Source organism: Porites lutea, chromosome 7 (assembly GCF_958299795.1).
Source record: "Porites lutea chromosome 7, jaPorLute2.1, whole genome shotgun sequence".
In the NCBI taxonomy this organism is placed as follows: domain Eukaryota; kingdom Metazoa; phylum Cnidaria; class Anthozoa; order Scleractinia; family Poritidae; genus Porites; species Porites lutea.
The window spans coordinates 29,866,394-29,974,466 of NC_133207.1; the positions used below are offsets into that span (position 1 = coordinate 29,866,394).

The window sequence follows — 108,073 nt, forward strand, 5'->3', positions numbered from 1 at the left end:
GACTCAGAAGAATCCTTTGCCCCGCAATTGCTCGATTTTGAGAGAAACGTATACACTTCAACCATAACTTGACTTAGCAGTCGACGTCGTGGTTCTGGTTGTTCTCGATCTTCTCTCTCAGCAAGATTCCTTGACAGATTTACCACATTGTCCACGACTTGATCTAAAGTGGGCTTCTGGCAAACTTGTAGTTTTGAAAGCTTTAAAGACTTGTTGTCCGGAACAGCCCAGGGAGGTAAAAGACACGCTGTTGTCCAAACCAGCCTCTCAAAAGCTTGTGGTGTTGAATTCTTAAAATGAGCAAAAGGTGGAAGCTGCTCCTTATTTCCACTGTCAACTAAATACTGTTTGTGAAGAATGACTAGCTCATCACTTGCCTTTTGAGAGGCAACAAATTTGATTGTAGAGAGATTGTATAGGAATATTTCATCATGTAGAGACTCCTCCCTCAAAAGGTGTTTTACCAGCGCCTTAGACTTCTTTTCTAACGCAGGACGACTTGACTTGTTTGTGTGTCCTCCTTGTGTTGCCACTTCGTTGGCAAAAGTTAAAAAGAGATCTTTGCTTACTTCTTGCTTCAACCCAATTTCACGAAGGAGTGCTAGCCAGCCAGAATGCTCATCAAATGGTTGTGGTGGCTTTGAATTTGGACCCAACATCACTGCAAAAACTTTCACCCCCGGGTCATAAAAATGAGACGCTGTGCGCGGTATACCAGACGCGTCTGGAATGAAAGCTAAGCTTTGTAAAGAATGTATTATCCTAGGACGTTGGCTTTCATTGAGGAATGATTGAAGTAGAAATCGTCTAACGTAGTTTAGGTGAAGCATTCGAGTTTCTTGCTTAAGCTCTGGAAACTTTGGGAAGATGAAGTTGATGTAACAGTCTGTGTGAGTCTTCTCCCCTGCACCTAATAGCTCTTGATACAGGCGGTTAAGCCTTGGTTCAGGTGCCAAGAACAAACAGTTATTCCCCGTCATCCAGACATCTGATTCCTTCTTAGGTAGCCCTGTTGGGACGACATAAATTGACGAAACATTTTCAAGGTTGACAAATAATCCATGAAACGTCTTGAAAAATGGCAGTCGCTTTAAAGTTGATAAATGCAGGCTCCTTTTCAACGACGTTACATCTTCTTGGAGGAACTGCAAAATAGAGATCATATCATCGCCAGATAGCTTCCCAGATATGTCCGTTTCTTTCATCACGTGGTCTAGCACACTGAGAATATCCTCCGAAGAGTTTGGTTGAGATAGATACTGTTTGAATATTGGCGACACATCCTGCGTGTCGCTACTGCTGATCAGTTTGGCATCAACCTCTTGGCAATTAAGTGTAAGTAACAGTCTTACGACGTGTTCTTGGCCAGAAGACCACGTTTCTGGATTCGTCAAGTCAAGGATAACTTTTCCTTTTGAGAGAGGAGCTAACTTGCCCGACTTGGTGGGTAGGACTGGCCATTTGCTCAAGGGGTCAAGAGAAAACGCCGTCGGGTTCTTTTTGTGAGCCTTGATTATGAACTCCCAAAGTCTTCGTAGCCATTTTTCTGAAGGCCCTTTGGAGATATCCCACGTAACGATGTCATCTGTTGGACACCAACTGGCACTTTCATTGCTGGGGAGTAGTGACGCTAACGCGGAGAGGTCAAATTACTTGAGTACGCTTTGATCTGCGGCGACGATTTCTTCCTCGATGCGAAGTAAAGTTTTAGCAAGAGTGTGGTGGATAAAGCGGAAACTTTCGTTAGGCACCAAATCAGCAAAAAGGCTCAGAAACACTGCTTTATCTTCTTGAAAACACCTGAGAACGCTGTCCTCTGTCAGCAACAAAGGTAATCCAAACATTTCTTCCGCAAACTTAGGAGCCTTCATGCAGTACGTTAAAAAACTAAGCACACCTACCACCGACTCAAGTTTTGTCTTGCTGACGTGACAAGGAAGTTTTCCCACATTAGCTGGATTTTCTTTAAGAAATTGGAGAACACTCTCAGGAAGAATCTGCCTTACTTTTACACCTGCCTTTCTGAAGTCATTGAAAAGTCTTTCGGACGAGTAGAGAAGCTTAAAGCCCATTTGCACTAACGTCTCGAAAAATTTGACATCTGATTTAGTTGCAATCTTTATGGTGTTAAAGAAACCCTGTGACAGAGTTAGCCAATAACACCGCGTCAAATCTTTACCGCTATTTGCACTTGACATTTGACTATCAGGTTGACAGTCTAGCGATATCTGATAGGGTTCTTTCTTTACCATGGGGACTAACCTTTCATCTTGACTGGAAATCTTCCGAAATACCGACTCTGCCAGAATGGTCCACTGACTTGAGACTAAATCAAAATGAGGAAAGAGTTGATGATACCAACGCATTCCCTCATGGACGTAGTACTCTTTGGAAAAGCAACCTGCTTCATCCGTTTTCATCTCAGGTAGGAAATCACGAGCCACCAACATCAGCGAGACGTAAGCCTGAGCCAAAACCTTTGTCATTAGAAAACGGTTCCACGTGCTTGCAAACCCTTTTTCATTTTCATCACACCACAAATTACGTCGGGCAGGATCAAGGTAGAAATGACCATTAACATGAACGGGAAGTCCGGTGTATAATGGTAATGGCAAGAAACAGAACGCTTTGTGTTTAGTCTCCAACCTCCTGGTAAATGATGATGAAAATGGAACCTTTGACTTTTCTGATACCTTGGCTGCTACGCCACCTCGAGGTAAAAGACCATATCGCCGACCGTCCGGAACATTTTCATCTAAATCATTGGCCTTCAAACCAACAGACTGATGAATGATCCATTTCTCTTCTCGAATGGTGTCTTCTATCTTCAGGGAGTATGTAATTCCGAGCAGTTGAATATTCTTTGTTTCGGACGATTTGGAGTTCTTGATGTGTTCTGCAAGCATTGCACGTTTTGTGGTATCCTCATCTGTTAACTGAACAGAAACCGAGTATATGGCTCTGAGCTGTCCCTCTTCAATTTTAGAAAGTGTTATTTTCTGTAGATGGTTCAAAAAAAGGAGTATTTCTTTAGCTTCAGCGGTAAACAGATTCATAAATGTCGCCATGTTATCATGAGAAACTCGCTCTTTCGATATCGATGAATTCACAGACATTTCCTGGTTTCTGAGGGGGAAACGGAACATTGTAGCAGATGTTAAATCGAAATGATCTTCCAGATAACAAGGAAATACGTCTCTGTAATCGAATCGTTCTTCTTGCCGAATTGGTCCAATGAGTAGTCCTGGATTCTCTTTAGTCGCCCCAGGAGCATAGCGACAGTGAGGATCAAGGATGCAAAGGGTCTCTCCGTTTGAAATGAAACTTGGACAATCAGTGAGGTGATATACTGCGTTAAAACCAATACCATACTGTCCTGTCTTTGTTGGATCTTCAGATTTGCTTCCAATTCCTAATCTCTGTATCCCATCCAAATCCTGTTCGGAGAAGGGTCGGTTGTTGTAAACGCACAAGGCAGGTCCTTGTAGTTCTTTCCAGTTGTCGCTCAACAGCTGGTCTGTGGGATGGTTTCGGGGATCATAAATAAAGTGTATCTCAGTGGCCCCAGCATCGTCAGCGTTTTGAACGAGTTCTTTCAAGATTCCAACGTCACAAGGGTATGACTTTAAGATGCCTTTTAAACGATCGGTAAGCTCCTCCCTCTGGCCAAATGGTTTTCCGATGGGACGTGATATTTTAGCTAGTTTCTTTGATCGAATGTCGATTGCCCCCAACTTGTATGCAAATTCAATAGGCACGTGCTCATGGACATATGCAATATCCCTCATTGAAGTCACCCATGGCGCATCGTTAATGGCTAACTCCTTTGCTGGATGTAGAACCAGATTGTGGTCCGGCAGAGGGATGTTACCATTTTCCATGGTAAGGACAATTTCTGGAGCTTCTAGTAGCTCTTCAATCAAAGATCGTGTGACTCTAAATTCCGCAGGTGACAAGGGTGTATCATGGCTTGACTCACTGAGCTTGTAAAGAGTACTGATGATGTCCGTTGGACCGAAACTGTCTCTTACTCCTGTCTCACGGAGAAGGCGTCCGTAGTTCTCAGCAAGAGTCTGTGGTACTTCGAAAAGGTAAGGTTGGCCGTTTGCTTTCCAAGTAAAGGCGAGCTGAGCAGGTGAAAGAAATTTACCCTGGATTAAAATCCACGGTTTGTTGCCCAACTCCCGAACAATGACATCCCCTTCAGGTGAGAGAAGCTCTTGAAGGTAGCCATAAATACTATGGCAAACCTCTTCCAAGTAGTGACCTGCAGCTGATTCCTCTTGGACAATTTCAATGGTTTGATTCAGTTGAGCAAGGGCTTCTTGGACTGTTGGTATACGACAGCTGAATCCAAAGAGATGTCGTGCTACCTTGCTGAGCTGTCCACAACCATGACTCTCGCCTTCGTCAAGGATCGCTCTTAATGATCCTACGACAAACTTAAATTCCTCGCCATACATGTCATCTGCTGGAAGCAAAACGTCGCCATCACTGGACCCTTTCCATTTGATTGGGTAGTTTGCAGGCTTTTTTAGGACAGGAAACATTCTGATTCTTCTAAGCTCTGTCTGGACTGGTTTTGACGGGACCTCAAGTTTTGTAAAATTGGCATTTATGTAGTTCACAAGACGTGAAACCCTCGTTCGAGCGTCTTGCTCAGTTTTCCTTTTCCAAAGAAGTGGTACCGTCTTAGCTCTTTCAAGCAGGGTGCTCCAGTCTAGGACGTCATTGACCATTCCCAGGTTGTGAAGCATTAGAAGGCGTTCTTTGCTTCGATAGCACGTGCCGACGGGGAAACGTTTGTCATCTGGTGTGAACAGCATTGCGGCGGCACCATAGGGATTAACAAGTTCCTTTGGAAATGCTAAATCCTCAGCACATTGTCCGCAGGGTATGCATTGGTTGTTTGAAAGAAGGGACCTGTAGAGGCTTCTTAGAGGGTCAGATTGATTACGCGAGTGTCCTAGTAGACATTGGTCTATCATGTGAAAAACAATGGGATCTCGTAAATTACCAGGAATCCTAGTTATGTTAGGGAAAAAAACCTCCTTCAGAAACTTTTCTTGTGACATTGTTCGCTCTTCTATGATATGCTTACATCCAGCCAAGTCAAAACCTTTCTTTGCGAAGGTAGGAAGCTGCACTACTTTGTAGCCAAACATTGCAAGGACTTTTTCACTGTTTCGAAGCTTTTGTAATTTGGCATCTTGATATATACACTGCTTTACTGGAAGCCACTTTCCTTCCATGTGTACCAAGGGAAGTTCTGAGCTGCTGATTCTTTGATAAACGCTCTTAACAAGCGTTGTCCAAACGGATGATTCAAGTGTATCCGGGTTGGGCCAAAGTGAGAAACTTTCGCATAAAGGAATCTTTCCTTTCTTTTGCATGAGAATGATATCCTCTAAAAACTTTATGTAGGCTTCCGATAATGCATCCTCCATAAGGCGTCTGTTCCATCTCACTTCTAACGGTTGAAAACCCTCACCTTCGGCTATGGTACTTTCCCAAATCCCTCGACGGTTTGACGTGACTGCAAAGTAACCGTTAACGTGTACTGGTAGGCCACTTGGGATAGAAAGTGGTAGGAAACAAAAGACTTCTCCAAAAACAGGCTCCAGAATCGAAAAGCTCTCTTTGTCATTTTTAACGGCAACCCTCCCAGCTATTCCAGAAGCTGATAGCAGCCCTTGTTTTCGGCCTTCTTCGCTTTTTGCCAGTTGAAATGATTGTCCAGTTCCCAGAGAAGAGGTGACAAGCCAGGTGCAGGTTTCTTCAGTTTCCATTCCCTTGTCACTGATAGCCTTTAAAGAAATCGTTACTAACTCTGACAGCTTTGGAGAGGGTGGAGTCTTATTCAGAGGACTACTCTGACCAGTCTTTTGCTTTGTCCACTTCGCACACGACTGAAGAAAGGTAGGTGCATTCCTGCATCTCTTCTCTCCTTGGTGAAGGTCGATTGTTTCCTTGAAAATTTCAAACAGAACTTGTTGAGATGTGGGACCGATAGAATTCTTTTTTATCTCCAGAAACGTCACCTTTTTAACGTGTTGGGTAAACAAAAGCAGACTTGATGATGATTTCTCAAAAGAACGAACAAGGCGTTGAATCTCCTCCTCACTGTAAATCTTATCGCTGATTTCTCCTTTCTTTGTTCGAAAGGCAAATCGAAACAGAGTGCCTTCGAAATAGAACTTACTATGAATGCTCGACAAATTCGTTTCACAACCAATCAGTCCATTAAAAGGTGCAAACTGATCAGGAAAGTACATTAAACTTGCCGGGTTAACTTCCAGATCCAATTTTATTCCAGGCTTAGAAAGATTCTCTATGTGCCCTTGCAGATGGCTTGTATGTGGATCAAAGAATACGGCATAATTTCTGGTAATGAAACTCGGCACATCTGTAAAGTGATACACAGAACTGAAACCGAGACCAAAGCGGCCTATCTTCTCAAGGTCCTCCTTTTTTGTTGCACCTGCCAATTTCGATATATTCTTCAAATCATCATCCGTGAAGACTGCATCGTTATACACCAGTAGTGCTGGACCTTGACAATCTGCCATCCCAGGTGCTAGAAGCCTTTTCGTTGGGTGGTTGCGCCAATCCAGAACAAATTGGACTTCGGATGCACCAGCGTCATCTGCATTCTGGACAAGTTCTCTGAAAACTCCCACACCTTCTTTGTATTCGTTCAGGATGTTACGAAGTCTGGTAGTTACTGGCTCATGAGGACCCGTCTGTTCGATTCCAAGTGCTTCTGCACAAGTGACACGTGTGCTAATTGGTGGGACACCCAATAACTGAGCAACTCTTGTAGAAATTGTGTCATGGATCATAGGAAATTGACTTATGATGGGAATTTCCGATCCTCCTTTCTTTAACCAGATCGCATCACAGAAGGTACAGTCACGGCACGGGAGTAACTTCAAGGTGTTATCCCAGGTCATAATGGGCACCAGCAGATGTTGCCGAAGTTCTGAATCCAGGGGTTTCCCATCTCGTACTATCCATTGGAGAATATCGCATGATAGTTTCTGGTCGTCTGCTACATCATTAACACGCACGCTACTTCTGTCGTGTTTTTCTTTAACCATTGCAAGAACTCTCAGCAGGTCTGAAATCGCAAATGTTTCACGAACTCCACATCGTCGAAGAAAGGGACGAAATGTATGAAAGTCTTGTGGAACCTCAAAAAGGTAAGGCTTGAGGTCGATGTTGCAGGATCGTACAAGCGCTGCATCGGATGGCAACGTAAAGCCATGACCATGCCAAATCCATGCTGGAAATGTGGGATCATTTTTTATCATGTTAATGACGAGATCAGCGTCCTTTGAGGCTTCTTGATAGATCTCTTTAAGCATTGCTTGAAAATTATGTCTTTCGCTCCCATTCATTGACTTAATTGGTCCAAAGCACGCGGAGCGGAGCTGTTGAAGAAGCTGTTGGACGGTAGGGAACTGTCTCCAACCGAAGGCAACCTCAAGTGCATTGCTGCAGAGCTTAGTGGCCAAGGGAAAAGAAACTCCAAAAAGGTAGGCCTTTGACTGGCTGCGAACTTCGGCCGGTTTATAGAACCTTGCTTTGCCCACAAACCAAGGCATGGAACGGGGATACGAAGGAGGACGATCCTTCTTTTGCTGGATCCATCTTTCATTCTTTAGTCCTTGAACAACCCATTCTGACTTTAACATCGATGAATTTTGATCGAGAAAGTCCAGGAGCGCCAATGCTTTACGCGATGCAACATCGTCCGCAAAATTTTGCACTGTTTTAGCGACGTGCATAATATCCGTTGCATTTGGGAAGCTCCTCATTCCAAGTTGCTGCAGGTTCTGAAGAATGTCATCCTTTACGAAGTCTTCATGAGGAAATATCTCGCTCTCCCCTTCAAAAAGTTGTCGCAAAACAGGTTGCCTCGGATCAAGAACTTCACAAGGAGTAACTAATCTTTTACTCTGGGTAAGGACAAAAGGCAGCTGTTGCAGTGATGCACGGAATGAGAGATCTTGCATAAAGTTGTATTGCCTCAAAACCCAGATCATCAATGTAGAAATCTGTTGGTGATTGTAGTAGCCGTTTAATATTCCATTAAAGACCACTGAAGATAGGAAAGCTGTTGGCGTCATCGCCTGGATTCCAAGATTTTGCAGTAGGGCGCGTGACTGGTAATCCCTTGAGATTATAATGTTAGAGGCATTCAGAAGTGGCAAGGAGTCGGGAAGTTCAAAGTTAAATGGAGCTACTGTGCGGACATGAAATCCCTCCTTCGGCGCAAGGAATGATCTTCTATCAGCCGCATCAAAAATTGGCAGGTGTTGAAGAAGGTCCTTTTGATTGGAACTTAAAGACGTCGACGAAAGGTACTCACGCAAGGCTCGCTTTTCATCTGCAGAACACGATGCTGAAATCTTCATAACGCATGTTTGTTGACCAAGAGCATGTAAGACGTTCAAGACGCCGGTAGGAACAGCAGAGGCAATGTACTTGTGTAAAGATACGTGATTTACAAATGGCGGAAGATTCTCGATAACAACACACCCAATCTTTTTCAGCAAAGAGACTATCTGTTGCGGTAAGTGGAGATTTTGGTCGCTCTTCTTAATTGCTAGGCTCGATGATTTTAGCTTCACTATGGTGCGGCATCCTGAGTTTGTCTGGGGGATAAGAGGAAAGCCCTCAAGAGGCGAAAGGTCACTGGGAAAATCCCTTTGGATCCATGTCCACACAGACGGCAACCAAGACTCAGGAGGATGTCCATTTTGTCCCGGGTACCAACAAGCAAGATGCTCGACTTGAAACCACTCTCGTGGTAACACCTGTCGTAGAAGACTGAGCGCAATGGTTTGATTCATCTTCACAAGTTGCATCGGCAATGTCTTTTGCGTGTTTCTTACGTCAAAAGCGGCCCTTGACAATTTATCTAAGGCAGGGCACTGAACGGTGTCATCAAGAAATTTGCTGTCCATGGTGTAGAAAAGAGAACGTGGGTGCCTTGTTGTTGAAACATAAACGGCAGCCCGAGAGTCGCGGTTGTATTGAAGTGAACGAAATTCGCCAAAGCTTCCATTTGCCAGGGGAAGTAAAGGTATGCCCTGCATATCCATCAGGTTGTCGTCTTGGAGAACGTACTCTAGTAACTTAAGCTTCTTCGTTTTGGGAACACTCATTATATTCCACGATCCCTTCTGTTTCTTTTTCAAAAGACTCCTCATGAATGAAGGCGTGATGGTAAGTGTGGTCCATTTCATATTGTCAATCACTTCAAGTACGTGGTGTGGTACTGTTACGACGGACTCGTTTGCTTGAGTAAATGTTTCTAAAACCACTTGCTTAATTTCACGGGAGCTGTTTATTCTGTCAAGATAAGCGTCTTGAGGCCTAACCCACTTGCCTGATAGGGACCATAAGACAGTCTTCTCCTTCAAAATCGAGAACATAGGCTTCAACATTCTCTTCCAGTGATTTTCCACACTAAGAAGGTTTGGCCAGGATTGGTAAAATAAATCTGCTTTTATCGACATTTCACCGGGCTCGTTCATCTGTTTGTCAACCAAATCAACCAACATGAAGGCGTATGCTTGACTTCCAACTTGCTCCAACAGCCGTACATTCCATTCAGCGGTTGGATCATTTTGACAGTCCAGGCCTGGCCATTTAAGCCCTCGTCGGTTGTCCGTTAAACCAAAGTAGCCATGAACATGAACTGGAAATCCAGTTTTTGAGTCAGCATCCGGTGGAAGCGGCAAGAAGCAGAAAAGTCTCCCTCCATTTGAGGAGAGTGCTTGACGTTGCGATGCTACCAAAGGGGTAGCAAATCCAACCCACGGAAGTAGGCCTAATTCGGAAGACAAGCGTTGGAGGTTTGAGTCTTGAGCATCGATTTGATGGTAAACCAGCCACTTGTGAGGCAGCACTATACCTTTTGCGGAGCATTCTTCAATCTCTAAGGTTAGAGAAATGTTTGTTTTACTGACCGACCCTTGGCTTAACAACTTTATTTCCTTTAAAAGTGATTTCTTCTTTTGTCGAATCTCTTGTCTGCATCTGTCGCTCAGCTTCACGATAAACACCTGCCTCGTAGTGTTAGATTGATCGGTTTCAAATAAAGCTATTTCTTCGATATTCTTTAGGAAAAGGAGAATAACAGAGGCTTCCTTTTCTAGCGCATGAAACAACTTTCGAACTTTCTCCGCTGTGTAATTCTTTGTCGATAAGTCAGAAGGCTCATTTCGAAGGGGAAAACGAAATAAAGTTCCACTGTAATATTGCCTCGAAATCTTGCAGTCTAGGACGTTTTCATATGGCTTAAACTGATCCCGGTAGTCTTGGAGAAGCTGGTCTTCGAGGGAAAATTGTTGGCCCGTTTCTGCTTTTCCAAAGTGTGTTTCGTGAGGATCAAGGAATGCTATTGTGTCTCCGCTCACTATGCTTGGGAGATCTAAGAATGTGATGGAGAGAAGTTTCTTAGTATCAAATTAAAAGTTAAGGATCGAGCTGCCCTCATAAAAAAGTCACGCACATTCTATAATTTTTCTAAAACTCAAAAGCGCTGATGTTCAGATTTTTGATCAGTCTTGAAAAAAATAAATTTTCAATGGCATGGATCAGCAGGATGCCGATATGAACCAATCAAACTTCAACAGAAATGTTAACTCGGTTATATGTCTCATAGGCTATTATGAAAAAAAATCTGTAATAAAATAATTTCTTTCGTCTTTCAATTTAACGTTGTCATAACTCACTTAGTGATGACATTATTTAAAAGCTCGCTTATTCCGAACTGGCATGATTTATATGGATCGTGAGACAATAAGGAGAGTGTCTAGTATCCATATTATTACTAACATTGCAGTTATTTGGTTGTATAGAACCTGGCAAAAGGGCTGCCAACATCCCAGCCGGTCATCGTCGGCCTCCAATGAAAAGACCAAGCTTAAAATACCTCCTGACGTACAGAAAAGGGGGAAACGAGGGTATTGTGTTTGTGAGGAGTCACCAGTAATGGCTTCATGAGGTGTGCCACTAAATCTGAAGTACCTTAGGGTACTTTGAGGCCTTACCAGGCAAGGAAGTGTCAGATAAACACTGGTTATTGTACTTACCCGTCATGTGGTAAACAGAGTTGAAGCCTATTCCAAAGCGACCCACTTTCAAGGGGTCGTCCTTCTTACTGCTTCTCATCAGTCTCTCCAGGTTCTCCCAGTCTTCTTCCTCGAATAGAGCATTATTTTGCGCATACAAGGCAGGCCCTTGGAATTTTGCAAGACTAGGTTCATACAAGGAGTTCTTTCCATAGAAATTTGGGCGGGAGTCAAGAAGGAATGACACTTTAGTGGCACCGGCATCATCCGCATTCTGGATAATTTCCTGTAATGCAACAAATCAAACAGTCATTTAAGTGAAATCGTTGAGGATATAAAGATGCCCAAGGCTTTCTTATTGCATTACTCTGTATGGCCTTGTTCATGCTATGAGCGAAACGAAAATCACATGTTAATATTGCTGTTTTGGTTTCTTTTTAAGATAAACAAACGTAGTCGACGACCACGCTTTCGTGTACATGTTACCGGCTGTAGACAGTTTCACCTTATATGGATTTGTATGAGCCATAATTCAGACGTTAACACTGGATTTTTTTCGTTTTGAGAGAGCACTGAAAAGTTTAAGTTCTCGTTTGGTGAAGATAGAAATTGAGTACTGGATTATTTAAGGTTTCCTAAAGTAAGTTTGATTTCAATATAAGCTGACAGTATTTCATATGAAAATGCAGTGTAACTGGAATCCTAAGCATGAAGCTTTTAAAATGGGATTCCAGTCCCTATGGCCATAAGATCGAGCCACCTTCTTTCAACTGCATTTTTCGAGTTGTTCAATGAGCAGGGTTTTTGGCACGTATTTGTACTTTTAATCACTTGTTTTGCCTTAAATTCAGTCATTCTTTTTTAAGTCTTCACGCTGAAAGCAGCGTGTATAAAAAACAGATTATTCAATGTGTCCGTTCAACCCTTCCACCCATAGATTGAGTTACTCTGGAGGCTTTGTCCTTCTAACTCAGTTTTGCGTCTTTTGACAAAATCCTTTGTTGTTACGATTTAAATGAAAACTCTTTCCAAAAAATTTTCCCAGTGCAAGGCGATATTTATTTCTGAAGCTTTTGTAAAAACGAATTTGGAGTTTTTGCAAGCCGTTTTTGCTTTGGCTACATTAGAAAGTTAGGTATAGCAAGTAAAACCGTAAAAGCCGTACATGAAGTGTGAAACAAAATCACCAAATTCGCTCTTTTGGGGAAACGGGTTTCACAGTCTCGGAATCAGGCCCCTTACTCTTTTTTCAAGACGTAGGAGCTAGTAGGCGTAGACGCTGTCCTCTGGATAAGAGAATCAAAAGTCTTACTCCTAGCTTAACTTCAGCGATGAAATTTGTTAACCGCTAAGTTTATTAAATTTCTGTTCAAAGAATTAGAGATATTTATCAGCTCATAACGTTGCAATAATATTTTGGCTTGTAACTTGACAGGATTTGCAAGTCCACAAATTCTCATTTCGCATCCGAGATGTTTAAATTAGTGTAGGGCTTGTAGGTCTTTTATAGCAAAGATTCTTGTTGTTAAAATTTATTATGCCCTATATTGTGTACTTCGTCTAGTGACTAGCTAACACTCTTGTGATGCTGCTGAAATATTTCCTAGAGGAGAAAATTGTGAAAGTACCTTTAAGATTTGTCCTCCATCTGGATATCTTTCAAGGATGCTTCTTAGAATGTGTGTTAGTGGTGGTCTCTTCTGACCATACGACTTTCCTTTGCGGCAGAGAAGGAAACCAAAGAAAATATTACTTCCATTAAAGCACTGCTGCGATTCTAAATTAAGCAAAACCGCTAAAACGACGAATTTAACGTCGAGTAATACTAGATTGCAATAAAATTAAAGAAACCTTCGAAAGTAGTCACAGATCACATGAATCATACGTAACCATTAAGTTTTTAATATTATATTAAGATTGACTTTACAATTGACAATAAAGGTTGAAAAAACCGACTTTACTTAACTTTTTAGAACGCTATCAGAAATAAGAAGACAACTAGCTGTTTGCTGTGCATGTGTTAAATTGGAAACGACACCGTATTGGCTGTGTTTGTGAAATGTAGATGACTGTGTAGTAGTCACAAACCTTGGATTTTTCGACCACGAGATGCCATTATATTCCCATCCTCTAAGTGGATTTTGTAGAAACCTCAAGAGGCGCCCTCACTGTGAGACAGAAAAAAGTCAAACCAAGCATTGACCAACCCATGAAATATTATTAGCTAAATCTTTTTCTTCAGGTCGAACACGACTTTTACGACTAACAAATTAAATAAAGAAACTATTTTAACATGACTTACTTGCGGCACAAAAGAAACTAAAATGATTACATGTCAGACATTGCATCCAGTAAAAGCCCGCGACTAAGAACTTGCCTTTTCCCAAGTTAGCCTTAACAGGTTCTTACTTAAATGTTATAATTAGCACAAATTAAGGCTTTTTCGGTTCTTAAATAGATTCTTATTTTCTGAAGAAATATATATATATATATATATATATATATATATATAGCTTATTCCTTATATATAATCTGAAAACCATTACATTGCATGAGGCACCTATGTCTCCAAAAAGGATCCTGAATGTTGTCGACTTATCTTATTAGCCCAAGTGTACAAACTGTTTTTTTTTTATAGATTTTAGAGTGTAAGAACCTGTTTCAATTTTAGGCTAAATAGGTTCTTGTACAGATTGGGCCTAAATGGCAAATTTTAGCCTAACAGGGTCTTACTCTCGTTTACTGTTTGTTCCTAAACTTTGCTAACCCAAACCCAAACTGGTAAAGCTATTCTGTGGTTCGGCTTGGTTAATCCAGTTCCTGAGTCGAAAATATGACCGTAAATCGCATTGCAGAAGCTCGGGAAATTCTGTTGCTCAAGAAGTTTTCGCTTACGTTGAACAAAAGCACCGGCGTCTTGCCTTATTCTATATATGACAGATATTTTTCGAACTTACCAAGTTCGTCCATGCATTCCTTTTAGTCCACGAAGAAAAAAATTGAATTCGGCCAATCGTCATTTACAAAATGGCCCAGGCTATACCATACACTAAAAAAAACTTTCGAGTGTTGCTACGGCTTAAGTTCATTTGTGTTCCGACTTTTTCTCGGTTCAAACAGCGGACAAACTACCGGTATAGTGAACCACATGAATAAGCCGGCGGGAATATTTTTGAGCAATATTATATTGGCATTGTGCCGAAATATATGTAATGTCAGCACAATACAAACAGTTTTGGTCTAAGCATAATCAGACATTGTACTACAGTGATTTGAATATTGTTGTCTGTACTAATTTTTCCAAGGTTAGCGCCAGCAAGGATTTACAAAGTTCATAAAAGCGTGGTCATTTTAGGGGCTGAATGCACCGACCACCCAAAAAGAGGTCCTCGTGTCAAGAGCATTTTGGCATACGGTCGACTACCTCCGACTGATTACCTGCAAGGCCAGGTTTCCGCCTCCAACACTAACACTTTTTTCTTTCAAAAGTAATATCAAGGACTGTGTAGGAATGTTTAGTGGGTACGAGGAAGAAAGTGTGGTTTATAGACCGGCTCAAATAGAGGCATAATACCTACAGCTGTACCTGCAGCTGAGCATAATTTAAGAGTTTTACCTTGTTTTGCGGGCGATGCCGAAAACCATAATAATCGGTTATTCGAGCATATTATCCGTCAGACGCTAAACCTGTGCAGGTTTAAAGAGGTGTGCACTTTAGTAACTGATCGAAAACACGAAAAAAAACGAAGTCGCACTTAAGACAAGTTTAACCAGCTGGTTTAACTGAGTCGAAAATACAAAAATAAGCGACTTAGCTCACATTAAAAGTTCAAACTAGATCCATATCTGCTCGATTACGTCTGGAGCACCGTTCATGATATCGCAGTCAAATGAAGGCTTCATAACAAAAGTTTTACGCTATTGGTTTCGGTACGTCAATTCTTGTCTAAATATCATTCATGTTATCACTAAGCTGGTAAAAATCAAAGTTTATCTGAATCGGGTCTTGATTTCATATTTACTTTCCAGCGATTCAAATTCAAACACAAAACATGAACATCCTGTTTTTTCCTTTGCTAATCTCACCTGCAGTGAAGAACCAAACAGCTGCTAGTCGTGTCCCTTGTTGAATTCTGGTTAAACAAAATACCCGAAAAACACTCTATTAATTTACTGACCGGTCTAAAATGTGGTTTATGGACGTTATGTAATGTCTATCTAACCAACTGGACCCTTTCCTGCGGTTTCCATGTAACTATAACATACCTTACTTAATCTTCAGTGTCCCGGCTTCCTGAAGCTGCATCATTTTTTTGTTTTTAAATGCCTTGAAGCATAAAATTGTACAAGAAGAGAAAGCTATTTCCTCATGGAAGAAGGAATGCAGAAACCTATTCTTTGAAAGGTGGTCTGATTCTCAGAAAACGATCCGTTTTAAACCAATCAGATCGCGTTAAATTGAAAAACAGCCCTACCGGAAGAGAAAACGAAATTCTTAGAAATGAGGCAAAGAGTTCGCGGAAAGAGACAAAGAGGGATTGTTTAGGAAGGACAGCATTGTTTTGACGTCTGCATGAATGTTGTTTATGCAAAACCGTTAAAAGATAAAAATGTTTCAAGTGGACGGTAACAGAAAATCTCTGATGCGATCGGAAGCGATGTCCTTTGTTTCTGCTTAATATTATTTCTACTTAAAGAGGAATGGTTCGTTGCATTTGAGTTTTAAACTTGCGATAAAATGGCAGCATGCCAGCATGCCTTGACAGGTACAGGATTTTCTAATGCTTTTGAAGCCCGAAGAAGAGAAATACTCCTCACCATATTTCCATTTCCATCTTTTTTTGGCACCTTTTCATAGAATTGTACTTTCAGTTGACGATTCCAGTCGTAGCTCTAGAAATAAGGTGTCCGTTTAAGTATGTTAATTAGGTTCTGTAAGACTATATGGTTGCTCAGCACGGCAACTCATGACGTCTACTATTTTGTCAAAACACCGCGAGCAAACAGTGAAGCATGAATAAACAAAAAAAAAGAACTTTATTTTCATTTTGATACAAAAGCACTGTAGCGTAAACTCCTCCAGTTTCTCATCATTTTTTGTGTCCAGTCATTTACCTGAGAATAACGCATGGATCATTTTGGTCACATCCTCGACAACAGTCATGCGCACAACAGATGGAATCTACATAAATAACCGCCAACTCAAATGCTCACTTCAGTCCTTAGCTGGTTGCGCACAACATCTCGCAACCACAGAATTAACTGCAATGCTTTGCAGTGCTTATCTTGTTGCGCATAACAGATCGTAGCCACAGCAATAACCGCCAAGTCTGCCAATGCTTTTCAGTCCTTAGCTTGTTGCGCACAACATCTCCCAATCACAGAAACAACCGCCAACTCCGATGCTTTTCAGTGCTTAGCTTGTGGCCTCGGTGTACACTGGATCGATTTCTCGCGTTTTACAAGAACCGTGGGATGACTGTAAACGGTAAGACGGGGTGGGTAGCTTCTAAGTCCAGAGCTGTCATAAGGCACTCACTGGCAGCCTCGTGTTCGTTCTGCTCTTCTAACACCACGCCCAATAAGTGCCTGAAAGAAAGTACAACTTAATTGCGTACGCCCAAAAGAGCATGCAAACCTAATCTCCAGATTGCTATTATGCATGCGCGGCTCGTAAGTAGCCAGCATTCGTTTGGACTCACTAAGAATGAATGGAAAGCAGCGTTTGGACTTTCTGACACTCGATATCTGATCGCGCGCATTTTGACTTCCTATCACATGAAACTTACACAGTTGGAGCAAGATCGTCCTTCGATCGACCTCGCCCGCACTCCCTGATCTTTGGTTATTACTTTATTACACCTCACTTGGCTTCAGCTAAATGCTACCAGTCATACACTCAGACCTGTTGTTAATCGCTCTCTTTTGGGGAAAAACCAGTTGTCAAGTTGATAAACTAAATTTTTAAGAGCAAACCGATCGACAGCGTACAAAAACCTATACTGCTGCGTGTCTGTCCCTCAGGTACCCGAAGCGATGTATTGATGGTTCTATTGTCTTTCGACTTTGACAAAAATGTTTCGAGCACCCGAGACAAAATGTCGGCTTCGTCAAAATTTGGAAAAAATACATTGAGGAGTCTAGCCCGCGATCCAGCTTTTCATTGTCGCAGGTCAGGCGCAAAAGACGCCTGCGCCTCTCGATTCCCAAATAGAGAGTTTGCTTGCAGGCTAAAAGACGACCGTACTTGTTAAACGCAATTTTTACCCACAGAATTTGCAAAATGATGAGAAAATTTATCGGCGCACGAATTGGCCCTTCGACTTGTCTATGGATGGAATGCTAGCCGATAACAGGGAAACCTGGTTTATACGCTACGCTGGCAGGTTATCTCAGGGTAGCCAGCTCTATGTATCAAGTGCGTAAGATACCGTCCACAACAATCCGAACATTTTTGAGGCGGCGGATTCGTGTGGACGGGGCCTTAAACCAGTCGGTTTCAAAACAAATGCGGTTTCGGTGAGCGGATTCACTGGTTTCGTGTGGACTGAAGGCTGATTCGTACAAAAAAATGTGTTTTCGAAAATATCCCGATTCGCGTGGAGGGGGCCTAAGATTACCGCAAATTAATGACTCACCAAGCCTGGAATGCTGTTGGATCAATGTTGATGGCATCACGGAGGACCTTTTCCGCCATGACCAGATTTCCGTTTTTCTGATAGAGGGCACCCTGCAATAAACAAATCATTCACTTAAAACAAATCAGATTTAAATATATTTAATGAGTAAGTGACCCGAGAGATACACAATAAATCTGAAATTTTAAGATGTTGCATTGAATCAATCTCAGTGAAAGTTTCAGACCTTATTAAATACATTATGAAGATTACGTGAAGAGATTTTAAAAAAATTCGTTCGAGTCGTTTCAGACATAAACAAAAAAGCGCTATAAGTCCAACTTTTGAATGAAGTTGCACTTATACAGGTGGTGAGAAAACGGGTTGGTTTTCAAGATCGCAAGAACGAAAACACACCAAAATTTCCTAGCATCAAAATATGATACTAAGCAGCATTCTGACGCTACTTAAGAATAATTTGAGTCATTTACAACGTTTTTATTAAAAAATCTATCATGGCTATTGAAAATTTAAGGTTTGAAATATATTTGCGTTTTATTCGAATTCAAACATACAGGAAATTTTACTTCTCACGGAGATTGTTTGCTAAACACCAAACTTTAAGTTCCTCGTGTTGGATTTTGAGTAGCTGGTCTAGATCGCACAAAATTCGGCTTTTATCACTTTCAAAGTTTTTTGTTCATTGTTGCCGTAGTAATATCGATTTCACTTAAACCTACATTTTCACAAATTTCAATCCATAGACAACTACTGCTGAAAATGTTATAGCGATCGGACACTTTTAAGGCGATTGAAAAATATCGGTATGGCCTCTGAAAAACTGCATCGAAAAACCTTAAGTGTGTCCTTACAGATAACCCACCCAGCCCAGGAGAGGTTTACTACACCACCGGGGTCCACGTCCCCTACTCTTTTCGAACAATGGTGTAGGTTCTTTTACGTGCCACAAGAACAAATCAGTGAAAGTGCGGTGAGACGGGACCTACGGTTTTTCGTCCTTATCCGAGAAGACTAGAGAGTCTTACCGTTTACAGATGTCATTGCAAAGGCAGCACTTTCTCCTCAGTTATTTTAAGACCCTGAGTGTTGGTCCGGCCGGGGTTTGAGCCCACGACCTTCCGCTCAGCAGACCAGCGCTCTCCCAACTCAGCTAACCAGGCAGCAGTTCAAAAGATACCGCGTTTGCTAAATATGCTTTCACATGAAGCAATTTGGGCAAGCTAACAACGTAATCACTAGAAAAGCTCACTGGTTCAAAATGGAGGGAGATGAATCTTACCAAGTGTTGAATGCTGGGAACATGCGCAGGGTTTATTGCGATCGCATTATCAAAGCAGTTTTTAGCATCGGTGTATTTTTCTTGAATCTCAAAGATACGACCACGCTGCAAAGAACATAAAGTTAAAGACATTAGTTTGAAGTTATTCCGAGTGAGAATTCATCATAAAGCTAGTTTTTATTTAAGCCCCAACTAAACTGTCTGATGGTAAAGCTACTACGGTTAAAAATGGTAAAACGCTAAAATAACTGTGAGCGGAATCGTCGAGGCTTTCAAGGGCTACCATTTGTGATTTAATAGGTCTTGTAGTCTGCTGCATGATTTTAAGACATTGAAGTCAACAGCCAGGGCTCTTTCGTGCTACGTTTTAATATATTTCAGGAACTCCTTGTCAAATAGAGCTGGTTGAACTTAATATCTTGATAGATTTCCAGTAACGCTCAATGAAGAATTACTGTCACGCACAATGAAGATTTCCGTCATTTTCAGTTATTCCTCTAATTCTCCATCCCCAACCATACTACCGCTTATTCCGCTTATCGTAAATGGCAGTCTTATCGAGTCATAGCAGTTTGGTTTCATCTTTCAAAAAAGCTTAACAGAATTTGACAAAAATCAGATTTGTGTTTTTGGTTCAAGCTTGTTATGCCGTATACTATGGACGAAAGGTTTTGTTCAAAGATAACAACATACCTGGAACAAAACATCCGGGGACATGGGAAATATTAAGTGAGCCTCCTGTACACATGCGCTTGCCTCAGCGTCCTTCTCCATAGAGATAAACACGTCAGCTGTATAAATGAAGAAACCCAAAGCAAAATAATGGTCATGATTTTCGGCAGATTTTCTGAAGATCATCCTGAAGAATGTTGAATTCCTAAAGCCCCTGTCACACTCGGTAATTTTTCTTTCAAAGTTCTATCGCAATTAGCCTGCGAACAGCAGACGCATTTCCGGTCGTCGCTTCTCTCCCTCCAAAAATAGGGAGAAAAGCGAGGACCGGAAATGCGTCTGCTGTTCGCGGGCTATACGCAATTACCTCGCGACAAAAGTTGCAGAAAAACTGCCGAGTGTGACAAGGTCTTAAAGGGCACTTAAATAATTCTTACTGGCCACTCTGATATTACTTTATTGGCAGTTCTAACGATGATATCTCTATCATCAAAGACCCTTGTACAGCTACAGTCTCAGTCAAAATTGTTGGGAAACTTTTTGTCTTCTCGCTTACTCAATGTTTGTGTATAAAATTTCGATTTAACTGCGATAAACAACATTGGGAGGGAGGGGAAACGGGCGAGAAGAAAAAAAAACTGTGTTCAGTGGAAGTGTCCCAACTATTTTTGTCTGAGACTGTAGTCATGGTTTAATTGTCCAGATGTATCCGGGAGAAAATGAATTGACATTACAGGGAGAAAATAATCACTACTACTGCAAAGTACAAGTAGTTTTATGAACTTACCGATGGCGAGCCAGAGTTTTGCCTGCAAAGCCAGTACCACAGGGACACTCATTTTAACGGAAGCCGATGCTGCTTCATCTGAAAGTGCCTGCTCAAGGCGCACTGAGGCAGCTATCGAACCGACGCCGTCCGCTAAAAAACAATGTTTGTCAAGCATGTTAAGTTTACTCTCGTTTTGTGCTTGCATTTTTGCAATAATGGTTCAAAAGGCGTAAACCCTTTCATTATATTTCAGACACATTAACAAATCAAGTTTTTTGCACCTGACTAGCCTGCGTAGCTGGCGGTATTGTGTGGTAGTCGAGTGAGATTTGGCGGCGGAGCCGTTGTAATATAGTCGAGTGAGATTTGACGGCGGAGCCGTCACCAGTGGCGAAGCAGCGAGAAATTTCAACCGCCTCGTCCCTTCTCCCTTTTTTTGGAACACGGCTCCGCCGCTAAAATTTTAATCTCGCACCCACACAATACCGCCAGCTACGCAGGCTAGCACCTGACATGTTTCCATGTTGGTATGGCCGGGTTTCCAAAGCGGTGCTGTTGTTCAATGAATTACCTTTTCCTTGTTGTGTCTGTCGCTCAGTTTATAACAGCTAAGGCTAAAGGCGAAGCTCCCGTTGATAAATTTATACATTAATTTACTTCAAACAATAAACTTGTAACAATTGCAAAGAATCCACTTGGAGTTGAGCCAGCGATCGGTTGAAAACGTAACGTGTCAGCGGATGACTTCAAAAAACAAGCAACCTCGAAGGGTCGATTCCTGAACCCGCAATAAGGTCATGTAATACTGGTCAGCGAGCGTAGAGTTCCCTTAAAATTAAGCAAAGATAGCCTCAGTGCTGACGTAAAAACGACCACTTACCCGAATCCTTATCGCTGCTGAACTCTGTGAGAGGAATCTGCTTTAGGCTTCGTGTATCTGTGATGACTTTGTCTAATAAACCCGACCCTGCCCGCTGAAGTTCCACGGACCTGCGATGAAAGTAGGAGTGATGATAATCGCAAAAAAAAAGTGAACTGTGCAAAAAGGTACTTCGAACATTGAGCCTGTACAGTAAAAAACCTATTGTTGAATCTGACGATTGTCAAGTATCTCTCTAGCTACAACTAGCATTAACTCCAAAAGGTGCTATAATATTTCACTCTCGCTCTGATTACTCGCATTTCAGTGTAAGTATGTCTCTATTTGCCGCTCCGTAAACTACAAGAAGAATGAGTACAAGCTTTCGGTGCAATGATTTGTGGGTTCGTTTGGGTAGACAGGTGTTAGTTATGATTGGTCGATTTATAATATGTAATGGCAACCTTAAACCAATCATCGCTTGTTAGGTCCACCCATACGATCCCAAAAATCTTTTCGCCGAATGCCCGTGCCTATTCTCCCCGCAGTTTGAAGGAATAAATCAAGTTTTGTTGTCTTGCAATATATCTTTACCAGCGCCATGTCAGCGGCTGTCCGAAAGAAAGTAGGACGATTGGAAAATGTATTGTCGTGCGATCTCGAAGTTTTTGGTGATACAACTAAACTAGGAGATAGGTTCCTTACGATAACCGTAATAAACCAGCTTGTTGAACCAGACTCACCCTGATAGGTCAGAATCGTACACTTGTTTCCAGGTCTCTAAGAGCTGTTTGCACGTGATCAATGCTTGATCTCCTCCCACGCATGCCTGTTCCAACTTCACTTTCAGAAGAAGCAAACTAAACAAAGAAAAGATCAGCGTTTAAAAACAAACTAAAAAACTTTTAAATAAAAGATGTGAAAAGATGTATATCAAATGGAGAAAGGTTAAAAAACATTGCAGTCCTCCCTTTACAAGAGGTGAATCTGGTTGGAGTTCAAAGAGAGAGAATTTTTGAGAAAGATGCTATCTTGAAAATGTCACGAGCAGAACGAATTTAGCTGGGACCACGAACAAATCTGACCCCCAAAGGAATACGGTTTTGTTTATTTCTTTACGCGATGTGTTCGGCTTTTCCAGGCGGAATTCTTTAAATCGTTTAAAGCAGATTTAAAAAAGGAGGAAAACCAAAAGAGAAAGGAAAGGTAGCGTCAAACCTGAAATCTTCGGGGAACTCCATAAGAGCAGCATCGCAAACTTCCAAAGCCTCTAAAAACTACAATCAACAGAGGTGGTAATAACGTCCTATTTCTTTTTGAAAGTAACAACATAATTAAAAGGAGGGCAACTGATAAGCACCTAATTGCAATAACACTGTCCTAGAAAATTGCTAGGGGAAAAATGAATAGCCTGCATAACAGGCGCTTTAGGAGCCAAGCGAGGCAAAGGCGGTATTTTGCGCGAAGCGCGAGACGAGCGCGAATTGCGAGACGAGGGGAGGAGGTCTCTCGCGCTTCGCGCAAAACGCCGCCTTTGCCTCGCTTGGCTCCTAAACCTCCTGTTATGCAGGCTAGAAAATGAAAAAGGAAAAAGCCAAATAAGAATTAAATAGCTTTCCAATAAACCACACTAGGATACATCCATTTGCAGCATGGAGTTTTAATAGAGGCGTAAAAACAAATTTAAATGTAACGGCTGTACGCGTACGTTGCAAATGGGTGAACCATATAGAAGTTTATTAGCGAGTCTATAATTCCTATTTTTCTTTTTCAATTTTCTTTTTTTCCTTTTGGCATTTTTCTATGACAACGGTATTCCAGTTAGGTGTATATATTAACAAATGTTCAGCTGCAGGAAAACCCAAGGTTACAGCACAAATCCCACTCTTGTATTTACAGTCAAGCCAGGTCAAGCGTACCCCAAAAAATTCCATTAATGAATTTATTATACGAAAGTTGAGTCGGTTGGGAGTTGTAGATTTCAGATTCATCTCTACATTCTTGCATGCGCAATAAGCCGTGAATTCACACGCGATTCAGTTACGAAATTTCTACTAGCTCAGTTTCCCTGAATTTGATGTAAATGTCTTCTAAGAATTTTGATTCATTAAAAGATTTTCAATCTGACCAAATACAGACAAGTTCTAGTAAATTATTCACTGCTCATTACGCATGCAGTAATTTCGATTTGAATTTGACACTAGTTACGGGAACGACTAACGGATTCATTTTTCAAATAATCAATTCATTAATAGAAGCTTGGGGGGTACGCTTGACCTGTTTTGACTGAAATAAGTGTTAAAAACACAGCACTGAAATGTGCTTTGACATGACAAAGAGCTTACACGATTCTCAGCTTAAAAACTGACTATTTGAAATTTGACTTAAGAATAAAGATGGCGTGCTGACGACTACGTAGACCTTGCAGTTCTTTCTTCGGCCAAACCAGACTTGAAGTCTAAGCTAAATTAGGGACATATCTGATAGAAAAGTCATGCACTTTTTTTTACAATTTCCTGGCACCACTTTCCGGTTAGTTCGACTGAAAGAGAACCAGTCTGTTGTTCTGGGGAAGGGAAATGTTACTGACCCGCAAAAATTGGCCTCACTTCCTTGTAGTTATACCCCGCAAATAACTGGCAAAGCCAGGCACCTTTCTTTCGCAGTTCAAATAGAAAAAAAATTCATATATCCTCTTTCCAGGCCATAATCCGTTTAATGAACCTATAATGAACCTATAAGACAGGTTTCTCTCGATGAAACAAATTGATCAGTATATAAACATTATCCTCAAAATTATGACACTGTAATCCTAATTTTTTTTTAATGACTGCAACACTAACATATACCAACCTTTTTCTGAGAGGAAAGTACCAGGGCCAACAGATGGAGGTATAACGACTGATTCATGTCCATTTTTATGGCATTTCGGATATTTTTCAGCGCCTTTGTAATCTGGAAATCAACACGAAAAGCGTTGAATTGCGCGGGAAAACGAGCGGGAGCAGTTCAGGAGAAACGTTAAGGTCAGGAGCGGTTTTGATCAGTGAAAAACTAAAGCAATCATACATAATAGTCGATAAATAAAATTTACCTGTCTCATCAGAGCTTGACAAAGAGCAAGATGAAACAATACTTCACTGTCATCAGGGTCTAGACTGTGTGCTCTGAAAAAGAGGGGAAAAAAAGCTATCCCTCTGAGGGTGTCATAAGGGAAACCTTGCATGTAAAAATAACTTTAAAGAACCGATTCTATTGAAAAAACTTTTGAGTGTTAAACACACTCAAAAACTTGTTCGAGTCGAGTAAATTTGGTGTAATATACGACACAAGCTCACTCATCACCAACTGTAATCAAATGTTTAGGTTTACAATAGTTCGCGTGGTCATGGAGCCTGTAGACACAGAAATCTGTATCTGTTTTGCATGACATCAAAACCCTGGGCCTTTTTTGGGTTGTACAATAAAGAACAAATAAGCCAACTCAATTCATTAACTGGGCTGCCTCAAGGCATGCCCAGTTTATAAAATGGGTAATTTCCTACGTCGACAATTGAAAACTTTCAATTACTAACCCAGTAAATACAAAAACAACACAAAAAAATACAAAACATCGCAAGAACCCACTTTTGCAGAGCATCAGTTGCTTGTTTTTGAAGCTGTTGTCGTTCTCCTCTAAGGCATGCTACAACAAAAAAAGTTTTCAAAAAATATTTTTGACAAGAGTATTAACTTGAGTGTCTAGTGCGCCTGTGTTTTAGAGGAGCTGTCTTGGGTTTGCTTAATAACGGTTCTGCACAATAACGGGGGGTGGGTGGGGAGGGATGGAAACAACACAAACTACGTTTGTGACCTTCTGTACCTCAGGCTTATTGGAGTCATTCTTTTGCAACTTACAAAACAATCTTGTTATAGGAGGAAACCATAAAGTATTCGTCTCAGTGAAAAACACAGAAAAACACCTAAGACGAAAATAGAAGACTAAAAAGACGATAATGGAAGAGACTAATATGGATTACAAACGACAAATATAAAAATTTAGGCCAAAAATTTTTACGATCCAGAAAATTAGTAATAATGTAGCTGACCACCTGCTAGGACTGTCACAAGAGTCGAAGGTTACGCCGCGCGAGTGAGCCACGAAAGACCAGGGCTTTTCTCGCTGTTCGCGTACCACCCTTCTAGTCTCGCAATTCTCAAACTCAGAGCTTGCTTGAAGGCCATGTGTAAATAAACGTACCAGGAACCTACCTTCACAAGACTGCAGACTGTATCCGATACCAAGCGCCAGATAACCTCTGGAGGATAACTCTTTTTCATCACCCATAGCAACCACTTTCTTCGCAAATGTGATACCTTCGTCAATCTTAAAAAGAAAACATCAAAAAAGTCAGTCGAACTTCTGTATCAGTTAAACTTAACCTCTTTACAAATTTTAAGGCGTTCTTTTTAGCTGTGTTGACGGATTTTGGCTAACATGTCCCAGTAAAAGGTTAAAAATAACCGTGGAAGGGTCTATTAATCCGTCAAACCATAAGATCAAAATTGGAATTCTCATTTGTTGCCCCTATTCATTTCTACAGAAGTAGTGGGGAGGAGATGATTAAATATCAAGCTTCTGTGATCATGTCCGTAATTCTCATGACCACTGTGTTTTACAAAGCATTGATATTACAAGGAGAAATTTGATGCTGATCACTCTTGGGGCTTAAAGGGTTAAAAAAACGATGTTTCGGGGATAACCCCTTTCTAAGAGTCAAGGTTTGACCCTGAGTTAGGCTGTGTCTTTCAGGTCTTCACTAACATTTCATGTCAACATGAAAACCCATCCGGTAAAGCATGGACACTGGTTCACACAGCGCTTAAGAGTGGCACAGAAACATATCCAATATGTAACGAATCCCACTTTTTTTAAATCAGTGTGTGTGTTAGATGTATATGAAATAAATCATGAGAACTGCGGAAATGAAATCAGATGAAGAACAACTGCGAGGATCACTGTTCGTTTGATTTTAATTTTTTTTTTACCGAAGAACTTACATAAAACGTTTCCAGTTATATCGATTAACATAAGCAATATACTATTCACATTCTTGTTCATTTGTTTGAAGAAAAAAATCATTGTAAGAGGACTGTGGGGTGAAGTACAAGATTAAAGGTCAGTTTAACACAAATCTTTGGCTAACTCCAAAGTGGTGGATTTGAATTACATATCAATTTATGCTCCGATACTATTTGTACGTTTTTTCACAACATACCATGTGAAGATTGTTGAAGCACAGCTTGGCTGCATAAAGACAAACTAGTGAATCATCTGGTCTCAGCTGATGGCATTGTTTAAGGACTAAAAGGGCACGCAAGTACTGGAAAAAAAAAACAAGACAAGACGAAAGTTAGAAACAAAACTGTAACTCTAAGTTGTTTACCCACGTAGAAGCCCTAAGCAGCTTGTTTAACCTTTAATCTCCAACACTATAACATAAATTCTCCTTTCGTAATCCTGGGTAATCATATCTCTGATGTCCATTAACCCCCCACCCCCCCCCCCCGCCCCCCCCCCCCCCCCCCGATTGATGAGGTGCTCTCACCAGTTGCCCCGTTCTTGAAACACTCCTTTATTGGCCTGGGACCAGGCTCCGTGGTGGGGTAAAAAGGCGAAAAAAGGGTGAAACTGCAAAAAAAAAAATTGCCTTTCCACTCCCTCCCTTCCCGCCTCTAAGTTCCCAGGCTACTCTTTATACTAATTATAGGACTCTGTCCATCAAACAACTTGACTGATAATTATGCATTAACAATCTGTGTGTAGAGACACTCCTTTCCAGAAAATGTCATCAAAAGAACTGCTTACTTACAAGTGCATGATTTATCAGGTGCTACCAAAGTACAGATTAATTTTTGACTGCAGATTTATCATTAATGTCATCTCTCACGTCTTGGATTTAATCTCGGCTCTTGGGGTTGAATTGCGGTCGCTTCGCACAGAAGTTGATTCGCCTGAAGGCGTTCGCTAGAACTTAAGTCAATTCGCCTGATGACATACAACACTCTACAACATGGTGAACCTACTTCTCCAAGATATTATTTTAGTTAACCTTGGATTCCACATGTGCAGTCACTGTCTTTCTACGCTTATTCCTTTTTCTCAGGTTTAAAGAACGACAAAATTAATACACATCGGATGCATCAACTTAGTCTTGGAGAACTGCCATCAGGAGAAAAGACCTAGTCCTCCTCAGTCCCTTTCTGTCCAAGATAATTTCTTTGAGTTTTTTAACTGGATGAATGCAACTTATGGCTGATAAATAAACACAGAACTACAAGTTTGATACATACTGCCGCTTCATCCAACTTTTAAGTTAAATTCATTTTTTAGTGCTTACTTTGCCAGCGCTGATGAGAGAAAGGGCGAACTGGAACCACAGATGAAACTCTTCAAATGCAACCTTCATTCCTCGGTCTAAACACTGAGAAAAATTCAAAAGTTAAGTAATGCAAGAGAGGCCAGAAAGGTCAACAACCAGAGTTTAATACCATCAACTGACATGATACGGCTCACTCTTACTCTGATGATTACTACCGCAAGGGTTGTTGAAACATTAGTCACACTATCAACACAGTGGCCGATCCAGGGGAGGGCCCAGGGGGCCCACCCCTACTATCTCTGGGTCTGGATGACCACCCCCACTCCCCCTTATCTGAAGGTCTGGATCTGCCAGTGCAACAACAGTCCTACTTAGGACTACACTCAGCCAAACAATCATATTCCATTCGCTTATTTCTACTTTTCTCACTCTATTGGATTACCAACTTTTAACAGCTTTTTGGGCTGACGTTAAAACCACCTAGCAAGCAATATTCCCTCTGTTGCTGTATATTTAACAATTATTGGATGAAACTAAGTATGATATAAAGAATTTTGCAGATCAAGGAGGTGTTAACTAAGGCTGTAGCCCCTCTAGGGTTGTTGTTCAAAGCCTTCTGACCCACTGTATGTCATACAGACCTTCTTTCTATTGTGTATATAACACCTTTTAAAACAGCAAAAACTTGCACCAATTTTCCATGATTTATACTCTTATAAACCACAAAGACAATGTCTGGATTAAGCTACAAAAATATACATGCACCACACGTAGTTTCTTATTGTTATGAAGTCTGTAATCTATACTAAAGAAGGAGTACCGGTAAGTAGATTTACAACTCAAGCTTAACCTCTGTATCTATCAAAACGTATTACAAACCTCTGCCAGCATGCCATATTGTGCCCTCCGAACCAATGCTACCGTTAATAAGTCATAAACACTCTCAGAATCCTTCACTGTTTTATGACGGGCAGCAGACTTGTCAGGGGCTTGACTCAATTCTGCATCTTTGGAGACCTGGTAGGGATAAAAATAAAAATAATACAATCATGTCACTGATAAAATTGAAACACAAAAGGCCAATTAAAAATCAAAACCATGCTCTAAGCCATTTTCACTTTACCCAAAGCTTTCATCATATCTGCAATACCATTAATTATTGTGAACGTTTTCATGATAGCACATGGCGTAGACCGGAAAAGCAGTTATCTTCTTAAAATAACCCACTAAAAAAGAGATCTGAGGTCCAAGGATTTGCTAAGCCGTGGTCTAAGTTGGACCAACCCAAAATGTTTCATTAGAAGAAACAAAATGCTCTGCAACAATGCCTTATGTGAATTCCACTGTCCCTTTTACAATGAAAACCTGGAAGAAGTACAGTGTAACTGCCCTCCTTATAGTGAATGAGCCATATTTCTTCTTCGCCAATACTACCACTGGTATTCCAAAAAATGTAATAAGAAAGCTTGTAGGGGCCCCTTCATGCTTAAATCTTGTTTCATATTCCCCCATCCCCAGCCTTGTTTGGACTCAATACAGTCAATTCTCTCTAAGACAGACACCTTTGGGATCGGCACTAGCTGTCTGTCTTAGAGAGATGTCCGTCTTATAGAAAGCCAAATAGAGGGAGCAAAGAAAGGCAGGGACCAAGTCTAGGAGTCCGTTTTACAGAGGTGTCCATTAAGAGAGAGTCTACTGTAGTAGGTTACTTAGTGAGTTAACTTATCTGGTATAGTGACTCACCATAGCTTCCTCTAAAAGTAAAAGAATCAAGGTTTCTTCTGTTTCATTTTGAGGAAAAAATAGGCTGAAATTTAAAAAAATACAGTAGTAATGTTCAGTACTTACAAAGTGTTAGAAGAATTGATCAATTCAACCTACTTTTTGAGCAAACAAAAATTAAGCTTTACACCCAATATCACGGAACAGAATTACTGGTCAGGAGTGTATGTACATTGTACATGTAAGCACAATGAATGAGAAGGATCAATGTGCAACTTATAATAACAAACATGTGAAACTTATAATAACAAAATAATATTATGTCGGTACTCCATGGTTCAAGACTATAACTACCATGACATTCTAGAGACCCTGTTAGTTAAGTGATATGACCTTGAAAACAGCAACATAAGACAGATGAAATCATGGTGACAAACGACATGAAGATGGCTTGAAACTGTGATAAAATCAATAATATTATTTACTATTATTAAAAAGGCTGGATTCCAACTTCATCTCTCGAGGACAAGAAAAATATACAGCAGTATTATCATTGCTGATGTCAAAGTACCATGGGTGCCCTTGCTATAACAATGCCTGTGCCTAGACTGGATAAATTACTGTAGAAACCTTGAGAAAATTGTATGCCAATAAGAAGAAACCTGAATATAAATTGTAACAGAAATAAAAAAAGGATTTATTCACCTATCCCCACTGTATAAATGTGGCTTAAGAGGGAACATGGCATTCTTGCTGCTTATAACATTTATGGTGGCAGCCTTTGACTCTGTCTTTGATGTAGATCGCAGTGATGATGTGGAGCTGATTATTGGTGAGCTGAGTAAAACATGCAAGGGTTTCTCATAATTCCTCTCACAAATTCCTCGCAGAAGAACCTGAGATAACAGTTTAGCCAGTCCCTGTGAAGAATAAAAGAATTTTTTGTCACTTCAATGTGTACGTTTCACAATAAGATGTACATAATAATTATGTACATAGCTAACAATACTGCTCAAAAGTAAGTTGACAGTCTTTTGTTGGGTCATGATCCTTGATTCTTGATTTAAGGAAGTTGTGTGGTTAAACAGTATTAGGAGTCAATAATCAGTTATCAAGCATTATTATAAAGTTAGCTTTGCTTTGTGAATCAAGACTCATTTTAGACAGAAAACAATATGATACCGAAAACTCAGCTCTCAAGCGAAATTACATTATCAATTATTCACATTTTGTACGCACATACATGTAATCAGACATGAAATTAATTTTGTCTCACTTTACCTTTAACAATGAAATTGGGTGAACTTCAAAAAGTACAATATGATGCAAATGTGATTTTGAAATGCTGATATCAAGGTAAACTTTTTTAAAAGTTTAAAATTGGCTTTAAGCCATCTATAACCTCTGTACATATATGTACCTTTCTCAAGCCAAAAGTAGCTTTTGTCTCTACAACTCTGAGCAAATGCCTGAATCTGTTAATTCCTTGAGTCACCTTCCTAATATTTGGGGAAAATAATATGAGAGGATACATCAATTTTCATTACAAAATTTGTTTATTTCAATAATTTGAAACTTAGGTCTGCCAATACTTGGTGGTAAGGTCATCCCAACAGCATAATTATGGCGCCAATTACTGCAGACCCGTAACATCCTGTTCCCCCATGAGAGGTAGACAAGAACACTGGGAACTATCCCCTACTCTTTATGAATAGTGCATGGCTTCTTTAACATACCACAGAGTTTTATATGAGCAAGGGTTATGAGATGGGGCCTACGGTTTATCGTCCTAATCTCTTAATTATTATTATTGGTAAATACATTATGCTATAATTATGAGTAATATGCTATAATAATTATAGCATAATTATTATGCTATGTTATAATTTGAAAGTAACATTTAGATGTTATGATAATTTTTTCTTACCCATTCTTAATGAGAAGTATTGGAGACCGCTGAAGAGCTACCTCCAGTGTTCTTCCAAGGGGCATAACCTGTGCAGTCGCTGCCCCTCTTGACAAGACGATCTGATCAGTCATGAGCCACAGCCCAATATCACCAGCACATTCATAACAAGAAATAATGTCATCATCACTGACAGAAGACTCTCCAGCCTTCTGGAGTTGCTCAAGGGCCATAGCTGAAGATACAAAATACTTTATATCAATAATACAAATATTTAGGTGGAAAGTTCTTTTACTCGTTTTACTAATACAAAATTAAATGCTATTATCAGCAGCAATCAGTTCCTTAAGACGCATTTCCCCATGGCCACAGTTCCAGAGGCACCTCAAAGCAATTGACTTTTCCAGTTTATAACGTAAATAACTTCAAACAACCCCCATGGACTACCCATATGGACTACCCTAAAATGGACTATGCCACTGACGTTAAGTCATTAGGGTTAGGAAACTGAGTGAATCAGGTTCCATTTAGAGTCCTTATACTGGGAAAACTGACCTGAAACTTGATTCACTCAGTTTTCTAACCCTAATCACTAGTCCATTTTAGGGTAGTCCGTAGTCCATGGGGGTAGTCCATGGACTGGGGGTCAGTGTTTTGTCCACTGACCCGTGTTAATTACCTTTGTATGCAAATCCATCAGCAACCAGTTTTGATTTTCGTTTAGACTGTGAGTCAATGTAGATATCGTCAGCACCTGCTTGGTTACAGTATTTGACACAACTGTGAAAGTCTTCCATCATGAAGTGAACTTTACAGAGAAGAAGTAAGGCCTCTTGTGTTCTTTCTGCCTGTTTACAAGAAGGAAATGTAACTGAATTGGACTGCAATTTCATTTGTTAATCCAACAACACATTGTACTGTCATAAAACCACCCATCTCTTTTTGGCCTGATGGTCTTATTGTTTTCCAATGTTTTTAACCTCTAATAAGCAACAACTTGACTCATGAAGTGGTCTCTGTTCACTGCATATGTACTATGCCACTCAGAGTATAACAAGAACTTTCAGTGACGACATGGAACCGTACTTTATAAACTGCAGGTCATAAATCATCATCCAAAAAACACATTATTGATACCTCTTCCCATAAGAAAACCCTTGTTTGTTGATTTTGGTAAGCGGCCACCTCCTGTAAGCGACCACTAAATCATCCATTTTCAATTGGGTGAACACTTATGGCAATATATTACATGTACTATACCTTTCCCAGTTTATCTTGAGTAACCAGTTTTGTAAGGTTTGTAACAGCATTCTCTAAATCTTTCCTGGTTTGCGTGGCATCAGTTGTTCCAAGGGGATGACCACGGAGATAAATTTCAACCTGTGATTCACTGATCAATAGTTTCTTGACAGCATCTAAACAGTGGAGTTAAAAATGGCTTAATACTGTACTGCCCAATTCAATAAATCAGGCACATGTTTGAATAAGAATGCAGTCAACTCCCAATAGCTTGAGCCCTTGCTAACTCGAACCAACTCAATTACAGTGTCCTGCCCTGTACCTTAATTAATCAAGCTTTGGTGAGAGTCCATGAGGTGAAGTGTGCACGATACTTGTATTCTGTTTCCATCCCATTTCCTTATTTGCTTATTTCCAGTTATTTACTTCGACCTCTCAATAATTCAAACTCCCCATAACTCAAACTTTTTTCTACCTCCCAAGAAGGTTTGAGTTATCAGGAGTTGACCGTATTTACCAAATAGAACCTTTGCGTTTCCATGTTCTCTGTGTAGGATGGAATTCTACAAAAATTGGGTTACTGGGTTTAACTGCAGAATACTCCTCTTACCCCTAAAAATAGGCAGACACAAAGGGTTCAAAAATTCAGCTTGTCCTTTGTGCAATTAACCTTGCACGCAGGCATTTTTAGGGGAGCTCATATTTCGTCCCTCCCCACAAACGCCTGCTTAACCGAGAACAATATTCCTTTCCCAAGCTTAGCCAATCACATGGTACTTTCCAAATTCTGGAAAGTTGACCTTGACCTCAGGGTAACCCTATAATTACTCAATCTGCATGAAACACCGGGAAAGATTTATGACCTCTGATTAATGTTAGACGCAGAGCTTCAAAAGTAAGATTCAGTCAGATTTAAGAATGCTCTGCGCACTGCACAACGTTACTGAAGGAAAAAAAGAAGGAAAAAGGTAACTCTGGAGTCACGTTTTTACACTGCCGTGAGGTTATGAGTCATGTTTAGCATGTCATCACTTTATTTCAAAACTGTTGATTGGTCACTTACCACACAAATAACACAATGGCAAAGGAATGTTGTTCTCGGTTGAGCAGGCATTTGTGGGGAGGGACAAAATACGAGCTCCACTAAAAATGCCTGGGTGGGAGGCTATTTCCAGGCCTACCAGACAGGACTTTTTTTAAGCCCTGATACACAGTCACTACATGCATGTCCCGGGGGGGGGGGGGGGGGGGGGGGTACTCCCATACATTACCTATACGGGTATGTGCCGCCCAACGGGGTCGTGATTTTGAAGCTCCTGATTTAGAACGGGGTATCCATTTCAGAGGCGTTTTCTAGAACGGGGTATAAAAAATTGTGGATCACGGCTTGATCTTCTGCTTAAAATTGTTACTGATTATGAAGAAGCATTTATTTGATGTATAAGTCAAACAAATAAAAAAGTATCTTTTTAAAAAAACAGGTCTTATTACAATTTACAGACTTTCTAGAACGGAGTATAAAAAATCAGCCCATTTCTAGAACGGGGTATAAGTTTTAGGGCGAATACTAGAACGGGTTATAAAAAATTGGCCCATTTCTAGAACGGGGTATCAATTTTAGGGAAAATTTTTTTTAGAATGGGGTGCCAATTTGGAGTCCCGGGCGGCACATACCCACCCAAAAAATACCCAAGTGCCCCCCCCCCCCCCCCCCCCGGATGCATGTACAGTATATCTGCATATTCAAGTCAAAATAGATGGTATTCAGGTATCCAATAAGCATGTAGATAGAAGAAGTACAAAAAAAGATACTCTGCACAAAAAGTATATCCATGGTGATGGGCAATCCTCTTTGTGTATTTTTCAATTATCAATTTAGTTTTAGATTTATCTCTGTTAGGAATACAGCTCGTACACGGTAACTGCAGTCACTACACATGTACACTGCTACCTAACTGTGATCTTGCAGCACATGGAACTTGGGAAATGAACGCACTGTCAGTTTAAACACAACAGCTACATTCTAGCGGCTATAGTTGCTGTAAATTCACATTAAGCTCAAAATAATTTTGTGACTGTGATCTCCAAGTGATGTTATCATGATCAACCTCAGAACTTGCATGACGCTTTCTACCACTTCTAAATCACTATTTTCGCCTCAGGCGCATACATTTTCTTTCATTTTTTTTCTGTCAGGTATTTGATAATAAGTCTCACCTACGCTGGATTCTGTTGTAGTTCTACTCGACAGTTGCTCCACCAGTTTCGGGGTAAGCTCCCATTTTTCTTCCCATCGCGAGCGTTCTATATCGTTTTCTAGGCTTGTCTTTGATTTTCGAGCCATTTCCCTTTTAAGACTGTCACCCAAAGGTGTCCTTCTTTTTAACGAAGATTACGCAGAATCGACAAAATTAACATCCTGGACGGACTGAAAGAATACACAACAGCCAAGATTTATCTTCAGCTGTTTTTGCACGAGAAGCGTGAAGACTGGAATCTAAGGAGCAGCATTATGTTATGTCGGTTATGTAAGACACATGAAAAGACTCAAGCCGAGGGGGCAGGCAGCCTATGAAGGACTCTCCGTTCTTACCGAACTGCTCGATCTCGTAACGAAACTGAAATTTTCTTCATTATCGCCGCTAGAGATCAAAGAAAAAAGGCCTAAAAGAAGAAAGGAGCACTGAGATAAACTTATCCTGATATACTTCAATGCTAATGACCTTTTTCAGTTTAAATATGCGTACATAAAGTATAAACATTAACCACAAGGGACTACAAAGGACCGCAAACGAATATGCCGAAGAACGTAGGATCTACAAAGACCTGATCAGTAAGAATAATAATGTAGACATACACCGTGTATCACGTAGTACGATCAGCATTGTAGTATTCTGCTTGCAGAATTTAATATGTCTACTCTATGCGTACATACTTATAGTCTGGACTGGAGGCCCGGGGGGGGGGGTACTCCCATACATTACCTATATGGGTATGTGCCGCCCAACGGGGTCGTGATTTTGAAGCTCCTGATTTAGAATGGGGTATCCATTTCAGAGGCGTTTTCTAGAACGGGGTATAATATTTCGAATGCACAAAAGCTCCAGTTTTGTAAGCAGCCATTTGAAATTATTCAAGGTCAGATTACGTTTAAAAATATGGGTCAATGCGTTAACAAGCAAACTGTTGTACTCTTTGCACCTTAGAACGGAGTATAAAAATTGGCCCATTTTTAGAACGGGGTATCAGTTTTAGGGCGAATTCTAGAACGGGGTATCAATTTTAGGGGAATTTTTTTTTAGAACGGAGTGCCAATTTGGAGTCCCGGGCGGCACATACCCACCCAAAAAATACCCAAGTGCCCGCCCCCGGGACTGGAGGATCCTTTGAGGTCACGACAATCCCGCAACCGGAACTTCTGTCATCTGTATCTTTACTTATCATCCCGAATACCATTTTCTTTTCCAATACCACATCCCGTGCGAAGATTTTGGGGAATCCCGCTTGCCGAGTTGTGGTCAAATCCTGTATCCCTTCAAGAAATTTTGCGTTTTCTGGAATCTCGTAAAAATCCCAGATCCCGAGAAAACCCTTCCAGATCCTGGATGATTTGTGAAATGGTAAGCTTGCACCCCAGATGAACTCCTTTTTTGGCTTATTGGCGTCATTTTTATTTTCTTCCCGTGATTGTTCTTGACAGTGAGTTGTGCCGGACTGAAGCCTTGGAAGTCTTGGAAGGGTTTAATCACGCGGTTAGAAATCTCACGCAATATTAAATTTGAAGTTATGGGAGAAACCCCCCCCCCCGGGGGGGTACTTTAGGAATTTTGGGGGTGGAGATGGGCCGCTGGAACCCTGGAACCGTAGCCTATACCAGAGCTCGTTCAAGTGAATTTTGCTACCCTATACTAGACTAAACTCCCACAATCCCTCCCCCCTATCCCAGAGTAGCTGTTTTCCAGAAACTACTGAGGTCACAAACACAGTCCAGCCAAAACAAAACCGATTTGATTTTTTCATATTTTTGAGTAGCGATTTTTGAGAACGATTTTTGAGAACGATTTCCCTACTGTAGACTAAAATCTTCAAACAACTGATCAGTTTCCTGGAAAATGATACCCTTTTTTAGACCTAAACTCTCTGGTTTATATACCCTATCCCAGAGTAAACTGCTTGAAAACCATACCCTTCACAGCGACACATATATGCCAGTACCCCCCTCCCCCCGCCCCCCTCCCCGGGAGAAAACCCACTACAAAATATACTTTAATAAATCATTCTGCAGGAAAGACTAAAAATGATAGAGAACTGATTGCATCGCCACAAATCATATATAGCTTAACCAATTCCAAACCGAATTTCCGGATTTTCCTCGTAAATGGTAAATACCCCCGGTTTCATCACCTGAGTTCATCATCTAATAATCTTTAAAAGCGAAACTCCCTCAATAACAAATTGATTAGTTTTAATAGAAGAAATAGGGTTTTATTTCAAATTTAGAGGTATACGAAGCTCTTGCGATTAAATTACACGTAGATCGAAATGGGCCTAATAATATATTTCATATAATATGTTGTACGTGAAAATACAACTAACAAAAAAAAACTACAACACTTGAACAACAACAAACAACTTTAACAGGTCACACTGTGGGTAACTTCAGCGTCTCTCTGAATTGAACAACCATGTACGAACGAGCTTTCTTTTACCAGTTTATAGCGACAAATATTTACAAGGTCTATTTACAAACCAAAAAGAGTGTTGGGTTAAAATTATTCTGCAATAGAAATGCTTTTCCTTAAAGAGAATGTGTTCCGTGCAAATCAAATATGATTTTGTATGTTTACTTCTTCATCATCCTTATGAACTCTGCAAAGATAAACAATAAAATCAAAAGAAAATGATGATGATGATGATGGTGGTGATGATAATGATGATGATAGTCCTGATAATGATATACAGTCGACCCCCGCTTTACGGGCACCTCATTATCAAGGACAGTTTTCTGTGTCCCTGGCCAATGCCCTTACATTTTCTCTAAATTCAACCCGCTTAATGCGGCACTTGTTTCTTGCCAAATCAACAGATTTTCATGGAGAGTCAACCTCGCTAATGTGGACTCGTCATTGTCACTGTGAGCTGTAATAAACCTTTTGTTTTTTTTAAGATTAAAAAAAATCTTCATTTGAAAGTATGCCGATGTTCCCAGCACTTCAGTACACCAAATAGTATGAATTGTGGACGTCAATTTCGGACTATTTTGCATCAAACGAGTTATGCGGGGAACGATTTTGATTAAGCAGTCTGAAAATGAGTGATTTTTTCAGTGTTTCGTTGGATTAGCCCACGGAATGACGCCGTTTAGTTAACGTTAGAGATGTTGTTTTACTTGTCATGACAATTTAATTTTAGCTTGCATAGCCCGCGGAATCGTTCGTGCGAGGAACGGTTTGGCAGTAGAGCTGCGAAGCCTTTCTCACCCTTTAAGCTTCCCCTCCAAAACTCTCACACCCGCAAAAACAATTCAAGCGTAAAAAATTATAATAAAGGTCGTCACTACTCGCCTTCATAGTTTACTCTGCCATCACCATCCAAGTCGACTTCTTTCATCATGTTCTCTACCGCAGCCTCAGTAATCTGTTCACCAAGGCTGATCATGACGAACTTTAACTCTCTCTTGGATATATACCCATTACAGTCTCGGTCAAACATTTGAAAAGCCTCTCGCATGTCATCTTCAAACGAGTTTTCACCCATCCTGCTCGCCATAACTTCTAGGAACTCTAAAAAATCGATCGTCCCATCGCCTAATCAAAACAAGCATTAACAAGCGTTAACAACAAACAAACAAACAAACAAAGAAGAGCAAAAAACAAAAACAAAATGACAAAACAAGTTAAACAGTTTTACAGTAAAAGATCCCGTAAACGTTGTCACTGCACAACAGGTTTAGGTAATCTTTTTCACATAATTTCCACAACTGTTTTAGGACTAAGGGGTTTCTGGAAAAATACTCTAATGCTCGTTAGTGTGCAGGTTTAGCTTTAGCTGGGCGCAATTGTTTCCGCAGTGGTTGCAGTTAGAATAGTGTTCAATAAGTGATAAAAATCCACTAGAGCACAGACCTTTAGATTTAGCTGTAGATTCGAGGACGAGTACGAGTAGGAGAACGAGATTGACTTTAATTGTTGTTGTTGTTGTTTTTTTTTTTTTGCGTATCCTCCAAAAATACACATACCGGAAAACATCACTGTACTTTTTTCCACCGGAAGTGAAGTAGGTTGACCTAGCTTCGCTCCCAATCGCAAAATGATGAAACTTGTAACATTTGATAACTTGTAGAATCAGATGACGACGGCTATCACGTTTTCCCGCCAAAATCAAGATGGATCAAGCGGTGGCTGGCAACGGCCTTTGATCTTGCCGCTTTTCGGTTTCCATGATCGCCCCAGTTAAAAATCTGTCAATCATTCGAGAACTGTAGCGAGCATGCTCGAAACGTGCTGGGAACAAGAAGTTTGTCTTCGCAGCGATTCGACACTGTGAAAGGAATTCGCTTTTGGTCCTGTTGGTCGTTGCTTTCTTTGCTGTAACCAATTTTTTTTTCGCGGTAATGTGGAGCTTACGTTTCTCTTTCTTCTGGTCGTGCTTTTGTCCTTTGCGGTTTACTACGCTAAGAACGAGACCAGTGAACATTGATCATGTAAACTCGGTTCCAGACCTTGCTGCCAGCTACCTCTCGAAAATATCGTTCTCGTATTCTCCCCTTCTCAGAATCTAAAGGCCTCTAATTTTAACCCCCAAAACGACGATTGACCCCGCACCGGAATCCCCCCGCACCCCGCCCCCTCTCCTGAGTGTAAATGTGTCTAAGTCTGACTAGTTACCATCTTGATCAGCTTGTTGAATCATGGCCTCCACTTCACGATCGCTTGGTTTCTGACCCAAAGATCGCATGACGTCGAAAAGCTCGTCGGCGGTTATTTTTCCGTTGCCATCTTTGTCAAAAAGTTGAAATGCTTTTCGGAAGTCTGAAATGAAAAATATCAACAGGGTTTTGCCCGCTCAATTGTGTTCATATTTCAAGATAATGTTAGTATTTGATATAGTTTATTTCAGTTTGGGACATTGAAGTCAAGTCAAGACTCTTACCTTCTATCTGTTGCTCTGTTAAATTAGAAGCCTATGAAAAATATAAATATTGATTCTGATTAGGATTTTCTAGGATTTCTAGGATTTTCCTCCTCCACCTCTTTAGAACAATAACAAAGGCATATCATATTTTTTCTCGGGAAACTTGGCCATTCGTATTTCCTACATTTTTTATACCCTTAGCCCTGGGATTATTACCTATTTAGTTTATAGTCAAGGTAGCTCAGTGCTCAATGTTTCTACGGGTCTCGTATCAGTATCTGAGTTTTTATGCCTTTTTTATCAATATTCATTTGCTAAATGGAAGTATTTCCAAATACATGATGCTTTACTGGCTGCCTGTCTTTTCCCTTGAGTTGGGATATCAAACTGGAGCAACAAATACAAAAACAACCAATAAACAGAGAAACAAATGTCAAATACACTTCAGTTACAGTTACGTTTACTTAGGTTAGCCAATTCTTGACAGGGTTGCATCACAACAGCGAACAGTCCCACCCTCCAAGGTAGATAGACCACCAGGCACCGAACCGGGGAACACGTCCCCCACTCTTAAATAACGAACAGACAGTGCCCGGTTCTTTCGTCCCAAAGAATGTATTTGTGCAAGGGTTATGAGGCGGGGCCTACGGTTTATCATCCTTATCCGAGAAGACTTGAAAGTCTGACCGCTTGCAGGGGCTTCATTGGATCAATTAAAAAGAAAGAATATCATCAAAATCACTGAAATCATACATTTCTCAGAAAATTTGCCGGTCAAAGAGGAAATTAAAGGTGAATTTTGTTCATCTTAATATGTATTTAACAATGCATTCATAATTGGAGAAGAATTACACTTTCTTAATGATATATAATCAGTTCTATTGTTTCGTGCTTTGTGCGAAATTCTCGTGAAAGCTGGTTGTTTGATCGGTGCGACTAGTTTCAGTAGTCAGAGTATCCTCAGCGACCATTTTAAGAATTTTTCATAGTTACTTTAACCTTACATTCACTTATCCTGAAAAAATATTCCAATTTGATTTCTTTACAGCGCCCTAGGGCATAAAATATCTTTTCAATTTTTGCTGTTACCGCCAATGTTATTCGTAGCTTATTTTCAAAAGCAAAGGAACACACGGTTTTAATGTTAAAAAGAACTAGAGTCTTGTTGTTCTTAGTTTGCCTGAAAAAAAGCCGCAGCTGCTCAGGCTATAGCTAGAATCTTAGAATGTTCTCGAAATTCCTTATCTACACTCAGCTGGGTACGCTTCGTACAGTATTTGTGTTTTAATGGCTTGGGTAAAGTACCCATATCAGCCTCCAACCCTTAATTACCGTTAGCCACAATGCCTATAAAAAACATCACTTTTTAGTATTTAGAAGAATTACATTCGGAATCAAAACATTCTGCACTTGTTTTGACTCGATCGGAGAAAATACTCGTCTCTAATAAACGAAGTCCGTCGAGAAGTTTGTGATAAAGCTAATAAGAAATAAACGCAATTTTTGATGATATAAAACCGGGCTTCGACGATCGACCATCATCATTTCGAGTCCAACTTTTAACAATACGGAAAAAGCTTTAAAAACCTTCTAGTTCTCAAAAATTTCTTCTTATACAACATGGTTTTTTGTTCCCATTACTAAAAATATGAGTTTTTTTCACCAATAATTTATTTTACACTTTGAAAATTTTATCTCAATATAAGGGCCCAAGATGAAAACGCTGTATTTTAATAACTTACCATAATTAGTTATCCGTTAACACTACTGATGGCTTTTTTTCCCGCCTATGCTTCTCGTTCACGGTTGAGTTTCACTTATTACTTGTGAACTTCAAATGACTTCGAGTGCGGGAGTTCAACGATTGACCCGAGTACTCTTGGAAAAGGAACGCACAAAAAAACAGTTCGATTGATGTATTGCTATTCCAATTCCGGAACAAATGCTAAATATATTCCAGAAATTCTACTCCAGGGAGCAGGATGTTACGAATAAAACGGAATATTGACGTCATGCGTCGCTGCCGATTTTCAGTTGTTAAAAGACTCTTAAAACAACAACGAAATTGGCGTACCCGGCGTCCCCAGTGACGATAAACGACTAAAAGCACACGAAGAAAACTAGGCATCCGATAAAAAAAAATTACCACTGGAACAAAAAAAAAAAGTTCTACTATATTTCCTTACACTGAAAGAAAGCGAGAAAGCTATCCCTGAATTTGTCAAATAGCATTTACTAGTTCAGCTTTGCTGAATGAGAGTTTAGGCGAGCTCTATCCTTGATTTAGTTTAACAAGTTGCAACTTGTTTGAATGAGCAACGAGAGCTGAAACATTTGTTTGATCGACAAGTATTGAACTATGTGTCTCTGCATTTAAATGCGAAGAGTTTTCTACGCTTTTAAACACGTCATTCTCCAAAACACGAGGCAAAATGTCGTCTGTACGAACGACGACTTCTGTCAGTCTAATTTCCCTTTTACTGTTCCTGAGTCAACAGTTGACGCCTGTTCTGAATACAGAAAATTCGTGTTTTTTTCGAGAGCACAGAATAATCCAGAAAGGTGTTTCAAACTCAGAAGTTGCCCTTAGGCTATCGTTTGGCAGATGTTCATTGAATTGCAAGCTAATCATGCTAATGGGTATCACGCAGAGCTTGTTTTGTAAAAGGTAATTAGAGTCAATTTAAACACCTCCTGGGTCGCATTATCCATTTCTCTAACTTTTAATCCGGGGCATAGGCTAACAGCAGGACTGGAACCTGGACTCTGGACTGGACTCTAAACTCTACTTTATATATGTTCGTGTTACCGTTCAAATGAAACCTCCCAGGCAGCAATTTTGAGTATTCGTTTCTTAAACGGATTTTGCAAAATTTTGGTGAGGTTTTTTTTTATCTTTGCCATTACCTGACTAACAACAAGGCACCCCCAAAAGAAGTATCGAAAGCTAGGTAACTCATGACCACGACAGCCGAGGAGGAGCTTCCCGACTTCCAACTTTCAACGTCCGACTTTCGATTTGCGATTTCCTACTTCCAACTCTCGATTTTCAATTTCCGACTCCTGACTTCAATCTTCTGACTTCCGACTTCCGGCTTCCAAGTTCCTACTTCACAATAGGCTCGATTTCCGCTGCACGAGTGCGTGCTTATTGCAAGGACCAATCAAAATGCACCATTTTCGAACAAGCTAACGGGACCAGGGATTGACTCAGAAGTCATGCCTCAGCCATCCCATTATATAGCAATTGATGAGAATACTGTCGCACCACCATGTGCGACTGCCTCCCGCGTCGTAAGCCTTCACCTCCTATATAAGCGACCACCAATCTAAAACACCAAAATTTTCCCAGTCAAAGCCTTATAGTTGGAACCTCTCATAAACGGCCACCTCTTGTGAGTGACCGCAACCATTTTTAAGGTTGACGGTTTTAGAAATTTAAATTGCTTTTAACACGGCTCTTCTAAGCGACTGACCACCTGATACAATCTTCTGATCTTTGTGTAAGCGGTATCGTAAATCTTATACTACGCCTGCAGGCCCGGATCCACACCGGTTTCCACCGTTTTACGGAAATCGGTCAGATTTTTCATAAGAAACTTATTTTTAATAATAATAGAACTTTCCAAGTTGAAATCTTGAAAATGGTCTGGACAAATGTTTTCTTTTTCCAATTTCTGGGAATTTGATGCGCCCCCAATGAATCAGAAACCCGGGAAAGCGAACTTTAGGGAGTTAGTATCCAAAAAAATTCCCGGGGGTGCATGTCCCCGGGCTCCCCTAGAAGCTTGCTCTCTCGGCCCCTCGTTTAGGAAATCGGTCAGTATTTATCCTAGATCCGCGCCTGGCCTGACTCAGAGTAAGAGAAGAACTTTTAGAAACAACATGGATACAGATTTCATGCTATACATTCTCTCAAAAAAAGTAGATGACTCTTCGCATTTTGGGTGGTTGCTAACCTGCAATATGTAGGATTCGAAACTGCGGTCTCGCATGTTAACTTTGATATAGCTACATATATTCTGTAGTTGTCGGAGGGGGTCAGTTGCTCGATTTGAAAACAAAATAATTGCCAAATGGTATCCCTGCTTTAACTTACAGTCACATTTATATACAGCAATGCAGCAAGTAGAGAAGATGGGAAGTGAAAATTCGGAATTCCGAAGTTAGGTGGAAGTCGGAACATGGACTTGAGTTTGAAGACGGTAAAGATGAGTGAGTGAGTTTAAAGATAAGGATACCTCGGGTATGATTTTCAATAGTATGTTTAAATAAAGGTAATGTTATGTTGTGATGTTATGTGTAATCCTATAGGACTGTTTTTATAGTGAGAACTTTGCACTGTCGCTCGAGTCTTTCCTTTCCTCAGCCTTTGCTTTCTTTCATATTCAGTTGAGTTTCTTTCTGAGCCTTATATCATTGTCTACCTAGTTAGTGCTTGCTTTAAAAGAGGCAGAGTCGAAAAACGAGTAGGCAACTGACGACATTTGTAAAATCATTTTTAATCCGAGAAGAGTTAAAACCGCATATAAGAAACTACAGATTAAGGACATTACCGGGCCAAATAAGCCCTGTAATTACGTTCCACGTAAAGGATCACTCGTAGCCTGTTGCCGAAAATGAGGGTTGCTTACTTTGAGTTTTTTTTAAGAAAATGAGAAAGAAACGGCGATCTACGCCCCTGTTATTCCAGCATTAGCTGCGTAAAAAGCCATACTGATACGACATGCGTTTGTTTTTATAAGGTCTTTAATTATGTTTCTCCTGGTTATCACTTGTAATTATTTTGAGTCACTTCATTGTTTCATTGATATTCTCCACCGTTTTAACAGACGTTAAAAGGAAATCCAGTCTAAACGTTTTAAGTTTTCTCTTTTTAATTGCTACAAATGAATTCTGTTCAAGTCCTTTTAAATTCAAAACGCGTATCAATGTTTCCTTCCGGTCAGTACGTGAAGCTCAGGTATATCAGCAAATATCAGACTTATACCTTTTTAAAATATTAACGTGACACCTGAGTGGTATCGGTCATAATACATAACTACGTCGCCATGTCAGCGATGAAACCTGCCAGGTTTACGGTAAACATGACATTACTCATTATTTTTCAAACTGCTATGCGTAAAGATCAACCTTATCAGAAAGTTTGTAAGGAATTTTTTTGTCGCAGATTTTGTCTTTTACTCAGAGTTCCAGATCACCTGGTGCTTATTTCTCACTTTTTGTTTAAGGGCGAAATCAGCTATTGGGCGACCATTTAAATTAAACCTCTTGCAGTACTTTCACACAATTCTGTCATTTTGTTTTTGGTATTTTACAGCATGAAATTTGGAATTTTTTCAAAATCTTGCTTTTTGCCCTCGGGAGTAATCTGATTAATATAATTTTGATGTACACTGGGTTTTCGATTTCCCTTCTGCTGCTATGACATTTTTGTGTAATTTGCGCGTAACTTAGAAACAGGTATTTCCTTAAACAGGTCACATCTAAAAAAGCGACGGATATTTTCTTTTAAAAAATGGTGTTTATAATCCCTTGTTAAACTGGCTTGTAAACCACTCGGATTTTATGTCACGATAAACGATGATACAAGATTTACAGTTTTGTTAGAAGGATACTAAACTTATGAATTTACTAGAAGCAAGTGAAGCTCGATATCGCAACTGATATTACGTTATAATGACTGTATTTTAAACTCACTTAAAGTTATAAGCTAACCTTAAAAAATAGCGATAATCTTAAAGGATTTCCAATAAAGAAATTTTCACTGCTGAAGTTTTGCCTTACCAACGTTGGAAACAGAAAGTTTCTCCCTACCTTGTTAGTCATGTTGCAAGGACCACTTTACAACTGGCATGAATATTAAATACAGCGCAACTCAATCGACACCTTTATACACGAGAGTTAATATATATCCATTACGAGGGAAAGCTTATGCAAAGTAATCATTACTTCTCCTTCTAATGATATGACAGTGAGCTGAAAGCGAAGTCACATTTGAATTATAATAAATTTCCATTTGTAGACAGCAAAGCTGAAATCGGAATAAATAATTAACGTTACGTAAAGTTAATAATTACTAAACCCGAAAATTAGCTGAAATTTTGGAACGTGAGTTGTATATTGGGACGTCACTTAACTGCAGGTGGTAATCCAGTGCATGCTGATTTCTTTTGTTTTTGCAGGTAGACAAAAATGGCACAAACGAGAACGAACTGTTAATGAAATCAGTACCTAGAAGAAACTCTTGAGTAGAAAGACAGAAGAAAAAAATTCAAAATAAACAACAGATCACAAAAGAACTGTTAGATGCCTGCATTTAATTCAGAACAACTTTGAAATTTCCTTGTACTATGTCACGAACCATGATATTGCTTGGAAATCGTACGCGAGAAACCTATTTTTTACCATGATGTTGAGGCGCACAATATCAATTTTGTTTTGCAGGGAAATGGCTCCAGTACAACCGTAGTACAAGCAGTACAAGGTTAAATTCCGCTGTTCGAAAAACCCTTTGCAACAGACAGTTTATTTTGCTCCAGGGAAGTTCTTCTCTTGAATTAGCCTGTTCCAGGTGTTCAGCGTTTTCCCGGTGTACAATTTAACTCGCTCCCCACTGACCGCCGCGCTCTGCTATCTGAACGCCTGCTACTCTTGAATTAGCCCTTTTTACACCTTCACTGAAAAAGACACTTACTATTTCAAACGACTCCTGATTAAATTGGTGTTTGATTTTGTTTAATTATTTGAGTGGGCGAGAGTTTCCTTCAGTGTGTGCAGGCCCAAGTTACAGATTTACCGTTTTCAGCAAAACTGGTTCCCACATCATACCAAATGCAATAGCGAAATCAAGCATTGATTAAAATCGAGACTTTTTCGAAGAGGTTGTTAAAAAACTGTATTTGTGATTTAACTGAAATCTGATAGATGAAAAAGTTCGCACTTTATGTATACAGCACAAGTTTGTCATTACATTAAAGTCAGTCGTCATTTTTCATTCTTACCAGTGATTTCATGAAAAAAACGTTGGCTGAGGAAATTGCAGTTAAGAAAAAGAGCACAGAAAGGAGCTCTGCAATTTGAAGTCTGCCTGGCAGCCGTTTGCGGAAAGGGCAGAAAAAACAAGGGCGGGATTTAATTCAGGGAGAATAGAACTACGTGAGTCATCGCCCGATTTCTTTGAATCCTTTGGAACGCCTGCCATTCAGGCTATGTAATTTGTAGTCTTTGAAAAATTAAAACCCACGCGTTTGTTTTAATTTTGTGATTAACTGTCAATAGTGAACTGATGGTTGAACCCACTCAAATATACAATTATAAGACTGTGTCAGTTATTTCGACCCCAAACAGTGCGAAAATAACTCATTTGCCTAATACAATTGGTCAAAAACTGAACTAAACAAAACACGAAATTAAATTTGACCTTATCTAAAGGCTACTCCACGGTTAATAACGTGCCTAACATACTATCATGCACGATCATATCGTTGTCGCGGTCACATTGTTAAAGCCAGTTTTACAAGCTGAAGCGACTTTCCTTGTGCTATCCAGTTAGTCGTATTTCAGGTTTTGACTAATGAAGCTTCACCTACAGACTTTAAAGGTTTCTTGACTTTAATAAAGTGTTCATTAACTGCTTCTTGGAGAAAACAACTTTGTACGTCATATAAGCAGATACATGGTTGACACCTCTAGGATGACATCATCTTTACGAATTCTGAAAAAAGATTGAAACGATACAATACCAGTGAATAGCAAATGAGCTCGACTAAAGACAATTTTATCAGCTATGGCACTGCAAAACTATAAGTCCTGAAACTTTGTGCGGGATCTAAAACTCTCCTTCAACTGAATAATCCGTCCAATGGGGGGACCCCGATGAAGAGAGACCCTTAATTATGATAACTATTCAATCAAAACACCTCTCCCTTTCTCATTGGCTGATCCTAGGTCCCCTAGCCTGTGTACAGCCGGGGAGGGGGCGTCTGTACTCAGGCTAGGATCCCCCTCCTCCCGCTAAAAATTTTTGGATTATCGACGTCGTGTGAAGACAGAGGGGTGGCAGTTCAGGTTAAGAGAAGAGCGGAAGACGTCGCTCGCTATGCGAAAACAAAATGTCCGAATTATTTATTCATGTTTATTGCCTAAAAAATGGATAGAATGTACAAAACACCAGAATTATGTTTTTTTTCGACTTTTGACATGGACAAGTTAGCGAAAATCCGCCACCACCACTGCAAAAAGCGCCTTAAAATTAGTAAAATTGCCCAATTTGAAAGTAATTTGCTAAAACCTTACGAAGATATAGGTCCGCAAAGACGAAAAATTTTACACACGTTTCATGATGGTGGGGAACATACAACTGAATCGCAACGTTGCGAAGCTACTTCTTTTCTCACTCCCAGACTTCGCGCGGACAACGGGCCAAGAGAGAACGCCTAGGGACTAGGCTGACTTAGGACGTAACACTTTCAAATTTGGCAACTTTAGGTATTTTTTAAGGTGCTTTTTCCATTGGTGTCAAAGGTTTTCCCCTAACTGGTCTACAGGAAACCCTGTACTAAGCGATCACTCTTTGGGAATAGCTTACTGAACGCTTCATACAGGCTGATCGTTTAATACAGGTTTGACAAACGTGAGAGTTATTCAAGAAGATAATAGCCTGTGCCAGGCTCTCAGATAGTATAGTGCGGATGTATTAAAACGAGCAAAGCGACTTGGGAAAACCGGGGTGGAACTGGCTAGGAAAATGAGGGTAATCAAAGAGCGAAATATCTATCCCACGACTAATTGACCTCCACCTGTTTCCGTCTATTCTTGGGCCAAAAAAAAAGTTAAAGAACTCTTGACGCCATAAACAGTACGACCTGTTGCACTAGTAGGATAGAGGTGAAGACAATGAAAAATAATTCATTGGGACCTCGGGAAAGGTGACCGCGGCAGTTTAATAAAGGTCGCAGTTTTACAGTAATTAAGAGAAATGATTTCCGGGACTTTGGTAAGTGACCGCTTAATAGAAGGTGACTGCTTAACAGAGGTCCGCTTAATACAGGTTTGACTGTATGTCGAAAGTTAAAAAAACCGTGGAAGGGTCAATTCGAAACGGTAACTAAATTAGAATCCGGGATCTAAGCCGTTCTTCAGCACGCCTGACGCCTGGCGCCTGGCTCAGCCGGGATATAACTGAGTAACGGCTCGCAGTGAACCGTTACTTTAATTCATGCATTTTACCGAAATGCGCATTTTTTCCCCTGTCGAATTTAGTTCGGCTGAAATAAAGATAATCAGACTATTTGAATCAATTCAGACGGCCAAAATTAACTTGAGTCAGCCTCAATTAGAATTCGATACGGCTCATTTGAAGTATAGCGTCTGAACCGGGTGTTAGAACTTCGTTATATTTGGGATAAACTGCAAAACCGCACAATATAAAAATAACTCACGGGGGTGGAATTCTGCACACTGAATTGTGTTAAAGGTTAGATTATCCTAATCTGTTTTTGTGATGAAAATTTTCAGTTTGAACGTGAAGTGGCAGCGAAAATCTTTTCCACGCCCGACATTTAAAAAACACTGTGCAAATTTATTTCTATTTCATTCAATCAGACCCTGAATTTTAATTTGTGGTTTATTACCTTCAAGATCAATTTGTCCATCTCCGTTCAAATCCGCTGCTCTTAAAATTTCTTCAACTTCTTCTTCTGTAAGCTGCTGACCAAGGTTCATCATGGTCCATTTAAACTCCTCTGAGCTGATGAAACCATTTCCGTCCACGTCAAAGACTTTAAACATGTCTCGAATCTCTTCCTCTGTGTCAATTTCCTTCATTCGTTTGTCCATCAGATGGAGAAATTCCATAAAGTCGATGATGCCGTTCCCTTTAAACAAAAGCGGCAATATTCGCTAAATCCATCGATAAATACGCTGAATCTTAAGCCCCGTCCACACGAATCCGGAGATTTTCGAAACCGCACGTTTTGTTACCCGGATTCGTGTGATCGGGCGCTAAAGCATTTTGGAAAGCGGTTTGAAAATCATGCTGTTTTCGTGAGCCGAATCCCGGGGAGGGGTGCTAGGTTTAATTTTTGCTGGGTATGATCCGCTGGCCTCTCAGAGCCCCTACTCCATTACAGTCTATTCTGTGTCCAATTATAGACCCCATCTCAGTCACTTTTAGGCAAATGTAATTTTCACGATCCCAACTTAGTCATTTTCTACTTATGTATCTACCTTATATTGAATATACAAACATTCCGGTACATTTGCTAATCGTAAATGTGAAGAACGTTCTTACCCCAAAGATCCATTAAAAATGTAACCCCATTATAGTCAATCCAGTGGTGAAAATGCGACCCCCATCCAGCGGCACATCCCCATTAACCTCTTTTAAGCAAGTACCCCCCCAACCCCGGCCCGCCCCCTCCCCGGGAGCGGATTCAATGGTTTCGCGTGGATGGAGGGTCGATTCATGTAAAAAACCCTGAGGTTTCAAAACTATACTAACTATTCTAGACGCTGCCGTAAAGGCACCAGAACACGGTGGTATTTACTTCCTCACTTGCTTTCTCTCTCACTCATTTTAAATAAAGTTCAACACTCAATGTACAGCGGTGTAGTAAGAAACTATGCGATTGAAACAAAACAACAAAACCAAAAAACGCGAAACAACAACAACAAAAACCAGTACAGTCAGTACAGTGCTACATACAGCTAGTAAACGAAACTTAAAAAATCATTAATAATTCATAAAGAAAAAGCAAAGAAATTAATGTTCGGTGAGTGTCTTTATATCTGATTAAGACGCGGCTAAACTTTACGTCCAATTTTTTAGACCAAAATAACCCCAAATCTAAATCTATTATTAAGTGCAAGAAGGAGCTGATCCATATCAGTGATTTTGAAGCCGTTCAAAAAAAGTCGCATCGCCTTGTGTTTTTAAACCTGATAATACACTCCTGCTCGTTTTTTAAACAGTACAACAAAAGGGGGTATAAAACCGACAACATGTGTATAATTACCGTCCATGTCAATTTCCCGGATAATCTCTTCCAGTTCCTGCTCGGTCGGGTTTTCACCCAGGGATCTCATTAGCACCCCAAGCTCCTTTGTGTTAATGGTCCCATCGCCGTCTTTATCAAGGAGCGCAAAGGCTTCCTTGAAATCTGTCAAATAAGAACAAGGCTGACACGTCATAACTGAAAAACTTGAAACAACGTGACTTTAAAAAGTTGCTCAAGTTAATTACTGCTACACGGCAAGCGCTTTAATTTTCTTAGCCAACATTTATAGATTTTTAAAAGAGGAAAAAAAAAACACAAACAGCAGATAAACAAGAAAAACGGTTCAACACCCATACTTTGAACCCAAATCACGTGGACCAGTTATCATTCCTAGTTAACGGTAAGGCTTGCGCATCGATAGTCATTTAACAGAAAACACTTGAAGAATCATCACATTTTACATTGAATTTCTGGCGAGCAAAGATGAAATATCAATTATTGGTGTCAATAAGAAACTAATCGAGTGCTTCTTCACGTGATTCTGTTTATTTCGTTAACTTTGCAACTGTTGTCATTGTGTTGTTTACGTGGATGAAATAATAACGCTGTGGCCGCTCAACAGAACGCTATTGGCCTTCTGGGCTTTTAGAAGCATTTTTCTTAGGGTCCTGCAGGGATATTTCAATTGTTCTCTGCAATGTGAAGTAAATACTACAGCGGTAATCATTGACGATAAGTGCTCTTTTCACTCATAGCACCACAGTAGTATATTTTTTTTCAGTATCTCTTAACGAAAAAATTTGAGATATGATAAGTTCACTGGGCACTCTTTTAAACTCTTCAGTTAACTGGCTTCAGTAAGTGACTCTACGAAGCCAAACAAAAAAACTTCAAGCAAATTTCTTTTTGTAAAATGCTGAACGCAAATAGTAATATGTGAAAGTACAACTGCTAAAGAGGTTTCATTGATTGATCACACGCTCCATAGGACTCAAAAGTTTAAACCTATTCATACAGCTTCGCGAGGTGTTGCGATAAACGTATTTCTAGTTATACAACGTAATAGATAGGCCTATGTAATAGTTAGTAATGCCGAATAAGTTCCTTCTAAATGGTGGCTCTGTATCAGTCATGATCAGTTCGTCTACAAGGTCATGAAGTAGGATATCGGCATTGAAAACATACTTCGAATACAGATCTTACTAAATCTTTTACAATGATAACATAACTAGATAGATACAATGGAAGGATCTGAGAATGTGCCACTCGGGTCATTACTGATCTCACCTGCAATCTGTCCTTCAGTTAACGTCAACTCCTGTGAAAGAAAACAGACAGTGGGGCTTTTTACTTTGTTAGAGCAGGTTGAAAAAGTAAGGGAAAAAGTGTTATCACCCGAAATGATTTGTGATTTTACGCGCGATGTCTGTGCCTATATCTTCTAGAATGCCCTCACCGAAAAAAAAAATTAAAGGGTCATTGGGTTAGAGTAATGACGAACGTAGTTCTTAATTAACAACAATCTCATTTGGTAACTGCGCAGTGAACAGTATTAGCCTTAACCTCATCTTAGCAAGTAAAAAGCCTACATAACCTCATTACCTATCCCTAACAAGACAAAAATGAAGTCTTCGTGAAAAGAGTTCGTTAAGGTAGAGCCGGGATATGCGGTCGTTTTGCACACATTATCGATCACATGTATCTGTTCATTAGGTAGTCGTCGGAGCTCTATCTAAGGACAGAATCAGGGCAGTAAAATGAAAGAGAACCATACAGTAGTTCTTGATCAAGGTTAGCGAAAGCGAAACTGACAGCGGATCCGTGCAAACTAACAAAGTCTTACATGATTTGAGATAATTTTCCTGTAGACCGAAGTCGGACACTGATTCGTACTCGGGGAGAATTTACCGACGCATGAGTTAAATTGAGAATGTTTACTACAAGTTAAGATCTCAATGATAACAGTACGTTGAGTTATTCAGTTCAAGACTAGACCAAATTTTTTATACTATTGGTCAGACTTACCATGACACAAGCTGCTTGTGTTAGAACACAGTGTACCAGATGCTTTTTATAGTCTGTTGCTCCCTTAGATATCTTGCAACGAGTCTATCAATTGGCGCAACACAGCTGACAACACAAATGTCTGACTCCACTTGTATGCAGTCTTAGTCTTTTATCGCACGATCATGCTACTCGTGCATGCTTTGCGGACAGGGACAAGCATGAATGATCTGGTGAATCCAAGATACTTAAATCAACAATGATGTCATGCTATAATGTACGGTCTTCAGTAACTTGTTTATCTATTTTGTCGGTTAGAAGACTAAGTAAATTATTCAGTAGCCCTATAGGGATGCTTTGTTAAATTGATTTGAGATCATAACGAGAGTCCACATCACAATGGAAACAAGGAATTTATCAACAGAAAAGATCACAGCGAGTGAGCAGGAGCTGAGGGTATTAAAATTCTCGTAACACGTTCCCAGTGCAAGATAGCAGAGTCGAGGCTCCAGAAACGTCTTGGTGACGTCAATTGTGAGTTTATTTTGGACACGTTGCGGTATTTACAATCTGATTTCAAAACCGAAAGATCTTGTTTACTTGAGAAATCGAAAAAGAAATTATAAGCTCCCTAAAGCCGTATATTCTTTGTAATATATAGTCATTGCGCAGAGCTGATCCACAAATCTATAATTCACTTAAAGGAAGGCTTAGGTGATTTAGGAAAAGAAAAACAGAAAGCAAAACTCTTCTATCGAGCTAGCAGACTTATATTTACACAGCTAAAAAGGAACCATGACTGCATCACCTAAACCCAATCCACACCACTTTGAAAAGTCTGTGGTCAGCCCCTAGATTTAATGTTTTAAAAGCTGGTTCAGTTTAATTCACGAACTTAGGCAGCGGACAATTTACAGGTTATTATTCTACGTCCATATTTTTGGTTAAAGACCTAAATGACCCAATTGGAAGTTTTTTCGGAAAGCCAAACAAAAAAAGTCAAGATTTTTTCTGGAGCACCAGCATTGGTTGCCTCTAAACTGGCGGAACGTTCGTCACGACACGTGCAAATGTGTGCAATCTCAACTTCTGGAACCCTTATCCTCGCGTACAGTGTCTCCCCTCCCCTCCCCTCCCCTCCCCTCCCCCGGTCAATATTCAAGTCCAGACGTCATTATCGCCTCTTCACAGTATCTAGTTTGTCCGTAATCGATTTCTGACAACGCATCAGTAGGCAGTTGTTCAGGCAGTCCTGCTTAATGGTGCTTCTTAGGTAGGACTTGAGTCGTCTGAGGAGAGAAAATGTGCTCTCCGAAGTCGGTCTTTATAGTATTGTCAAATATATTCGGGAAAAGTGTTTTCGGCACCAAAAGGTGAGGTGGGGGGGCTACGGACCCCCCTGCCCCCCTGTTCCGCCGCCTATGGTTGAAACAGACAATGATAAGAATCAGAAACTAAAAATCCTTCTTCCTCGTTTTCTATTTTTACATTCTCTCCCTTTCGCGTTTTGCTGGCTCCTGTCGCTGTAAATGGCTCTAAGTGAGTTAAGAAATCGTCCAATGCTCGTGGAGAGCTTTGGTAATCAACCACAGCGCGTATAGATGTATAATGCGACTCAGGACTTAATTTTAACGGTCAAAAAGAAAATGATTTCTATTGTACCACAGTTTAAATCAAACTTTATTTGGCCTGATACTCGTGGTATTAAAGTTCATTATCTTCTTCAGTTCATGGTCATGGCTCTGATGTTCGGGATAGCATTTTCACGAATTCTACAAAAAAAAAAAACAATCAGTCGATTAATTTTTATTCATTCAAAATACTTTTCCATCTCTGATTGGCCAGCTTGGTTCAGCTGGCAGAGTGTAGGCCTGGTAAGCGGGAAGCCATGAGTTCCCCGGCAGGCCGGGCCAGGACCAGCAACCAGGCTTTTTTAAAAAACTTTTAAAATCCTTGGCTGTAATTATTAAATCCTTTCCTAGTGTAGATGATGATAGGGAGCTTAAGCAACAACGACGGCAACAGCTATGAAAACGTCACATGAAAATGTAATTTGCGTTGCCTCAAACTTGTCACGCTTGTTCCATCTCGTTTAATCCGTCAATTGTTGGCGAATGTTTTTGGAGTTGAATATTCTAAAGGACTGTATCAAAGTTAAGGAAAAGAATTCGAAAGGAAAATGTGTTGTCTTGTTTTCCCGTCCTCGCCGACAAATCATGAAATTAGGCATTTTCACGTCGTAGTCGTGCAGTGACGGCAACGAAATGCACAAAAAAGCGTGATGCACGTGCAAAGTTGTTGTTTTGCCAATCATGACGTTGTCGTCGTTGTGACACGGGACGATTCGCAACGACGATTTTGAGCGCAACACAGCATTACAACATTGTTGCGACATTGTTTCGAATGGTTGCAACATTGATCCAACATTGCTACGCTGTGTTGCGCTCAAAATCGTCGTTGCGAATCGCCTCGGGTAATTAGCGCCATTGGAAGAAAGGTGACGGTAAAAACCCTTGGCTGTCGTGCATAAGATCTCATTTATCTAAATTCTTCTGCTATTCATGCCCAGCGGAAAACTGGCACCATTTTTTGGAAGAAAAATACTAAGTTATAGGCTTGATGCTTTTTCCATAGTCAGATAGTTATACACGTTAACATTATTTTCTCAAATTGGGCAAAATGTAGCATCAAGAAAGGGGTGGGTGGGTAGTCCCCCAAGAATCTTGTACTGCCACAAACATACAAACCTTCGAAATTGATTTTTCCGTTCTTTTTAGTGTCTGCTTGACTAACAAGCTGGTCGATTTCTTTTCTCGTTAGCCTTTCTGGGATTCTGTTCAAAAGACACCGCAGTTCGTCGGCCTCCATAATGCCTTCCCCGGATTCATCCCAAATATTGAACAGCTCAAGGACTTCCTGTTGGGTTTCCTGTGCTATCTTCCTCTGCATCAATATGCAAAATTCGTTAAAATCAACAGCGCCACTGCCTTTAAAGACATGAAAAAAATTATAGTTAGTAATGTTTATACCACCGGTAATCTAATTCACCTATTTCACTTGGCAGAGCATCTGTTTAGTTCTTTGGCAAGAGCCATCTTGTTCTTTGGGCAGCGGCAACATTTCACCTTTTTTAGAATTTTTACTCCATCTTTGTCAACTGTTTTTTCTCAGGGCTTTTCTTTGCAAAGTAAACGATATCCGAGTCAAAAGGTAAATTGACAAACATTTGATGTGATTATCTTATGATCAAATGGGAGGGAAATTTAAAATATTAACCGCCTTCCTACAATCTGAACCAGGGGCACCCAACGACGCATTATCGTTTAAAACCACTTAAACACAATAGCATTGTATTTTAGTATTTAAACGGTACATATAGGCATATTTTTATGCCCTGAAAATTTTCATCTGTTCGGATTTCCTAGCTGAAAGTCTAGTGATCCAAAAATTATAGGGATCAAAACGTACCTCTTCGAAAATTTCAACCAAAGAAAAGGCTACCGAAAAATTCTAGGTGACCTTTTAAGGGTAAAAATCCGTTAAAAATGGGCAGTAATACCACTTTTTTAGATGTTCGAAAATCCTAGGAGGGGCAGGCAAGCAAGAAATTTTACAAAAAATGTTCCGAAAATTCTAGATCCCAAATCGTCTTCCGAACCGATATTTTCCGAAAATCATGTTGGGTGCCCCTAATATTTGATTTAGTAGTGTCTTACCATCCTCGTCCACTTCCTGGATCATTTCATGTAAGTCCTGTTGATTCGTTTTTATTCCCAAATTTTCCATCACAACCCCTAGCTCATCTGTGGTGATTGTACCATCACCATCCCGATCAAACAGAGAGAATGCCTCGCGTAATTCTATAACAAGGTAACAACAAAAGTTTAACATTGTGTAAGTAATATTTCAAATATCGTCCGAAGCATGTCCATAAGGGTGCCATCGTCGTTGAGATCTAACAAAAAAATACCTCGTGTAACAGTCACGAAGCAGTGTTCCGGTTGTCTTTCGCCCCAAAGGGAGTCCAAGATAGTCTTTATCCTGGATTGCACGCCATGGATTCCGGATCCTAGGTACTGGATTCCACTCTTTGTCAGTGAAACTTGGATTCTGGGTTCTGGAATCGTAACCGGAATTCTGGATTCCTTGTGCTGTATTCCGAATTCCACAAGCAAAATTTTCCCAGATTACAGATTCCAGATTCCAAAAGGCTTTCCGAATTTCCTTATGGGGCGATTTCTTTCTGCGGTCTGCCGCAAAACAAAACTTTTATATGTACGGAAACGAGACGTGTCAGTGGAAAGCACGATTTTTCAAGCTACAACATTTATAAGGAGCAGTAATATTCTTTATTACATCCACTTTGAAATCACTGGCTATCCGTGCAATCTGATTGGCTCTCAGCGGTGTGATTTATTCCTAAATCGCACCATTTTTTGCTCTAAATCGCATCTGTTCCAAATCGCGTCATTCATGTTCTAAATCGCATCATTTCTGTTTTAAATCGCACTATTTTTGTTCTATATTGCATCATTTCTGTTTGGAAATATAAAATGAGATGTAAAAGCAAGTTTGTTTCGGCTTTTTAACAAACCGGCTCCTGACTAAATTCTGCGATTTCAAAATGGAAGTAATAAAGTGGTAATTGAACTTCGTGTCGTGCAATTTTGGTCTGAAATCATACTTGTGATTTCAAATCGAACTCGCACTGCGCGCTCGTTCGATTTTGAAATCACGCGTATGATTTCAGACCAAATTGCACTCCACTCAGTTCAATTACCATTATTAATATTGACACTCTTGACTTGCCAGCAATATATTGCTCCCGAGTTCAAGAGGCCAGGAGACGTAACTGGCTCAAAATATCGAACTTTGGACATGTTGGAACATCTTAACTTTGCGGTTCGCTTCATTATTGACATCGTTTCTCAGATCTCATACGCAAGGGTTACATGTAAAAGCAGTTTTTACCTTTGACAACGTCAGGCGAAAGTTCACCCTGAAAAAAAAAAAAGAAAAAATATCCCTCAGGTGACAGAATTGTCGTTATTATTGACCATCATCAAAATAGATTGAACTTGCTTTTTTATTAAATTCATACGCGTACCACAAGTCATTAGCATAGGGATAATAAACATTATTACTTTAAAATGTTGATGATGTTGAATTTTAAAAAGTTTGGGTTTAGAGACTGGTAAGTCAGAAAGTAACTTGACTTATTTCCTCAGATTTAAGAAACAGACATACGCCTATAAACCTATATCTTCTGAATTCAAAAAGCTAACGTTTTTGCTAAATCAGAAAGAGTGCAGAAACTTGCAATTATCATTAGCAATCTACCATTGTTTAGCAAGTTTTCAGGTTCCATGACTGAGTTTTCCTACCATATCGCTAATCTTTCTTCCGTTGCTGAATCTTCGGACACTTCCCATGTTGTCCTCCAGCGACCTGTCTCGTTGCACTTACGGTTTATATTACAAAACGAGTCGAGAGTAGATAACTCGGTGTAATAAACCTCTTTAGTTGGTATTTAGTGGATATTGTAATCCTTCCTGGCCCATAAATTTTCCCAGAGTGACGTCAGTTATTGTTCGTTTTCGCTCGAACACAATAGGCCATACAATGAATACGAAGATTAATTCTTTATATCACAGGTAAACCAAGCAAATATAAAGTATTTGTAATTCAAATACGTGTAAAATTACAAGTATTAATATAGGCCCCGTCCACACGAATCAGAATATTTGTTTTCTGTTTGTATTTTTTTTTATTTCTTAGACAAATCGGCCTACCATCCACACAAAAACCATAGAATCCGCTGAACGAGAGCCGAGATTTGCAAACTCGTGTTGACGATTGAAACCGGCTGTGTTTCAAATGCCGTCTCAGCCTGCCCGGATTTGTGTAGGCGGGGCCATAGGCTCTAAACTGCTGGTTAGTTGAATAACAAAGTTTATCACTTGAAGTGATGTTTGTCAATCAGTAACGAAAAGAAACCCGGCCCCGACAAAAACTTAAGATCCTCTGGTTACAAGGGCATCGGGTCTAAAGTACAGAATGTCTCGCTCGTACATTCCAATGGCTATCTGATTTACATGCTATAATATCCCGAATCAAGGGCGTCGGTATCTCCGCGATACCGGTGCAGTACCAGAAAGAGCAACATCAAATAAAAAAACAGTTTTCAGGCAATCCTTAAAGCCCTTTCACTTGGAAATTTCCACGGAATGAGAGGGGTTTATCTTTCAAGAAACAATGGATAAACGTTTCTTGTGTAGATAGTGTATTTTTGCTTACTATTCTTTTTTTCCCCAGTGGTATCTTTACTAAAAAAATGCTGAAAGGAGTTTGGCGCTAGCCTCTCCTTTTTAATCTAAGATCTTGAGACATGTACAAACAACAGATTTTTGTAAAATCCAGCTAGTGGTCAATGGTGCGTCCTGATTGGTTGAGCTACTACTAGGCTATATGTTACAGCTCACTGGTAGCGAAAAGCGCGGGCTTTTTGACGGCAAAAAAGGATTAAAGTCTAGTTTTAACTAGCTAAAAGTTTTTTATTCTCGATATTTTTGACCAACTAGTTGGATTTACTAAAACAATTATTCCTCTCAGTCTCACTCTCATGGCCTCTGAGTCAATAGCCCATTCAGCCTTCGGTCTCATGGGCTATTGACTCAGAGCCCATTCGGGCTCGAGGAATAATTGATAAATATTTTAAAAAAAAGAAGAAGAAGAAGAAGAAACAGAGCGAAGCAAAATCAACTACAAAGAACACAATAGTTTATTCGCACATAAAAAACCATCTACAAAATACTTTTCCAATATAAACGTGTAAAAACATCGGGTAAACCACCTATCCCGAGCCTTTGAAAGCATCAGGTTTTTTCACCGGTTGAGACGGAAAAATCGGGTACTTTCCTAGACTGTGCTGTCAGCCATAAAAATAAAATAAACTTTTTCAACAAATACATTAAGAAATGCCATCCTGAGTAGTATTTCTTTGCAGTTTCTCCCACGGTCTTAACCAGGTTACTTCATGAGCTCTTTGACAAACTCTGCAAAAGTTAGCAAAAAATGTCGTTAGTTAAAATGGCGTGGCATTTTTACGTCTTAACAATATCTATTGTGAGCGACGCAAGTTTTCGTGAGTCGCATTGCAAACAGGTGTTAAGACGGACAGCTTCAGGGGATCTCATCTAAGGAGCAGGTAAACCAACAACGAGAAAGAGCTTTCCAAAGGGATACAAAACTGAAAGAGACGTTAAATTAAACCTGGCGGGTGATTATTTCACTTACGTGGGAGTACGATCTTTTATGCGCCAATTTAGTTGCAAGATGTCGCAAAACAAGGAAATCCACCGGGCAACAATTGCTTGACCGTACTGGCAATTTTTAACAAACCAAACGCCCATCAGATACGCTAAGATTGCGTGTCAAAGAAGTTTTATACAAGAGGTCCTTTTAGGTGGGGGTGGGTGGGAGGGGGAGGAGAGCCGGCCGGGCCTGTCTCCATGTATCAAGAGAGAAAGTCGTGTCCATGTTAGTCTAACTAGTGGTGAGGAGCGTTGCGTGACGACACTAAAAACGGCTGTGTAGCAGACTATGTCCATGTCCGATTTTTCCATTACGTTGGCGTTGATACCTTTGATATAGTAGTTTTAGTGATATTTGTGTCGTTTAACGCCAGCTCCACGCCAATGTATCGCTTGTCCCTTACCAAGTGAAACCGCCTTGCTAAAGACTTTCTACCTGGCATCATATAACTGTCCTACTCTACTAAACTGCACTGCAATATTTCACTTACTGTCAAAGTCAACTCGCCCATTGCGGGACAGAAAGTTGACTAATTCCTCAATTTCAGCTTTGGAGATTTTGATGTCCTTGCTTTGTTGTGATACGATGTTGAGGAGTTTGAGAAGCTCATCTTTTGTGAAGTATCCCTTGTTATCAGTGTCATAGGCCTTGAATGCTTCTCTCACTTCCTGCTCACTGCCCTGCTTCATCTGTTTGACCATAAGTTCAGCAAACTCCTCAAAGTCGATTTCTCCACTTCCTGTACGCAATCAAAGTAAGTGTACGTCTAGTTAAAACAAAAAATGCCCCCCCAAAAAAGACTAAAAGAGCTGGTACGTCCAGGACCAAGTATACTGGGGGGGCTGCCATATAGGCTATATACGTATGTGCCAGTGTGAGGGGTATGGTTTTCAAGCACTTTAGTCCGGGATGGGGTATGAAAGTCTGAGAGTTTGGGTCCAGAATGGGGTATCATTTTCCTGGCAACTGATCAATTGGTTGAAAATTTAGTCTTGACTAAGGGGACCGGGAATTAATTCACGTGCAAACTCAAGCGGTTTTTTTAAGATGGCGACTCTAGGTTAGAGAGGGAGACTAGTCTAGCCAGGCTCTCTGTTTGGAAAAAAAAAAGGCCTGTTCACAGGCTAGACTAGTCCACTAAGGAGAGCGAAATTCACTTGAACAAGGTCTGGTATAGGCTAAGGGTTTACGGGTCTCAGTAGCACATCTTCCCCAAAAAATTTCTTACATTTCCCTCCAAGCCAGTATCCCTGTGAGGTGCTGGTTATTATTGTTGGCTTTATTTATACCCGTTTTCCATAATCATAACAATGACACTTACAAACACCTGGCAGCTATGAGTGTAAACCAAAAGTTTCCTATCTGAGTGTTGCATGCTGAAGCTACCTTTCTGTTTTAGCCTGCATGGCAGTTGTTAAAAGTGGAGAGAAAAGGGACTCCCTTTTCTCTTTAGCTGTTGTCTTCCCTTCCCCTCACCATTTTTAGCTCCTTCATGACAGGCTATTCTCTTTAATTTATACAGTCTGCCTTTTTTATCTCTTCCCCACCCCCTCCCCTCCATTCATACAGTACTCTGCACTGGTAACAGTTTCAAATGTTATCAACTCCTGCAGAAAATTTAAAATGCATACCATCCTCATCAACCTCTGAGAGCATTTCTTTCACCTCCTCCTTTGTGGCCATCATTCCCAGGTTCTTCATGACGAGCAACAACTCATCAGTTGTGATGGTTTGACTGTTGTCAACGTCAAAGATTTTAAATGCATCCCTGAATTCTGAAGTGAAAAAAAACTGAAATGAACTGAAATTTGCAAGTAATTATAGTGATAATTATCATAAGCAAAGGATTATAATTTTGTACTGTCTCATTAAAATACTTGACCAGAAAAATAATGTCATAGCTAAAGACAACAGTAAAAACAAAAATAAATGTTACTACTGGTAATCAAGCAAATTTGTGAAACCTTAATCTAATGCTTTCCACCGGGACAGACCTGTAGAAAAGTTGAAAGGGAGGGGAGAGGGGGTTAGGGAATTTTCAAGCCAAATGAACTTTTTTAGAAAACATTTCCCTTGCTTTTACTTTTCTTTAATGCCAGTGCAAAAATAAGTTTTTAGGACTACTTAGCATGTATAAATTTTTTGTCATTAATTTTGCCTTGAACGAATATATTTTTTTTGAACTCTGCCTGCCCCGCCCCCAGGTAACAGTTACGATAGTAAGTAAGTGGTCAAAACTATTCTGCTGAGAAAAGACCCACTACTTTATCTGGCTGTGTCTTTATGTACCCCCTTCTCCGATAAGCAAAAAGATGGTGTCTTATTTGGATAGCCCCTCTCTATTACTAGTTGAAAGTAAAGTACAATGTTCAAAAACTGTTTCTGATTTTTGTTTAAACATACACACACTGATGTATCAAATTTATGGCCTGAGAACTGACCCTCACTAGGTGGGTGGTTTCTTGTATGCCCCCCTCATATCTATTCATAAGTAGGGATGGTTGTTAGGACCACAGCTATGACAGTACAGTTTCTAAATAGACACCCTCCCTGAAATGGACACCTAGAATAATATTGGTCATTTCCTGTAACCCTTTAAGTCCTTGTAGTGATCAGCATCAATTTTCTCCTAATAATATCAATGTTGGCATAATCAATTGAAAAGGCCATAAAAATACTTTGATCTTCAATATTATCAAATTCTCCCCACTAATTCTTCAGGGAAATGTATGGAAATCTGCTTAGAGAATTAGTGTGTGGATATCGGGGGTTAAAGGGTCTTTAAGGGTTAACCCACTGTAAGGCGGACACCTATCTTATAAAATTAACTTTGAGTGCTGTCCCAGCGGTGACCATCTCTATAGGGACAGTTGACTGTTGTAACAACACTTCAAAACAACACCTTACCTTTTAGCTGCTCCGGGCTTAGTGATGCCGACTGGTAAAAGAAAGTTGTAGAAATATACAGTAAGTAAATTAATTTATTGTACAAATTTTCTCACCTGAATAATTATGGGTAACCCTCTTTGTCATTTACGAAACTTTTATTGTAACGTTTGTTTTGTTACTTGGAGACTTTGGAGCGCAAGGCAAAGAAATTTTTAATTAGCATCGGCATTTACACGTTTTGTAATTCTAACTTTAGATTTTTCAAAAAACACTACTAAAATGCCGGAACCCAATAATTTTAATGAAATCGTGGACTGAGGTTACTGACAAATAGGAGATCTGTGAAACACTTGATTTCAGCCGCTATTGACATTGTTTTCATTCCTTCACAGGTTTCAGATTCCGCCAAGCACCAGAGCACATGCATATGCCTTGCTGTTTTAAATACACACTTACAGACAAGCAATTTTAGCGGCCATTGAATTGAAAAACTAACGCGAAATCCTCTCAAGACAAGAATGTTTTAGAAAAGACTTTTAAAAAAATGGAAATACATAAAGCAAAAATTATCAAGGGCGATTGATGGTGTATAAAATGGCGCTTGCATGTAGTCAAATCGTCTGTTTTGATTTCGAATCTTTGTAATAGGCCCTAAGTAATCCCCTCTCTCTAATATATTAGGATTACTGTAAATTGTTGCAGTTCAGACCAAAATATGTTACATTTCGATGTTTCAACAGGCGGAATTGCTAACATATATATCTATGATTTCAGGACAACTTTCGTTTGGATGAAGCGAGTGTCAGTCTATTATTTTCAGCATGCTTTTAATTTAAACTTAACACTAAGCACAATTAACTTACCATTTTGCTGTTAGATTTTCAGTCTGTTTCAGAGGTTATTGGAGGGGAAATTAATTAGCTCTGATCGCTCGGACTGCGAAGAGAGAAAGCAAAGCCGAGAAATGATGCTTCAAACAATGAAAATAACACACATTCCCTGCCCTAATTCCTATTCATTGTATTTCAAACATTACGTGTAAATTGGTAATTGTCAAGCTTACTCAAGCGTGCACTGTTCATTGTTTTCCTAGGGGTAGGGGGCGTTTAGAAATTTAAAAATTATAATTCTCAGCCTTTTAGGTTCAGATCCTATTGTTTCTCAACATATAAAAAGATATATTCTAGGTAAAACTAAATTATGTAATTACAAAATTAATGCCATTTTATCTATTTGAAATGAAAACAAAACCGAGTCGCTACCTGCACCCCGGCTAAGTTACTGCGCTCAATTTGCGGTAACGCAATACAGTCAATACAATCCTCGTTGTTTCAATCTGTTTTCTGAAACTCAACAAACCATGTAGGGTTTCTCTCGCCTCATTATTTCACTAAACTTAGTCTAAGAGCCCTTCCTTCGAAGGGCTTTATGGCGCAGAAAACCTTGTTCAAAAGGACAGTTTGGAAAACATACTTTGTATTCAGTAGTCCGGATTTCGTGACTTCAATAGGTCCAGCGTTCAAAATAGTCACGCATTGCCCGCGGTTTTAGCACTGTACAATAAGGTTACCATCTATGGGCAACAAAAGATGTTTAATGTATCACTCCTAAACAGTTACCGAAGTCTAAGCAGGCTATACTTTGGTGACAAAATAGGAGCATTCCGTTCCTCTTCAAAGTAAAACAACTTTTTATTCATGTTAAAGCCACTAGTCCGATCACCCACCCACCCAACTGGTTTTGTATTGATGTATTCAGGAGCCCATATGGGCTTCTGCGTATTAAATCATCCGCCAGTTTCATAGCGAGAAGTCAAAATGACGTCCAAGAAAACTGTCTTTTTAATTAGAACAATCTCGTGAACGAAGTATGTATGAATTTCAAGCATCACGAGGCTCGAGGCCTTTTTTGTTTGCAGGAGCCGGTTAGGTACTGTTCAGCCCGGCTCTTGATATAATGATATGCAGGAGTCATTATGGGCTCCTGTACCGGGTCCCTCTCTCTCGCGATCCCACATAAGTTCCAACCCAGGGCTTCCAGCCTGAAATACAAAGACCATTTATGGTCGGGGTTGAGGTCAGGTACTCTCGTGTTCTGCTGCTTGAAGCCTGCGAGCAAACTCTCCATTTCGAGTGGCGTAGCGTTTCGAGTGGCGTAGCGATTCTGTGCTGCAGTATGTTTTGAGCATATTAGCGAGCATTTTGTTACCTTTTTGGGGGAGACCGAGCATTTAATTTAGTACATAAAATGTGGGATTAAGGTGAAGCATTTTAGTGGGGGTAAGTTAGAAATAACGAAAAAACAAAAACAAAGAAAGCGCCCGCACGCAACCTCGTACCCTGAGGGCTTTTCCTTAAGAAAATGGCGACCTCCCATTTTCTTAGGGAAATCCCCTGAGGACGAGGTTGGCACACCCGCTCTCTAGTTTATAAAAATCCGGACGAGAAACATTTTTTTTACAGTAGTTGACCTTAAAAAAATTTGACTTGTCCACATAGAATCTTTGCACGCAGTGAATGAATAGACAGAAAGATCAAAAGACCAGCGCGTTGTACGTTATTTATTTCCCCGGTCCCTGTCACTACATACAAAAAGGTTAAAACACCAAAGTTTGTGAGCCCGCGAGAATACAAACCCTCTCTTCATTAGCTGGTAGCGATGAGATACGACTGTATTCTCAGGCTAATGACATTCCAGACAAGCCTTGAAGAAATATTCAGTCTCTATAGCAACTATGATTTGATTGGCTTAGAAGTTATACAGGGAGTGCCTCAAAAACAGTTTTTTTCTCTTTAATCCTAATTACTAGGAGCAATTACTACCGCACAAGTGTTATCAAAGGTCACAAGCACTCAACATTTGATTACAGTTTGAAGCTGGTTTTAATTTTCAAGGAAAGACCATGAAAATACAAGTGATCGCCTGTTTTCTTCTGATCGGTGTGACAGTTCATTACGGTAAGCTGAGTGAAAAAAAAACTTTATAGCTGCCTCTCAACAAATACCGGCAAATCGATGCCAATTTATATAGCTACGAACAAGGAGAAATATTGTCAAAAACAGGGCATATTTTTTAGCCGTTCATGGTTAAAACGGGTCCCGTTCGAAAATGAGACAAAATACCATGGCGTTTAAGTATGACCAGCTAACTTTCCAGCTCCGGGCTCCGGATTTCGGCAGTATGCGGCCGGCAGATTTCGATAAAGGCCGCACGCGCTTTCTATCGATTTCACCTTTGTTAAGTTTTCTGATAGCACCCAGTCACAAAAATCCATATCCAGTCATTTTGTTTGTACGTCCTCTTACAGCATTTTAGCTCTAAAATTTCTTACGTAACGCAGGGTCCAATTTACTTGTTAACTACTTCGGAGTTAATATTACTGGACAAATTAGTCATTGTGCAAAAGTTATATAGATCATTAGTTTATTTCTTTAGCAAGAATAACTAATAGTAAAGTTCGACACAAGTCGTTAAGCAAATGGCTCTTTTTTCGTTGAAATAAGTCAAATTAAATAACTCGTTATAATAACGGTTTAAATGCCATTCGTACTAATTACTCGATTTTTTACTTCCACCTTCCACCCAAAGAACCACTGACAACGGTTAATAACAACCCCAAAGTGAGAAAATTAAGGAGGCAGTTTGTATTGAGAACAAAAAAACATTTTACGTTAGAATTAATGTTTTGAAGAGAATTGATATTTTCCGTGACGTGACTGTGGGGACTTTATATATCATGTACTGTATATTGACACTGTAAAACACTTGTAATGGTAGTTCCTGTTTGTTGCTGTTTGGTGGCCGCCACATTTAGGCACTGCAGCTGTATCATTTAATTTGAGACGATTTTGGTTGAAATAGCAAAATACTATCAAGACATAATTTGGGTAATATTCTTCGGTAAGCTAAAATGCATTCCAGTGAAAAAATATGCTGTCAACGGGGGCAGTATCCCCTGATTCTGAATTCTGATTCAGTCAACGACAGTTGCTATTTTTTTGCTAATTGCTTTGCTCGGATCGTTAGTTTTAAAATTCTATGTTTTACATTTTTACCATCGTCATGTTCGAAAAGTAAATTTTGCTTTGCTGGCGAGGGCATTTGACAGACTCAGTTTATAAATAACGGAAAAATAAATCATGATCAGTGACCAATATGGCACTTGCGAAATTCCAGCGTGTTATCTAGTTTTTCTTCTGGGTCGTAGCTAACAAGAGGTAAGACCAGGCAATTGCCTCGTCTAGATGTTACCTTTATTTTTTAAATGTTTTTTTGTTGGTTGGTTGGTTTTTGTAGCAAGAACAAAAAAGCGTAAGTCTGTAGCTTGAAAAACAATCCACAGTACATCGGAATGGTTTTTTTCTAAAATAATATTCCATGAAAAATGCTGAAAAAAGCCGGCATTTCAGAGCTTTTAGATTTCACCATATAAGGAGCCCATAATTAGGAGCGAGCGACTTCCATGTACTCGTGTCACAGCGTTTTCACTGACTAGTTTATTTTTAGAACGATTTTAACGCGAATTTAGAATATCTTTCAGGTCCCACAAACCAGTCAGCAAAAACCGAAACCCCTGAAAATGGCACTTTTTGACGTTGTAATGGCGTTTAGTTTTCATTTGTTACATCTTATATTTATTATGCGCTCATGAACGGAGAGGAACTTTCATTTTCGCGTAAAAAAAAGTGCTCAAAAATGTATCTAAAAATAAACCGGTCCGTGCGAAAACGCCGTGACATACCGTGAAATTCCGAAAATAAGCCCCTCCAAATAAAAATCCCCCAAACTCTTAACGCAAAAAACCCTCCGTTAAATTGCCCCTTAGAATATAAGCCCCCCGGGGGCTTGTCCTTGGAAATTGCCCTCAAATACAAACTGAAATAAAAGCAAAAATGGTCAATTTCCTTCCAACTATAAGGCTAGCCCAATCGATTTTGAAACGCAAATTTCCCTCCATAGATAAGCCCCTCAAAAAGGGTCTTTGAAAAATATAAGCCCCGGGGCTTATTTTCTGAATTTTACGGTAGGCCTAGTACGAGAGTTGCTTGCTCCGTTCCTTACAATGTAAGGAACCCATGGGCTATGGACCCCTGGCAATGTTCTGGAGGGATTTCCTAGGGACCCTCTTAGCAGCTCGCACTTTCGGCGATCGACGGGCTCATTTTCTACTCTAAAAACGCTCTTAATGTTACAAATTAACAGAGGATAAACGTAACATCTTTCTCATAACATATTACTTGTTGCTTTTGGTTCCAGCATCAAGCCTGGAATGCTATGCATGTGTAAGCAAAAAGTCCTGGGACGACTGCACTTCAACCAAGACCCAGTGTTCCTCTGTTGAAGATCAGTGCATCAAAGTCCACTTCATGGCTGGTGGAGTAAAATCTTTTCAAAAAGGTTGTGCACCCAAGACAACCTGCAAAAGTGCTGATAATCCGATCTGCAGGGAGGGCACTGGTGGCTCGGTCACTTGCGATATTTCCTGCTGTGACACAGATAACTGTAACGCAGGCTCAATGATTGTAGTCAGCAGTCTCCTGCTATTAGCATGCGCGGTAGCATCACTATTGGTTCTTGTTCAAGCTTGAAATAACGGTGAAATGAAAGACTTTTGCGGTTGTATCTCTGATTTTTCTTTACAAAATACGTTTTCCAAAGAGATAAAAAGGCAATGTTGGGCCCCGCCTAAAAGAACTGTTTTTTTCTTGGCGGTTAAAAGAGGTCTTTAAATGTAAAGTGATTTTCTTTTGCTTTTGGCGCTAAAACATGCTGCTTTGATTGGTCGATTAAATTGCTCCTTTATTATATTATATTATATTCAGATTTACAACAGTCAATAACTTTAGCCTAGATTTCTTACCGAACTTATCATATTTACTGTATTTTCAGTTTTTTCTTTTACATAGAAAGTTATAAGCGCCATTCTTTTAATCATTGTCATTATTTTTTGAACATTTTTGTAACTAGAATTAAATATTGCTGTATGAATGAAACGATTTAAAAATGTATACAGTGTATTCACAAACTCTATCAAAACAGTCATTTAAAACAGCATATAGCTTCATCCATGTTTTTACAGAAGAAAATTTTAAAAGCTCAGTATTGAAAATTCTGCCTATATAGTTTCCATATATTTGCCGAAAACTTTACGAGCGCCCTTCTGTTTTTCATTTGTAGTATCGTAATTATCTGCATTTTTAGCCTCCTTAGCGGGCGAAAAAAAAGGGGAGAAAGAGGAGGGGGAGATGAAATAGCGAAAGATAAAAGGGAAAGGGAACGCCTTCCATAGGCTGGTTTTTCACTCGCGATGGAGTCGGAGTCGAAATCGTAAGCGGAGTCGCGTAAAGGCTGGTTTTCACTAGCGACGGAGTCGCAGTCGCAGTCGTAAGCGGAGTCGCAAGAGGGCTTATGATTTTGTGAAAATCAAAAATCGCAGTCGTAAGCGGAGTCATAAGCACGAGACGGAATCGGAGTTAGAAGAATCACTTCTTATCATCTTGTGAAAACCAGATAGTCGGAGTCGGAAACAGAGGCGGAAGGATAAACCAATTTCAAGGCACGTTCCCACGCTTTGTGCTTGGTTTAGACCTTCCGCTTCTGCTTGCGACCCCGACGACCCAGGTTTCACGTGATCGTAAACGACAGCCTCGCAAGCGGAATCAGTACGCTGTTTTCCCTAGAACGTAAAGTTCTACGCTTCTGATTACGACTCCGACTCTGACTCCGTCGCTCCGGTGTTTTTGCATTCCGCCCACTAACGTCCTAACTAATCCGATAACGTCAACTGTCAGTGCGTGACCAATCGCAAGTAGCGAGTGCTTCTCAGCCTGCATCTTGGTTGTTTCTTACTAATTCACGTCAAAAAGCTACTTATTGTAGCTCAACCAATCAGAACATTTGCAAGTGCCAGCGGCCTCAGACATTAACAAAAGGGGGTTCTTATAGCAGGCGTTCCTTTCCTTCTTTCTTCAATCCCCTATCTCTTTTCCCCAATTTCTAACTTTTTTTAAAAAAATTAGCTTTATATTATCTTGGCATATTCTATCACAAAACGTTTGCCCCATCTTGACTGAGTTTAAAAATCTATTTTTATTTTAAATCAAGCCACTTCCTCAAGCTTTTTAGCCTCTTCGTCTCCTGACCCCGTGGAGGAGGTGTAGCTATCCTGACGTTTGTAGCACAGCAACATAAAAGGTATAAAAGATCCTGCTATAGTGATACCACCAGCTACTTGAAACGGGATAACGTACGAACCCAACATGTCTGCTGCCATACCTAAATAATTAAAATGAAACGACTAGGATGACGGCTTTGGTATGATCTCAGATCAAGTAGAGAATATATTTCTCAGAAACGTTTGGTACTCAGCAAGTTATCGAAAAACGCCGGGTAAATTCTCTAGCAGAGTTTCCGACATCGGGCTATAAATTCTCCACTGTACCAAAATGTAGCAAAATTCAGAAGCTATATTGTAGGTGGAAGCGCACCTGCCTGCTGTAGCTAGTTCATAGTTAAATAACCAGAAAAAGGATCAGAACAATGATAGGAGGTCAACTAGTTGGATATTTAAAAGCATTGCCGAGAAGTTAATAAACTCAGACTGCCGAGAATTCAACACGCGACAAGGCTAAACATGTAACCCAGAACCCCTGCGGATTGTACTGAGTCAGAACTCGCTAACCAGTCAGCCATACCACCATCCCATAATTAGACAGAAACTTGCCACAATTAATGAGTATTCCAGAGATTACATAACATCGTTCACTGTATATCTTAGACTTGGTGCTGACGTTCTCGGCCAACCAATCATGAAGCTTAGATCAATTATCTGGGTTCTGGAGAACATAAAGTTATAAGGTTTGATACTATCGTCCAACCTTACTTGTACTATCAGCGGAAGGTATGTACGCCATGCTGGCCTTAGAGGCAGCGATTGATTGTTTTGATACTGTACAAAATACACGAGCAAAACTAAAATGGGTACAAAATCGATAGTCGTTCCCCAAAATAATCACATTTCAAAAAATTCAATCAAATCTTAAAGCCGGGGTTACTTTTTCAAAAACAAGGGAAAATATATATACAGCGCGTTGCATCAATACAGTGACTATAGGAAAACTAAAACAATCGCCTGTTGCAGGTTTTCATTGTAACCTGTTTCGTCAGGGTTCAATGTACAGTCGAACCTCCGCTATAACGGCCACCTCACTACAACGGCCAGTTTCTTCTTTTCCCTAGGTGGCCGTTGTAGAGAATTTCAACTTTAGTAAAATGCAGCAGTGCAGTAAAAAGTGGCGCGAAAAATGAGCGGGAGTTGGTGAGAGAGAAGATGCCCTTCAGAGCCACCGGCCCCTTTCCCAGATCCCGCGCGTTTTATTTTTCGCTTGGCTCGTTTTTTTATCGCGACGTCCCTACTATCTGAGAGCCTGGCAAAGGCTAACATAATTGCAAAAAATTAAAATAGAAACGATCGCCTGCGAGGCGTTGAGGCTACTTAAACCCTTTTCACTCTCTGTCTTTTCTCGTGGCATTTGCCGTGAACGCCCGGGAGCCTAGCAGAGTCTACTACTAACAATCTTGCTAACTTCTCTTGCTAAGAATCATCGTAGAGATGGAGAGCAAGTACTTGGAAAAATAAATAAATAAATACCAATTTAAGCCGACTGAAGCACACGTACCAACTCCGCGGTATGTCCAGTACCTTACCCATGCGCACAACCATATCACCCCGGTAGTAGCAGCCATGGTGCTTCAGTGTTTAAATTGGTACCACTAACAATACAAGCTAATACACATACCAGCCAACGGAGGACCACTAGCCAGGGTCAAGGACGCTAACAGCATCTCCCATCCGAGAACTGCAGGAGTCTTCAAAGGACAGGCAGTCAGAAGATTGATACTTAGACTGGTGAAGAAAAAGCCATCGCTGAGTCCGTAAATCACAATATAAACGACAAGCCAGGAGTAAGAAGAAGTTAGAGTTACAAGAATTGTGCTTAGCCCTGCCACAAGTTCGGCTGCCTGGAAGATGAAGAACGCATTTATTCTCCTGTGGCTGCAAAGAATGCCAGCAAGCACGCGACCAATAGCAGAACAACCACCGTAGTAAATAAAGAGTTTTGATGCTTTTTCAGCCGAAATCCCAAGGTCTTCACAGTAACGAATCTAAAAGTAATATAAATAAAAAATTGTTGAATTGCAGGTTAGGAATGAAATAAAAGTGAGTCAGATAACACCATTACTCTGAACCTAATGGACCCCTGAATCTTGTATGGTCTGTTTCCCCAGAATGAAGGTTATTTTCTATTAATTTAAAAAACTTATTCAAAAGTTTTGTCAAATTGTTCTCGTTCTTACATGTGTAGGCATAATTTATTTAAAGAAAAAGGGCTTATTTCCTTGAGAACGTCATCTAAACTACACTGGGAAAATATGGCATACAAGCAAAGAAGGTAAATTGCCTGGGTTTCTTTGACACTTTTATGCATTTACTCTATTACAAAGTCGAACTACACTAGCATTAATTAAAGACATATAAACTCATACGTAGCCTGCGAGAAAGCTATCCAGGGCGCTCTGGCGGCGGCGAGGGGCCCCGCCGCCAAAGGTTCCCGGAGAGCTTGCTCGAAGGCTAACTAACCCATACGAGGCATAACTTATCTGCTTTTCTTACCGACTTGTGATATCTTGTAGTATATAATGAAAAGTGACACTAATAAGGACTCGTCCACACGTATCCGGATATTTTTTAATCCCCAAATTTTTCTTTCCGAAGAAGGTTTCCGTACAGAGGTATGTGGTGAATCCGGCATACGAATCCGCAATTTTTTTTAATCCGCTCTCAAGAGTGAAAAGTTTTGAATACGCTATGAATCCGGAATCTTGTGGACGCTAAATCAGGATACTTTTTTTTTTTTGAAAGGCAGAGCAAGATACAAATTTCGCGCGCTTTACGACGCATGCTCTGTTGCTAATATTGACAGAGGAGTCCTGGTACTAGAGTGAATCTGGATACGGGCTGGATACGTGAAGACGTGGAAATTTTTGAATCCGGAAAGAAAAAGTTGCCGATTCAAGAAACAAAAAAAATCCGGATACGTGTAGACGTGGCCCAAACTGATTTCCAACTGTACCGATATAATAACTTACCAAGTGAATTTGCGGAACAAAATGGCCAAACTCTACTACACAAGCGGCAAGAACGATAGCTATCACTGGAGGCACTTTCCACACAGAGAAATCAAAGACCTTCTTCATTTTGGTACGAATTAAATTATCGTCTTCACCCTCCTTGATTTCTTCTCTATCGCCCTTATCTTTCTCTTCAGCGTCCTTCTCCACGTTGGGATCAAACGTTATGGAAAGCGAACACAGCACGAAGGCAACGCCAGCCATTATTCGATAAGCATCCTTCCAACCAATGGCTCTTATGAGGGCCTCCAATGTGGGTCCCATAATAAGTACCCCACCGCCATGTCCACCTGTCAGTAAACCAGTTGCAAGCGACTGTCTCCTCTTAAAGTACTGGCTTATTACAACCAGACCTGCCGAGAATACACAACTGGAGCCCAAGCCGAACAGAAGACTGTACGTGAAGAAAAGAATCTTCATGTTGTCTACAAAGGAGCTGCATATCAAACTCACTGTGCAAAATACTCCGCCGATTAGAGTGGTGATGCGGCAACCAAACCGCGTGACAAGAGCATTTGACACTTGTCCAGTAAAGAAAGTTATGGCTATGGCTAAAGAACCAACCCAAGCTGCAGAAAAATACCAAAATAATAAATGCCAAGTTCCACGTTATTGGAAATCATTTGCTATGAACCAGCAAATAACAAAAGTGTACCAAAAATTTTTGAAATTCTATTGATGCAAAGACACGTTTTAGATTTCTACAACTGAGATAGTGAGTAGCGCGACATATATACGTAGCAGTTTAATGATAGCATTTTTCTTGTGAAAGCAAGGGATGGTAAATTGTAGTAGCACATAATTAGATGTCGCACATGCTGTAATAGCTGCTTTTAAACATTGAAAGAAGTTGGTTCTAGCGAAGCTCCCTCACCGAAAAAAAATTGATTTTCTTATGTCTTTTGTTTTTGTTCGATGGAGTCAATATAGGACGCTATTTATGTTCTGAACTGGAAAGATACCAACATGGTCCAATACATTTGTTAATCACGCATGCAATTTCCAACATGGAGAGGCTGCTATCTAATAAACGTAGTCACGGTTTTAAAATTTTCAATTAGCAGACTTAGAATTCGTTAGATTGACCCCATTTCAGAACGAGTATACATGGAATAAGCTCTAAAAATCACTTGTTTTGGCTTCTTTGCATAGTACATTCCCCGTTGGTACTCCCTATAATGGCTTATACGGGAAGGCCCCTCCCGATATGAGTACAGTATACCTTTTTCAGGTTTCTGGCATGTGAAAGGGTAGCTAGGGTTTTACTACTTAAAGTATATGAAAGATAAGGGAAATCTGTCATCCCGGTCTGTAGAAGGGCCCTAACACAGGAAAAAATAACAGATTCCCATTTTTGGATATTTTAGGGTATTTAAAGAATACCCACAAAAATGCCAAATTTGGAAGAGTGAGACAAGTCCCAACCAGAGAACTTGGTTGGGAATTCCCTGGTTGGGACTTGTCTCACTTTGCCAAATTTGGGATTTTTATGGGTATTCTTTAAATGCCCTAAAATATCCAATAATGGGAATCTGTTATTTTTTCCTGTGAATTAAGAGCTAGCAGACTCATTTTGTGGCTGTCAAAGAGACAATAAATGTAATGTTTAACTGGGTTTAGTGATTTATTGATAAGACGCTGCATTTATTATTATTATTTACAGCAGTTAAAGATCGAGATGCAGTGCACTGAACTAGGTAAAGGAAAGGGGTATTTGTTTGTCGAAAGAAGGTATACGAAAGAGGGGTACGTATTCTGTCAAAAATGGCAGGGAGTAGGGGCTTGGACATCGGGGAGGAGTCTCGCCGTACAAAACTTCGTTGAACGCCCCCCGGGTAATATCCAGTAATCCGGCGGACATGAATAATTAAGCTCATATTTGTCCAAAAATTTATGCGTATTCTTTTTCCCGAAAACGTTCAATCGAACACAACCTTGTTTCAGTCGCCATAAAATTAAAATCGTTACATGAATTACGAAATGTCCATGGACTTACTGACCTGTGGCTTCCCTGGATTCGTTAAAATAATCCATAAACACAGGTAAAAATATCCCAAAGCTGAAGAGAAGGCCGAGCGACGCAACCCAAGTCATCAAAGCACAAGCACAGACCAACCATGACCAAAGACTGTCTCGTTTGCGAGGAGAGCTGGAAGAAAAACAGCCCCAGGTCTTAACCTGAATCGCCATCAGTTTGTCCGGCGTTGTTGCAGTTATTGAAAGACTACGATTCACTGTAAAATGAAGCGATTTGTTAAAACCTGCACAACCGACAAAATCCTGCCTCGATGTCCATCTACATTGTCTGGTCTACAATATTATGTGCATAATTAGTCTGCGGAGTAAACAAAACAACCCGTACCTGGAAAGACCGTCTAACGTACTTTCGAGAGGCCAATTTTATGTCCTTATCCTGGCTGACTGACTAGGATGGCAAGCGAAAGTGCCGGGCTCTCTGTTTATATCAAGATACCGGTAACGCCTCCCAAATAAACCCTACATGCCCAGGCGCAGAAATCTGAAACTCTTTTTACCCTCCTGGACCTTCCATGTCACTCACCATGGGCCCTTTGCAGTGATCGAGCAGGGTTCCCAGGAGTTTTTTCACGCAGATGGCTTGGTTAATTTCCGGTTTTTTATGGTTTTGAGGTAGTCATCTCTCTTGGTCGCACGACCGTGTCTGCGATCAAGGGGTTTTTCTCTGGAAAATAAAAAACAAAAAAATAAAAAAATGCGAAGATTTCCCCTTTGCCCGCTACTTTCGCTCCCTCGAAATACAAGGAACCCTTGACCGCAGGTTACCATCCATGAGGAAAAACAGTGCACTTTGTTTTGAAAACATAATTACTATCTGAAAGAATTTGTTTATTTGTTTATTGTTTTGTTTGCCATAAATTGTACAAATCAAATAAAATCTAATTATTTAAACTCTCATTGTGAGGAAGCCCAAGAGAAACCACCGGGCTCATAAGTAATGGGGAGTCCCTCAGTTAGATAATTAGAACAAAATATTATCATAATTACACATAGGAAAATCAATGGCAGAGCTACAGTAAATCTTAATTAAAATAAATATATTAGATAGTCGTACTAATCATAGCCTCTAGGCTAAAGAATAGCTGAAAGAAGCTCAGATCGATTTAGGGGAAGTTACATGGGCAAATGCACCTCCTTTGTAGCAATTCTTTATTATTTACCCTCTACTCCTTTTCTTCATTGTTTTGTATTGTTCTTGCTTTTTTGTTGACATTTTTTTCGGTACGCGCGTGCGTTGTGGCGTAACTGGGTGTCTACGCGAGCTAGTCTTGGGAGAGGTGGGAGGGAGGGAGTGCACAAAAAAGTATTATACGGGGAAGCTCCGCGCCGAACCCCTTTGACTTTTATATACAATTTTTGACACGTAAAGATACCTTTTTCCTATACCTTCTATTGACATATGGTACCCCTTTCACATACCTAGTTTAGAACCTTGCATCCCTATGCACTGTCTTAAGAATATAAATAAATCACAAAACCAGAACGCCTTCTTTACTTTTCCCCTTCCTATACTTCAACTAGTAAAACCCCTACCCTTTCATTTATCTAAAGCTTGTAAAAGGTACCCCTGGCCTGTAGTCGGGCGGAGCCTATCAGCATAAGTCAGTCACTAGCGGCTATTTTGATGGCGTAACATCAAAACGTATATTAATGCTAACGTCTGGCGTTTTACTGACGGTCTTAGAAATGAAGAGTTACGTTCGCAGGGGAAAGATCTTGCCCTTACCGTTTAATAGTTAAGGTGCAAGACCATTGCAAAAATCCGTGTATGATCGATCAACCTTGGATAAAAAAGATCTCGATCAGTCAAATCTTAGCTTATGGGAGTGTATCTATTAATTGTTACACTAACATGAAAAGAAGAATAAATTAAAATGTTTGAATGTGATAATTTAATATTCTTCTATTTATTCTTCTTTTCAGTATAGGTAGGTTTAATAATTAATTGAAACAGCCATAAGCTAAGTTTTATTAAAACGGAATATTGTCGTTAAAGGCCTCCACACATTTTTTTCATACCTTCGCTCGCCAGTCTTGGCGTCACCCCTTGCGTCACCCTGCCCCTACCCCCGGTCAGGAATTCAAACACCAGCTTTGAAACCAGTCCTCCTTCTCGCAAAGGTTGCGCAACCGGTTAAAAACTTTCACGGGCCAACAGTCTCACACGACTCATGCCATGATTCAATGTCTTTGGTACAAAGTCCGCGTCTTCTGAGCTAAACTCAAACTTCAAAAGCACGGTAAGATACCGATTAGCGTCTGAGCAGTATTTTTTCTGTATTTTGACCAACTGAAACCGTGCTGTACTGTACGTGGTATTGTTGTGTTTTGGTTCGGAGTGTCAGAGGGTGAGTAGGAGGGGAGGGCAGATTCTGACTGACTTATAAGCTTGCCTTTCGAATGCTAGCAAAGTAGAATAATTCCGTACAAAATTAAATATGGCAATCGGTATATAGGTGTAAGCAGTTTTTCTACTCTCTTCACGAAGTTGTTTTCAGGATAAACAGATATTTTGTTGGTGTAACGTGGGATGAATAGCCTGTCCTCGGGCCTCTCCCCAGTTGGGGAGTTCCGAAAAAATACCTCAGTAGTTTAGAAGGTGGATAGCACAATCCACGGAATAAATTTCTATCTAGTGGATAATATAACAGGCTATTTCCGAGTTGCTTCAAGCCCCTGTGTCAAAGCGAGACTAAGTGCACAGCTATTGATATGAAAATGTTTTTTTTATTCATGCAAATAAAACTCATTTTCATAAGTATTAAAGGTTTTGCACATCAACCTCGTTTTGAAAGTGATAGTTTTTGGAACCCGGATGGCCTATTGGTTTTCCCAAAGCCTGGTTTCCATTTGAACCTCTGGATCATCTTGATTACCCCAGCTGTATAAAAAAAGTTCAAGACAAACAGATGTTAGGAAGATTGGTGATTTCCATATAATCGCCTTATGGTGTCAAAGACTGGAGTTGCATGGTCATCAGTGATATTTCTGGGTCTGACAATCCTCCTACACAACCTAAGGGAAAAAACAGATCCATTCCTGAGGAGGAAAAGCAAATAATTACCTTATAACACTTAATTTTTGCGATTTCACAAACTGAAACTTTGGCAAATTAGGGTATTCAAAACTTTTACGACGACAATAGAACATTTATGTGAGGAAATCAAAAACAACAATAGCTTCATTTAAATAAAAATCATACAACATTCTGAAACTGCTGTCCTCAGTCTTATTTAAGTTACATTGTCACAGTGATGCACGTCATAATCGACCGTCAAAGAGCATACGTGTGGAACTGACCAGATAGCGACAATTTAGCGACAATTTAAGTTTAGTGACACTTACTTTTGGTGCATTTAAATTCACTACATTAAAATGTCACCAAAATTTCATGACTATAGGTTCCAAAATTTACAAAGAGTCACTAAATTAAAGTGCCACTAAATTAGGATTTTGGAAATCGCTAAATAAATGTCGTAAATTTTCATGTAATAAGGTATAATAAAATTATTATAAAACCAGGCCAAGGGATAGATCCATCCAAATATGATATGCACAACATTGTAATAATTATTTTTTTTACAGATGATAACACAACCACTTCCACCTAAGCCTCCACAACTGACAGTATAATCCACAGTGACTATGTTTAAACATAATATATAAAATTATTTAAATTGCAGTTTCAATCTACCAAGAGATATGTTCCATTTGCTTCACTGTTGCTTGAAAGCAACACATAAGCAAGACTCAAGATGGTCACTAGTTGTTTGCATTTCTGCAACTTTTACACAAATCATAAACATGGGCATCTTACGTAGCTCTGGAGTCTTGTTTCCAGTGTTAATGCAAGAGTTTGGAACAACTCGCGAGAGAACAGGCAAGTTGAAGATCAATAGTATTTGACGTCACAGAAATAATAATAATAATAATAATTAATAATGATGTATTTACAGTATATCCAAAAACTAATGCCAACATAGTAATGTCTGCAAAGCAGCACTGATATCCTTGTTGTAGGCCCCAATGAGAAAATTGACAATGGCCCTTTTTTTAATTAATAGGGTAATCATGGCATGTTCTCAAACCAGGAGTTTAGTTACATCTGTGGTGCAGGCCACAGATCAGAAACAAACTACAAAAATTAATATTATGACAAAAGTTTCAGGATGTTGCCATAACTCCAATGCTTAAACCCAATGTAAAGACATGGTGGCAAATCCTTAACAGCACCTCAAACTCTGGATCCGTAGATGTGAATGTAAGACATGCTGTCATGTTGCTTCCATAGGCAAAAAGTAACTTTGTCCCACTTTGACTGTCTTCACAAATTTGTATTAAAATAAGTTCGTAGGATTAATTCTTCTTTGCATTGCTAGCTTATGGGAGCTTAGAAAATAGGAACAGGAAGATGAAAATAATTATTTTAACCCTTGCCGCGCCTGTGTGTCTGCAGTCATTAACAATGGAATGGCATGCTCTTACTGGAATAAGACTAATAAATTAAGTTTGTTTGAAACTTCAAACAGGATTTTGCTAAGCCTGCAGTCATCAGTAGCGCTGTGCATATTGTGAGAGCTTTTGACTGTGTCATATTTTTTAGAAACTTAATTTATAACTGAGCACGATTTTCTCATGATTTTCGTTGCAGCTTGGGTGAGTTCTCTTGCCTTATCAATGTCACTGTTGCCAGCACCATTGTTAGGACACCTTAGTGAAAAGTTTGGATGTCGTGTGGTTGCCATCAGTGGAGCGCTGACTATTATGATGGGGCTTGTAACCTCATCATTTGTACAAAACTTGGAATTGTTATACTTCACCTATGGTGCTCTTACGGGATTGGGTGCTTGTGCTTGTCGCACCTCAGCATTTCTTGTAGTTGCTATGTACTTTAACAAAAAGCGCTCTTTTGCTACAGGGAGTGTTACAATGGGGCCATCATTAGGAATGTTTATGTGGGGCCCTATTGCGCAAGTTCTTCTTGATTCAGTTGGTTGGAGAAATACTTTTAGGATCATGGCAGCATGCTGCTGTCTGATTATTTTTGCTGCTGTAACTTATAATCCTAACGTGGAAGAGAAAGACAAAATATTAGAGAAAGTTGAAAGTGGAAAGGAAAAAAGTGAACTAGACGATGAGGTACACAGTGCAATGCTTCAAACCAAGAAGGAAAAAGGAAAAATTGTTGATTTATCTGTGTTCATGATACCTCAGTACTGTATACTGGTGGCATCATTTACATTGATGTTCCTGTGTCGCTTTATTCCTAATATTCATTTGGTAAGTCATATTCATTTGTTACTTTATGGTATTATACCATATTGTAAACAACTGACGAAGGTAGTACTCAGATACTCCCTTAGCTTCCCAATAGAGTGTACCAGTTTCATAAAGTAGTTGATGTAATATGTCAAGGCTGCATGAGATGCCGTGTTTCATTACCAGATGAGTTTGAGAAGTTCTCTTTGCAACCACTCTATTATAATTTTATAAGTTACCAGCTCTAGTTACCACCAGCATGGTGAAACCCCAGTTAACCTCATTGGCTTGAGTTCTGTAATGGAAAGCTGTCATAACTGACTGTAGAAATTACTTTTTGTTGAATGAAATCATTTCTTAACTTCTTGATCAAATTTAGGGTTCCATAATACACATTAGCATTAACTAGTGTTTCTTCAACTTTGTAAAATAAATAAACTCAGATCTTTTTGATATTATTTTACCTGTCATAAATGTATGGTAAACAAATGCAATTAGCTTTTGCCGAAAGCCCTTGCAAGCGACCACCCTCAGTATAATTTATCTTCTGGTCACCTAAGAGAGCCCATGATCAGCTGTGCAGTTGGGACCACTTATTGGATTCCCGAGGCTGTCACTTACAAAAGGGAGCTTTCATTGAAAGTATATTCAATCAAGTCCCATGATGGAACTGCAACATGCAGTGCAAGTAAGATAAAGGGTGTAAATTGTAACTATTTTTGCTTCTAATAATAGTAGTATTATATTTCAGTTCCAAAACTGCAGTTAATTTTACATTTCTTTACCAAATCCTCCAGTCTGTATTTGATGTGTCCGGACCCATCTGATCCAAATCCCATTTGCCAATCCACTCATTAAGAACAGAAAATAGAATGACAGAAACGTGTGCCTATACTTAAAACGTGTGCAGGCACACGTTTCTGTCATTCTATTTTCTGATCCCTTAACGGTATGTTAAAAGTTCTATGTTTCTCCTAAATCTGTTGTTTTTCAGGTTAAGTACAGTGAAGAGCTTAACGTCACAGCCGAGAAAGCATCCAAGTATTACATGTTTTTAGGCTTATCATCTGCAGCGGGGAGACTATTATCTGGAAGACTGTGTGATGTCAAATGCATCAACATACAATATGTAAACCAACTGGGAATTGCAATTACGGGCATGGCTACTGTGCTACTACCACTGGCCAGAACTTTTGTTTCTGTTGCATTTTACACTGTGGTTTTTGGGTTTGCTGATGGAGCATTTATGACAACACAAAATGTAATTCTTCTTAGTATTGTTGGTCCTGAAAGAAGAGCAACAGCCTTTGGTTTTGGAAATATGTTGTGTGCCTTTGCAGTGGCATCTGGTCCCCCGTTAGCCGGTGAGTGATTACCCCAGGGGGGCCTCCAGGGGTATAGAGAGAAAAGCGCAAATACAATGGTAAAATACCAACAGCCATATGGCTTCCTCCCCAACAGACGTGAAACGACAGGTTTTGAAATTCAGACTAGGAACATATGTACCCCTCCCCCCACCCTAAGAGGACCTCAGTGAAGTGTCAATGTATTGAGCACAAAAGTACTAATTGAGGACACTATTGTGACATCTCCTTTCGGAGATGGGACCACCTTTTTTACGTGGTCATCCACGCCATGCAAAGGTCCAGTAATTTGCAGTGCAAAAGTAGTACCTTCATTTCTCAATTAATTTGGTACTTCAAGTATTGATCCAGCCCTGGGAATTGAACCCACAACCTCCCACTCTGCAGTCATGCACTCTACTGACTGAGCTAATCCTCCTGACGTAAGAGTATTCAACTGTATGTAATAAATTATTAATGTCTTTAGATGAAGAAACATTTTATTTTATCTGAGATTTTGAACCTTAGGTTGGCTGCAAAGTAGCAAACTAAGACTTCTATACTTTTTTTCACCAGGGCTTATAGCAGATAAACTAGGCTCATATCAGTTTGCCTTCTATGCAGCTGGGTCATTGATTCTCATCAGTGGAGCTGTACAGTTTCTTCTTCTTTGCTTCAAGTCAACTGCTAAAGGTAAACAAACACAAAGGCAGCTTATAACCATGGTAACTTCAGAGAAGCTTGGGAACATGACGGGCGAGTGCACAGATAATAAGGAATATTTAGCAAGTCTTTATGTGCAGTCTGCACTAGAAAAAAACAATGGAAAGACTCCTTTAGTTCAAGCTTTTAATTAGTGTTAATTCAATTCAATCTATTTATGGACAAGAAATGCATTATAATATTATTTACATATACCTGTACTTTACCATTATTTATGTAAAAAACTATTACTAAAAATGAGTTATTAGATTTTCAAACGACCATTCACTTATTCATCATGCTTAACATAGACAGTCCTGTCCCATTATGGGTTTCAATTGCTTGAGTTTTACGGGGAATTGCTTGGAAATAAATGGCTTGATAATAGTAGTAATAATATTATAATACCATGAATTAAAATACTAGTAGTATAAAAATATTATTTTGTATTTAATTTCATTTGATAAAATAGCGCAATAACCTTTCTGGTAAATTACTTAATATACTTATAAAAATATCATTATTTGTTCGGAATCTATCATTAAAACTGGCCCCATAATACATTTTTTTTGTTTTTAAATAGATATTAATTTTTTGACAATAATCTCATTTGATAAAATAGAAGAATCAATTACAATTTTACTCTTTGTCTATAATAATCAGTTTGAAAATTTTTAAAATTATCTCTGACCTCTCTCTTAAATAAATTGAGATTGTAAGTTAACAACAAACTGTACTATGTAATTAAAAATTGGACTAGCACAAAATATTTTGTACCAGTTTAATATATTCTGTACTGGTACAAAAACAAATTGTACCAAAGTGCAAATTGAACTACAACATAGACACCTAAGGTGCAGAGCCAAGTGACTGTTTTACAGACTGAGGTATATTTTGTAGAGGTATTAAAGCAATGTATGAAGATTAGTACCGTAAAATTCCGAAAATAAACCCCTCCATGGAAAAGCCCCCCAAGCTCGTAATGCAAAAACCCCTCCGTTAAATCGCTCCTCCAAATATAAGCCCCCCGGGGGCTTGTACTTGGAAATTGGCCTCAAATACAAAGTAAAACAGTTGAAGAATTATGATGATGATTATGATGGTCTCTAAATGATAGTTCTTTGTTTTAATCCAAAAGTGATTGTTAGAGGCCTGTTTCTCTCTCTGCTCTGTTGAAATGTTCTTCAGAATCAATACAGTGAAGGGTCTCAGGCTGTGTTGATTTTCTGTCACAAACAAGAATAAGAAGTAGTGCTGCTGCTGCAAAAATAGTCACTGCAGAAAAAATAAGAGATGGGATGTAGGAATGGAGACGATCTGTCATGAAACCTGAGGAAAACAAAAGAACAAGTTAAAGGTCATTGTTTTAAGCAGAATTTGCCAGGAGGTGGTGACTGGAGTATAAAATCACCAACTACCTAACTAGCTTTATTGTATTTTAAACTATGTGGCCTTTTTTGTACAGTTATGTAGTCATGATGGTCAAGATGTGTTTTACAACACAGATGTTTTTAGGGGTTCCTCATGCGTTCCTGCCCCACAAACATCTGCTGAAACGAGCGGTTAAATTTCTTTTCCATTGTTCACAAATATCAGCTGGAGCTCACGTGCTGACTATCAGAGAACCAATTGGTGCTGTTGAAGTCAAAGTGCTGACAAGCCATACAAGATCAAGCTCGCAAAGTGTGATACGTGACCCAGGAATGCATGACGGACCCCTAAGAAAGTCCACGTGTGAAGCTAAAAACACCTTAAATTTTGGACTTTGGTTCAGAAGGTCCAGGATCAAGCCTTAGCATCATACATTGTTTCGACAACAAGAAAATTGAGCAGATAAAACCATCTGAACGCCTGGAACAGACTGTGGGATTATTTTTATGATGTTGTCTTAAAGCTGAACGGTATTTACCCTAGGATCAGCGGCCCTTCGATCTTCCTAGATAAGTCAGGGAGTATCTAGAAAGATCAAAGGGCCTTGCTTACAAGGTAAACAGTATTTGACACCCAAATTAAAATATTAGGAGCCCCTAAAAGCTACTGATTTCAAATGTAAATGGGGGTCATAACTACATGATGACTGTATTATAACTTTTAAATTGTGGTTTTACTGATTCAGTTACTTCTGTGGCTTGGTCAGTCTCTACCTTTAACTGATACCTACCTGCTAAAGCTGGACCAGTTGCAATGGTAGTACCATAACAAAGAGAACTTAAACCCATGGCTGATGCTTTCAAGCTTGGACCTACTGACATCAATATTTGAATGTAAAACGCACCTACTAGAACACCATCTGCTAAACCAAACAGAAATGAAAAGGCTACCAGGTGTCCATAAGTTTTTGCTTGTGTAAGAAAAATGATATCACATCCATCAAGAATAAGGCCACCCATGTAAACATACACTGGGTTTACACGTCGCATGTTACATAACAATCCACTCAGTAGACGACCGATGAATGTGGTGACCCCAATGTAAATAAACAGTCTTGATGCTGCATCAGCTGACACATTAAGACCCTCTGAAAACCTAACCTGCAAAAGAATAGTGTCATAAAGCCATATGTTGTTCAGCAAACTGTGTCGATACAATAGTGGCTATACCACCATAACATAAAGATTATAACATTTCTTTGCAGGAATTAGGCTCAGTTATCAGACAAGTTTCACTTCAGCTCAAAGTTGTTTAGCATGATTTTTCCGTTTATGTATACTGGATAAATTGCACAATAGATCTAAGATTAATGTGTAATTCAAACTCAGAAACATGCGCCCTCCTACTTCCTGGCTTCTGGTACTAGCCAGCATTTTCCTAGACCAAGTTATTGTGATCAAAATTTGTCACTCTTTTGAATCTGTCAGCAAAATCCTCAAATGAACCCCTTTGGCAGGTCCTTGTTCATTATGGTGCTTATTCATTTTCTTTGGATCTCACTCCCTCACTTTGAGGCAAGTGTGTATTGTTTTCCCTTGGTTTTCACTTTCCACTTATCTTCTTGTGCAGTGTGATGGTGCCAGTGGAAGTTGAAGAAGGAGGGAAATGCTGCTGAGTCCCTTTTCTCTCCCTTGCATTTTTAAGAAAATAGGCGTAGCTACCCTTTTCACGCCTCAAATTTCTCTATTAAACTTAAAGAATTAAAATCTTTGGATTTTGATTCTTTCAGGGCCACAGAGCTTCATTTTGGGGTGGTGCTTACAATAATTATTATTGCATTACCCTTTTTTCCAAAAATATGTAGGCTGCACTTATTCAAGTAACTATAGTGGTGATTTCACACACCCTTGCTCTTCCCTTTTGAATGTCTGCCTCTCAAGTTAAATGAAATCATCCAGTTAATAAATGTACCCTGTTTTTATGATCACTCCTTCTGTCTTGCCTAAAAAAATTGGTTCACCTCCCTTTTCTACATAACATACAGCCATGATAAAAACAGATGAATACATGGATGTGATGGTTAAACCTGGGTTGACAAGTGAGAAAAGCAAGAAACCGCTTGCAATCTGACGAACAACAATGATTGACATTATTTTATTTAAGTCATTGAACACTGTATGATTGACTGTTCAAGAAGTAATATCTAGTAATTTATAGTCAGATTTAAATCATGTATCGTCACATAGTTTATGAAGGCCTAAGTAAACTAATGTGATACCTCTCCAAAACAGTCACATACCGTAAAATTCCGAAACTAAGCCCCTCCAAACATAAGCCCCCCAAACTTGTAATGCAAAAAACCCTCCGTTAAATCACTCCTCTAAATATAAGCCCTCCCCCCACCCTAGGGGCTTGTACTTGGAAATTGGCCTCAAATACAAAGTAAAACAAAACAAAAATGGTAAATTTCCTTCCGCAACTATAAGGCAAGCCCAATCGATTTTGAAACACAAATTTCCTTTCGTAGATAAGCCCCTCAAAAAGGGCCTTTGAAAAATATAAGCCCCAAGGCTTATTTTCGGAATTTTACGGTAATAGTAAAACTTAACCTGCGTAGCTGGCCAGATATTTATGCGCAGGGTACTTTCGTGGTCTGCAGAGCTCAAGGGATTTCTTGTTCTCAAACTTCTTGTGGCTCTGCCGCCAAAAAACAACAGCACTCCCCCACTAATCCTGCCAGCTATGCAAGGCTAACTAAGAACTTACCAAGTGAAGTCGTGGAGTGTTATGTCCAAGGTTGTAGAGAATAGCACTAAGAGTCAATACCACAAACCGTTTATTCTTGAAAACAGAGCAGTCAACAAACCATCTTTTCTTCTTTACATCATTCTTCTCTTGCAAATTTTCAGATTCTATGTTTTCCTCTTCACCCTCTCTTTCTTCTCTACCAGTCTTAACCACGGTAGGATCAAATGTCAAACAAAGGAAACAAACAACTGAAAAGATTCCAGCAGTAATGCGATATGTCTTCCTCCAGTGAAAATTGTCTAGTAATACTTGAAGAATGGGTGCCACTGCAAGTACACCAATTCCACTTCCAGATGCAATTATACCAGTTGCTATGGACTGCCTCTTGTTAAAGTATAAGGATGTCACCACATAACATGAAACAAACATGCAGCTGCTTCCAAACCCAAAGAGGATACTGTAAGTTACATACAAGATGGCAATACGCGTCGCAAGAGATGACAGCAAGAGGCCACTGACGCATGATATCCCACCCACAAATGCAGTTATGCGACAACCAAATCGATCCACCAATGATCCAGTCAATGGGCCAAGGGAGAATATAAAAGCTAATCCAAGTGAACCAACCCAGGCTGGAAGAGAACAAAACAGTCTTAATCATTGTGCTGTTACAGTTTCAGGGTACAGTCACACCTGTATTATGTGACCCTCTTTTACTCTGTCACCCTCCATTAAGTTGTCACTTGCAATAGTCCCAGAATTATTTTCTCTTAATTACTGTAAAACTGACCTATTAGCGATCGCAGTCACCTTTTTTGATGTCCCAATGGGTTATTTTTTTATTATCTTCACCTCTATAAGCGATCTTTTTGGCAAGATGTACATATCATACATGAGTGCATCAGACACACTGTGTATGATAAGTGGTTCTGTCATGGGATAGATATTTCTCTCTTTCGCCATCTTCATTTTCTTGAATAATAATTCTTGGTATTAAATGGTCCACCTGTATGAAGTGGCCGTGCAGTAAGCCATTCCCCAAAAAGGGTGACTGCTTTATACACAGCTGAATACAGTTTTGACTGTAGTTGTATCTATTTATTTACCACAACCCTGTAATAAGTGTGAAAGCATGCATGGTGGCCAACCTGTTGACGCACTGCACTCAGATCGGACCTGTTGATCTGGATGTAAATATTGTGGTTCAGTTTTATCCTTAATTGGTTTAAGAAACGGTCCCGATAAGAATGATAGCAACAACGGCAACGAACATGTTGGAATGCAAAAAAGGTGCTAACTTTTCTATTGTCTGTATTTACTTCTGATTGGCTTTAACAGCAAAAGTTAACAAAACTTAATAAAGCGGTACATATATTCATCCTTACTTTCCAACCATCTTCCATATAACAAAATCTGGTCTCAGTTTGAATAACAAAGAAATCCTATGTGGGGAACATGTAAAATTATAAACTTTTCTTGGCTATTGTTTTCAACTCTTGTGATTGGTCAAAATCTTTTAAAACAACAAAACACCCTTTCAAAGTGGACTGTAAATGCATTTTAATGTGTAAACGGCCTTCATGTAGGTTTATGCATTCTCTGTGTAAAAATGAGAACATTCCTATGTGGGGAAAGCACCGTTGCCGCATAACAAAAGAAATTGCTATCCACCTTACCCGGATCATTACTTAAATTCTATTTTCCTTTGTTTCAAACCGGCTCATTATCATACATTACCATGCAGGGCCCAAAACAAAGGAAAATAAAATTTAAACCAAGGATAAAATTGAACAACATGAACATTGATACCATCGCGTTGAGTGATCCCATATATGGATAGACTCTTAACGTAAAATCGCTTATTACATGCTTCTTTGACTTAAAACACGCTCGATGGCGGATCTAAAATACACGTAATATCCCTCCTAAGTAGATCACCAACCGTGCTTGACCTGTGGATTTTCCGCCGAACACATATACAATGGTTTTCGCCTTGGAAAGAACGATACACGAACACTGCAGAAACAACAACCATGAAACAGCAGATCGAGATGGTACAATAACTAATTACTTGCCTGTCCTTTCGCGTGTTTCGTAAAAATAGTCCATCAACACAGGGAAGAGAATTCCAAAATTTAGAGCGGTTCCAAGAGTCAAAGCTATGATGAAAAAGGCACAGAAACAAATAAACCAAGAATAGGGGCTGTCTGCCTCCCTTCTAGACCTTAAATTTGTGCAGAAAGCTCTACAAAATGCTGCCATCACACTCCTTGCCTGCTGTAGAAGTAGCCTGTGATTTTTTTCCCCAAACAGAGAGCCTGTTCACAGGCTACTGTAGAAGCTAAGATGGACAGTCATTCTCTGCGCTTTCTCACCATGTTTCCACAAAAGAGCGGTTGCGTGACACAAAGAACGCTACAGGGAGGGGGGTGGGGGCTTCGGCCAAATGAGGGTGTAAGAAATGTAAAATTCTTATCAAGCTACGATGGCCAAAGAACAAGGAATTCCATTTTTAATAATATATTTTTTTTACCGCAGTTTGCGTGTTATTAAAAATCATATTAAAAAATGTTATATTTTCCCGCTCTTTCATTTTTCATTTTCCTTATGTTTATCACCGCAGTTTGCGTGTTATTTCCCATTAAGCTACGAAAGTTCAACCACAAAGTTACCCTCCAGAGGGGATTTTTTCTTATCTAACTCCCGGATAGTTCGCGACAGCGAGGCTCGAAGCGCCAAGAGAGAGATAACCTGAGATCAGGCGTTTTTTTTCTTTTTTTTTGCTTCTTTGTTTCTTTGGCAACTTAAAGGGATAATAGGGAGAGGGCATGATCTCAAGCTAAGAGAGAGAGGGAAATAACTGCCCTTGTTGATCCTTCTTGGGAGCTTTATCAACCGTAAGATCGTGGGGACGGCGCAAAGAGGTGTGAGCAGAAAAAAAAAACAAGGGGGTGGGGTAGGGGTGAGAGAAATTCCCTCTTTTCCTCCTTCTTTTTTCCCGCTCTCTTCTTTCGCGACGCACCCCACTATCCGAACGCCTGGAACAGGATACCTCAGTTCTGGAGCCAGGGTACAAAGTCCATGGCCCAGTATTTAGTAATGGCTTAGCCGGCGAGCAAGCTCTCCTATTTGGGCGAGCAAAGCAAACCGCACGAGAACGCGTGCCTCTCGCGCGTTTTCTTTTCACGATATTCCCAAATTAATGGAGAGCTTTCTAGCAGGCTAGTAATGGCTCAGTCAATTACAAGTGTGTCCATCGCCTCCAGGGCATTTGTTGGGCATTTGTCATCTTTTCGGTCCAGGTGGTGGGGATTTGACAGAAAACCACTTCCCGGGGCTGGGGCTTTCCCCAATTCTTCTAGAAGCCGTTAACGTCGTTCCATTTTCAATATTTCACCACAAAATATACCTATTTAGATAGCTTAAATGCACCTATCATTGGCTTGCCCCAGGATGGGCGGGGGGGGGGGGGGGGGGCAACCCACGGGAATTACACTTACTGAACATACAGTAGCATTCAACATGGTACATCTCAGTCACCAAGTAAGTACAGTCGTAGAGAAATCACTGTTCTAAAACGAAACGAGCTGCAGCGCAGTGTTGCATGGAAATCGTGTTGTACCCTAAAGCAAAATTCTGGAAGCTTCTTTCGCTATTTTGCAAGTGCAGTAAACAGTAACTAGAGTACAACATGTTATAGAAAAAAATCAAGTTATGCTATCTGTAGTTATTCAAGCCTTAAAAAGTTGACTTGAGCGGTGGGAGGGGGGAAGGGTTGGGCATGTGCGATTTAAAGAAAGCTCCACAAATGCAAATTTGGCCCATGACTGTTGTCCGTGATTGTAGGGCAGAATCACGTTTCGCAACAGTCCACAGCCTTTGACTGACTCGCTATCCTTGAGCTTGCTCGGATGTGTTCTGTTTTCGCAGATTTCATGACTGTCGACATAAATGGATAAATCAGAATGACGTTGATCCTTTTGAAAGACACCGCTGACAAAAGGGATTCCAAAGCTGATTCTTGAGGGCAGCATTAATTCACTCCTTTCCTGCGGTCTCGCCAGGCAACCCAACTTTACTGTGTTGTCCATTAGTAACACCCTCATTGTTATCCTCTACTTCACAGAGTTGACTGTCACCTTGATTACAATCTATAGGCCAGCGACTTCTTGATGTTTCTTTAGCACAAATAATAACAAAAAGCAAGGCCGCAGCAAGAAATTCTACAACCGCACACAAGATAAAAGATGGTACGTAAGTGTTCAGACGATCCGCCATAAAACCTACAAGTACAAAAGAGAAGTATTGATTGTCAAAATAGTTCTAATATGGCTCAGTCGATCCCAAGCGTGTTCAGTCCCCCGGGCAATTATTATTTTGTCTCAAGATAGCTGCAAATGCTCCACGGTGTGGTCAGTAGTTTTAAATACAAAAAACTTGTGCCTGCGCAAGTTGTCAACAGGTCAAAGCATGTATCTTTGATCTATTGACGTGATTGGTCAATCAGTAAGTCGTGATGGTATGGGCTCCTACCAGTCAAGCCGTGATGTTATTGACTGTAAAGGCTCTAGCCGAGAGTAGTGCGTTTTGGTCGGCGTTGTGCCAATGTAATATCTTCATTGACCAATCAGGTGAAAAAAAAGGACAATGAAGCTTTCCGGGGTGTCAGTGTCTATTTTATTAGTATACGCAAAAAAGCTTCAAGTCAAATCTCGTAGTCGTAGTCGTTCGTCTCGTCCTCGAATCTTAAGGTCTTTATAAGGGGGGGCCTTCAGGCCTCAGTTTGGTCTAAAAATAAGGGAAGGTGTGAGCCCCCTGGGCCCCTCTCCTGGATCCGCCACTGGTTAGTAACGTCTGCGCCCTGAAGCAGCACCGATATCCTTGTTTATAACCCTCAACGGATTCAACGAATTACCGGAAATGTGTTTCGAATTTTTCCTTTCATCTTGATTGGCAAACCAACAATGGCTTATTTAATAGGCCAATCATGGTGCGTACTCAAATCCTGGTACACAGCTGAGGGCCCAGAACAAGGATTTCAGTGCTGTTTCACAGACTGACTTAACCACCCCATGCCACGGGTGGGCAAGAAAATTCAGAAAGGGGGAGAACACTTGTGTTGCCATTCACAGAAAAAGGGGGCAGGGTGGCCCAGCCCTAATCCATCGCCCATGTCGACCAACCTAACAATAAAGCTCTTTTGCAGACTATCCAATCAGAAGCATTATTTTGTTCTAAGTACCTGCCAATGGAGGGCCAGTTGCTGTAGTAATTCCATAAAACAGTGCGCTTACACCAAACGCTGATGCCCTCTTGCTTGGCTCCACACAGTAGAGTATTAAAATATTAAAGGTACCTATGACAAAACCATCTGCCAGACCATAAAGAAAGGAGAATACGATGAGATGTCCATAGTTCTTAGCTTGGGAAAGAAAGATAACCGATGAGCCATCTAGAATGAAACCAAACATGAACACATAAAATGAGTTTACACAACGCATGTTGCAAAGAATTCCACTGAGCAGGCGACTGATGAATGTTGTGATGCCAATATAAATAAACAGCCTTGATGCAGAGTCAGCTGATATCCCTAGATCTTCAGCAAATTTCACCTGCAAAATTATCATTGGAAAATGTCGTCAGTTGTACTATTGTCACTACTCCCTACAATTCTATATGCACTGAGACACATTAATGCAAGGACTCCGCCGTTTCACACAAACCCTTTGCAGTCAACTTCAGTCGTCACAGAAAATATTTGGATGGACTGGATGAACTAATAATTTAATTTATAAGCGGTTTTTAAAAAGTGATGCATGATGGGTACTCACCCCCACCCACTTTACCACCATAAGAGATGGCCAGAGATGTGGAAGAACAAACTTAAATTAACAGAAAACAAAAGACAGGGTTTTCAGAAAATTTTGAGGTAGACGGCTGAGTTGTCAAAGTAAGCGGCCAGTCCAGGGATATTTTTTTTAAAAAACATCATCTGTAAAGAAATGCCAAGCAGAGTAGCCAGCAGATACTAACTGAGTAGGCGGCAATTTTCGCCAGCAGCCAGCTACTTTTGACAACCCTGAAAAAGAAATCAGTTTTACTTCTGAGTCTGATCTCTTCTGCCGCTTGTTGTTCATTATAATTGTGCTGTCAGGACCAAAAAATCTTTCTTTAAGTCTTTCATAGTCATGGAGTTTGTAGTTGAACCTCATTAAGTTTAGCGGGGATTATAATTGCTGACCCTGTTCGAGTGCTGTCATTTTGAGGAGAGAATGCATGGAACTTGTGTCAAATGGAACACGTTCTTACCGCGATAGACAAATAATCCATCAAAATAAAATTTCCAGCATTTTTGGTTAATGAAAAATGTCCCTGATGTCAAATTCACTTTTTGTTTCACAAGTAAAAAAGGGCAATTTAAAAAGAGAATCTAGCAGTTTATCACAAGTCACTAACAGCTTTTTTCTATACACCCCTGGCACTTGTAAGCTTAGAGTTATAGAGTGCAAGTAGACTTTTACTTACCAAATGTAATCTTGGAGCATGTTGTCCCAAAAATGCTACTGTGTAAGCTAGTGTTAATACAACAAATGTCTTTTCCTTGAATATAGAGAAATTCAGCCATTTTTTCTGTATTTCTTCTTTACCATCATTTTTTGCATGATTCATCGCTAAATTTTCTGTTTCTCCTTCCCCATCCTGTTCTGTTTCTTTCACTTTTCTCTTCAGTACCGCAGGATCAAAAGTCAAACACAATAAACAAACAACTGAAAAGATTCCTGCCATGATGCGATACGTTTTTCTCCAATCATAATTATCTAGTAAGGCTTGAAGGAGCGGTGCAACAACTAACACTCCTGTTCCAGTTCCTGAGGCCACAATTCCAGTTGCTATGGCCTTCCTCTTATCAAAGTACAAGGAGATCACCACATAACTGGAAACAAAGAGGCAGCTACTGCCAAACCCAAATGGAATACTGTAGGTCACATACATAAGAGCAATACTTGATGGAAGAGATGACAGTAGTAAGCTGGCGATGCATGTTATTGCTCCTGTCAGAGCTGTTCGACGGCAGCCAAATCGATTAACCAACATGCTGGTGACAGGTCCAAGGGCAAATATACAAGCTATTCCAACAGAGCCAACCCAGGCTGTGAAAGAAAAACACTTTTTAAATCTCTGTGACCAGTAAAGAACAACAGTAATGTCTCTTTAACGCAGAAACTGTTGGGAGTAACAACAAGTGTCTGTCCTTATAGAAGTGTCAATATTAGTGGGAGAGGACAGGGGGTGGGAGTTTAGAAGAATAGGGGGCAGGAGTGGCACACGAGGAGACAGAGAGGAAAGAGCAGGAGTTGGGAGTTCTAACAGGGTGGGAAGCGGGAAAAATAGAGGGAAATTATGCAACAATGCTTCATATTTTGAAATCAAAGAAAGGGGTTAGGGGAGGAAAAGTACAAGGAGTGCAAAGTACGGGAGGCAAGTCAGGCTTGGACCCTTACAACATAAAAATGCTGCTGTTGTTGTCAATTTCATTGTTTGCCAAAATACAACTTCTTTCAACAGAATTTTTCTGTGAAGGCACGATGCAACCACTTTCTGTTTTTTGAAGTCTGTAGTATTGGTCCATGTGCTGACATGTTAAATAGTTTTCCACTTTTGATAGCATTTTCAAACTTCAGACGTTTCTGGTTTCGGTTAATGCTGTTTTCATGGGATTCGAGTGGACAGGAGGCAAGAACGGGAACAAACTTTTGATTTGTCAATGCGAAAAGGATACTGTGGACAGGGCATTGAAGAGAAAGGCGAGAGTATTGTTCTCTTGTTGACGTTAAAAGCATTTAAGAGAAATGTGTTTACAATTACTGCATATGTGTTTATGTGCCAATTCTGTCAATCTGCAACCAATTGATACCAATAATTGGTATCAATTGGTTGCAGATTGACAGAATTGGCACATAAACACATATGCAGTAATTGTAAACACATTTCTCTTAAATTATCAATTATTGATATCAGTTATTTATCTATCGATTGTTATTGAAAATCGATACCAATTGATAACCACATGAATCTTCGCCAATGATTGGTCATCGATTAGAGCCTATCAATATCGATTGGTATTGCTTGATACCAATTGTCATCGGTTATCGATTCCATCGATTGGATACCCCGGGAATATAGTAGAACCTCCATAACTCGAACTCGGATAACTCGAATTCCCCGCTAACTCAAACTAAATTTCCTTTCCCTTGATCAAAATTTCACTGAAATTTACTCCGATAACTCGAATTACGCGCTAAGTCGAACTGTTTGTCGTTTCCCTTCAGAGTTCGATTTACCGGGGGTTTAATGTAGTTACAGAGGTCACTTATTCGCACTTGAATTTTACACAGGACAACCACCTGATTTAAACAGGAGGTCTCCTTTCAGATATTGGCAGAAACACAAGTATAAGGGGTCTTCAGTCTTACAACTTGCCTGTTCTCTCACGTGTTTCTTGAAAATAATTCATCAACACTGGAAAAAGAATTCCAAAATTCAGCGTCATCCCAAAAAACAGCCCGACAATGATAGTGGCACAGCAGCAAACAATCCATGACCATGGACTGTCGACCTCTTTCCTACAAAGATTACTCCATGAATCTGACAATAAAATACCACGTCTTGTCGGCATTTCACTGAAATTGTCAAAGTGCTTTTGAAGCAAGGAAGACCCTCCTCGATTTTCGCAGTTACCAAGAGATGAAGTGTTAACAAAACGCTTCAAAGGAAGGAACGTGGGAGCGGGAGGCACTGTTCCCTCTGCACAACTCCGCACCTCATAAGGGACGGATTTGAAAATTACGTCGAAAATATACTAAGGGATGGGAGGGTAGGAAAGGGTAGTTCTTTTCTTCTTTTCCTCTTCTCATTCTCGAAAACTCCGTGGCAGCTAGGGGCAAGGAGCTTTTCCTTGGGAAAAGTTACCAAAAATCAGGAGTTTTAAACATTTGCCCATAAATACCCCACCGTCCTGGCTAACTACCCTGCTTGTGGGTCGTAGGGGGATGTACTTTTCCTGGCCTTTCCTGAGTTCTAAGACTCCTGAAACACAAAATTTATTTAAAGAAATACGAATACATCATAAAACTGATTTTTAAGTGAAAATCAAAATAACTACAGTCCTAGCATGGTCTAAAGGAGTCTAATCCTGGCCCTGTACTGCTCTACTCGGGAAGGGTGCGAATTTGACTGTCGCCTACCCGCTAAGTAGTCCTGTTGTTCGAGCATGCGCATTGTTGCGTCATTAGGTAAACAGCCCAACAAGCAGCTCGCCCAAGCGGTTATGGCGTACGAGGCTTGTCTCAGGAAAACAGTTCCTGTAAGCGGAGAAAAGGATTCCTTTTGTCCAAATAGCGTCTTACTTTTGCCAAACAAAGCAATAACCTTTGGTAGAATTATTTCTAAGGAAACAAATGTTCGTTTATTGTCGAAAACAACACCACTGATGATTTCTCGCAGACATGCAACGATTTCTTTTTCGGCGGGCAAATGGACGATAGTTGACCATGAGGTAAGAAAGCGCAGTTATTTTCGTCTCTTCTTGGGTATATCTTAAAGAAAACGTATGAATAAGGTTTTACCTAACAACCCAAAGAGCTTTGAAGTCTAATATGTAAGAAGTTGCCTTTTATTTTAAGCATTTTTAATTTGTAGCAGTGCAATGGTAAAGTTTGTTGATATTATTGTTCTCCATTTATGAATATTCATCATGTTGAAACCCATGCTAAGTAAGCAGCTGGTTGGATAACTAACAAAAGACCACCTTAATGGAAATTTCACTTGCTAATAAGTGTGTTTCGCGCAGTGTAAATTGTCTTCTAAATCCTGTTTGTAGAGCTGAAAACGAGTTGGGGTCTTGGAGGTTTTTGTTCAAATAGCGTATCACATTATCGCACGAATGTATTCAAACTGGGTTTGTCCTATCTTACATGTACCAAAATTTTGTGTTGATCACGTTTTGGTTTGAAGGTGAAATCTCTTATGTTCTACTTTTTTAATGTTTCTTCTCTAAGTTTTTGTCGAAATATGCTACTAATTATTTATCTAAGCTTACTTTTAGTGATGAACCAGGAATTTCAACCTCTGTTTTGTTCACATTTAAATAAAATTTGTACTTTTGTACTTCAGAGTGAAACTTTGGATCACTCTGATAGTCAAAAAGAGCCACAATACTGCGTGTAATTTGTCTCTCCTTCCAAATTGCCTTCTGTTTGTCTTGAAAACAAGGGTAAAATTGAAGTCAGTTGTCATAGAGTGCAATAAACACCCTCTAAACACCCTCTTAACTGCAGGACACCTTGTTTCCTGCATCATGTGTAGGATAAAAATGTCTTAGTCCTACGGAAAAGCCTTCATGTTTTCTCTACACTCACTTTGTTTTATAACAGGTCCAATTGACCAAATGAAAACATATGCACTGTAGGAATAAATAAGTCTATTGTTCTGTCTTCTGCATTGCAGAGTTTAAATGGAGTATATGTCAATGGCAGTAGAATTCAGCCGAGTTTGCGTCACATGATTGAACCTGGGGATAGGATTGCCTTTGGTGTAGGAATAGACCCAAATCCACCAGAGTTTGAGTATGTCTTTGAGCATGCTGGGAGAGGCAAGAAAAGATCCCATGCGGAGACACCTTCAACAAACAGAGTTAAACAAAGAAAAATTTTGAGTGAAAGTGTCAACGTGTCGGTAACTGCAGATCATCCTGTTGTGCGTGAAGCTATTGGTGTTGCTGAGGAAAAGATTAAGAGATTGAAGTCTTCTCTAGAAGACAAAGAGAAATGTCATGCTGACGTTGTTCAGCAGTTGGAGAAGACAGAAAAAGACATGCAAGCCAAACTCTTGGAGCAGAAAGCTGCCCTAGAGAATGAAAAGGAAGAACTGGAAAGTGCTCTGAAGACTCTTTTTGCAGAAAAGTTGACAGAGAAGGAAGAACAGCTAAATGAGCAGTTGAGGAAGCAAAAGGAAAGTCTTATGGCTGAAAAAGAGCTGGTTGAAGCTCAGTTACAGGAGGAATTAAACAGAAAATTAGAGGAAAAAGACAAACAACTTGAAAATCAGCTGACTCAGCAAAAACTATCTCTGGAAAAAGTTATTTCTGAGAAGGAAGCTCAACAGAATCTGTTACATACAGAACTGGAAAACTATAAGGCCTCTCAGGCTCGCTTACTGGATTTAGAAGCGAATGAAATAAGAATGGAATCCACACTTCAGGAGCTACGACAGATTGTTGAGTCTAAAAATGAAGAGCTTCTTAAACAGCAAGAAGAAACGAAAAGAGTTGAAATGGAGACAAGAAAAACTGTAATTGAGCAGATGGAGGATGAGTTTACATGCATCATTTGTCAAGATCTTTTTATTAATTCTACCACTTTAACATGTGCTCACTCCTTCTGTGAGTACTGTTTGCAAACCTGGCTCTTGAAGAAGAACAGCTGTCCCATTTGTCGCCAGACCATAACAGGAAAACCAGTCAGGTCTCTTGTTCTTGATAACGCCATTGCCAAAATGGTGGAATCTATGGATGAGGAGACCAAGACAAGGCGGCAGACAGTCAGCCAAGAAAGGCAACACTTAAAACTAAGAGGTAATATGGTGCAAAATGTGATCGTCATTGATGGATAAGTGATCCCCCTTTCTTCGACTAGTCAACCTTGCCTATGACTAGGTGTACCCAACTATGAGAGGGAAAGGTAGTGATCCAATCCAGCCGAGAAGAGAAAATATCCGCTTACCTATAAAGTGTTTTCTCTGAATGCAGTAACTTCAATTTTAAGACCGAAGAAAGAAAAATGAGAAGTTGCAGTGAATTTACCCTCATCAGAACGTGAATCCTGCTGAAATCCTTTAGGGAGTAGGCCGAATGAAGTTACAAGCAGAAATTTTCTTAGCTACTGTCATGAGCAATTTCCTCAATGTGCGAGAATATTACACTGATTTAACACACGGAAATAGAAAATATCTGGTCTTTGACAGATTGATTACAAATACAAGTAGTGTTTTCAACTATGTCTACTGACCAGTTTCTTCAATATTGAGTATACTTCTAGTTTTGTTGCCGAAGTCCTTACCGAACACAACTGGCAGCGATATTAAAGAAACAGTGAATGCCTTTTTTCAACTTAATGCGAGTATTGCGGACGTAAGTGAAATTGAAGGAGAAACTATTTGTGGCTTTTCGCTGTACTGTCATTCTGAGATGAAACCCATTCAGTGAAGATTTGTATACGAGAAAAAATACGCACTGGCTGTTCCAAAAGCTTTGACTTACAATTTGTAGCATTGGTAAGTAAGAAATTCAACAAAATCAAACCCACCATTTTGCCAAAATAATGTAAGAATCTTTAAATTAATAGTCTGAAGTCAATCATTGAAATCATGCATTGCTAATGATAGTGTTTTTAATCTCTTCACATTTTTGTGTAAGCAAATTTCTGCACTGCAATTTTTGAGTAACTGAAAGATGAAATAAGTCTAACAAAATGATTTAATCAGTAGGGCTCGAAAAAAGTCTCATCCTGTCGTCCATTACAAGTAGATTTTCTTGCTGGGCAAGTAACTTTTTATGCTGTCTTGCTTAGGAAGTAAGTGTGCAGGCAAGTCATGAATCATTGACTAAATCAAGTAAGCAATGGCCATGGGCAAGCAACATGTGAGGGCTATTTGTCGAATAGGCAATATTTTTTTTTAGACCTGAGTGGGTCCAAGTGAACTTTTGTGAACAGCTGAAAACAGGGTTCGTACAGGTCATGGAAAACCTGGAAAGTCATGGAATTTAATTGTCGGTACTTGAAGGTCTTGGAAAATGAAAGCTCTGTTTGATAGATTAGTCACTGCAGATGACAAAGCAAGGAAGATTTAACATCAAGAGGAGTAATTGTGTCTGTTAAACTGTTTAAAATAAAAAAATATGCTAAAACAAGGAACGTTTTGAAAATTTTCGAAAGTGACAGCTAAACATTAGGTCATGGAAAACTTGAAAAAGTCATGGAAATAGTCATGAAAGTCATGGAATTTGAAGACCTCAAAAGAGTATGAACCCTGAAAAAGTCCTGTGGATTTGGTTGTAAAATAAACAATTTGGTGTGTTGGATGACATTAAAGGTCTACCCATGTGTACAGTGTAAGAGCTTCTCAAGTAACAGTAATAGTCTTCCAACATTGCATGTGGCTTAGCTTACTGGTAAATAACTGATCAGAAATGTAGATCTATATTATTTATTCTTATGCCATTGCAGATGTCTTGTACTTAGAAACTTTTCAAACCTGGCAAATTTTGGTTTATTGTTGGCAGGGCCAGTTGTGCAATGAGAAATACTTTACACCCCATTGAATATAAGGAACCTACTGTTTTGACTAAAGGTTAAGGAAAATTAATAGATCAACATCTCTGTGACTGTCAGATGGCTACTTCTGACAGCCTGACTGAAAAACGTTGCAGGTTTCCTTCAAGGAAGTTGAAAGTGCTGCTTGCTGGTAACTGTCATGTTACAGAATATTTTTTTTGATTCTCGTTGGCATGACCTTTTTACCCTTTTTTCCTTCAAGATTAAAACCTCTGTTCTCTATATTTTTATTTATTTAATAAAGGACTGTATATACATTGAGTTTTTAAAGTATCACTTGCCTGGTTTAAGTTGTCATTTAACTGCACTTTTTTTATGGGCAGCAGTTCATTAATGTTTGTCATATATTGGTGTACATTTTACTGCTTCCCAAGAATAATCGTTTTTCAGTTTTGTTGAGCTGACTGCTTCCAGTAGGTCTGAGTTTTATTATTAGCTTGTAAAACTATATACCGGTACGTGTACATAATGTACAACTGCTTGTAATTTGTTACCTGATAAATAATTTATCGGGTACCAATTTGCAAGCAGTCGTTCATTATTGCACATCATTGTTCAACAGCCATATAGAAATCTGTGTGTTTTGAGCACTTAAGTTTGAAAACAAGGCACTGTTCAGTAATTTCCGGTGTTAATCTTGTGTTGAGAAGCTGAAGCCTGCTAAGTGCATGGAATGAACATTATTAAAGGCTGAAGAATCTGTTACAGTAGGTTAAGTCTTTAAATAAACGATAATTAAGGAGTTAACTAGTGCCCATAATGGTAATGCTTTTTTGATAATGGGCAGACTTGTTGCAAAATTGTGATTGTGGCTAACTTAATAGCCTTCTCTGATTCAGACAGAAATCCTGTTTCCTCTTTTTAAACAAGTATTGCTAAAAGTAAAAGAATGGATACACACTAAAAATAAATAAATTTAAAAATTTATTTTTTTAATAGCTAATTTTAAATACCAAAATGGAAAAAATTTTATGGCCTATAAAGGAAATAAGTAGAATTCCATGTTGACAAATGTCTGGTTTCACTGATGGATCTGGAAAGTTCAGCAGCTTGCTTTTAATTCAGATGTATTTTTTTAACAAATAAAAAGTGTCACAGATTGGGCCAACTATGAAGACTATGGATTATGAGAAGAGAGAAGGCTGTGTTTATTTTGCATTGTTTTTTGGTCAATAGGGTTGCTTCAATAAAGAAGCAACTCGGTTGATCAACAAAAACACATCAGATCTCTCTTGTAAGGTTGCTTTATACTTCAAGGTGGTCAGTAGTAACCTAACAAACCTGCTTTGTTAATAAAAATATTTGAAATGACTCAACCTGGTTTGTGTTAAGGAGGTACCACTAAGGTCAAAGTCCAGGAAAACACTCAATAAAGTAGGTCTCTCCTCAGGGTGTCAAAATCTTAAGTAGCTGGCTGGTAATTAAGTAACCAGCCATCAACATGGTTAAAAAGAATCTTTTATTTCTTCAATTAAGGGGGAGAAGTAGCTGACTTCCCTTAGCAGAGTACATGGAACCTTTTGTTGGTCTTAATTGTGTCTGCATAAGCCAATAATTTTTTTCCTTAAGTTGTTTGAATATCATAGAAAGGAGCACAAGATGTCTTTAAGTTGTCATAGGCAGTGGTTTCTTTTCAGAGATCACAAATCAGTGAACACACTTTTTAGTCTGATCAGTCACCAGTGTCTTATATAACAAATATTGGATGATGTCTCCCGTCAGTAAGATAATATTTTTGTGCCAAAACTATGAAGAAAGTGGTAATGCGTTTTGTTTAGTTAACAGTATATTATTAAAGACAAATTTTTTGTTATATATTTTGTTTGAGTGAGCCATTTTAATCAGACGAGTTATTTCACACATCTGTGGGATACAAAAATACCTAAATGATAGATATGTCCGTTGTGACTTATCGTCCGTTTACACAATTTTGGTTAATGTTGAATAAAACATACCTTTCAATAGATCTGTGTTAACATTTACCATAAAGTCACTTAGTCAATTCTAATTTTGCCATTGATTTACTGTACAGCAGCTGCAGCTAGAGCAACTCCTGGTTCACAGGGCCATCCTATTGTTGTGAATGAGAACGACGGACAACAGCCTGGTCCAGCTCACACTGCACATGCCGCCCCTAGGGTGGCACAAAATCAACCTTGGCATTCAAGATCACGGGAACAACCATACACCCGTGGAGTTCAAGTGACCGATACACGTCCGGCTGCTACCCACCAGAGAAATAATTACAACAGATATTATGATCATCACAGGTACTATGGTAACTATGGAGGTCATGCTGGATATCGTGGTGGGGCTGATATTGAGAGGGAACATGCGCATGGTAATTACATGCAAGGTGTTCCTGGAGCATATTATCCTGGTTATGGTCAGTGCCGATTATGTGGTGAGTAGTAGCAAGCAAACTTCCTCTTCTGGTGTGAGACTCTTTCCCAGGGGGATACTCCAGATTAGAAGTAACGGGGGATGATCAAATGGTAGCAAAGTTTTGACGGAGGAACTGCAAAGCTATGTGGAAAATTAGACGGCAAAACCCAAAAAAAGCCCATGCTGAATTTTCGAGCCTTAAAAAAATTCCAGAAAGCATTAAAAATAAAATGATATCACACAGAAAATAAAAACATTAGAAAAAAAACATCACCAGAACTATGTGGCCAGGATATGCGGGCACTACCATGAATCTTCAGATTTTTTTAAAAGAAAACCGAAACAATTGGTACTTAAATCAAGCCACCCAAAAAAAGCCCTGAGTGAAAAATTTTAAACCCAAAAAAGTCCTTCAATCACCCTTGTCACTTGAAATCCAGAGTAACCCCACCCCCCCCCCCCCCAACCCCCGCCGGAGTACTCTTCGAAAAGCCGTGATTCGATACATTTTTTTTCTTAGTATTAAAGCAGTGAGCGGGGGCTTCCCTAAAAATTGATGGGGATGCAGTGTACTATTCACAGAAATATAGCAGTCATGGTGACTGGAAAAGGCACATTAAGGCCTTTGATCAATTATATACAGATTTTTGTTTCCAAATGCATTATGTTTGCTCTTATTACAGTAGGAGAATTTAACATGTGATTCAGAATCACTTGGGGCCTATTTCATGTACCCCTTTAACTGGTACTGTCTTAGGGGTTAAAAAGGGGTTTGAGACACCCATTAATGGAGATCCTGATGTCTTTTAGAGGAAGCCTTCAAAATTGTTGCAGTGCATGAGCATCAGTCATTTTTATAGGGGAGTCAACTTCATGATGGCTGCTGCAACAACAAGTTTACACTAATAGTGGCATTGTAAATACTGAAAGTTGCAGTACAGTGGAACCTCGATATAACAAAGGGCTAAGTTCGCTATAATGTGGTTTTTCAATATGGAGGTTCTTTTTATGTATATTACTACTACTTGGGTAAAGAAAATTGTTATACCAAGGACTTCGTGGTATAGAGGTTTGTTATATCAAGCTTCCACTGTAATATGCTTGCTTTATTTCCAAGTAAACTTCCCTCTGCAATCAGATTTTTCTATCAAATTACTTTGACTAGGAAATAAAATTGGTTCATACATGTTCTGGGCTATTTTGGGGTTGTTTTTAATTTATTTTACTGAATGATGTAGATTCATTGGTTGGTAAAGACGTTTGTGTCAATAAATATAGTTCATTAATTTATTATTTTTTCAGGTATGAGAGGGCACTGGGCACCAGGATGTCCATTCCAGCACTAGATGGAGTCCTAGCTACATACCCACGGACCACAAACATAATATGTCAGTCACAGCATATAGGCAATATGGTTTTACCATACATATTAATCTAGCGGATAATTAATCTAACAGATAATTAGACTGAGTGAGGTTGAAAGTGACAGTGTAGATGCACGTCATGGAAAAGTTTCAGTTAAGCATTTTGCATCTGCTATATTATTCATATAACTTAAGCACGGCAGTTTTGCCATAAAGGTTTAAGTGGTTAAAAGTGAGATAATCTTTCTCCAAAGACATATTCTGAAGGGGTAATTAATTTAATGATACAGCTCAAACTTCTGAAGAAAAATTATTTGGGTAATTTTGTAAATTAATGATTTGTTCAAAATCAAAAGGGAATCAGATCTTGGCTAAATATGTATGGTTTCAAACAGGGCATTTGGTATGCTAATACTATATTATATACAGTATTTTGCAGCAGTTAAACGTTACATAGTTTTGGTCACTGGTGTACAGTTATCTGCAACTTCATTCAATTTCATAAAAGGCTTGTTTGAATTATATTACTTGGAGCCTTGTGCTTTAAGATAAGATAACTACCAGTCGTTTGCAATAGGAGCTGGGATTAAATAATAGTAATATTTAATTTTAAGGTACCTTTCTCGAAAGGTATTTCCTCGAATAAGCGCCCAGGCGATGGCTAAAAGGAGGGCGCTAATTAAGTTTTCCTTTCAACGAACTGTGATTGTATTTTGGCTTAATCTCTAATAGAAAATCAAAGACTTCACCATTTTCCGCGAAAACGTAAAGTCAATATTTAAATGTCTATCGTTACACACTATTGTATCGCTACATATTTATAAAATATCGATCTCATCGTCCTCGAGATCATCCTCGTCAATGATGTGCACATCGTCGCATTCCTCTTGTACTCCCTACTATTTGAGAGGGGTGCGCTTAGTCAAGAGGGTTGCTTGATTGTGGGCGCTTATTCCGGAGAGGGCGCTTTTAATATATAGAGCGTTGGCGCTTATTCGAGGAAATAGGGTACTTTATAAGCACTAGTTGTAGAAGGTGAAATCTGCAAAAAGTTGAAACAAAAAAGTTGTACCATGAAGTAATTAATAGCGAGGTGATAAAAGATTGTCACAATTCTTGAAAATGGCCCAAAACATGACAAAAACCGCGGAACAGAAATATAGTCGATGACAGCCGCATGCTTCAAAGCCAGGCAAGTTCTCAATTTCTTGGGCTGCAAATTGGCAAATTCCTCCAGTTTAAAAAGGAACTTATGGACATCCTTTGCAGAATTACGGATGGGCTTGAAGCAAATGTGGCAACCTTTAAAAAACACACACGAACAAACTGAACATAACCTATAAACAAGAGAAAAATGAAAACCGCTAAATTTAAATCAAATATCGAAAATTTGAAGAGCAGAATCTTCAATCTTCCTCCTTTCATCACAACGTATTTTTTGAAAAAATTGATGTCATTTTATTTTATTTCTTCATTTTTCCAAATAACTCCGGACTTTTTCCAAAGTGGTCAGTTAGCTCAAACAAAACCTCAAACAGGTCAGTTAGCCACCGGTTTCATTCTTCCCCTTTCAGTTAAATCGTCAAAATTCCACTATCTCATTTGTTTTTGAAATTCTGGCATCTATTCTTGCAACTAATCACAATCCGTATTTATTTAAAAACTAAAAAGGAAATGTTTAATAGTAAAAAGAAGGGAATTAAAAAAATGCTTGTACTGGATAATTTTGAGTACGTAACAAGTATTAAAGCTACTCTACACATGAACTGATCTTAATATTACTGTCATTCTCTTTGTCAAGTATTGAGAATAACTAACACGCGTTTCAAATAAAGTTGCAGGGAATGTAAACCGTTTGATCAGTTGTCCTATTCATCTTTGCGTATTTTTTAATTTGCGCTGTTTTAAGATCATCTTATTATCACAGCTTCCTATGAATCTTAGAGGGGGTGCAAGGGGGAGTCTCATCAACATTTCACGAACAACACGAAACGCCGTTTTCTCGCTTCTCAAACATAGAGGTCGTAAAGACTGTCAAAAACGTTACGTTAGTCCCATTTTGTAAAACAGAGTGCTTCGATTATATTTTAGCAATTTAACTAGAGCTTTTACGAACCTTATGAAAAACACTGCAGGACTATGATTCCCTAGGGAAAACAGCTGTCGGTGGGTATGAGCACACAGAAGTGTGAAGTTACTGAAAATTAAGACTCGAAAGTAAAGTTTAATCAAGCCGCCAGATGCTAGTTAAGATTAACGATTTATTTTCTTAAACTGATCTTTAAAACATATCGAGGATTTCGGCAGTTCCGGTTTCACGGAATTCACTTCAATCACGATTCACAAAACAGTTTTTCAGTACATCACAACTCAGGGACACCAAAAATGGTCGAGCAAGGCGTCACGAACTTAGGAAGATGGCCCTTCCCCACCCCCTTATCTGATGCTCTGGATCCGCCAACGTTAAGGTCGGACAAGAAATCAAGATATTTGCGAGCACTGGCTTTGTCATCCATCTTGCTTTTTTTTGGCGGCTGGGGGGTGGGGGGGGGGGGAAATATCTCGGTTTTTGGAAACTGGATGTATCAACACCCGGTTAGTAGACAATACGGAAGCTAATATTTCCAAGCATATCAGAATTGTACTTGATTGCTAAATTTCTGGTTTCTGGTTCAAGATATGACCATCGCAGAACTTTGCACGATGGGGTTATTTTACTACGACGACCAAAATGGATCAAAGCGAGGTTTAAATAACAAAACCCCCAATTTGCTTAAGAAATAAGAACCCTGAAGGATGCTGGTCGTAGTAATAAAATGACGTCAAAGAAAAAATGGCTTGTCACAACTGCGATGGGGTCCTTATTAAGTTAAACTTTAAAAAAAAATGCAGGGCTTCAACGAGATTCGAACACATGGCCTCTGTGTTGGTGCTGCAGTGCTCTACCAAATGAAGAGCTAAGACCCATACTTTACAAGCAGGCCAATCCATTAAGTGACCACTCATGCAAAACACCAACTTTTTCCCAGTCGAAGCCCTATAGTACCAACCTCAAAAAGAAGATGTGTCAGAATTTTTCTGAGAAGTGACAACCTACGGTTCGAATCACGTAAGCGACCTTTAAAACTTCGCATTTGGGGTGGTCGCGTACGGGAGGTTTGTCCTTATAATCACTCATTAATTTGCTAGCAATGCGCTCGTTTATTGATTCCCTCCATTAAAAATTTTTCGCCAAACAGAAAGGTCGAAAAAAACTTGATTGGCTAGATTATGACGTCAACCGCTTTCTCATTGGCTGACAGCTATTCCATTGACTATCTGTCTTTAAATTTGCCACACCACCCGGATGGCTGGGCGGAACTGTAATACCACTGTTCCATAAACATCCCTTCATACCATTCAATTAAGTTACTCACTCATTCATTTAACCATTTCCACTTAATCGCTCATTCACTTAACTGAAAAGCCACTCACTCGCGTAATAACGTTGGTTTAACAATGTTAACCTGAATTTAATGTTGACCTGTAACAAAAACACTAAATTTACAGCTATTCCTAGAAAAGTTGTCGGTAATAATGTCAGGGGCACCCAACGAGAATAATAGTTCAAAACCACTTAAACATACTAGCATTATTAAACGTATTTTAGTATTTAAACGGTAGGTATAGGCATATTTTTATCCCCTAAAAATTTTTCGCCTCTTCGGATTTCCTAGCTGAAAGTCTAGTGATCCGAAAATTATAGGGATCAAAACTTAACTTTTGGAAAATTTCAGCCAGTAAAAAGGCGCCAAGACAATTCTAGCTGAGCTCAGTTTAGCGTAAAAATCCGTTAAAAAATGGGCAATTACACAATTTTTAGATGTTCGAAAATCCTAGGAGAGGCAGGCACGCAAGAAATTCTACAATAAATGCTCCGAAAATTCTAGATCTCAAATCGTTTTCTGAACGGACATTTTCCGAAAATTGACGTTGGGTACCCCTGAAAATGTGCATGCGACAATCCCGAAAGCTAATATGGGATACGACCAATTCGCTGTTCCTGACACCGTAGCTGTCAAACCTAGTTTGTTGTTTTGCTTTGACCACTCGCAAACACATGTCCATGGTCTCTCGTGCCATTCTCTCAAATTTCTTTGAAGAACAGTGAACTCAAAACCACCCACAATACCTTTCGGCATTGTCGCGTGCACTTTTTTCCGAACCTTTATCGAAATAGCTGTATACTTGTAAGACCGAGTAAAACCCTCCCGATTTTCTTCCTTTTTACTTCTCCCTATAGGCTCTATAAAATTTTTCTTTCAAAAAGGCAGGATATCTCTCCTCGTGCTACAAGAGGGATCTATTATTGAAAAATAAGATTGAAAACAGATGAGATGAATCATAATCTAAAAACAATTTATTAGCA

At 39.7% G+C, this 108,073-nt stretch overlaps 12 protein-coding genes across 14 annotated transcripts in view; 2 read left to right on the plus strand and 10 right to left on the minus strand.

Annotated features, from left to right (window-relative positions):
* LOC140944764 (sacsin-like) overlaps positions 1 to 1,205 on the minus strand; it is a 3,582-nt gene extending 2,377 nt beyond the window's left edge. The window contains exon 1 of the mRNA XM_073393872.1: positions 1 to 1,205. This exon is cut by the window's left edge and continues 2,377 nt beyond it. Within this exon, the coding sequence (XP_073249973.1) occupies positions 1 to 1,205 (1,205 nt within the window).
* The window catches only part of LOC140943056 (sacsin-like), a 15,878-nt gene extending 2,590 nt beyond the window's left edge, over positions 1 to 13,288 (minus strand). Inside the window, exons 1-4 of the mRNA XM_073392095.1 lie at positions 13,176 to 13,288; positions 12,716 to 12,804; positions 11,109 to 11,373; positions 1 to 10,444 (exon numbers count right to left, since the gene is read on the minus strand). The exon at positions 1 to 10,444 is cut by the window's left edge and continues 2,590 nt beyond it. Coding sequence (XP_073248196.1) covers positions 1,650 to 10,444; positions 11,109 to 11,373; positions 12,716 to 12,804; positions 13,176 to 13,203 — 9,177 coding nt within the window. The 5' untranslated portion in view covers positions 13,204 to 13,288 and the 3' untranslated portion in view covers positions 1 to 1,649. The remainder of the gene's footprint in view (positions 10,445 to 11,108; positions 11,374 to 12,715; positions 12,805 to 13,175) is intronic.
* A 2,902-nt stretch (positions 13,289 to 16,190) lies between these two features.
* On the minus strand, positions 16,191 to 34,977 carry LOC140943063 (tetratricopeptide repeat protein 7B-like). Of its 2 annotated transcripts, XM_073392113.1 has the most exons (22): positions 34,751 to 34,977; positions 32,555 to 32,709; positions 31,974 to 32,142; positions 31,316 to 31,529; positions 30,809 to 30,887; positions 30,094 to 30,308; positions 29,410 to 29,473; positions 28,546 to 28,683; positions 27,685 to 27,768; positions 26,563 to 26,667; positions 25,556 to 25,670; positions 24,932 to 24,989; positions 24,399 to 24,471; positions 24,158 to 24,259; positions 22,523 to 22,581; positions 22,048 to 22,164; positions 21,326 to 21,435; positions 20,464 to 20,595; positions 19,698 to 19,795; positions 19,005 to 19,109; positions 17,726 to 17,817; positions 16,191 to 16,676 (listed from the first exon to the last, which is right to left on the minus strand). In XM_073392113.1, exons 1-22 carry the CDS (start codon positions 34,875 to 34,877, stop codon positions 16,547 to 16,549), a joined length of 2,541 nt encoding a protein of 846 aa, XP_073248214.1. In that variant the 5' UTR covers positions 34,878 to 34,977; the 3' UTR covers positions 16,191 to 16,546. The 2 variants fall into 2 exon arrangements, with proteins under 2 accessions (XP_073248214.1, XP_073248215.1); XM_073392114.1 differs by lacking the exon at positions 24,158 to 24,259.
* A 2,842-nt stretch (positions 34,978 to 37,819) lies between these two features.
* LOC140943117 (neo-calmodulin-like) lies at positions 37,820 to 46,679 on the minus strand. The gene is made up of 4 exons (XM_073392176.1): positions 45,485 to 46,679; positions 39,686 to 39,716; positions 39,421 to 39,564; positions 37,820 to 38,340 (listed from the first exon to the last, which is right to left on the minus strand). The coding sequence occupies exons 1-4, from the start codon at positions 45,494 to 45,496 to the stop codon at positions 38,090 to 38,092; spliced, it is 438 nt and encodes a 145-aa protein (XP_073248277.1). The 5' UTR covers positions 45,497 to 46,679; the 3' UTR covers positions 37,820 to 38,089.
* Positions 46,680 to 46,793: 114 nt separating this feature from the next.
* Positions 46,794 to 52,982, minus strand: LOC140943116 (calmodulin-alpha-like). The gene is made up of 5 exons (XM_073392175.1): positions 52,693 to 52,982; positions 51,955 to 51,985; positions 50,686 to 50,829; positions 49,303 to 49,545; positions 46,794 to 47,384 (listed from the first exon to the last, which is right to left on the minus strand). The coding sequence occupies exons 1-5, from the start codon at positions 52,693 to 52,695 to the stop codon at positions 47,359 to 47,361; spliced, it is 447 nt and encodes a 148-aa protein (XP_073248276.1). The 5' UTR covers positions 52,696 to 52,982; the 3' UTR covers positions 46,794 to 47,358.
* Positions 52,983 to 54,334: 1,352 nt separating this feature from the next.
* LOC140943112 (uncharacterized) lies at positions 54,335 to 58,226 on the minus strand. The gene is made up of 5 exons (XM_073392171.1): positions 58,056 to 58,226; positions 57,643 to 57,670; positions 56,388 to 56,531; positions 55,419 to 55,658; positions 54,335 to 54,443 (listed from the first exon to the last, which is right to left on the minus strand). The coding sequence occupies exons 1-5, from the start codon at positions 58,101 to 58,103 to the stop codon at positions 54,406 to 54,408; spliced, it is 498 nt and encodes a 165-aa protein (XP_073248272.1). The 5' UTR covers positions 58,104 to 58,226; the 3' UTR covers positions 54,335 to 54,405.
* A 1,203-nt stretch (positions 58,227 to 59,429) lies between these two features.
* Positions 59,430 to 63,897, minus strand: LOC140943115 (uncharacterized). The gene is made up of 5 exons (XM_073392174.1): positions 63,738 to 63,897; positions 62,893 to 62,923; positions 61,617 to 61,760; positions 60,476 to 60,724; positions 59,430 to 59,726 (listed from the first exon to the last, which is right to left on the minus strand). The coding sequence occupies exons 1-5, from the start codon at positions 63,738 to 63,740 to the stop codon at positions 59,701 to 59,703; spliced, it is 453 nt and encodes a 150-aa protein (XP_073248275.1). The 5' UTR covers positions 63,741 to 63,897; the 3' UTR covers positions 59,430 to 59,700.
* A 5,972-nt stretch (positions 63,898 to 69,869) lies between these two features.
* On the minus strand, positions 69,870 to 75,295 carry LOC140943128 (monocarboxylate transporter 10-like). The gene is made up of 4 exons (XM_073392187.1): positions 75,066 to 75,295; positions 73,024 to 73,634; positions 71,673 to 72,039; positions 69,870 to 70,149 (listed from the first exon to the last, which is right to left on the minus strand). The coding sequence occupies exons 1-4, from the start codon at positions 75,253 to 75,255 to the stop codon at positions 69,974 to 69,976; spliced, it is 1,344 nt and encodes a 447-aa protein (XP_073248288.1). The 5' UTR covers positions 75,256 to 75,295; the 3' UTR covers positions 69,870 to 69,973.
* A 1,934-nt stretch (positions 75,296 to 77,229) lies between these two features.
* Positions 77,230 to 83,765, plus strand: LOC140943082 (monocarboxylate transporter 10-like). Its single transcript, XM_073392138.1, has 5 exons — positions 77,230 to 77,342; positions 78,786 to 78,982; positions 79,754 to 80,382; positions 81,356 to 81,725; positions 82,281 to 83,765. Exons 2-5 carry the CDS (start codon positions 78,805 to 78,807, stop codon positions 82,559 to 82,561), a joined length of 1,458 nt encoding a protein of 485 aa, XP_073248239.1. The 5' UTR covers positions 77,230 to 77,342; positions 78,786 to 78,804; the 3' UTR covers positions 82,562 to 83,765.
* Positions 83,551 to 88,740, minus strand: LOC140943084 (monocarboxylate transporter 4-like). Its single transcript, XM_073392142.1, has 4 exons — positions 88,601 to 88,740; positions 86,544 to 87,157; positions 84,568 to 84,937; positions 83,551 to 83,735 (listed from the first exon to the last, which is right to left on the minus strand). The coding sequence occupies exons 1-4, from the start codon at positions 88,632 to 88,634 to the stop codon at positions 83,551 to 83,553; spliced, it is 1,203 nt and encodes a 400-aa protein (XP_073248243.1). The 5' UTR covers positions 88,635 to 88,740.
* Positions 88,741 to 90,120: 1,380 nt separating this feature from the next.
* On the minus strand, positions 90,121 to 95,191 carry LOC140943083 (monocarboxylate transporter 3-like). Of its 2 annotated transcripts, none has more exons than XM_073392140.1 (4): positions 94,386 to 94,420; positions 93,051 to 93,676; positions 91,768 to 92,137; positions 90,121 to 90,808 (listed from the first exon to the last, which is right to left on the minus strand). In XM_073392140.1, exons 2-4 carry the CDS (start codon positions 93,618 to 93,620, stop codon positions 90,564 to 90,566), a joined length of 1,185 nt encoding a protein of 394 aa, XP_073248241.1. In that variant the 5' UTR covers positions 93,621 to 93,676; positions 94,386 to 94,420; the 3' UTR covers positions 90,121 to 90,563. The 2 variants fall into 2 exon arrangements, with proteins under 2 accessions (XP_073248241.1, XP_073248240.1); XM_073392139.1 differs by lacking the exon at positions 94,386 to 94,420 and adding an exon at positions 95,007 to 95,191 and having other exon boundaries at positions 90,122 to 90,808.
* Positions 95,192 to 95,838: 647 nt separating this feature from the next.
* LOC140943070 (E3 ubiquitin-protein ligase RNF8-like) lies at positions 95,839 to 105,510 on the plus strand. The gene is made up of 4 exons (XM_073392123.1): positions 95,839 to 96,081; positions 97,032 to 98,157; positions 101,949 to 102,320; positions 103,604 to 105,510. The coding sequence occupies exons 1-4, from the start codon at positions 95,854 to 95,856 to the stop codon at positions 103,645 to 103,647; spliced, it is 1,770 nt and encodes a 589-aa protein (XP_073248224.1). The 5' UTR covers positions 95,839 to 95,853; the 3' UTR covers positions 103,648 to 105,510.
* The last annotated feature ends 2,563 nt before the right edge of the window (positions 105,511 to 108,073 follow it).

Excerpts from the sequence above, each read along its gene's own strand:
- LOC140943128 (XM_073392187.1), bottom strand. The coding sequence starts at position 75,255 with ATGGCGATTCAGGTTAAGACCTGGGGCTGTTTTTCTTCCAGCTCTCCT. Across the intron at positions 73,635-75,065 it reads CGAATCCAGGGAAGCCACAG|CTTGGGTTGGTTCTTTAGCC; the intron begins GTCAGTAAGTCC and ends ATTTTTCTGCAG. Across the intron at positions 70,150-71,672 it reads TAGTGGTCCTCCGTTGGCTG|GTATGGCAGCAGACATGTTG; the intron begins GTATGTGTATTA and ends TTAATTATTTAG.
- LOC140943070 (XM_073392123.1), top strand. The coding sequence starts at position 95,854 with ATGGCGTACGAGGCTTGTCTCAGGAAAACAGTTCCTGTAAGCGGAGAA. Across the intron at positions 96,082-97,031 it reads GGACGATAGTTGACCATGAG|AGTTTAAATGGAGTATATGT; the intron begins GTAAGAAAGCGC and ends TCTGCATTGCAG. Across the intron at positions 98,158-101,948 it reads GCAACACTTAAAACTAAGAG|CAGCTGCAGCTAGAGCAACT; the intron begins GTAATATGGTGC and ends TTTACTGTACAG.
- LOC140943115 (XM_073392174.1), bottom strand. Across the intron at positions 61,761-62,892 it reads AAGCCCGGAGCAGCTAAAAG|AATTCAGGGATGCATTTAAA; the intron begins GTAAGGTGTTGT and ends TTTTCACTTCAG. Across the intron at positions 59,727-60,475 it reads TGGGCGAGTTGACTTTGACA|AGTTTGTCAAAGAGCTCATG; the intron begins GTAAGTGAAATA and ends TAACTTTTGCAG.
- LOC140943112 (XM_073392171.1), bottom strand. The coding sequence starts at position 58,103 with ATGGGAAGTGTCCGAAGATTCAGCAACGGAAGAAAGATTAGCGATATG. Across the intron at positions 57,671-58,055 it reads GAAGAAAGATTAGCGATATG|GGTGAACTTTCGCCTGACGT; the intron begins GTAGGAAAACTC and ends TTTTTTTTTCAG. Across the intron at positions 56,532-57,642 it reads TTCGCCTGACGTTGTCAAAG|AATTACGCGAGGCATTCTCT; the intron begins GTAAAAACTGCT and ends ACCTTGTTATAG.
- LOC140943084 (XM_073392142.1), bottom strand. The coding sequence starts at position 88,634 with ATGGACTATTTTTACGAAACACGCGAAAGGACAG. Across the intron at positions 84,938-86,543 it reads ACACTCCACGACTTCACTTG|GTTAGGTTTTCAGAGGGTCT; the intron begins GTAAGTTCTTAG and ends ATTCTTTTGCAG. Across the intron at positions 83,736-84,567 it reads AACTGGTCCAGCTTTAGCAG|GTTTCATGACAGATCGTCTC; the intron begins GTAGGTATCAGT and ends TGTTTTCCTCAG.
- LOC140943117 (XM_073392176.1), bottom strand. Across the intron at positions 39,565-39,685 it reads AACAGAGCAACAGATAGAAG|ACTTCCGAAAAGCATTTCAA; the intron begins GTAAGAGTCTTG and ends TTTTCATTTCAG. Across the intron at positions 38,341-39,420 it reads TCAACAAGCTGATCAAGATG|GCGATGGGACGATCGATTTT; the intron begins GTAACTAGTCAG and ends TGTTTTGATTAG.
- LOC140943083 (XM_073392139.1), bottom strand. The coding sequence starts at position 95,076 with ATGACGCTGAATTTTGGAATTCTTTTTCCAGTGTTGATGAATTATTTT. Across the intron at positions 92,138-93,050 it reads ATGCTCCAAGATTACATTTG|GTGAAATTTGCTGAAGATCT; the intron begins GTAAGTAAAAGT and ends ATAATTTTGCAG. Across the intron at positions 90,809-91,767 it reads AACTGGCCCTCCATTGGCAG|GTTTTATGGCGGATCGTCTG; the intron begins GTACTTAGAACA and ends TTGTACTTGTAG.
- LOC140943082 (XM_073392138.1), top strand. The coding sequence starts at position 78,805 with ATGTTCCATTTGCTTCACTGTTGCTTGAAAGCAACACATAAGCAAGAC. Across the intron at positions 78,983-79,753 it reads AACAACTCGCGAGAGAACAG|CTTGGGTGAGTTCTCTTGCC; the intron begins GCAAGTTGAAGA and ends TTTTCGTTGCAG. Across the intron at positions 81,726-82,280 it reads ATCTGGTCCCCCGTTAGCCG|GGCTTATAGCAGATAAACTA; the intron begins GTGAGTGATTAC and ends TTTTTTCACCAG.
- LOC140943063 (XM_073392113.1), bottom strand. The coding sequence starts at position 34,877 with ATGGCTCGAAAATCAAAGACAAGCCTAGAAAACGATATAGAACGCTCG. Across the intron at positions 22,165-22,522 it reads GAGTTCCCCGAAGATTTCAG|TTTGCTTCTTCTGAAAGTGA; the intron begins GTTTGACGCTAC and ends TTCTTTGTTTAG. Across the intron at positions 20,596-21,325 it reads CAGCAGCGATAAGGATTCGG|CGGACGGCGTCGGTTCGATA; the intron begins GTAAGTGGTCGT and ends ATTGTTTTTTAG.
- LOC140943116 (XM_073392175.1), bottom strand. Across the intron at positions 50,830-51,954 it reads AACTGAAGGACAGATTGCAG|ATTTCAAGGAAGCCTTTGCG; the intron begins GTGAGATCAGTA and ends CTTATTTGACAG. Across the intron at positions 47,385-49,302 it reads TGGACAAATTGATCTTGAAG|AATTCGTAAAGATGATGTCA; the intron begins GTAATAAACCAC and ends ATCTTTTTTCAG.